The following is a 142808-nucleotide window of genomic DNA, read 5'->3' as shown; positions in this document are numbered from 1 at the left end:
TATTTTAGATTAGGAGGATTTAAGGAGGTGAATTTTATTCGGACCTTGCTCTGACATTATTATTTATTTATAGTTATAATCATCTTGCCGTGTATCAGGTATTTGCTTACACATACTTGGCTCTGAGAGCTCTACAGGGAGGTAACTATTATTACAGTCGCTTAGAACGAAACTGAGGTTGGAGAGATTCAGTCAATTATTAACAGTTATAGAGCCACGTTCACTCCAGCTCCAGATCAGCAGGTTGTCATTCTTTTTCTTTACTATAAAATATATTCTCAAAATAGTATAGATGGCATATCTAAGTGGTTCAAGAAATTGTAATATATTTTATAATGCAGATAATTTATTGGTTATGTATGTTAGAAATGTTTGTTGTTTCTTGCTTTATATAACCTTTTAAAATTTTTTCAACTTTTTATTTGATAAGTTTTCATATTCCAAATTTCTCTCAAATATAGATATACTCTTTTAATAAAACCAAATTCATGATTTTAATGGACTAGAATTTATCAGTATTTTCTTTTATGGTTTATAGTTTTATGTATGTGTGTGTGCTCAGTCATGTCTGACTGTTTGCAACCCCATGGACTAGAGCTCGCCAGGCTCCTCTGTCCATGGAATTTTCCAGGCAAGAATACTGGAGTGGGTTGCCATTTCCTACTCCAGGGGATCTTCCCGACCCAGGAATGGAACCTGTGTCTCTTGTCTCTTCTGCATTGGCAGGGAGATTCTTTAAAACTACGCTGCCTGGAAAGCCCATTTGTACTTTTATACCTTATTTTTAAAGCCATTTCCTATTCCAAACCACCTACAAAGATGTTTTCTGTATTTTTTTCTTTTTTTTGAAGTGTAGTTGATGTACAATATTATATAAGTTACAGATATATAGTGATTCACAATTTAAAGGTTATTCTCTGCCTCTATTTATTATGAAGTATGAGCTATGTTCCCCATGTTATATAATATATTCTTGTAGCTTATTTTATACCTTAGTTTGTAACTCTTAATCCCCCTCCCCTATGTTGATGTTTCTCCTTCTCTTCCCCTACTGGGAATCACTGGCTTGTTCTCTGTATCTGTGAGTCTGCTTCTTTTTTGTTTTATTCTCTAGTTTGTTGCAGTTTTTAGATTCCACATATGAATGCTATCATATAGTATTGGTCTTTCTCTGATGATGTAACTTAGCATAATGTCCTCCAAGTCCATTCATATTGCTGAAAATGCAAAATTTCGTTCATTTTAATGATCGAGTAGCATTCCATTGTGTGTGTGTCTATCACGTCTTCTTTATCCATTTATCTGTTGATACGCACTTAGATTGCTTCCATGTCTTGACAACTGTAAATGATGCTGCTATGAATATCAGGGTACATGCATCTTTTCTAAAGTATTTATGTTTTTTTGGATGTAAACCCAGGAGTGGAATTCCTGGGGCATATGGTATTCTATTTTCAGGGTTTTTTTTGAGAAAGCTTCATTTTGTTTTCTACAGTGGCTGCACCAGTTTACATTCCCACCAAGAGTGAGTACAGCTTCCTTTTTCGCCACATCCTTGCCAATATTTGTTATTCGTGTTCTTTTTGATGATGGACATTCTGACAGGTGGTAGAGGTCTTATTGTTTATATTAATTATAGACAATGCGTGTGCTTTCTAAACTCACACAGGAGCTATACATTTTGATTCTATAGGATTTTATCTAGTATCTACTGTGGGTCTCTCTAGAAGTAGGTTTTGTATAGAAACAAAAAGGGAAACTATAGATTGCTAAAATTTTGAATCATTAATTAGGAATTTACTGGTAAGGAGAACATCACATATTTTCTAGCTTCCTGATTCACTGTTTTCACTTATAGAGGTTTATAGAGGATCTATAGGCTGTTGGGGATTCCCAAACTCATGTTCTTTAGGGTGTATGTGGGAAACTCTGCTATGTCATGGTGAGCCCGTGATTTTGTTCACATTCTGTTTTACTTATCTTCCTCCACAGAGATGTGCTGTAGTCCAGAAATTTTTCCTAAGAACTTAAAATCACCCTCTACTTTTTCACAAGTAGGATAGATATTTACAAACAGGTATGGTACCTATATGGCTATCAGTTCAGCTCAGTTCAGTTCAGTCGCTCAGTTGTGTCCGACTCTTTGCGACCCCATGAATCGGAGCACACCAGGCCTCCCTGTCCATCACCAACTCCTGGAGTTCACTCAGACTCACATCCATATATGGCTATAATCATGGTTAAAACCAGTGGAGCCACATTTGGTTCATCAGGCCAAAACAGTTTGCTCTCCATGAGCCTACTACTACTGCTACTGTAGAAAAACCACTCAAAGCGGATGGCCTGTCATGTTTGCATTTTTAGAACAGAGGTTTTAGGGGAGTTCTGTCTCATTCAATATGAAAAACTCCTGGGAATTCCCTGGCAGTCCAGTGGTTAAGACTTGGTGCCCTCATTGCCAGGGCCCGGGTTTGATCCCTGGTCAGAGAACTAAGATTCCATAAGCTGCATGGCACAGCCAAAACAAAATGCACACACATACACACACATACATCTTATTCCTTTTATCTTTCAGTCACTAATTTGTATGTTTAAGCAGAGGCTTCTGGAAGGCCTTTACAGCCAGATTACTAATGCAGCAAAAATGGCACACACACACACACACAAATATATATGATATATTATGTATTAATATATGAACAAAGGGGAAGAAAACATCTTAAATAAGACAGACGGCTATAAAATAAAAAATATTTTTTTCCCTGGCCCACTCTCTAGGGGTAATCATAATCAATAATATCTTATGTGTCCTTTCAGAAATTATTTTAAAATATATATAAGCAAAAAAAAACCTCCTCTTTAATAACACAAATGGAATCACACCATTAATCTTGCCGACAGATACAATATCTCTGATATCACTTACCAGAAACGATTCCTTTTTAAATTCCTTTAAAAGTCACTGGACTTCAGTTTGTGCATCTGTACACTGTGGGGAGGGCTGAGAAGGCCACTAAAGATCTTTTTTTCCAGGCTCTGATGCTCAAGGGACCTAAATGGGTGAATAAATATCATTATGGGCATACATTTAAAATATTTTTAAAAATAACCAACAAAAAGGAACTGAGGTAGGAATTTCCCTGGTGGTGCAGTGGTTAACTCCATGCTTCTGCTGAAGGGTTTGTGGGTTTGATCCCTGGTCAAAGGAATCCTGCATGTCATGTAATGAGGACCAAAAAAAGGAACAAAGGCACTACAGATCAATAAATACTTGAAAAAGAAGGGTTACTTTGATATTTAATAAAGTATATAGTGCAGAGAAGAAATGACTAATATGATGCCTGCTTTCACTTTTCACTTTCCTGCACTGGAAAAGGAAATGGCAACCCACTCCAGTGTTCTTGCCTGGAGAATCCCAGGGACGGGGGAGCCTGGTGGGCTGCCGTCTATGGGGTCGCACAGAGTCGAACACGACTGAAGCAACTCAACCGCCACAGCAGCAGCAGCAGTTAAGTAGTAAGCAAGTTCTAGAGCATACTTTAACAAAGTGAACAAATATGTGGTTCTGGTATGAACCAAGGAAATAATAAAATCAAGTTATATCAAAATAAAGCCAGTGTGATCTTTTTTATGTATTAAACATTTACTTTTGGTTGCACTGGGTCTTTGTTGCCGTGCAGGCTTTCCTCCAGTTGTAGGAGCAGGGGCTGCACCTGCTTGTGTTGCCTGGGCTTCCCTTGTTGCAGAGCACGGGCCCCAGAGCTCTCCGTCTTCTGTGGCTGCAGCTCGCAGGCTCTAGAGCACTGGCTCAGTAGTCGAGGCATGTGGGCTTAGTTGCTCTGCAGCATGTGGAGTCCTCTCGGACCAGGGATCGAACATGTGTCCCCTGCACTGGCAGGCAGAGTCTTATCGACTGTACCACCAGGGAAATCTACAATGTGATCTTGATGGTTAAAATTTCATGTGTGCAACTCAGTGTCTGTTAAGCATTTGTGTCAGTTGGAAATCCAGAACGTATCTTATCTTATAATAGGTTATCATGAGGAGCTTGGTCAACTGACCCAAGACCAGATTCCTCTAAGAAGAAATAAAGCTAAACCTAGCTGTGTGGACCAAAGGATTCTGAGCCATTTTCTTTCAGCAGCTCATCTACTTGCCAGCACCCACTCTGGCAGTTACACCCCAATAATATACTGGAGAAATTTTTTCCCAGGTAAATAATTGCCATTAGGATGATGGCCAAAAAAAAAAAAAAAAAAAAGTGGTAAAATACACATGTGAAAACATGTTCACACACAAAATAAACATGTTCACATTTCATGGGTATACAATTATAAACTGTGTCCAGTTTATCTTTGAGGAATCTCTTTAGAAATTTAGAATAGCTGCCCCTGAGTTCCATAAGATTTACTACTACCTAGAAATGGCAACCCACTCCAGTACTCTTGCCTAGAAAATCCCATGGTTGGAGGAGCCTGGTGTCCATGGGGTCGCAAAGAGTCGGACACGACTGAGTGACTTCACTTTCACTTTCACCCCTCTCAGGGCTTCCCAGGTGGCACTGGTGGTAAAGAACCCACCTGCCAATGCAAGAGACATAAGAGAGGCCGGTTTAATTCCTGGGTCGGAAAGATCCCCTGGAGGAGGGCATGGCAACCCACTCCAGTATTCTTGCCTGGAGAATCCCATGGACAGAGGAGCCTGGCGGGCTATGGCCCATAGCCATGCAAAGAGTCAGACATGACCAAAGCGACTTAGCATGCACACACACCCTTCTCAACCAAACCACTACAGATGAATTTTTAAATTTTTAAATTTTATATTAGAGTACTGTTGACTAACAGTGTTGTTAGTTTCATGTGTACAGCAAAGTGATTCAGTTATACATATACAAGTATCTATTCTTTTTCAAATTCATTCCCCATTTAGGTTATTCCAGAGTATTGAGCAGAGTTCCCTGTGCTGTACAGTAGGCCTGTGTTGGTTATCTATTTTAAATATAGTAGTGTGTATACAGTTACTTTATTTTTAGTATCTATAGTTGAATCAGTGACCTGCAAGGTACCCAGGAGAATAGGCGTTAGTTAATATAGTGTTTTCACAGGTTACGCTTCATCTTGCAAACTGGAATTTGACATCTCTGTGTATGCTCCCTCTCTGCTCCAACCTAGGAAGTCACAGCTCCATCAAGGAGCTCATTATTTTATTAAAATTTAAACTCTTGATGAGTCTTTAAGATTCTTGCACAGTTTCTTTCTGGAGCAAACAATGGATTTTCCCATTTTGCTTAATTTGAGCTCGGGTGGTGGGGGTGGTGGGGGCAAAAAGCTCAGTTGTTTCTAAAGAGCCTTTCAAAGTGAAGCAACTTCAATGCCAAGTACTTCTGAGAAGTATAATTTGAATTGTTCCTCTTTAGTGGTTTGTGAAATTTTTCTTTTTCATGTATGTGAGAAGCATTCGGATTCCAGCATTTTCTCCCAGTCTCCAGTTTTGATCACCTTCTATAGATTACCAAGTCTAGAGGCATCCCTGAGGGGACAGCGCCTCATCAGGGGAACTAGGAAGGTCCATGCCCATTGTGGAGATAAACACAGTAGACTGTCAGAGATGGGATGGGTTAATACTCAAACCTTACAACTGTCACAGGTAAGGTGTCAGGGAAACAGACCAAGAGGGAGCTTTACCCAGAGGAAGTTTACTAAAGACGCCCTCAGGATTAACATCCACAGAAGGGGGGATGCAGCAGGATTGGGAGAGGTTGGCATGGGTTGAGGGTGTGACCAAGGCCTCAGCTGATCCTAAAACAGGAAGTTCGGAGCTGAGATAACCTTTACCATTGGAAAGGTGTGACCTTGGGGAAGCAGGTCTCTTCAGCTTTGGCTACTCTCCAGAGAGATACTTCTCTTGTCCTAATTCCATTCTACCAACCACCCTTCTGATTACACTATGGTTTCTTCTGTTTGTTTAATGACCCCTGGTCTCCTGCACTGCAGACAGATTCTTTACAGTCTGAGCCACCAGGGAAGCCCACTGTTACTCGTCTATCATTCCAAAAGAAAATTTGAGAACTTCCCTGGTGGTGCAGTGGATAGGAAATCTGCCAGGTAGTGCAGGGGAAATGGGTTTGATCCCTGGTCTGGGAAGATTCCACGTGCTGTGGGGCAACTAAGCTCTTGAGCCGCAGCTACCAAGCCTGAGTGCTGCAAATACTGAAGTTCACCCACCTGGAGCCTGTGCCCTGCCTCAAGAGGAGCCAGCGCAGTAAGAAGCCCACACACCGCAACAAAGGCCTGACCCCCGATCGCTGCAATTCGAGAAAGCCCTCACAAAGCAGCGAAGATCCAGCACAGCCAAAAATAAAACAAGTTGTTAAAAAAAGGTTTGAGGTGGCAATGGAGGGCGTCTTTAGTAAACTTCCTGTGGGTTAAGCTCCCTCTTGGTCTGTTTCCCTGACACCTTACCTGTGACAGTTGTAAGGTTTGAGTATTAACCCATCCCATCTCTGACAGTCTACTGTGTTTATCTCCACAATGGGCATGGACCCTCCTAGTTCCCCTGATGAGGCACTGTCCCCTCAGGGATGCCTCTCGGCTTGGTAATCTATAGAAGGTGATCAAAACTGATCAATAATATAAAATTATTATATTAGGTATTTTCAACTACAAATTGGCACTTGCCAAGAGCATTGCCAATGACTGAACAAGGCCTTTGCCATCTGCCTCCATGGAGATTGAACCCCATGCTGCTATAGCTATTGACCTTCAACAGCCCTGGGGGAGTTCAGGGTGGAGTGAGGCACTCTGTGCTCCAGGGGATCTGATGGGACAGGTCTTTAGATAGTTGGGAGTTTTTAGGAACAGATTTGATGATCTCAATCCTTGCATCTCCTCATATCTAGTTCAGTTGGACATGACTGAGTGACGAAACAACATACAACACATATACGCATAGTTATGGAAAAGGAATAGAGGAAAAAATACCAAAAAGTGAATAACAGAAATTTTCTCATAACAACCCAGTGAGGTGGGTACTGATGTGATCAGCATATCCATTTTACAGTTGGGAAAACTTAAGAGTGGTTAGGAACTTGCCCAACTTGTAAGGAGTACAGTCAGAATTTGAATCTAGGTCAACTGACTCCAGAGCCCATGTTGGCCTGTGCTACCATGGAACCTGCAGCCTGAGAGCTGGTTGGTGTTGGTTAATATCCAGGGTTCAGAGTGATGGCAGGGGAGTAGGTAGGCATCTCCTCTTGGCAGACATCCAGATCATGATCCCCTTGGGGTTTCTTGGTTCTCTCCAGAGCCCAACTACTGTGGAGCCATGGGGATGAGGTGGAGTCTGTCCTTCCTTCCTCAACAGGAAGCCCACTTCTTCCCGGGAGACAGTGAGGGGTGATAAGGCCATCGTTAACAGGGTCACTATATTGCACAACATCCGTGTTTGTCAGTGGCGCTCCCCACTGATATTGAAGCTCTCTGGAGCTCCCTGGAGCTTCAGTGCAGAGGGTTGGTAGCTAGTGGTATAGTCTGTGAGATCAGAGGGGTCCCAAGTGAGGGAGCAGAAAGGGCTACAATCTTGTACAACCTAGGCTCGGGCAGGACAAGTGAACCCAGATTTCTCAGCAAATTGTCCTGTGCCCCAAGTGCATATGCCCCAATAGCTTCCCTGTGGCAACAGGCCCAAACCGGAGACACAGAACCACCTCTGAGAGAGCAGTTCCTCTCAGAACTGTCATTAGTACCATGAACTCTAATTTAGCAATAATGAGAAAGAGAACACAGAGCTCTGACTTGGGGCCACGCTGTCGACATGTCAAGCCTTCACTAAATTCTTCTTTAGCATCGTGCTAACTGCTTTCATTAAGAGACTTTGTCATGAAAAGTCATAGGAAACTCACTACTGAGCTTATCATAGGGGCCATTAAGGAAGGTGGCCAATACCACATCATACCCAGGGTCTCTCTTATGAGGTTCTAGGAATTTTTCTAGGATTTTAGTATAAAAAAGGCTGAGCTTCTCCTCCTGATCAAAACAGAAATGCTGCTGTGAATCTTGTTCCTAAAGTGTTTCTTTATCTGCTATAGACTTAGGAAGTCAGAATCCATTCTGGGGCCCTATTCCAACAACTGTGCAAGACTTCAGAATGTGTATTTTTCAGACAGAGGCCCAGCCTGCCTGGTTTCATCTTTTCTCCTGTCATTCTCAGTAGGACCCAATGGATGAAACAACAGACTTGGAGTCAGTCCCACCTTGGGCATCAACTGTGTGATCTTAGGCAAAATACTTAACCTCTTTGAGCCTGTGTCCTTATCTGCTGCTGCTGCTAAGTTGCTTCAGTCGTGTCCGACTCTGTGCGACCCCATAGACGGCAGCCCATCAGGCTCCCCCATCCCTGGGATTCTCCAGGCAAGAACACTGGAGTGGGTTGCCATTTCCTTCTCCAGTGCATGAAAGTGAAAAGTGAAAGTGAAGTTGCTCAGTTGTGTCCAACCCTCAGCAACCCCATGAACTGCAGCCTTCCAGGCTCCTCCATCCATGGGATTTTCCAGGTAAGAGTACTGGAGTGGGGTACCATTGCCTTCTCTGGTGTCCTTATCTACAAGATAATAATACCTACCTGACCGGGTTGTTCTGAGAATTAATAAAATAACTTGTGTAAAATAATTAGCCCAGTACACAGCCTATATTAGTGCTCAACAAATGATAGTGTTGGCTAAAAAAGATGCACAACTTGAGAGTTGTGAGTTAAGTTTTATTTGGGGCAAAATGAGGACTGTAGCCCAGGAGGCAGCATCTCATATAACTCTGAGAGACTGCTCCAAAGTGGTAGTGGGGGAAGGTCAACATATAAGGTTTTGATGAAGGGGGAGTTATACCATTAAGCAAGTCATTTTACAAAAAGTTTTTGTTAGTCATGAGGATCTGATGTCACCATGAAAGGATTTAGTGCTTCTCTAGGTATGAGGACTGGAGAAGAGAATGGCAAACCACTTCAGTATTCTTGCCTTGAGAACCCCATGAACAGTATGAAAAGGCAAAAGGATAGGACACTGAAAGATGAACTCCCCAGGTTGGTAGGTGCCCAACACGCTACTGGAGAACAGTGGAGAAATAACTCCAGAAAGAATGAAGGGATGGCGCCAAAGTGAAAACAATGCTTTTGCAATAAGGAGTTCCTGATCTGAGCCAGAGTTAGCTCTGGTCTTGTTTTGGCTGACTGTATAGAGCTTCTCCATCTTTGGCTACAAAGAATACAGTCAACCTAATTTCAGTATAGACCATCTGGTGATGTCCATGTGTAGAGTCGTACTCTTGTGTTGTTGGAAGAGGGTGTTCTCTTGGCAAAACTCTGTTAGCCTTTGTCTTGCTTCATTTTGTACTCCAAGGCCAAATTTGCCTGTTGCTCCAGGTATCTCTTGGCTTCCTACTTTTGCATTCCAGTCCCCTGTGAAGAAAAGGATATCTTTTTTTGGTGTTAGTTCTAGGTCTTGTAGGTCTTCATAGAACCATTCAACTTCAGCTTCTTTGGCATTAGTGGTTTGGGGCATAGACTTGAATTACTGTAATACTGAATGGTTTGACTTGGAAGTGAACTGAAACCATTCTATTGTTTTTGAGATTGCAACCAAGTACTTCATTTTTGACTCTTTTGTTGACTGAGGGCTACTCCATTTCTTCTAAAGGATTCTTGCCCGCAGTAGTAGATATAATGGTCATCTGAATTAAACTCACTCATTCCCGTCCATTTTAGTTCACCTGATTCCTAAAATGTCGATGTTCACTATTGCCATCTCCTGTTTGACCACTTCCAATTTACCCTGATTCATGGACCTAGCATTCCAGGTTCCTGTGCAATATTGCTCTTTATTTTCGCCGCCAGATGCATCCACAGCTGGGCATTGTTTCTGCTTTGGCTCAGCCTCTTCATTCCTTCCGGAGCTATTTTTCCACTCTTCTCCAGTAAAATATTGGACACCTACTGACCTGGGTGGTTCATTTCTCAGTGTCACATCTTATTGCCTTTTTATACTGTTCATTAGGTTCTTAAGGCAAGAATGCTGAAGTCATTTGCCATTCCATTTTCCCATGGACCCCATTTTCTCAGAACTCTTCACCATGACTCATCATTTTTGTGTGGCCCTACATAGTATGACTCATAGTTTCACTGAATTAGGCAATGAAATGTGTGGTCCATGTGATCCATTGTGATCCATGTGATCAGTTTGGTTAGTTTTCTGTGATTGTGGTTTTCATTCTGTCTGCCCTCTGATGGATGGGGATAAGAGGCTTGTGCAAACTTCCTGGTGGGAGGGACTGACTGTCAGGAAACTGGGTCTTCTGGCAAAGCCCTGCTCAGTTCAGTTCAGTCCCTCAGTCATGTGCAACTCTTTGTGACCCCATGGACTGCAGCACACCAGGCTTCCCTGCCCATCACCAACTCCTGAAGCTTACTCAAACTCGTGTTCATTGAGTTGGTGATGCTATACAACCATCTCATCCTCTGTCATCCCCTTCTCCTCCTGCCTTCAATCCTTCCCAGCATCAGGGTCTTTTCCAGTGAGTCAATTATTTGCATCAGATAGCCAAAATGTTGGAGTTTCTGCTTCAACATCAGTCCTTCCAATGAATACTCAGGACTGATTTCCTTTAGGATGGACTGGTTGGATCTCTTTGCAGTCCAAGAGACTCTCAAGAGTCTTCTCCAACACCACAGTTCAAAAGCATCAATTCTTCACCACTCAGCTTTCTTTATAGTCCAACTCTCACATCCATACATGACTACTGGAAAAACCGTAGCTTTGACTAGATGGACTTTTGTTGGCAAAGAGATGTCTCTGCTTTTTAATATGTGATCTAGGTTGGTCATAGCTTTCCTTCCAAGGAGTAAGCGTCTTTTAATCTCATGGATGCAGTCACTATCTGCAATGATTTTGGACCACCACCCCCCCCCCCCCGCCCAGATAAAGTCTGTCACTGTTTCCATTGTTTCCCCATCTATTTGCCATGAAGTGATGGGACTGGATGCCATGATCTTAGTTTTCTGAGTGTTGAGTTTTAAGCCAACTTTCCCTCTCCTCTTTCACTTTCATCAGGAGGCTCTTTAGTTCTTCTTTGCTTTCTGCCATAAGGGTTGTGTCATCTGCATATCTGAGGTTATTGATATTTCTCCCAGCAATCTTGATTCCAGCTTGTGCTACATCCAGCCCAGTGTTTCTCATGATGTACTCTGCATATAAGTTAAATAATCGGGGTGACAGTACACAGCCTTGACGTATTCCTTTCCCTATTTGGAACCAGTCTGTTGTTCCATGTCCAGTTCTAACTGTTGTTTCTTGACTACTTGCAAAAGTAGGAAGTCAAGATATACCTGGAGTAACAGGCAAATTTGGCCTTGGAGTACAAAAGAAAGCAAGGCCCTGCTCAGTAAGTCTTTAATTCAAATTTCTGCTGATGGGTGGCGCTGTGTCCCCTCCCTGTAGTTTGGCCTCACTACGGTAGGGGTAGTTGTGACCTCCTTCAAAAGGAAGTCCTCCCAGGACTGTTGTAGTCAGTGCCCCTGATCCCGCAGCAGGCCACTGTCGACCCATACCTCCGCCAGAGACTCCCAAACACACACAGGAAGTCTGGCTTGGTGTCTTGTGGGATCACTGCTCCTTTCTCCTGGGTTCTGATACACACAAGATTTTGTTTGTGCCCTCCATGAATCTCTCTTTCTCCAGTCCTGTGGAAGTTCTGTAATCAAATCCCATTGACCTTAAAAGTCAGATTCCCTGGGGATACTCAGTTCCTTTGCCAGATCCCCAGGTTGGAAAGTCTGTTTTGGGGCCTAGAACTTTTGCAGCAGTGTGAGAACTTCTTTGGTATAATTGTTCTCCAGTTTGTGAGTCGCCTGCCCGGTGACTCTATAGTGGGGCTAATGACGACTTTCTTCAAGAGGACTTATGCCTTGAACAGGCACTCAAAGCCAGTGCTCTGGGACAGCCGGAGAGGTGGGGTAGGGAGGGAGGTGGAAGTGGCGTTCAGGAAGGGGAGACACATGCACACCTGTGGGTGATTCATGTCAATGAATGGCAAAAACCACCACAACAGTGTGAAGAAATTACCCTCCAATTAAAATAAATTAATTAATTTAAGAAAAAGGGAAATTATGCCACACGCTGCACCTCCCAGCACTGCTGTTGCCAGAGCCTCTGTCCCCATTGCAGACCGCTGCTGACTCATAGCTCCACAGGAAACACTCCAACACTCAAAGGCAGGTCTGGCTCAGTCTCCTGTGGGGTCACTGCTCCTTTCCCCCAGTCCTGGTATGCACAGGTTTTGTTTGTGGCCTCCAAAGCATCTCTGGTGGGTATGAGGTTTGATTTTAAATGCGATCGTGCCCCTCCTACTGCCTGTTGGGGTTTCTCCTTTGTCCTTGGTCGTGGGGTATCTTTTCTTTCTTTGTTGGGTTCCAACATTCTCTGGTCGACGGTTGTTCAGCAGCTAGTTGCAATTTTGGTCTTCTCACAGAAAAAGATGAGCTCCCATCCTTCTACTCTACCATCTTGAGGTTATATGTGTTGTATAATGTATGTCTAATTTTTAAGCAACTTTCAAATATGCAGTACAGTATTATATAGTCACCATGTTGTACGTTACATCCCCATTGCTAATTTATGACTTTATAAGAGGAAGTTTGTAGCTTTTGACCTCTTTCACTCATATATATATATATATATTTTAAATAAACTTTTTTTTTTTCCATAATAAGATTTCATCCAGGATACCTTATTTCCTGTAGTTGTGTTTCCTTAGTCGTCTCCAGAAGGTAAACGTTTCTTAGACTTTTCTTTTTTGGTGAACTTCACAATTTTAAGGTGTGCTGGTCAAATATTTTGTAGGATGTCCTTCAATTGGGGTTTGTCTAATGTGTCTTTCTGATTACATTGGAGTTACCATTTGTGGGAGCAAAACCACGGAAATGGTATTTTCATCACATTGTATCAAAGGTGCTATCAACATTACTCATCTCTGTTGATGTTGACTTTGCTTACCTAGTTGAGGTACTACTGCTTGTAAAGTTTTCTTTTATCTCCCATTTTTATACTGTACTCTTTGGAAAGAAGTTACTATTCACAGTCCACACTTGAAAAGTAAGAGGTTTGGCTCCATCTTCTTAATGGAATCATATCGCTATATATTATTTGTATAGGAATTCTTCTGTACAGAAGATTTGTCTATCTTTCCCACTTAGTCAATCATTTATTTATATTAGTAGGATCTCATCAATATTTATTTTATACTTTGGATAATAATCTAGTATTCAGTTCAGTTCAGTTCAGTCGCTCAGTCCTGTCCAACTCTTTGTGACCCCATGAATTGCAGCACGCCAGGCCTCCCTGTCCATCACCAACTCCTGGAGCTTGCTCAAACTCATGTCCATTGAGTCGGTGATCCCATCCAGCCATCTCATCCTCTGTCGTCCCCTTCTCCTCCTGCCCCCAATCCCTCCCAGCATCAGAGTCTTTTCCAATGAGTCAACTCTTCGTATGAAGTGGCCAAAGTACTGGAGTTTCAGCTTTAGCATCATTCCTTCCAAAGAACACCCAGGACTGATCTCCTTCAGAATGGACTGGTTGGATCTCCTTGCAGTCCAAGGGACTCTCAAGAGTCTTCTCTAACACCACAGTTCAAAAGCATGAATTCTTTGGTGTTCAGCTTTCTTCACAGTCCAACTCTCACATCCATACATGACCACAGGAAAAACCATAGCCTTGACTAGACAGCCCTTTGTTGGCAAAGTAATGTCTCTGCTTTTCAATATGCTATCTAGGTTGGTCATAACTTTCCTTCCAAGGAGCAAGCGTCTTTTAATTTCATGGCTGCAGTCACCATCTGCAGTGATTTTGGAGCCCCCAAAAATAAAGTCTGACACTGTTTCCACTGTTTCCCCATCTATTTGCCATGAAGTGATGGGACCAGATTCTATGATCTTTGTTTTCTGAATGTTGAGTAGGCTATGTATTTTGTTTCTCTACTTGTTCTAACTTTGGCCACAGGGCACTCCTTCAGTTGGCTCCTGTGTTATGAGACACATTTCCATCAATTTGTTCCTTGAGCACATCCTTACTTTTGGCACCAGAGGATGCTCCAGATTCATCTTGTATATTCCCTGCCCCAGCCATTTCTCCAAGGAATCTGGTTTATTTTTGTTGAAGAATGATGTAAGAAACCAAGATCTGGGTACCAGATGTGCTCATTTTACCTGAATGTTGCTGCTTCTGTGCCCTCGCTGTAGCAAAGCTAGGAAATATACATGTGTAAAATAACAGTTTTTTTTAGTAGATTTATTAAGACTTTCTATAAGCAAAATCATATTATTTACAAAATATAGTTTTGCTTCTTCCTTTCTATCTGGATCTTTTTTTTTTTCCTTTACTACTTTGGCTAGAACCTCCAGCAAAATGTTGAATAGAAGTGGTGAGCATAGACATTGTTGTTTTCCTCATCTTAGGACAATGCATTCAGGGTTTCACCATTAAGTATGATATTAGCTATGGGTATTTTACAAAATTGCTCTTTATCAGGTTGAGGTAATTCCTTTCCATTTGTTGAGTGTTTTTATATGAAAGATGTTGGAGTTTGTCAAATGCTTATTCTGCTGTCTGTTGAGATGATCATGTGGTTTTGATCTTTTATCCTATTGGTGTGGTATATTATGTTAATTGACTTTCAGATGTTAAACCAACCTTGAATTTCTGGGATAAATCCTGCTTGATCACTAGTGTATAATCCTTTTTATATGTTATTGATTTCAGTTTGTTAGTATCTTGTTGAGAATTTTCCCATTTGTATTCAGAAGAGATATTGCTCTCTTTTTTTGGTAAAGTCTTTGGAATCAGGGAGATACTCAGAATGATTTGGAAAGTTTGCCCTATACTTTAGTGTTTTGGAAGAGTTGTTTGCCCTATACTTTAGTGTTTTGGAAGAGTTGTTGAAGATTTTTATTCATTCCTCTTTAAACATTTGTTAAAATTCACCTGTAAAGCAATCTGGGCCTGGGCTTTAAATTGTGGGAAACTTTAAATACTAATTAAATCTCTTTACTAGATTTATGTAGATTTTCTGTTTCTTCTTGAGTCCATTTTAGCAGTTTGTGTCTTTCTAGGAATTTGTCAGTTTCATCTTATGTTTTCTAAATTATTGGCATACAGTTGTTCAGAGTTTTACTTTATAGTCTTTTAAAGTTTCTGCAGGTTTGGTAATGATTTCCTCTCATTCCTGATTTTCATATTTTGAGTGAATTTTTTCTCTTTTTAAATTCAGTCTGTTTAACTAAAGTTTTGTCAGTTTTCTTAATCTTTTCAAAGGACCAACTTTGGCTTTGTTGACTTTCTTTTTTTATACATGTATACTAATCTGTGTATACACACACACCATGATTATTACTATTATATCTAATACAATCTATTATATCTAATACATTAGGCTAAACACACACACACACATATATATGTGTGTATGTGTTATGTGTGTATGTGTGTGCAGACATATATACTGATGTCTGCAACTATCTAGTATTGCTTGATTCATTCTAGACTTCCCTCTTGCTTATCTGTAATTTCACACTCCAAGAATGAGAGGTCTACCTCCCACTATCTGCCATCCATTTACTTATTTGTTCAATCACAGTATACATGTATAGTGGTCTCAGAGTTGTTAACCCATACACCTGTGGGCATCAACTTTGTTAATTAGAGCACAGTGCTTATGTACATTTCCTTTAATCTTGCAGCCTCTACTCATTTCCAAAGTCACTTAAGTCGGTACCTACCCTCCACTGTCTTAAGTGAGGTTATATAGTACATTTTAATAATACTTAAAAAAATCACAGTCTGTATTCCACTCTGAGATTTCCCTGTCCTACTAATTAATTTTTAAAATTTGTATACATTAAGGTTGAGTCTTTTTGCTGTAAAGTTCAATGGATTTTGACAAATGCAGTGTCATGCATCACACAGAATAGTTTTACTGCTCTAAAATGTAGTTCATTTATTAAGTCCTCCCCACTCCCCAAGCCCCTGGCAACCACTGATATATTTTCAGCCTCTATAATTTTGCCTTTGTCCACAATGTCATATAAATGGAATCATATAGTATGTAGTCTTTTAAGATCAACTTCTTTCACTTAACAGTGTGCATTTCACTTAGCAATATTTTCCATGTTCTTGCATGAATTGACAGCTCATTCTTTTTTATTGCTGAATAGTATTTCATCGTATGAATGTACCAAAGTGTATTTATCCATTCACCTATTGAAGACTATCTTGGTTACTTCCAATTATGGGGGGATGATTATAAATAAACTGCTCAAAACATTTGTGTGAGGACTTTTGTGTGGACCTAAGTTTTCATATTCACTGAATGAGTGCATGGGAGTGTAATTGTTGGGTTGTTTTATAAAACTGTGTTTAACTTTATGATAAACTGCCAACCTCTCTTCCAGAGTGGCTCTACCATTTTGCATACTCGCTAGCAATGAATGAGGGTTCTTATACACTATGATAGAGGACTTTTCAGCTAAAATGACCCAAGATCTAAATTTATGGCCCTCTGCTAATCTTGCTGTTACTGCTTGGATGGATCCAAGGCCATGGGAAACTGCAGGAAAGTAAGGGAGTGCCTAGAAGGGTGATATGGACCCTTTGATTAATTTTATCAGTCTCCTGGTCAATGGTTAATCTTATAAACACCGGATGTCCAAGGAGGTCTTATTCTGGTAATAGTTACAGAGAGAAAGGATTCTTTCTTCACTAAACTGATAATGTCAACCTCAGGCCATATATTAATATATTTTGTACCCCTCCCAGAAAACCAGATGCTACCATGCCATTGGGTACTACAGATGTTTTATTTCTCAGAATATGCTTTACTGCTCCCTTTTGATTTTGTTTTTTTATGGTAAGAAATGGGTGTATTTGGGTTGAAGTGTTATAGGATAAGATGGTCCTTTTCTTTTAAAAAGCATTTATTTGTTTGTTTGTTTGTTTTTGGCTGCATCGGGTCTTAGTTGTGGCATGTGAGACCTCTGCTGCAGCATGTGGGATCTTTCATTGCAGCCCTCAGGCTTCTCTCTAGTTGAAGGGCCCAGGTTCTCGGTAGTTGTTGTGCGTGGGCTTAGCTGTCCCATGGCATGTGGAATCTTAGTTCCCCAACCAGGGATTGAACCCATGTCCCCTGCATTGGAAGGAGGATTCTTAGTCACTGGACCACCATGGAAGTCTCCAAGATGGTCTTTTTCTTATTAAATTTGAATTCCAAGTAAATATGGACCTTGAGATAGAGCTATGATGGGACAAATAAATATGGCATTGGGAGTGCTGGCTACAAGAAGACCCAGAAGAACCGACAGGTATTAGGACAAGTGTGGGGAAATGGAGTGAGGAAGCCACGTCAGTGATGGGGAGAGTCAAAAAAGAGTAAGAACCCATTTGTGGAAGAGGAAAGGGGTCCATGGCAGAAGTGGGCAATCCCCATGGCAGAGAACCCCATGGGCCTGAATGGAGGAGGCAGAGAGAGAGAAAGATGCAAGAAATCAGCCTATAATGTCAAGATGGGGGGCAAGTGCAGTCTGACCTGAATGGGAGCTGAGAGCGAGAGGCTTACGGAGAAGAAACTGGGAGGTAATAATTTAGTTTAGGAGTCATTCTGACCTGAAGTTTTTGTATGTTTGTTTGGTTGGTTTTTGATTTTTGTTTTTCCAAAACTGAAATATGTTTAAATGTGGATTCCAATATGGCAAATTTTCACATATTTAAAAAAATTGCAGTATAGCTGCTGTACAATATTATATAAATTATAGGTGTACACAGCAAATAGATGTGGAAACAGTGGAAACAGTGACAGACTTTATTTTTTTGGACTCCAAAATCATTGCAGATGGTGACTGCAGCCATGAAATTAAAAGCCGCTTGCTCCTTGGAAGAAAAGCTATGACCAACCTAGACAGCATTTTAAAAAGCAGAGACATTCCTTTGCCAACAAAGGTCCGTCTGGTCAAAGCTATGGTTTTTCCAGTGGTCATGTATGGATGTGAGAGTTGGACTGTGAAGAAAGCTGAGTGCTGAAGAATTGATGCTTTTGAACTGTGGTGTTGGAGAAGACCCTTGAGAGTCCCTTGGACTGCAAGGAGATCCAACTAGTCCATGCTAAAGGAGATCAGCCCTGGGTGTTCATTGGAAGGACTGATGCTGAGGCTGAAATTCCAATACTTTGGCCACCTCATGCGAAGAGTTGACTCATTGGAAAAGGCCCTGATGCTGGGAAAGATTGAAGGTAGGAGGAGAAGGGGACGACAGAGGATGAGATGGTTGGATGGCATCACTGACTCAATGGACATGAGTTTGAGCAAGCTCCAGGAGTTGGTGATGGACAGGGAGGCCTGGTGTTCTGCAGTCCATGGGGTTGCAAAGAGTCAGACACGACTGAGTGACAGCTGAACTGATAGGTGTACAGTGTAGTGATTCATAATTTTTAAAAGTTATACTCCACTTATAGTTTTTATAAAATATTGACTATATTCCCTGTATTGTATAAATATCCTTGTGGGCTTATTTGATATCTAATAGTTTGTACTTCTTACTCCTCTACCACTATATTACCCCTACTCCCCACTGGTAACCACTAGTTTGTTCTCCGTATTTGTGAATCTGCTTCTTTTATTATTATATTTTCTGGTTTGTCATGTTTTGTAGATTCCACATGTAACCGATACCATACAGTATTGACTTGGACACAGCATATGCAACAGTTAACATGTTTTGAGCCTTTCTGAGGGGCCCATGCTATGCTAAGCCCTTTACATGCATTTTCTCACTTAAACCTTTGAGGTGAGCATTATTATTCTCATTTTGAAGATTAGAGATTATAGAGATTTAGAGAGTTTAAGGTACTTACAGATGAGTATCTGTAAGATACTTAGAGAGCTTAAGTTGAGATTTCCACTTCAGCTTGTCTGGTTCAAGGCTGCCTTCTTTGTGTCTATGAACAAAGTTTTAAACACCTTCCATGCTCCAGCGTTGGGATATCAAAGTGCTCACAGCCTGCCCAAGACTCCCCCGGTCTGTTTCTTCCAGAAGCCTCCCCAAGAGCCTTGGTCACAGTCTGCCCTCCCCTGAACTCCCAGACGCTCTTGTTTAGTGACTCCCCAGACACATCTTCAACTCAATGGACATGAGTTTGAGTAAACTCTGGGAGTTGGTGATGGACAGGGAGGCCTGGCATGCTGCAGTCCACGGGGTAACAAAGAGTCGGACATGACTGAGTGAATGAAATGAACTGAACTGAGCCACATCTTGCCTTGAGTTTCAGCTTTTGCATTTATATTGCAATTCCTGAACTTTTAACAACTTACCTTTTCATTTTCCGTCCTACTCTTTTTTCCCTTTGTTTTTAAAATTTTTAAATATTTATTTATTTATTTGCCTGTGCTGGGTCTCAGCCGCAGTACACAGGATCCTTAATCTTTGCTGTGGCATTCGGGATATAGCTCCTTGACCAGGGATCAAACCCAGGCCTCCTGCACTGGGAGCACGAGTCCTAGCCACTGGACCACCAGGGAAGTCTGTCTTTTTTCCCTTTAAATAGACTAATTCTTAGAACACCTTTAGGTTTACAGAAAATTGTGAAGCTAGTACAGAGTTCCCGTGTATCCCCCATCCTCAGTATCCCTTATTATCTGTTAGTGTGGTGTGTCTCCCTTTCAGTTATTTTCTGTGCACTCACGTACCCACTGATGTACTTTGGCAAATGCAGTTCATTTAGGCGTGTCTCTGCCTCCTGGAGCTAAGCCCAGTACTCTGCAGAGAAACCGTCACTCACCGTGCGATGACGTCTAACTCAGGGCAGTCAGTTGGGGGCAGTTATCCAATAAATGAGCGGTTCCATGTGAGCCCAGGAGCAAACTGATGGCTGAGGAGCTCCGTTCAGTAAACACTGATTGAGCAGGTGGCTGTGGGGAGACTGTCCTCAGAATCTGTAAAGCGCAGTGTCAGGGAGCAGGGCAGACAGGAGGGAGGAGCACCAGATGTGGGGGGAAAGTGTCAGCTTCCCTTCGGGACAGATTGAATTTGAGCCGGTCATCCAGATGGGGACGTCCAGCAAGAACCTGGGAGTAAAGATCTGGCACTGAGAGAGAGCACAAATTGGTATTTGTATAGTGAGCAGAAGGAATCCCACTAGGGAGGTGCAGATGGGAGCCTGTGGGTACCTGACCTTCAGCTCATCACTTACCTTCTTTCTGATAACTCATGGCATTTGCACATCTGTTGCCCAGCTTGTTTTTACAAAAATTCGTAAAAGTAGAGAACAGTGAAGCGCTTCTATGAGCACTGCGTGCTGGTCATTTGTCTGTTTTAAGTGGTGTCTCAGCATGAAACAAGGAAGCTTCTCTCAATGTTTCAAAGGCTTCTGATACTATAGAAGTAGAATGGTGGGCTTCTGGAAGTAAGTCATCAGAGAGAACCCAAGGGAAGCATTCTGGGCAGCTCTTTATCAGCAGGTTCAGCATAGTGCCTGACACACAATAGAACCTTGGTAGATCCATCCACTACACTGTGAATAAGGTGACAAGAATGGGAACAGAGTTTCTCTATTCTCTGAACACATGCAACATCAGAGGTATCCCTCAGACAGGGAGAGGGGACTTGAACAATGGCCCCAGAGCAAGCTCAGGCTTAGAAACAGGATGAGATAATGCAGAGGCAGCTGGTGCCATGCAGACAAGTACAGGGCAGATGCCGTCTGCCACTCAGGCTGGAGGCTGGTGTAGGGCCATTCATGACCCAGCCCAACGACTGAAAGAAATATGTCAGGGCAAGGGCTTGCCTTCCAGGAGCTAAGCACATAGAGCTACCCAGACAGGCTGGAGTGGTGTCTGCAGGCGCTGTGAAGAGGGGCAGGGCCTCAGGGGAGGGACTAGAGGGTCACCTGGAGCTCAGCTTCTAGGGGAGGTCCTGGGTAGCCAGAGATACTTCAGGTCAGGGCAATCCCCATGGTATGGGGAAGGGCAGGGGAGGGGTAGGATAACCTTGAGAGCACATTCCTGGGTAAGAGTCAACCATGTCCCCCACACTGTGCCAGCACCAACCCTCCCCAGCTCCAAGCATGAGTGTCCTTGCCCAGAAGCCACTCCCTCTCCAAATCAGAGAGAAGAAAAAGAAACAGGTTAAGGCTGGTGCCTCACTCAAACCGACCTTTAACTTGGCTCCAAAACTAGCCTTCCAGATGCAGACTCTGTGATCTGTTTCATATACTATGAATGTGTGAGTGGGTTGAGGGAGGAGGCAGAATAGTAATTTAGTATTGTGTTAGCCAAAAGTTTCATTTGGGTTTTTCTGTAACTCTTTAGGTCCTCAGTAAAAATTTTTGTGGGTTTGTCTGTTCGGTGGGGGTTCAGTTCAGTTCAGTTGCTCAGTCGTGTCCGACTCTTTGCAACCCCATGAATCGCAGCACACCAGGCCTCCCTGTCCATCACCAACTCCTGGAGTTCACTCAGATTCACATCCATCGAAAGGGGTAGAGAAAATTGGTCATGGTGGTTGTCTTTGAAAATGTCTACATTTGTTCTAGGCTTCCCTGGCGGCTCAGTGGTAAAGAATCCACCTGCCAATGCAGGAGACATGGGTTTGATCCCTGCGTCAGGAAGATCCCCTGGAGAAGGAAATGGCAACCCACTCCAGTATTCTTGCCTGGAGAATCCCATGGCAGAGGAGCCTGGTGGGCTACAGTCCATGGGGTCACAAAAGAGTTGGACACGGCTAAGCGAGTAAACAACAACAACGGTGCTTGTTCCCGCGCTAGCCCGGTCTCAAGAGAAAGAAGCTGCAGAGCAGAGTCTGCTGACACCGGTCCTCCTGGACCAGAGTCCTGGGTGAAGTTCACAGCACCCAGGTTGTTTCTCCATTTAGTTTCAGAGATACTTTTTTCAGTTCACCCAGGGTCATTAGGTAATCTGCTACCCGGGGACACAACGCTGATTCATTAAGGCCTGCTTCATTTGTGTGGAGCAAGAGAACTACCACCTGGGACAGATCTTCACATCAGGGTCCAGGGGCTGCTCAGGGGGTGAAATCCTCTCATAACTTGGGATGAGTGGGTGGTTTGGAATTTGTGGATTGCCAACAAAGAAGTGGAGTGGCCTCCAGGATAGTTTACTTAAGCTGCAAAGGCCCTGGTAATTTTGCCCTTGTCCACTGAAAAGCTCGGTAGGATAAGAGGGCACTATAGCCACAGAAAGGCAGCTGCCCTGCAGAAACCACTCCAATGCCAGCTGGCACAGAGTGTCCTCTCTGTGGGAGTACTGCTAATAGAAACCCTCCTCCCTCTAAAACCTACTCAAGTGTGCTTGGAAGACCAGCTGCCTGGCATCACCAGTGAGCTTGTTAGAAATGCAGAGTCATGGGGCTTCCCTGGTGGCTCAGTGGGAAAGAGTCTGCCTGCCAAAGCAGGAGACATGGGTTTGATCCTTGGGTGGGGAAGATCCCACATGCCTCGGAGCAACTAAGTCTGGGTGCCACAAGTGTTGAGCCTGTACTCGAGAGCCCTGGAGCCACTGAAGCCCAAGTGCCCTAGAGCCTGTGCTCCGCAGTGAGAGAAGCCGCCACCGCAACAGGGGCTACTCTCTGCTCGCAGCTAGAGAATAGCCCCTGTCCCACGCAACTAGAGGAAAGCCTGCGCAGCGACGAAGAGCCAGCACGGCCAAAAATTAAAGAAATAAATAAAAATTAAAAAAACAGAAGAAATGCAGAGTCATGGGCCCCTGCTTAGAGTAAGAAGCTGCATTTTAACAGACCCCAGAACACTCATGCTCTTCATAGTTTAAGAAGCCCTGGGCTGTAAAAAAGGAACAAATTTGAGTCAGTTGAAGTGAGGTGGATGAACCGAGAGCCTGTTTTACAGAGTGAAGTAAGTCAGAAAGACAAATATCATATATTAACTCATTTATACGAAATCTATAAAAATGTACTGATGAAACCTACTTGCAGGGCAGGAATACAGATGCAGACGCAGAGAATGGACTTGCAGACACAGTGAGGGAAGGAAATGGGAGACGAATTGAGAGAGCAGCACCATGTGCAGAATGGATGGCTAATGGGAGCCTGCTGTGCAGCACAGGCAGCTCACCTTGGTATCCAGGCTCCATGTGGATCTCAAAATCCACTTTAGCTTGATTCATCTCAGCACCCGCAGGGAATCTTTCCTGTCCATAGGGTCCCTCAAGGCTGGACCCAAAGTCTCCCGCCTGAAATGGGGAGGGCATTGGGCTCAGCAGGGCTGCCTTCTATTCCGGATTCTCTTTCTACAGCTCTCGGCTCCTATTGCCTACTTTTGAGTCCTGGCATGGATTTTATTATAGGAGTGGGTCTCTTCAAATGCTTCTCTGTTTGAATCCAGTCTCAGAAGCAGTCATCTTACAACATTTAGAGATGGTTTATCATGATTAGCTGCTTTCTGATTACGTGGCTGGGGGCTGTGAGCTTTCATGTCATCAGTTAAGCAAGTTTCAAATTTCACTTTGGCACAAGTGTACTTCTAGGACACATTTTGAGAGATCATTATCCCAGGCATATTGCATGTCGTGACCTTGTCTTTATATGTTGGGATCTTTAATTTTGTGCCTGTGGCATCGAATTCCACTATAAACTGGACTCAAACCCTCCTAAGATGGCTGTGGTTACTAGGTCCAGGCTGGAACTTGGAAGTAAGCATTCTGTTCTGGGCCCAGGGCTTCAACCATCTGCCTGCTGGTTAGTATTTCAGTGTTTCAGTACCTGAGATGTAGTGAAGGGTGGTTGTAAGATCAAAGATCTCAAATATCTGAAGCTAAACTATGCCATTTAAAAACTGTGTCCCTTGAAATTAATTACTCTGTGTTTTTTGCACTCTCACATATTTGTCTATAAAATAAATATGGTACCTACTTGACAGAATTGTTCAGTTCAGTTCAGTCGCTCAGTCGTGTCTGACTTTTTGCAACCCCATGGATCGTAGCACGCCAGGCCTCCCTGTCCATCACCAACTCCCGGAGTTCACTCAAACTCACATTCATCGAGTCGGTGATGCCATCCAGCCATCTCATCCTGTGTCATCCCCTTGTCCTCCTGCCCCCAATCCCTCCCAGCATCAGAGTGTTTTCCAATGAGTCAACTCTTCGCATGAGGTGACCAAAGTATTGGAGTTTCAGCTTTAGCATCAGTTCTTCCAATGAACACCCAGGGCTGAACACCATCTCCTTTAGGATGGACTGGTTGGATCTCCTTGCAGTCCATGACTGTCAAGAGTCTTCTCCAACACCACAGTTCAAACGCATCAATTCTTCAGCTCTCAGCTTTCTTCACAGTCCAACTCTCACATCCATACATGACTACTGGAAAAACCATAGCCTGACTGGACGGCCCTTTGTTGGCAAAGTAATGTCTCTGCTTTCGAATATGCTATCTAGGTTGGTCATAACTTTCCTTCCAAGGAGTAAGTGTCTTTTAATTTCATGGCTGCAATCACCATCTGCAGTGATTTTGGAGCCCCCCAAAATAAAGTCTGACACTGTTTCCACTGTTTCCCCATCTATTTCCCATGAAGTGATGGGACCAGATGCCACAGTCTTTGTTTTCTGAATGTTGAGCTTTAAGCCAACTTTTTCACTCTCCTCTTTCAGAATTGTTAGGAGGCTAAAATTGATACAGTGTAAGCGAACAGGGTTCTCAGACTGACACCTGGGAACCTTAGCTCTAGGACACAGCTTCTCTACCATTCAGGAGACTGTGTGAGATGAAGCAGGGGAGCCAGGCCAACTCTCAAACAGTCTCCTCCTTGACCACATTTCCATGTACGAGTAAGAAAACTTTTGGCAGGATCATTTTGCAAACCAAGGGAACATTTGTTTACTTGCATGTATTAAGCTGAAGAAACCAAAAAGTTTCTGATGATACAATATTTTTCCAACACTGTATTTGCTGATTTAGGATTTGGATTTAATCATCTGTTTGCAACTGTTTTCTTTACACATTTGTTCATGTTTCTCGTTTATATTAGCAGCTACCCAGAACTTCACAGCCTCTTTTTTTACCCCCTTTTTTGAAGACCTCAACTTATGATAAATTTGGCCATGCTGCACAGAGTTTATCAGAATTGTGTGTTGCTATTTAAAGATGCCAGATTTACACCATAGAGAAAGGGGAACTAAGATACAAATTAAAGTGGTTCCAAATAGGAAAAGGAGTACGTCAAGGCTGTATATTGTCTTCCTGCTTATTTAACTTATATGCAGAGTACATCATGAGAAACGCTGGGCTGGAAGAAGCACAAGTTGGAATCAAGATTGCTGGGAGAAATATCAATAACCTCAAATATGCAGATGATACCACCCTTATGGGAGAAAGTGAAGAGGAACTAAAAAGCCTCTTGATGAAAGTGAAAGAGGAGAGTGAAAAAGTTGGCTTAAAGCTCAACATTCAGAAAATGAAGATCATGGCATCTGATCCCATCACTTCACAGCAAATAGATGGGGAAACAGTGGAAACAGTGTCAGACTTTATTTTTGGGGGCTCCAAAATCACTGCAGATGGTGATTGCAGCCATGAAATTAAAAGACACTTACTCCTTGGAAGGAAAGTTATGACCAACCTAGATAGCATATTCAAAAGCAGAGACATTACTTTGCCAACAAAGGGCCATCTAGTCAAGGCTATGGTTTTTCCAGTAGTCATGTATGGATGTGAGAGTTGGACTATGAAGAAAGCTAAGTGCCGAAGAATTGATGCATTTGAACTGTGGTGTTGGAGAAGATTCTTGAGAGTCCTTTGGACTGCAAGGAGATCCAACCTGTGCATCCTAAAGGAAATCAGTCCTGGGTGTTCATTGGAAGGACTGATGCTAAAGCTGAAACTCCAATACTTTGGCCACCTCATGCGAAGAGTTGACTCATTGGAAAAAACTCTGATGCTGGGAGGGATTGGGGGCAGGAGGAGAAGGGGACAACAGAGGATGAGATGGCTGGATGGCATCACCAACTCGATGGACATGAGTTTGGCTAAACTCCGGGAGTTGGTGATGGAAAGAGAGGCCTGGCGTGCTGCGATTCATATGGTTGCAGAGAGTTGGACATGACTGAGCGACTGAACTGAACTGAAACTACAGATGTCAAAAGGAGGAAGATGAAACTGATTTATTGATATTTTGAAACAAAGTTAATATATTTATTTTAATTCAGTTGCTCTCCATGGGACTTCCCTGGTGGTCCAATAGTTAAGACTGCATTTTCAGTGCAGGGGACATGGGTTTGATCCCTGGTTGGGAAACTAAGGGGGATTCCCAGGTGGCTCAGTGGTAAAGAATCCTGCCAATGGAGGAGACACAGGAGACGTGGGTTTGATCCCTGGGTCGGGAAGATCCTTTGGAGAAGGGAATGGCAACCCCTCCAGTATTCTTGGGCTTCTCTGGTGGCTTAGATAGTAAAGAATCTGCCTGTAATGTGGGAGACCTGGATTCAATCCCTGGGTCAGGAATATCCCCAGGAGCAGGGAATGGCAACCCACTTCAGTATTCTTGCCTGGAAAAATCCCTTGAACAGAGGAGCCTGGCGAGCTACAGTCCATGGGGGTCACAAAGAGTTAGACATGACATGTGTATGACTGAGTACATACACATGCACGCACGGGGATCTAAGATCCCACATGTGCACAGCATGGTAAAAAAAAAAAAAAAAGAAAAGGAAGCTCCTCATCTTGGATAAGTACACATACTAAGAATTTAGTAAATCTGCTTGTCTTGCAGAGACAATATGAATGCATTGCAATTCTATTAAACCTGTACTTAGATTTCTTTGCTGGGTTGGTGGTGAGATAAGTAGGAGTCAGCATCATCAACCTTCAGGTTCTGCCTGGTCTGGAGCCTACATGCTTATGGGAATCATTCATTTCTCCCACCCTGAGGGGACTTCAGTATCTAGAAAACAGCTCAAAACTATTTTTCCTGTGTGGAGATGGAGAAGGACAGGGAAACCTGGCAGGCTGCAGTCCATGGGGTTGCAAAGAGTCAGACACGACTGAGCAACTGAACCACAGCAATCCATTGATGGGAACCAGGACTCTGCCCCAAAGCTAGACTATTGTTTCTCTTGACCGTTTCTCCTTTGTCTCACATTCTCTCCCTTTCCAGGCTCCTCTATTGATAGGATTTTCCAGGCGAGAGTACTGGAGTGGGTTGCCATTTCCTTCTCTAGGGGATCTTCCTGACCTGGGAATCGAACCCTGATTTCCTGCACTGCAGGCAGATTTTTTACTGACTGAGCTACAAGGGAAGCCCTTTCCCTAATTAACAACTGCTTAAATCTGTCCATTGGAACTCAGGGAAGGTCATGGAGGCTGTGGTGGTGGTGGGTTAGTCACTACGTTGGGTCCGACTCTTGCAACCCCATGGACTGTAGCCTGCCAGGCTCCTTTGTCCATGGGATTCTCCAGGCAGGAACACTGCAGTGGGTTGCCATTTCCTTCTCCAGGGATCTTCTCGACCCAGGAATCGAACCCAGGTCTCTTGCATCACAGGCAGATTCTTCACCGACTGAGCCATGAGGGGAGACCCTTTGGAGGCTGAATGCAGGGTATTTCCGATAATCACAGAAACGGGGAACACAGAAAAGCTTTGTGCCCGGGAGTCACACAGAGCCCTGCTGGATCTCAGGGCCCTGTGTGAGATAAACGACTAGAATCATTTTTAGCACACTCAGTTCAGTTCAGTTTAGTCGCTCAGTCGTGTCCAACTCTTAGCGACCCCATGAATCGCAGCACGCCAGGCCTCCCTGTCCATCACCATCTCCCGGAGTTCACTCAGACTCACGTCCATCAAGTCAGTGATGCCATCCAGCCATCTCATTCTCTGCCGTCCCCTTCTCCTCCTGCCCCCAATCCCTCCCAGCATCAGAGTCTTTTCCAATGAGTCAACTCTTCTCATGAGGTGGCCAAAGTACTGGAGCTTCAGTTTTAGCATCATTCCTTCCAAAGAAATCCCAAGGTTGATCTCCTTCAGAATGGACTGGTTGGATCTCCTTGCAGTCCAAGGGATTCTCAAGAGTCTTCTCCAACACCACAGTTCAAACGCATTAATTCTTCGGTGCCCAGCTTTCTTCACAGTCCAACTCTCACATCCATAGGGTTTTTCTAGGTTTACCTTCTCTTCACATGTACTCCTGGCTTGGCTTTGAAGTGAAGTGAAGTGAAGTCGCTCAGCCATGTCTGACTGTTTGCTCCCGCATGGACTAGAGCCTACCAGGCTGCTCTGTCCATGGGATTTTCCAGGCAAGAGTACTGGAGTGGGTTGCCATTTCCTTCTCCAGAGGATCTTCCCCACCCAGGGACTGAAGCAGGGTCTTCCGCATTGCAGGCAGACGCTCTACCGTCTGAGCCACCAGGGAAGTCTTTTAGCACACAGTAGATGCTTAATAAATCTTAGCCGTTATCTGTCATTCAGCTATAATATCAAGGATGTTCCCAGCCAAAGACTAGATTCTTCTGCATCATTTGCTAACTAGAGTAGCAATAAACTGGGGAAGAGAGTCTGTGTATAGTGTATCAGACTGCAATAGTATGTGGATATTACGTTACCCACGGAAAAGAGAAAAACAGGGAATGGTAGCACAGTTAGCTAGTACATGCAAAACTAGATTCTGAACCCAGGTTTCTCTGCTCCAAAGGCCCGCCTGTCCCCTTTGAACTCTTGCTGAGAGCTCAGCATGAGGTTACAATGTGCAGTGGCTGTTAAGGCAGGGACTGAGATGGCTGGCAGATGGCATTTGTAAAGGCCTGGAATAGAGGAATGGTAGTCCCGCTCCATTCTTCTGTTTGACCATCTAGATTGGTCAAACTATGCTTCCAATACTGACTAGTGAGTGGGGAAATGTAGAATCGTGTCCTGTGGTGGCCTTTAGAAGGGATCAGGATATTTCACCCAAAGGAAAGATGATAGCTGTGGACATAAGAGCAGTCTTCAAACAATAACCAATTTATCAAAAGTAGAAGGGAAAGAGAATTCAGTATAATGTGAGTGAAAACTTTTTTTTTTTTGGCCACACCGCATGGCTTGCAGGGTCTTCCCTGACCAGGAATTAAACCCGGTTGGCAGTGAAAGCTGAGTCCTAACCACTGGACCACTAGGGAATTCACTAGGTAAAAACTTTCTAATAGTCTGAACTTCCCAAGGCTCTCCCAGACCTATTAAGGTTTTGGAAGTGATAAATTTGCTCTCATTGGAATGCCTGAGTAGAAGCTACACAAGCACTTGATGAGATGAAGTAGAGACATTTTGTTAGATGAAATCTCCATATGTTTAGTGGACATCTGTTATAGGCTGTGTATGGTACATGAGTTAAAGTTCCTTCCAGATTTGAAATTCTGTTATGAAACTAGAAGGGCTCAATAGGACCTTATATCCTGCTCAAAACTGTGACTTTGAGCACTGTATTCATTGGCATAAATAATCTTCTAATTAATGTTAAAATTAATTATGTATTCTGCTTTCCCGCCCTGAGTAACTTTTACCACTTGCTATAAAGTAGGGGCAAATTCCACCATATTAACCTGGATTGCTCCTGCTCCATGCTCTCCCACGTGAGCTTCCTCTTAGCACCGAATAATTTAGTCAGGAGTATTAGGACTTGAAACTGAAGGTTTTCAAGTACATTTTAAAGGGGAAAAAATGAAAAATAAAGTGGAAAATAGTAGCAACCTCAAATATCAACCCTCAAATATATTAGTTGACAATCCTCCTTCATTCTCTGGAACAATCCTGTTTCAGTGTGCAGAACTCCACATTTTTATTTTTATGATTCTAGTCTAAGGTGATTGCCCTGAGCTTAGGATTCCAAAGTAAAGAAAGTGGATACAGGTTGTCAAATAGGAGCTGTGGGCAGAGCCAGTGTAGGTTGGAATGGCATCTATAGTAGTTACTGGGAGGACCTATACTGTGTGTCCAGCAGAGTTCTGCCATCATTGACCAAAGTGTGTTTGAAAGCATTTGAAAAGACTTGATCTGTGTTCTCTAACAGTGCCTTCCCACTCAAAAAACCTCAGTCAATATTTGCTCAAGTGCAGGATGGTAGAAAGTTGAAACAGTGGGCAAAATAACAGGGAGAATCCTTTCAAGTTAATGTTTAACTTTTTTTTTTTTTTTCAATTTGTTTCAATTGTTTATTAACCAGAACACAAAAATAATCCTGGTAGATACCTTAGTTCATCCTTCTAATAAGCCTGTTGATCTGGTCTTCCCTGTTGCCAGCATCTCCACCTTCTACAAAATGGGTGGTCTTTTTCTTCATTCCACCTCGTGGAGAAGACAATTTAAAGGGCCACAGGAAGTTGTTTGCTTCTTTGAAACGTTTTCCAGCGGTATAGATCTCATGAATCAGATCCTCCATGCAGATGATTCCATATTTCCCAAGAGATCGAGCAATCAATGCATTGTCTGTCAGGGCAATTCGCTTTTTGTTGATTTTGCCATAACCACGCTTGTAGATCAATTCATTTACAGACTTCAGATTTGGGTACCCCCATGCAATGTATGGCTCCACAATTCTCAGCATATTAATTGATGCCTTGTTGAGCTTCACAAAGGTGCCGTTGAAGATCTGCCGGAGGCGAAGGAGCTGCAGCACCTTTCGAACCTTTGGGCTCACACCGTTGATACCTCTGATCCTGATGACAAACGCCAATTTGGGTTCCGCAGGTACATAGAAGTTGCCGGCTTTTCGTGCCATCCTAGCCATTCGAATTTCAGTTCTGTACATCTGCCTGTATTCCTTGTGGTAATGCTTAGCTTTTTCATAGATAAGCTTCCTCCTTGCCTTTCGAAGCATCTTTTGGGCAAACTTCTTTCTCAGTCGCTTGATCTTAAGCTCTGCGAAATTCTTCCGCTTTTTCTTAAGGGTTTCTGGCACAGCAGGAACCTTCTTTTTCTTCTCTTCTGCAACCTCCATGGTTCCAGCCGGGAAAGAGGATGTTTAACTTTGAGCAAGTTGTTTGTCCTGTTCGCTAGAAAGATTTATGCTTCGAGAAAGGAGATGGATTAGGACGGTGGTTTTCAAACACAGGTCATAGCTCTCTGAGAAATTAATTTAATAGGTTGAAATCAGCATTTTAAAAAATTAAATAGAAAATTCCAGACTGCTTTGCACACAGCAAGGGTATTATTTAATGAAACTTTTACTTTATGTTTTATGTGAACATATACATATACCCATATATACTGGCTGCAGTCCATGGGGTCGCAAAGAGTCGGACACGACTGAGTGACTGAATTGAGCTCAACTGATACTGGATTGTTCAGTCAAGTGAACCTTTTACCATGGAGCCGTGGAGTGCAGTCAAAAATGTCTGAGAAATGCCGACTCATTTAACATTTGGGCCACAGAGAGGACCCCAGAAAAAGCAAATGATTTTGAATCTTCAGTTTCTGAGTTGACAGATTAATGTATTTTATAAATTGTGATAAAATACACATAACATAAACAAGTTCACGTCTTACAAGGTAAGGGGAAAAGCACTAAATGCCTTTGTCTAAAAACGAAACACCTCCCACTCCCAACCTGCATCATCTTAGAGGCTTGGATTACAGTGCTGTCCCTCTCCCATCCTCCTTGGGTTTCCCCCCAGGTTCTTGATCTCTATCCCCTGGAAGGGGTGTATGTTTTGATTTTGATATTGTGGGGCAAGTAGCAAAAGTTCCCTCTTGTACTTGTGCCTGAGTTAGAGATGAGAGTGTTTATATTCGATTGTACTTTTACATTACAAAATAGATGATTAAAAAACAGGTAGCTAACTAGAATGTATTAATAAATAAGCATCCATGGGCTTCCCAGGTGGCTCAGAGGCAGAGAGTCCGCCTGCCAGCGCAGGAGCCATAGGAGACCCAGGTTCGATTCCTGGGCTGGGAAGATCCCCTGGAGGGGGGCATGGCAACCCACTCCAGTATTCTTGTCTGGAGAATCCCGTGGACAGAGGAGTCCATGGGGTCACAAAGAGCTAGACATGACTGAGCACGCATAGGCGTATAATTTGGAACAAGATTTAGAGTAGAGAAGTATAGTCTGCCTTAATAAACACACTAAAACCTTACCTTCCTTTTCAGATCTGGGCCGTTGGCTGTCGCAGACCTTGATTCGCTTTTATTTTTGCTTGCATTTCATATTTGGATTCTTATTATTTGTTCTTTAAGTATAAATTCTATTTCCCCAGCCACGTTGTTTGCATTTTCAGGGGTACAGATTCCTTTCCTATCTCCGTACGTGACTTTCCTGGACACACAATGCTGTTCTGTGCTGTGCTTAGTCACTCAGTCATGTCCCACTCTTTGTGAGCCCATGGGCTGTAGCCCTCTAGGCTCCTCTGTCCATGGGGATCCTCCGGGCAAGAATACTGGAGTGGGGATCTTCCCAGCCCAGGGATCGAACCCGGTTCTCCCACATTGCAGGCAGATTCTTTACCATCTGAGCCGCCAGGGAAGCCCGCAATGCTACTCAATGAGCATTATTGTATGAATGCAATAAATGGTAATTGATTACCTTTTCCTCTCAGCCATTATCAATAACGGAGTCATTGACAGACTGGACTCAGGGCAGTCAAGTGCCACTGACGATGAGAGGGTCAATTCCTAGGCAGGTTGATAAGAAGTCTGGGGTCCCTAAGGAGGAGAAAGGGGTCTGGGGCTCTGAAAGAGGAGATAGGGGTCTGGAATTTTCAAAGAGAAGGAAAGGACAAACTTTTTTTCCTGTATTCCTTAGTAAGGATTATATAACAACAATGTATCCTGCTTGTTTCTCCTTCCTGAAAACCTTCTGACTAATCCTGATATCTTAGAATGTATATTATGGGAGTGGGTCTGGTAAGATCTTTCTGTTGTTAACTATAATCCTGTCATCTTAAAATGTAAATTGTGGGAGTTCAGTTCAGTTGCTCAGTTGTTTCAGACTCTTTGTGACCCTATGGACTGCAGCACACCAGGCCTCCCTGTCCATCACCAGCTCCCAGAGTTTACTCAAACTCATGTCCATTGAGTCAGTGATGCTATCCAACCATCTCACCCTCTGTTGACCCTTTCTCCTCCTGCCTTCAATCTTTCCCAGTTATCAGGGTCTTTTCCAGTGAGTCAGTTCTTTCCATCAGGTGGCCAAAGTATTGGAGTTTCAGCTTCAGCACCAGTCCTTCCAATGAATATTCAGGACTGATTTTCTTTAGGATGGACAGGTTGGATCTCCTTGCAGTCCAAGGGACTCTCAAGAGTCTTCTCCAACACCACAGTTCAAAAGCATCAATTCGGCACTCAGCTTTTTTGATAGATTTTGGGAGTGGGTCTTATAAATTGTGGGTGTGGGTCTGGTAAAATTTTTACAACCTTGAGATATTCTTTTGATTTATTGTAGTAACTAATGAAAAAGTATTTAATTCCCTTGCTAAGACTAGCAAAGGGGGCACTCTCCATCTCCCGTCTGATGTCTATGTCAGAAGCTTTCTCAGTCCCTTTTCATACTTTTATAAAACTGCTACACAAAAGCTCTTGAGTGATCAAGCCTGGTCCCTGGTCCCAAAGCTAAATCTGCTTCTTCAGAGATCAAGAATCTGACACTGTTCACCATAAGCTATCAAAGACAACTTTCCTTTTCTGGACAAATAACATCATTGCTAGTTGCTTAGAACTTTTCATTTTCCAGGCCACATTTACTCATTTGGCTTGGGCTCTGAACTAGCAGCACCTCGTATTTGTATAACTGTGTAGTTTAAGGAGCTTTCCTACTTTTTACGGGGAAAAAAACGTTATTTTCTTGGTGAAGAAAATAAAAGCATGTTATCTCTATGTGGCCAACGGGAAAACTGAGGCATAGAGCACCATTAAGCCCATCGTTCTGCAGCACAGTTGGGACAGCACTGGACTAGTTGGTAACTTTGAGGCTGGGGCCCTTTTCACTTCATCAGTGACTTCTCTGCTCTACTTTTTCCTGTTATTCCTCTCTCACTGAAAATAGGAAGATTCCTGCCTTCATCTCAAGGTGAAGAAAAGGGAGGGAGGGAGAATTTTGCAGCTAATGATTCCTGTAACTCTCTTCCACCACTGGTTTCCCTGAGGTATTTACATAGAGTAGGATTTTTTAATACACACCACAGGAAGCTGGTCTCCTCATCAATCTAAGTCTGGCCTGAAGACATCTTCCATGTTACTTTTCCTGCCTGATCCTGCTCTATTCCACCCAGACAGACTCAACCAAAGATCTTCTCTGTGCCAGAGTAGACTGTGGTTTTAGGAGACTGCACCTGCCTTATCTCATTTAAACACACAGAAAGTCTGTGAAGCAAGTATTTTTTTATTCTCATTTAAGAGCTGATACAACCCAGGCTCAAGAAAGTTGAGAACTCCAGTTGCTTAACTTCAGTTTTTGTGCTCTTTCCCCAGATCTCCAGGGTTTTTATTTATTTACTTTCTTGTTTATTATTTAAGCACATTGTACACCCCTCTCCAGTCTCCAATTTCCTTTATGCAAACTTCTAGTATACATGATTTTAAAACAAATTTTGTGTGCCTTTTGGAAGAACTGCATGGATTTTAGGTGTTATGTAGGTCCGTGGAAGGTTGGAAATTGAATAATATCCATTTCAGTTATGATGAATAGTTTAAATAAAGTTACTAAAAATTTATTTCATTGCAAACATCCAAGTTATTGGTCTCCGGAAGTGGGAGCTAATGCTATGCAAAAATGGCAACAACAACAACAAAACTCTGATTTAAAAAAGTAAAATCTTTGAACATATGTATGGAATATTAGACAAAGCAGAAGTGCCTCTCTGTATGGTTCCACAACGAAGCATGACAAATTAATTTTGATCTACTTGAAATTACAGAGGAGGGAGATCCCGCAGAGCTTCTAGGGAGAAAGGGATAGTGAAGGGAATGTAATTGCATTGTATCCCTTGTTACTAGTAAAAGCAAGAAAATAAACATATAATTGACATGCTTTTTAGTGTCTTCTTTATGGTTTCATTAGGAGCCTGGTAGGCTGCAGTCCATGGGGTCGCTAAGGGTCAGACACGACTGAGCGACTTCACTTTCACTTTCTAGTCAATGTAAACATTTTAATTTGGACTTTTATAGATTATATCCTGACCTGCAGCCTCCTAATTAAATTTTCTCCACGTGGTTATAAGATTTTCACCTAATCTTCTAATAAATGTACTTGTGTGTGTAAAAAAAAAAAAAAAAAGATTTTCACCTGGATATCAGCATTGTTTGTTTCTTTTCTTTTAAAGTCCCACCAGCCTGGGAAGGAGAAGGGACTCAGTCGACCTGCTGTCAGAATTTCAAGTTGGCCCCATCAAAACGAATCTGTTACATTCCTTGCTTTTTTTCTGTGCAGATCCACTAAGGTGCAGAGATATTACTACATAGGAGATTTTAAAATACTTTTCCTTAGCGAGACTTTAGGTCATGGCAGTATAGAGAAGGGCGGTGCACAGACATCCCTGCGGGTAGTAAGGGGAAGAAGGCCGGGAAACAAATTTGCATTACAGAGGACTGTTGTTGTCTCCCCTAGGCTCTGACCTGCAGAGCGCTTATCTGTAACCCTTTTTATGGCCCAAGACTATTCTCGCTTAGGGGCTATTTGTCTAATCTCGCTCACTGTATATTACCGACCAGAGAGAGGGAAACGGTGAGAATGTTTGCTAAGACTTTAGAAAGTGATAACAGTCCATTTTATTTTATTACTCATTGCACAATCCTATAATAACAACAATGACAAAGAACATCAAAGTTCTATTCTATCACCCTAATAAATCGCTTGTTTCTATTTTCTCTTCCATTCCCTCATGCATTAAAATATTCTGCAAAGTTCTATGCCCGTCTTAGTGATTTATGGGCAGCTTTTATACATCCGAAATACAAATTTGCATTTTCCTTTTTAAAATATAGTTGCTTTACAATATTATGTGAGTTTCAGATGTACAGCGAAGTGATTTGGTTATACATATATACATATCTATATTCTTCGATTCTTTTCCATTAAATATTATTACGATATTGAATATAGTTCCCTATGCTATACAGTTACATTTTGCTTTTAATTCTGTTTTGCTTATCCTATTTCTGAAGCTGCAAAACATATATTCACAACATGGCTTTAGTGCCTACTTAATATTCCAGCAACGACAGACACTTTCAAATAAACATTTCAGTTTAAGTATCCAGCATTTAGGAGTAAACGCTAACACCATTTGACCTTGCACTGCACAGCCAGAAGATCGGTCAAGGTTAGACGGCGGGCTCCGGGAGGCAGGGCTACGGCTGCGCGCCAGCTGAGGACGCGAGGAGGAAGTTAGTGCACCACTCGCCCAACCCCTCCTACACCTGCAGTCTGGCGCCTTTTCCCTCCGACCTCGCGTCGCGGGGTTCCGCGCTCCAGCGGAGGGCCCCCAATCCGACTGCCTGCTCACTCCTGGCCCCAGGCTGTCTTTTTCCTGCGCGCCTCTGAAGGTGTACGTGATATAGGAAGTGACGCAAGGGGGCGGAGCCAAACTATAAACTGCAGGTTGGGGGTGGTTATCCCACCAGAGGGTGTCGGCAAAGACTGGTGGCGGGCCGGCAAGCGGCGGACGGGGGAGGCGCCTCTGTGAGTGACACGCGGCTGCGAGAATCCCGCCGACTCTGCTACCCTCCCCTCAGCTTGCGAGGGGCTGCTCGGAGCGGGCTTGGGTGCGACCCTCCTCGGTGCAGTCCAGCAGCTTGGGGAGCCGCGCGGGGCGCCGGGAGGCTGCCGCGCCTCCGGGTTGGCGGGCGGGAACGTGGCCCGCGTGGCGGCGGGAAAGGGGCTGTGGCGGGGAGCGGAGCCAGGCTGCAGGTGCAAGCGAGGTGCAGCGGCGCTGCGGGACGGGCTGCCCGACCTTTCCCTTACCCGTGCCCTCCCTTCGGCCCCCAACCCTGCGAATAGGTTCTGTTAGGGTCCTGAGGGCGAGATGAGGGGTGTTCCACTGTCGTTCTACGCCCTGCTATTTTGCTCCCGGCTTCCCAGGTCACCCGGATCCCTTGTCCTCACTAGCTCGCCCTGAGAAGATGCAGGCCCTCCTGGGACAGCCATAGGCTGCAGGCCCGGGAGCAAGGCGTCAGCCACGCTGCCGCAGCGCTGAGCCACTCTGCGGGGAGCACGTGGCCCTTTCAGGAAGTGTTCCCAGGGAACGGCTGTCGGGATGAGTAGATGACCTTGAGCTCGTAGCCCTTGGATTCCTCGGGGCCCGCCGGGGCCGTGGTCTCATTGTTGAAAGGGGCAAAGCTGTCCTCAACTGCATTACGACTGTGTCCTGGGCATGTAGACAAGGGTTTCTGTAAGCCGTATATTTGAACTCCAGTACAACCTGATCTTTCCGCGCTGCCTGTTGGCCTTGTGTGTGGGTTCTCAGTTTTTCTAAGAAGCCGACTGAATCCTTTAGGTGTTCATATTTACGAGTATTCGGATTGCTAGGCTCTTCTAACAGATGGGAGACCGTAGGAATAAGACTTATACTTTGTGAAAGCTATGGTCTAGGGGCCAAGTAAAAGCTATTTGGATTGGAATCGGCTTTTGCCTTCAGGAAATTAGCGATATGGTATCAAAGGGCTCTGCTTGATGATATAAAACGCCTTAGAAGCCTATTGTATCACTGTTGGCGGTGGACAGCTTTGTAGGCTAGTAATGGGGTGGGTGGGCCAGTTGTGACTTGACCCAGGTTAACATTTTGCCATAGGCTAGATTGTGGTGACTGGGTATGCCAAGGAAATTGATTGCTGGTGCTTTTTCTGGTAAGAAGGTTGAATAAGGAGATAGTTATCCTGTTACAGAAGTATTTGGGTACCTGATACCTTTATTTGAGGCTTAGATAGGAGTCTGGAATTCTAGATGCTGATTCCGTTGTCTCTGAGCTGGGGAATTTGACCTTATTGACCAAGACATTTAAGGTGATTTCCAGAAGTGGTTTTCTGTTTTGTTTTTAATGGGATCTTAGTTCCCCAGGCCAGGGCTGAAACCTGTGTCCCTTGCTGTGGAAGCCCAGAATCTTAATCACTGGGCTGCCAGGGAAGTCCCTCCCTGATTTTTCTGCTTTGAAAATTAAGGTTAGGCTCCCTGAAGTACTGACTGGTCCTGGCAGGTTTTTTGTTTGTTTTGCTTTGGTTTTTTTCCTTAGTTTTGGATTATTGTTGTTCAGACAGTTGCTAAGTCATGTCTGACTCTTTGCCACTCCATGGACTGCAGGACCCCAGGCTTCCCTGTCCTTCCTTCACCATCTCCTGGAGTTTACGCAAACCCATGTCCATTGAGTCGATGATGCCACCCAACCATCTCATCCTCTGTCACCCCCTTCTCCTGCCCTCAGTCTTTCCCAGCATCAGGGTCTTTTCCAAGTTGGCTCTTTGCATTGGGTGGCCAAAGTATTGAAGCTTCAGCGTCAGTCTTTCCAATGAACGTTCAGAGTTGACTTCCTTTAGGGTTGACTGTTTTTGTTGTTGTTGTTCTCAATTTTGGACTGTAATAGACTCAATATGTTACACAAAATCCAGAATTAAAAATTTTGTCATTGATATGAAATGTTTTCCAAAAGTCTATATGTAGCATAGTACCATTCAACTTGTCTTTGGTGGAATGTTCTTGTTAAGTAATGGTGGTGGTGAAACTAGCCTGTGCGGAAGACTGTTGGATAGCGAACAACTCAGCTAACTCTGCCCTAAAAGGAGTGGTATTTACTTGCCTTTGATTACGTTAGTGAAGTCGCTCAGTCGTGTCCGACTCTTATGGACTGTAGCCTACCAAGCTCCTCTGTCCACGGGATTTTCCAGGCAATAGTACTGGAGTGGATTGCCATTTCCTTCTCCAGGGGTTCTTCCCAACCCAGGGATCGAACCTGGGTCTCCCGCATTGTAGACAGACACTTTACCATCTGAGCCACCAGGGAAGTCCTTTGATTACATAGCTATCTGTAATGAAGAAAGCTCCCAGTTCACCTTGAATCAGACAACAATTGAAAGCTCTTTAAAAGGACTCTCTGAGGCCTTTTAGAACTCTTGTGTGTGTGCCCCTTCTGTCTGCTCTCTCAGATGACCACTACACAGACTGCAGGGACTTCAAGTGGTCCTGACCTTCAACTTGAGCAATCTTTTTCTCAGAAAGCTAAATAAGAATGAACATTTTGCTTTGTTTCCTTTTATTCCTTCCACTAATTTTTCATTTTAGGCTCATAAAGTTAGTCTCTTAAATAGTAAAAACCTTGACCAGCCGTCTCTTTGTAAGGCATTCTGGGTATACACAAGTTATGTGTTCTAAGGGCCATGCAGTTTTGTAAGTTCTGGTAATCTTTTCATTTTCACCTGCAAATGCATAACTGTCTTGGGAAACTGTTTAGAAAATGGGTATCTATAACCAATTACTTGACATCTTGGAGCTCTGCCAGGTAAAGGTTAAGGTTTTTCTACTTTTTAAAATTTCTTACCTATCCAAGCTTTGCCCAGTGTTTTCAGGATAAACCAAAATAGTAGCAAGGATGGGAAGATCCCATATCCAAGGTTTTCATTATATTCCTTTTCATGTAATTTCCAAATTATATGAAACGTGAACCTCATGTACAATAAAGTTATCTTTACTTCGTTGATTACCACATAATTCCACATCAAATTTTGTGGGATAGAGAAATCAGTCAGAGAAGGCTTCATAGAGATGGCCTTTGAGCTGATCCAGGAAGAAATGGGTAGGACTTTAAGAACAAAGGAAGGATGTTAGTGGGTACAGGCGGGGGCTGGATTTTGTCTCATTCTGGAGAAGGTAGAGGGCAATGAAGTTATTAGGTGGTGAAGGTCTCTAGAACAGAGCCTCAGAAGCAGACAGAGAAACTTCATTTATGTGAGCTCCAAGGACTTGAAACTGTGGCTTGTTTTCTAAATTGAAATGGGGTTGTCAGTATTAAAAAACACGTGTCTTATTTTTATTTCAGGTAAAGTGGAGTAGTAGCTTTAAATATGTTTTCTATGTAGGTGAAAGTGTATTTTGGTACCTAATCCCATTAGCTATATATATTTTGTACAGACCTATGATTTTAAGACATCCCAAAGTAGCATAAGACCTCAAGATAATTACCATATTAAAAAATTAAATAGAAAATTAATGCCACATATCAAGAAAGTAGGAATAAGATGATATGAATTTGAAAGAAGCTTGAGACTGTAGTCTAGCTATTACCTTTGCCTGCCTCTATCTTCTATCCCAAGGCTCAGTTTAAAACATTTCTTCCTTCCATTTCATGTTCAAAACGTGTGGGGCTCTGATTTTGCTTACCTGAATTTTTATTAGTGTGAGAAACTGAATATTTTTCCCAGTTACATTGAGAACACCAAAAATACACAAGATGCTAATATAAGTAAAAATCAAGGTGATTTTTGGGTTGTCTTTTGTAATAGATTGTTAGCACTGATGATGACATCTTGAAATAAGCTAAGTAAGAGTTGTTTGGCTTATATATGTAGTCTTGTAACAGAACTACTTGTCTATAGGTTGGTATGAAAAGTTTTTCTCCCATGCTTTTAGAGCACATAGTTGTTGCAGTTAGAAAAAACATTAAGGGATTCTTTTAAATAGAAAGCTTTACTAATGGGTGAAATTATTTTGAAAGAATGACTCAATTTTGTTATGGGTAAAACTTTAGGAAGAGCCTTTGTGGATATCATTTTAGATAGAATGAAATTGTGGATACAATTGCGTTCTTCACAGATGTGGGGTTAAATGATGGAGTTAAAATGAGAATTACCAAGGGTGTGGAGAAAAGGAAACATTCTTCCGCTGTTGGTGAGAATGTAAATTGGTACAGCCACTATGGAAGACAGTATGGATATTCCTTAAAACACTAGGAATAAAACCACAATGTGACCCAACAATTCCACTCCCAAAATTGAAAAAGACACATGTGTCCCATTGTTCATTGCAACACCATTTACAGTAGCTGGAACATGGAAGCAACCTAGAGGTCCATGGACAGATGAATGGATAAAGAAGTTGTGGTACATATACACAATGGAATATTACTTAGCCATAAAAAGGAATGCATTTGAGTCAGTTCTGATGAGGTGAATGAACCTAGAACCTATTATACAGAGTGAAGTGAATCAGAAAGAGAAAGATAAATATTGTATTCTAACACATATATATGGAATGTAGAAGAATGGTATTGAAGAACTTATTTACAGGGCAGCAATGGAGAAACAGACATAGAGAATAACTTATAGACCTGGGGAGAGGGTGAGATGTATGGGAAGAATAACATGGAAACTGACATTACCATATGTAAAATAGATAGCCAACAGGAATTTGCTGTATGGCTCAGGAGACTCAAACAGGGGCTCTGTATCAACCTAGAGGGGTGGGATGGGGAGGGAGATGGGATGGAGTTTCAAAACGGAGGGGGTATATGTATACCTATGGCTGATTCAAGTTGAGGTTCAATAAAAAATAAGTTAATTAAAAAAATGAGAATTACCTAGGTCATACTTTTTTCCTCCTCTGACTTGATTTCTTTAATGTTACAGTCTTAATTTTGTGTCTGGGGATTGAAATAGAAATAGTATATCTGTTTGCTCAGTAAAAAATGTACTTATATTTTACCTGTGCAAAATCATGACATGTGCTATTAACATCTGTTCCTTTAGGCTTGCACTCAATCTCCTTATTGTTTATTTACACCTTTTATTTAGATCACTTATTTGAATGTGTTGTCAGTCTTAAAATTCATTTAAAACTAGAAACCTTGAGAAGTGGCTGAGTCAGATGAATATTAAGCTGATAAGCTGTTTTTTTCCTAGAAAAGGGTGATTAAAATTGGTTCAGGGTGTTCAGGGTGGAGCCTTCCAGTTCTGGCTCTAGTGATGGGGTTTATACAGTCGAGTGCAGTGATAGTGATAAGCTTTTTGTACCAGATGGGGTCAGATTGTGCTTCTAAGAGTATGAACTTTTGCTTATTGGCTCTGGTCTTTAAAGCCTGAGGATTAAAAATTGGTGTTTTTTTTGTTGTTGTTAATAGAGTTTGATAGGAGACTTTTCTAATGCCAGTTTGTATAGTCTCTTTGTTTTACAATCTACATATATATCACATCTTGCTTTTTGCTGTGTGGGTGTTAAATGTGCTATGAGTATACTTTTAGAGGAAAAGCTTTAAAATAGTGTGAAATAAATGTCTTTTTATAACATCTCAACATATTTTCAAGCATCACGATGCACTCAAACCAAATTAATTAGAAAAATCTAGATTTCACTGAATACCTGTGCTTTAACTTTTAAGACTCTTGGTTACAGAGGCATAGTTTGCTTTGAAAAAAGTTAAAAGTAATTTCTTAAATTTCTGGAGATGAGAACATGCTGTCTGTAAAACCAGTTTTATAGACAGCTGTTGGACCTCATTTTTAGGTGATCAGTTTTCGGCCTTGAACAAGTCGCTTAAGGGCTCAAATAATTGGCCTTTTCATCTGTAAAATAGCATACTCTGTGCTTTTCTTTTATCTATTCTTTTTGCATCAAAGATTGATCAAATCATTTGTTAGAAATTGTTCATTTAATTAGAAGGATTGGGTTTTCTCTCCTTTTCTATTGGCATGTTTGTGTGGCATAACCAGTCTTTGGCTTAATTTTACTTTTGTTAGTTTTTTTTTTTTTCCCAGGTGCCAGTTTACTGTCTTTTGTATTTGCCCCTTTTCTTTGTCTAGTAAATTCAGTTAAAGTGAACTATTTGAAAGTAAGTGACAGACATCACAATACTTCATCCTTAAAATCGTTGGCATTAATCTCCCAGCAAGGACATACTCCTCCAAAAAATGCAATACCGTATCTAAATCTAATATTGATACAATACTGTTGTCTAGGATATAGTCTGTATTCAAATTTCTTACTTCTCCCAGTAATATCCTTCAAGTTGTCCTCAACCCACCTCATCCCTCCCTCAATTCAGTAGCTAATCAAGGATCACCCTAAATTTAGTTGTCATGTTAAACTATCTTGGTTAAAGATCCTTTCTAGAAAAGTGATAATATATTTAAAAGTAAACTTGATATATAATACTTAATGGAAAGTCCTCACTAGTCTAATACAGTGGTATCTGTGTTAGATATCTCATCATGCTAATTCTCTGTTTTGTGTTTAGGCTCTTCTGTGTGGCAGCTCAAAATGATGGATCAAGCCAGATCAGCATTCTCTAACTTGGTATGATTTTAAGATGTATTTCTCTGTCACCAGTTTGCAAGAGTCTGAAGCATATGAGGATGCTTTTCACCCAGTAAGCAAGAAAAAATACCCAAAGCTATCATCAGTTACTCATTTATGTTTGAAGTGGTGGTCTTGAGGTGTAATAGATCTCACAAAGGAAGGTTATATTCAGTCTTGAGTAGAGTTAATTATGGAAAATCATGTAAGAAGTTTCAGGGCATAGTGAAGAGATAGTCAGGTAGTTCAGATAAACTAAAGAAAGCACTGGTCAAAATGTCTATCCGTAGACATGATGACAGAAATTCTGCATGAAAAGGCTGAATGAGATGAAGGCGAGTGTATGAACCAGCCCTCTTCTGCTGTTGACAGAACTGGGCACAGGGAAGTGTGCTAGCTTGAAAAGGGAACTTCTTTTTCCTTGAGAATGTACAGCAAGTCATAGTAATGGCCCAATAACACCTGATCAAGCTTCCTTTAAATGTCTCAGTTCCCTTTCTTCTCCTTCATAATGCTTTCTTTCTTTTTTAAATCTCAGTTTGGTGGAGAACCATTGTCATATACCAGGTTTAGTCTGGCTCGGCAAGTAGATGGTGATAACAGTCATGTGGAGATGAAATTAGCTGCGGATGAAGAAGAAAATGTTGACAGTAACATGAGGGGTAACCAAACCAGTATCACAAAACCGAAAAGGTTAAATGGATATATCTGCTACGGGATCATTGCTGTAATCATCTTTTTCTTGATTGGTAAGAACAGCCATTCAGAACTTTAAAAATTCCTTGTCATCAACTCTAGGAAGTTTGTTCATCCAGCTCAGCGAACATTTATGTAGTGCATTGTGCAAGATACTAGGAATACAATGATGCCTAAGATTTTACACCTGCCTTTGAGGTTAGCTTGGTGGGAGAAGAGCAACACAGGAATCATTTCCGGGTAATGTGCAAATGTTACACTAGAAATTTGCACAGGTTATTTGTAGCATAGATGCTGGACCTGAGGATTCACAGAAGCCTTCTGGGAAGAAAAGTTACCTTTGCTTTAAAAAGCTAACTGTTTAAAATGAAATTATTATATAATAGATTGAATGGTTTAAAATAGACAAAGCTGAGATGTGTTATTTACTTTCAGATGCCTTATAGTTTAATTAATGCCAGCATTTTCAAGGGATAACTGAAAATATTAACAGTTCTTCCCGGAACAGAGTATAAATGAAATTCTTTGAGTTCAGCTCTGAAACTTTTTATCCTTAGGATTTATGATTGGCTACTTGGGCTATTGTAAACGTGTGGAACCACAAAGTGATTGTGGGAAACAGGCAGGAACACAGCCTTCATGCCCAGAGGAGACAGAAGCTTACGAACCCGAAGAGCAGCTCCCTGGAGTGCCTCGCATATTCTGGGCAGACCTCAAATCAGCGCTGTCAGACAGACTGGATGCCGTAGACTTTACCAGGGCCATCAAGTAAGCCTGAGCTGCTTCACTAGTTCAACCTCAGTGCCTAAACAAATACTATTAGGTGCCATGGAATAGAACAAGGGTGATAGTCTAGAGGAAAAGCTGTTTAGAATAGGCAAGACATTTTCAGTTAAAGGGTAGTCAAAGTGAAAGTGTTAGTTGCTCAGTTGTGTCCATTCTTTGCGACCCCATGGGTTGTAGCCCACCAGGCTTCTCTGTCCGTGGAAATTCTTAAGGCAAGAATACTGGAGTAGGTAGCCATTCCTTTCTCCAGGGGATCTTCCCAAACCAGGGATCGAACTCAGGTCTCCCGCATTGCAGGCAGATTCTCCCCCACCTACCCCCCGCCTTTTTTTTAAAAAAAAGAAAATTCATAGGCTCTTGGTCTTTTTGTCATATGGTTCTTTGTAGCCTGTTGCTTGCTGTCAGACTTTGTTTGTTCTTCTCTGATTTTCCATCTCATCCCCCTGTAAGTCATGCTGAGCCCTGCTCAGTTCAGTCGCTCAGTGTGTCCAACTCTTTGCGACCCCATGAATCGCAGCACACCAGGCCTCCCTGTCCATCACCATCTCCCGGAGTTCACTCAGACTCAAGTCCATCGAGTCCGTGATGCCATCCAGCCGTCTTATCCTCGGTCGTCCCCTTCTCCTCCTGCTCCCAATCCCTCCTAGCATCAGAGTCCTTTCCAATGAGTCAACTCTTCGCATGAGGTGGCCAAAGTACTGAAATTTCAGCTTTAGCATCATTCCTTCCAAAGAAATCCCAGGGCTGATCTCCTTCAGAATGGACTGGTTGGATCTCCTTGCGCCTTCTTCACAGTCCAACTCTCACATCCATACATGACCACTGGAAAAACCATAGCCTTGACTAGACAGACCTTAGTCGGCAAAGTAATGTCTCTGCTTTTGAATATACTGTCTAGGTTGGTCATAACTTTTCTTCCAAGGAGTAAGCGTCTTTTAATTTCATGGCTGCAGTCACCATCTGCAGTGATTTTGGAGCCCCCAAAATAAAGTCTGACACTGTTTCTACTGTTTCCCTATCTATTTCCCATGAAGTGATGGGACCAGATGCCATGATCTTCGTTTTCTGAATGTTGAGCTTTAAGCCAACTTTTTCGCTCTCCTCTTTCACTTTCATCAAGAGGCTTTTTAGTTCCTCTTCACTTTCTGCCATAAGGGTGGTGTCATCTGCATATCTGAGGTTATTGATATTTCTCCCGGCAATCTTGATTCCAGCTTGTACTTCTTCCAGTCTGGCATTTCTCATGATGTACTCTGCATATAAGTTAAATAAGCAGGGTGACAATATACAGCCTTGACGTACTCCTTTTCAGTTCTAACTGTTGCTTCTTGACCTGCATATAAATTTCTCAAGAGGCAGGTTAGGTGGTCTGGTATTCCCATCTCTTTCAGAGTTTTCCACAGTTTATTGTGATCCACACAGTCCTGCCACTATCCATAAAGGGGTCTGCAGCTTTTTTCATCCTCTAGCTCAGGACTAACTGACAGCCCAAGTCTCAAGTATTTCTTGATTTCTTCTGGTTCTTACTCAACCCATACCCTAAGAAGTGTCCTTCAGGTTTCTGTCTTTAGACTTTTCTTTTTTTGGCTGCACTGGGTCTTCAATGCTGCGTGCACAGGCTTTCTTTAGTTGGAGTGAGTAAAGGCTGCTCATCTTTTACCTTTCGTTAACCCCGAGTAGTTTCAATGGGACAATAATTCTTTTGGTCTTAAATGAGAAATCTTGGCATTTATACTTCTTCTGGTGAATATTTTTGTGTGTACTGTACACTAGGCATTATGGATAAAGTGAGGGTGAGACTATAGTCTCAAGAAAGATTATATAACTAATGTGATGTGTGTATTTACAAAGAGTCATGAGATATCAAAATGAAGAGGAGTTTTGCTTCTGGGATATTCAGAATGCTTCAAGAAGTGAAATTGAAGCTGTATGTCTTGAATTCACCAACAGTAACACTGTCTTTCATTTTGCTTACAGCAGATCTTATGGAAACTACTCATTCCCCTAAAATTACCCTAAGCAGATATATTAGGGATGAGGCTTTACAGTAGATAAAGAGGTTTAATTTCTTCAAATATAGATGCCTTTTTTTCCCTCCTCTTCTAAGCTTGTCTCTATCTGGTTAATCCAGAATTTTTGGTCACAGTTGTTTTATTGAGTTATGCTTTTAAGGCAACTTGCTTGATACTTGAGTTCAGTGTTTAAGTTAAACTTTAGTTCATTTAACAGTGAGTTTTTTCCCCTCCAGGATGCTGAATGAAAATTCTTATGTCCCACGTGAGGCTGGATCTCAAAAAGATAGCAGTTTGGCTTTTTATATTGAAAATCAATTACGTGACTATAAACTCGACAAAGTCTGGCATGATGAACATTTTGTTAAGATTCAGGTCAAAGGCAGGTATGTTGAAAGATGGTAACCTCATTTTATAGAATTAGCTATTCTCAGGTGTGCTAATTATTGTCTGACTCTTTGTGACCCCATGGACTGTAGCCCACCAGGTTCCTCTGTCCATGGAATTCTCCAGGCAAGAATACTGGAGTGGGCAGCCACTCCTACCATCTTGCCGGGTAGGATCTTCCCAACCTAGGGATCGAACCTGGGTCCCTGCATTCCAGGTGGCCTCGTTATCATCTGAGCCGCCAGGGAAGCCCTAATTGTAGCAAAAATGAAGTCGATCTGTCATGTCTGACTCTTTGCAACCCCATGGACTGTAGCCTACCAGGCTCCTCAGTCCATGGGATTTTTCTAGGCAAGAATACTGGAGTGGGTTGCCATTTCCTTCTCCAGGGGATCTTCTGACCTAGGGATTGAACCCAGGTCTCCCACATTGTAGGCAGACGCTTTTACCATCTGAGCTACCAGGGAAGCCCCAATTATAGCAGAGACCTTCAAAATGAATGCATGTCAAATGCTAAATGTATTAAATTCATTTAATTTTTTCTCAAAGATGCCTTCGCTTCATTTTCCCTTAACCTTTTTTTTTTTCTCGCAGTTCTCAAAACTCGGTGTCTATAGTGAGTACAAGTGGTGACGGCAGTCAGGCATACTCAGTGGAGAATCCTGAGGGTTACGTGGCATATAGTAAGGCTGCGACGGTTACTGTGAGTAAGGCAAAGCCATGCATGAGACTTTTTCCCCTGTTGAATAGCTCGCAAACTCATTGTCTTTCCTGTTCTTAGTATAAGTTTACTTGTAAAATGTAGCTGGTCATGGGATATTTTTGTTCTCATCCCTCCTATGCCACAGTTAAAATCCCGAGTCCTCAGCTTGGTCGGCAAGGCCCTAAGTAATTCTACTGCACTGCTCTTCACTGACTCTGCTGTGGCCACTCTCACCTCCCTGCTGTTCCTCAAACACTCTGACTCAAACATGCTCCCACCTCAAGGCCTTTATAGATCGCTTTTCCCTTTGTCTGTCCCACTCCTCCCTTAAATATCAGCATGGCTTCTTCCCTCCCATTGCACTGGAGTCTCTTCTCCAGCATTTCCTCCCTAGGGAATTCTTCTTTGATTATCTTATCAAAAATGTCCTTCCTCCAGTCCCTTCTCCTTACCCTGTAAGTACAGAGCCTGACATTATTCACTTGTTTCCACACTAGAATGTAAGCTACGCAAAGGGCTAGGGGTTAGTTTCATTTTCTGCTATGTCACAGAGCCTCGGACAGTGCCTGACACATGCTAGTATTTACTGAATGAATTCATGTATCAGATTCACCCTTATGTGGAGGCAGATATAAATAACCATCTTGGCTGGAGTCTAATGTTAGTTTGATGCTTTAATGCTTGATCTTTTAAAATTTAGGCAACTTTGGCCAAACTACTATAGAAGTTGAAAAACAGCTAGCTAGATCTATCTAGGTTTTTTAGGTTAAAAACCACATATTTATACGCCAGAGTCTTATCTGAAGACTGTCTTCTGAGCCAAATGAAGTTTCATGGTTATTCTCTGTCTTCCTGGTTGCCTGTGCTATATCACTTTAACTGGCCACCCACAAGCCAGTGTTTTGGAGGTAGGTAGTGATAGTTTACGGTGAATAATGGCGGATTCCTGATCTCTGAAGAAGATTTAGCTTTGGGACCAGGGACCAGGCTTGATCACTCAAGACCTTTTGTGTGGCAGAAGTTTTATGACAGTAAAAAAGGACAGACAAAGCTACTGACATAGACATCAGAAGAGGACAGAGTGTCCCCACTCACTAGTGGTATCAAGGCCTTATATATGTTTACCAGACCCACTCCCACAACATGCATCTTAAATTAACAAGGTTAGAACTAACAATAGAGAGGTCTTACCTGACCCATTCTCATAACATAAGTCTTAATATAACCAAGATACAGAGCTTAAGGGAAAACATAGCCTTGAGCAAGATGAGCTTTGTTGTGTAATCATTCAGTTTAGTTCAGTTCAGTTAGAGCAGTCCTGTCCGTCTCTTTGTGACCCCATGAATTGCAGCATGCCAGGCCTCCCTGTCCATCACCAACTCCCGGAGTTCACTCAAACTCACGTTCATTGAGTTGGTGATGCCATCCAGCCATCTCATCCTCTGTCGTCCCCTTCTCCTGCCCCCAATCCCTCCCAGCATCAGAGTCTTTTCCAATGAGTCAACTCTTTGCATGAGCAAAGTACTGGAGTTTCAGCTTTAGCATCATTTCTTCCAAAGAACACCCAGGACTGATCTCCTTTAGAATGGACTGGTTGGATCTCCTTGCAGTCCAAGGAACTCTCAAGAATCTTCTCCAACACCACAGTTCAAAAGCATCAATTCTTCGGTGCTCAGCTTTCTTCACAGTCCAACTCTCACATCCATACATGACCACTGGAAAAACCACAGCCTTGACTAGATGGACCTACGTTGGCAAAATGATGTCTCTGCTTTTCAATATGCTGTCTAGGTTGGTCATAACTTTCCTTCCAAGGAGTAAGCGTCTTTTAATTTCATGGCTGCAGTCACCATCTGCAGTGATTTTCAAGCCCCCCAAAATAAAGTCTGACACTGTTTCCACTGTTTCCCCATCTATTTGCCATGAAGTGGTGGGACCAGATGCCATGATCTTCATTTGCTCAATGTTGAGCTTTAAGTCAACTTTTTCACTCTCCTCTTTCACTTTCATCAAGAGGCTTTTTAGTTCCTCTTCACTTTCTGCCATAAGGGTGGTGTCATCTGCATATCTGAGGTTATTGATATTTCTCCCAGCAATCTTGATTCCAGCTTGTGCTTCTTCCAGCCCAGTGTTTCTCATGATGTACTCTGCATAGAAGTTAAATAAGCAGGGTGACAATATACAGCCTTGCCGTACTCCTTTTCCTATTTGGAACCAGTCTGTTGTTCCATGTCCAGTTCTGTTGCTTCCTGACCTGCATGTAGGTTTCTCAAGAGGCTGGTCAGGTGGTCTGGTATTCCCGTCTCTTTCAGAATTTTCCACAGTTTATTGTGTAATCATTAGCTCTGGGAAAAACATTTTATGTGACCAAGACTAAGGAATGTAGAAAAAGTTTGTCCTTTTCTTCTCCTCAAGAGACCCCCTGGGTGCTCTGGATGCCTTATCAACCTACATAAGAATTAACTCTCTCAGTATGTAGTTCTGTTAAAGAATGTGGAGAGGATTGGTTCACCTGAATGCTATCTATGTTTAGATATTTGGTTGTTAATGTCAGTTTATTCATCTGAACTCTGATAGAATTTAGGAGTATTATGATGACAACATATAAACATCTAAAAGTTGATCTCTGCAAGTTTATTTTATTCTAAAACAACTTTTGGATGGATTAATTATCACAACTTTCAGTTAATTCTTATGTCCTCAGTTATCTGCAGTTCAAGTGTAGGAACATTATGTAATTGGTTCTGCCTTGGCTAGTCTACAGTGTTTTTATTGATAGATATCGGTTTGCTTAAGCATATTTTATTATCCTTTCTCTTTCCTGAAAATATCTGAAGCAATGTAAATTAACATAAATAGTCAATGTTAATTAAATGAAAGGTATCATAAGGTAATGAAAGATATGAATATTTAGTTCAGTTCAGTCACTCAGTCGTGTCCGACTCTTTGTGACCGTGTGAACTGCAGCACGCCAAGCCTCCCTGTCCATCACCAACTCCCAGAGTCCACCCAAACCTATGTCCATTGAGTCAGTGATGCCATCCAACCATCTCATCCTCTGTCGTCCCCTTCTCCTCCTGCCCTCAATCTCTCCCAGCATCAGGGTCTTTTCCAGTGAGTCAGCTCTTCACATCAGGTGGCCAAAATATTGGAGTTTCATCTTCAACATCAGTCCTTCCAATGAACACCCAGGACTGATCTCGTTTAGGATGGACTAGTTGGATCTCCTTGCAGTCCAAGGGCCTCTCAAGAGTTTTCTCCAACACTACAGTTCAAAAACATCAATTCTTCGGCCCCAGCTTTCTTCACAGTCCAACTCTCACATCCATACATGACCACTGGAAAAACCATAGCCTTGACTAGACGGACCTTTGTTGACAAAGTCATGTCTCTGCCTTTTAATATGCTGTCTAGGTTGGTCATAACTTTCTTCCAAGGAGTAAGTGTCTTAATTTTGTGGCTGCAATCACTATCTACAGTGATTTTGGAGCCCCAAAAAATAAAGTCGGCCACTGTTTCCCCATCTATTTCCCATAAAGTGATGGGACCAGATGCCATGATCTTCGTTTTCTGAATGTTGAGCTTTAAGCCAAATTTTTCACTCTCCTCTTGGAGACCAGAAATCTTGACTTCATTCCTGTTAACCCTGAACACTTTTTAAAAAAAGAAATTTATGTATTTGGTTGTGCTGGGTCTTAGTTGTGATATGTGGGATCTAGTTCCCCAATCAGGGATCAAACCCAGGCCCCCTGCATTGAGAGTGCAGAGTCTTAGCCACTGGACCACCAGGGAAGTCCCTGACCGCTTCTGACTTTAGAACTCTGATACTTTTTCTAGGCCTTGGCCTTCTTTTTTTCTCTCTCTCTCTTGGGTTTGATCTGTAAAATATTTGGTGGCAGACTCTGTCATTGTTCTAATACCATAATGCTCACTGAGTCTAATGTCTTTATCCTAGGGCAAACTGGTCCATGCTAATTTTGGCACTAAACAGGACTTTGAGGATTTAAATATGCCTGTGAATGGATCTTTAGTGATTGTAAGAGCTGGAAAAATCACTTTTGCTGAAAAGGTGAGTATGAGGTATTAAATATATAAAATAATTTTATAGCTAAATGATATTGTTAATTTTCTTACATTCTGAAAACTGTCAGTCTTAAACTCTCATACCTGGTAATATAATTTATTAAAGTACTCTACAAATCAAATAAGTTCCTGTAATCTAAAGTTATAGGATACTTCTGAAACTGGCATATCTACTTGGAGTACTTTGCAATAATTGTTCTCCAGGAAAAATGCAGTTATGAGAAATGCTTAAGTGAAAGAGATTTAAATTGTGTAACCAAGTTATATATATATATATAACCAAGGTTTATGTGTGTATATATACACATACATTCTCTCTCACTCTATATATTAATGTATATGATTCAGTTACAACTGTTTTATAAAAAGGAAAATTAAAAGTCACCTATACAAGGGCTTAGAATGGAAAGACAGTGGTTGTTCTGGAAGGGTTTTTATTATTTATATTTTGAATTCTCTTTAAGAGTTAGTTAAGCTTTATTGCGCAACCACATTGGTGTGGAAGTGTTTTTTACTTTTTCAATTGATGTATAATCCATATACCATAAAATTTACTCTGTAAAGTATACTATTCAGTTTTTAGCATATACACCGGTTGTACAACTACCATCATGATCTAATTCCCGCATATTTTCATTATATCCTAAAGATGCCCTATACCATTTTCAGTTACTCCCTATTCTTCCCTCCTCCTAGTCCCTGGCAATCACTAATCTAGTCTGTTGCTATGGATTTGCCTCTTTTGGACATTTTATATGAGCAGAATCATACAATATTTTGCCTCTTTTGATTGGCTTCTTCTCACTTCGCATAATGTTTTCAAGGTTCATCCATGTGTACCATGAATCAGCACTTCATTTCTTTTTCTGACTGAATAGTATTTGATGTAAGGATATACCACATTTTGCTTGTTTATTTGTCAGTTGACAGACATTTGGGCTGTGTCTACTTTCTGGTTTTATGAATAATGCTACAATAAACATTCATTTATATGTTTTAAGTGAATAGATATTTCTGATTATCGTGTGTGTCTACCTAGGAGTGAGATTGCTGGGTCGTATGGTAATTCTATGTTTAGCTTTTGGAGTATATAACATTTTTGAAATGACAACATTTTAGAAACGGAAGAGAGATTAGTGGTTGCCAAAAGTTGAGGGTGAAAACAAATGGCAACTGGAAGAATCTTTGTGGTGTTAAAACTGGTTGTTTGGTATTTTGATTGATTGTTTAGAACTTAATACATACAAACACATGAATGAGTACAAGTAAAACTGGGGCAGTCTGAATGATATATGTAGATTGTATGGTATCAATGTTAGTATTCAGGCTGTTAGTTCTGCAGACTTTGACTAAAAGAAAACTGGGCAAAGTTTACAGTGGATCTCTATTATTTCTTAAAACTACAAATGAATCAACAGTTATCTTGTAAACATTTCAGTTAATTTCTTTAAAAAAGTTCCATTTTAAGGCAAGTATTTTTTCCTATACATGTTAGCTATTGAAATGTTGGAAGTATTGGTGTAGTCTGCTGTAGCCCTTTGTCTTTCAGTATATGTTCAGTATGTATTCTTTTCATTTTTGTTGATTAGATCTTCATTTTCTGAGCTTTATGTGTTTTTCTTTAGGTGGCAAATGCTGAAAGTTTAAATGCAATTGGTGTCTTGATATACATGGACCATAGTAAATTTCCCATTGTTAACGCAAATCTTCCAATGTTTGGACATGTGAGTTTTTATTTCTTGACTAAATAAGTTACTGGCTTCTACAAATTGATGCTGGGTTCCATCTACATTAATAGCAATAGAGCTATGCCTTCCTTAAATACTTTTTTTGCCCTTGGAGAATTTTAGCAGTAAGTGAGAAGACGAATTGCATGACTTTGAAACCTAATTATTACTTATTGCTAAAAAAACTTTACCAATAGTACCTTGAATTAAGAATTTGACGTATGCCATTATAGTTGTACATATACTCAGACTTTCAGACTATAAATGTAGGTTATAGCCTCATACAGAAGTTGAATCTTATAGGGATTTCTTGAATAAATGTGTGAGCTAATTACTCTTTTGTTTTACTAGGCTCATCTGGGAACAGGTGACCCTTACACACCTGGATTCCCTTCTTTTAATCACACTCAATTTCCACCATCTCAGTCATCAGGATTGCCAAACATACCTGTCCAAACAATTTCCAGAGCCGGTGCAGAAAGACTATTTCAGTAAGTTCTTATTTGAAAGCCATCTTGCAGGGTCAAGTTTTATAATTAGGGAGAAATAATAATCTGTTGATTTGATAAAATCTTAAAACAATTGGCTGTAATTTTCCACATGTTGGGTCTTTGGGGGATGGTTAGCTGTTAACTTGATGTATGTAAAAATGAAATTTTTCCTCTATAAAGTGATCTTAATAGACATTCGATTCATTAAACTTGAAGAGACCTTGTTCAGTCCACCCAGTGAATTTCTTGTGTAATATTGTTGGCTTACCTTCTGCTTGAGTACTTCCTGTGGTTAAAGCATTTTGTTACCTATGGCAACATTCAGTTATTGAAGAAGATCTTTTAGAATTTGTATTGGGCTGAAATCTTATTCCCTGGAATATCCATTAGTTCTGGACTTTCTTTTTTAGCAACAGAATGGTTTGTCTCCTTGTCTGTAGATTGAATATCCTCAGTTCTCATGACAGTTTCCCAGATGCTTTATAGTCATAATTAGCCCTTCTGGATATCCTCCCTAGGGTACTAGTATTTCTGTTTAAAAATAGAAGCCAGGCTGGTTAGAGTACATGTCATTAATTTTTATCTTGATCTGGATATATCCCCTCATATTGACAGGGGATGTTAGTCTATTTTCAAACATTCATGTGAGCATTTATTTGCTATGTGACATAGAATAAGTTACTGTAACCACATTGGTGATGTTTGACGTAATTGTATAGCTGAAGTGTATTCTACTTAGCAGGATTACTGATATCAAATGAAGAGCCATCTACATGCAAGGACTTTATATATGACTATTAATAATGTGTCTAAGAGGTTTTTGTAATAGGTGATTCTTTTTGTCTAAAACCAAACTTAGAATCAGCTACTTCTTCCTACTACCTACAAGCCTTTCCTAATCTGTGAAGCCAGCCCTTTATCTTGTTCTTACATACTGGGGAGTTAATAATGTTTTGACTTATTTATATAAGTAAGCCCTTTTTGAGCAGTCATTATTTGGATAACACATGTGGAATCAGAAGGGGGAAGCTATCTAACCTAACTATAGCAGCATGAGGGTATTCTTTCATAACTGAGATAAGAATGTATACTTGCCTTGTTGGGCTTTCCTTGTGACTCATCTGGTGAAGGATCCGCCTGCAATGTGGGATACCTGGGTTTGATCCCTGGGTTGGGAAGATCCTCTGGAAAGGGAAAGGCTACCCACTCCAGTATTCTGTCCTGGAGAGTTCCATGGACTGTATATGTATAGTCCATGGGGTCTCAGAGTTGGACACAACTGAGCGGCTCTTTCACTTTTCACTTTCACTTGCTTTGTTAGTAGAGAGTTAGGAAACATGAGAATGTATTAATGCACCTTTATAGATAAAGACTTCATTTTTAATCCATCTTGGAGTCTATTTAAAATGTAAATTATAGCTATTCTCTGGCAGAAACACATATATCAGGTGGGATAGGCAATTTTTTAAAAATTCATTAAACTAGGAAGCAACTCATAATTTTCAAATGACTGCCTACAGATGAGAGTAAACACAAGTGTTTGGTCACTAGTGAGTAATTTTGTGTGTTCTCTCTATTTGTCCTCTTAACCTCGAAAGTCACTGATTTTGTAAACCTAGAGGAAGTTAACAGTAACTCAGAACTCTGATCTCTACTTTCTGTTTCTAGAAATATGCAAGGAGATTGTCCTGGCACTTGGGGAACAGACTCTTCATGTAAGCTGGTATCATCACAGGATAAAAATGTGAAACTTAGCGTGAACAATGTGCTGAAGGAGATAGGAATTTTTAACGTCTTTGGAGTTATTAAGGGCTTTGAAGAACTAGGTAAAGATCCTTGGGGACTTTTTGTTTGGTTTTCCTCACTAAAGATGTGGCTAGAGGGAGCGAGGGCAGGAGGGCTGACTGGGCTTAGTTTCTTGAAATGCTAAACCATATCTGTCCTAAAGTGAACTAAAGTTCAAGTGCCAGCTTTAGTAGGAGGTAATAACAGCCTAGAAAGTTAACTTCTTGAACTGACCATTGTGCCTAGGAAATCTCTTTTTAAGTTATTAAATAGACCAGAGGTAAGCAAATTTCTTCTTAAGGGAGCAAATGATAAACATGTGGTAGGCCAAACAGTCTCCATTGCAACTCTTCAACTCTGCCACTGCAGCATGAACTCAGCCATGGACAATATTAATGAATGGGCACACAGGCTGTAGTTTGCCACTCCATCTGTTTGCTATCAAATAGTCATATATCATTTGGTAAGGAAAGCCCTTGGACTTCAGTGCTTACTACACAGTTAGCGAGCACAAATAAGTAATGTAGAAAAAAGAGATTAGTATTATCATATGAATGTTTAATCCCTGGAGTCCTAAGTCAGATCTGAAGTAAGGATCTCTTACCCTTACTACATATACTACATTTTTTACCCTTCTACTAATGTGCTTATTCTAGACTTCACTATTAGAAAACAGTTTAAAAGCTGTTTGAATAATTTATCTTTTTTTTTTTTTTTAATTAAGATCGCTACATTATAGTAGGGGCCCAGAGGGATGCCTGGGGTCCCGGAGCTGCAAAGTCCAGTGTAGGAACAAGTCTGCTATTGACACTTGCCCGGTTACTTTCCGATATGGTCTTAAAAGGTAGAGTACAAATTTTGAGAACTTGAGCATCTATGTACTGTGCTTCTAAATGTTATAATGTGCTTTGCTCACTTTTGCCTGTGTTGTTATGGTTCACTTGTGCTGGGCCCTAGGATCCAAAGATTCAAGAATGTGATGGGGGTTTGTATATGTGGGTGGGTGGATGTAAGAGTGGCAAGTACCACGGGAGAGAGGCTTAAAAGTAAGCCTTTGTTACATAAACATTCCTTAAAGTTTATTTTATTTATTTAGTTTTGGCTGAGCTGGGTCTTCATTGCTGCACAGGCTTTCTCTATTTGAGACAAGTGGGGGCTACTCTTTGTTGAAGTGTGTAGACTTCTTATTGCCGTGGCTTCTCTTGTTGCAAAGCATAGGCCCTAGGACTTGGGGCTTCAGTAGCCACAGCAAATGAGCTCAGTAGTTGCAGCTCCTGGGCACTAGATCGTGGGCTCAATAGTTGTAGCACACAAGCTTAGCTGCTCTGCGGCATGTGGGAGCTTCCTAGACCAGAGATTGAACCCGAATCTTCTGCATTGGCAGGCGGATTCTTTACCACTGAGCCAACAGGGAATCCCTAGACCCTGAATTCTTAAGTACAAAGTAGGTTGTCTTTTGTTGTATCTGCCTTTGACTTTGAAACAGTTTTCTGTGCAGTGTCTTCATCGCACTGGGAATCATGAGTTTCCCTGAGACACTGAAAAGCATTGTATTGGGCCCTAAATTCTCTTTGACATATCCAGAATGATACCGCAAATCTAACATGGTCCCTAAGGAACCTGTTTGAAAGCAAGCAGTGTCATACCTCTGCACTATGTTTTATAGTTTGATTATAGAATGATAATATATAACTTTATAAATAAATAAAATATTCTGTATTTGATTCATAAGTATATTATATAGTATATGTTTATGTAAGAAAGGCTCACTTTCAAGCCTTTGTCATATGGTACTTGACCCACCCACACATGCAAACCCCCATCACAGTCTTGAATCTTTGGGTCCTAGGGCAAGTTGCAGTGCTCAACTCATATACAAAAGTAAGTTAATGCAGAAAAAGATGTACCCGGGGGAGGGGGAGGAGTGGAGTGGAGGGTAGTGGCCCATAAAAGCCCCAAAGGAGCTATCATTAATTTCTCTGAAAACTCACTCTTTCCTAAACTTAAATTTGTGAGTTTTAATTCTATCTCAAATATTTGTTTTTAAAGTAATCTGGTATTTTAAGTTACTTCTAGGCAAATCGTTTTCAAAGAAGATACTTTGGTTGTGACTTCAAATAGCTCTTGGTCTGGAAGTTATGGGACTCAAAGAATGGAATGTAGGAGTGAGGTCTAGTAAGCTGGTCCCTACTGTGTGCTTAAGGTCTTATTTGCAAATGATCTCCTATTACTTTTAACATTTATTTCTATTTCTTCTTTTGGTTCTTTTCACTTGGGGCCTCAAAAGGAAAAGAAATAGTTTTGAATCTGTAGTTTGTAACCTGAAATTTCTGATGCATCTTAAGTCAGTTACCAACTTGTAACCTGTCCCAAGATAGAACTAACTTTTTGTTGTCTCTTAGGTCAGTTTAAACCCAGCAGAAGCATTGTCTTTGCCAGCTGGAGTGGTGGAGACTTCGGAGCTGTTGGTGCCACTGAATGGCTAGAGGTATTATCCATATCTCATCCATGCCCAGAATGGGCCTCCCACTTGTAATTGCTTATCTTCCAAAAACCATACTCTTTTAGATTTGTTGTATCATTTTTTACCTTTGTATATTTAGTTTCAATAAAATCCAAACTTAAACAGAAATCCCTAATAATAGCTCTGTCGGTGATAACTGGATACATACTAGTACATTTGTATTTTTCCTTTTCCAGGGATACCTTTCCTCATTGCATTTAAAGGCTTTCACTTATATTAATCTGGATAAAGCTGTTGTTGGTAAGTGTCTTTTCTTTAGTATCTTTTAATGATAAATTTATAAACTACTTATAAAATAGAAGAAGAAAGCTTTCTAAAGCAGCACTTGTTATTTTTTACAGTCTACACTGGACATAGCCAGATCAAAAGACTGACATAGCTTTCTCTTAAATAATACATTAAGTTATATGGGTGTGGAATGCCTTGTCTAGAGCAGTGGTTCTTTACGTGGTCCCAGATCAGCAGCATCAGGATCACTTGGGAACGTGAGAAATGCAAAATTTCAGGCCCTACCCTAGACCTTTTGAACCAGAATCTGGACCATACCATCTAGCAAACTGTTCTAACAAGTGCTCTGGGTGATTATGATGCACTAAAGTTTGAGAACCACTAGTTACCTACTTTGGACCAGGAGGAAATAAACCATACCCATAGAATGGTACTTCTGGAGACTGATTCACAACTTGCTAGATTGTGGCTTCATGGGTAGAAATATAAGATAGTCAAACTTCTGAAAGAGTCTGGTGTTACTAAAAATACAGATGTAGCCAGTGGATGAAGTGGAAAGTAATGAAATGTCTATTTGGGGAAGAAAAAGGAAGGGGTTACAATTAAACTAAATTTTATTAGTCATTATTGCTATTTTACCTTTGCAACAAAATGTATTGAATATAACAAGCTTGCTGTAGCTACTAGGTGACCGCCCTAACATGGGTGAACCAAAAAGTTACAAAAATACAAATCGTTAACATTAAATATGCAAACTCAAGGACTAAGAGCTTCAGTTGAATGAAATTTGGTGTTTAGCAGTCACTCCAGAGCTTGACTCCTCAACCACTTTTTTGTCTACTTCATAAAGAGGGATAGTTGTTGTATATGCCGTCAATCTTGGTTATTGTCCTCCTGTTTGCCAGGTAGTTTTAGCTGTAGAAGTAGTAGTGTGCAAACTGCTTGACTAAAGGAGGAGCAATGTTAATCTCTTTGCAGGTACTACCAATTTCAAAGTTTCTGCCAGTCCGCTGTTGTATTCACTTATTGAGAAAATCATGAAAGATGTGAGTATATCCTTGATCATGAAAGTGTAATGAAAGTTAGACAAAATATTAAGATGACAAACATTTATATTGAACTGTAGGTGTCTGTGAGAGTTGTCTAGAGTCAGAATGTTAAGGATGGGTTCAGTTCAGTTCAGTCGCTCAGTCGTGTCCTACTCTTTGCGACCCCATGAATCGCAGCACACCAGGCCTCCCTGTCCATCACCAACTCCCGGAGTTCACTCAGACTCATGTCCATCGAGTCAGTGATGCCATCCAGCCATCTCATTCTCTGCCGTCCCCTTCTCCTCCTGCCCCCAATCCCTCCCAGCATCAGAGTCTTTTACAATGAGTCAACTCTTCGCATGAGGTGGCCAAAGTACTGGAGTTTCAGCTTTAGCATCATTCCTTCCGAAGAAATCCCAGGGCTCGTCTCCTTCAGAATGGATTAAATGAACTTAGACCATACCTGAGACTTAAATAAGAAAGCCAGATGAAATACTCATTGAATAAAAACAGACATATGAATGACTATAGTTTTGAATGAGCAGGGAAAAAACATATTGGAGTGATTAAAGCTGGAGATGAAAAAGGGTCAGGGAACTTGACCTTGATTCCATGGGAAACTGGAGAGTTACTATAGGGTCTCCCAGCAGGGCAGTAATGTGTTTGCAGATTAGGCTGGCAGTAGTATAAAATGTGTTGGAAGGAAGAAACTAGAAAGAAGATAGTAGGCAGAACATAAAGGCTAATAAGCACTGTTAAAACTGGGTGAAGCCCCCTTTAAAATGTTAAAAAGGAAAACTTTTAATCTCATAACTAAAAGAACTAACAGCACAAGCCTAGAAGGAATAACTTCAGAAATTATGGATTGTTTTAACTGTTTAAAGAAATTTTTTTCAAGATGATATAATGAAAAATTTAATGTTTTAAATAAATGTTTATAGAGAAAAATGTTAGTGACTAGTCGGAATGAATAAATCCAGAAAGGTTCATTTTAATCATAATTTATTTTACAGGTGAAACATCCACTTACTGGGCTGTCTCTGTATCGGGACAGCAACTGGATCAGCAAAGTGTAAGTTGAGAAAGGTGAACGAATAGCTAACAGGAAAGCAGGGTCACTCAATAAATAGCACCTACTATGTCCATTCGAGGTTTTTTTTTTGTTTTTTTTTTTTAAACCAGGATGCCCTTTTATTAGTTTATAATGAAAAAATAAGTATCCCCAAAGATGAAGTATTCCAGATCCTTAGTCTTTTCCTATAGAAGACCTAACCTAATCTCAGGCTCTGTGGTAAACACAAGCATAGCAAGAAGAACCAACTCAGAGGCTTCCAAATGGCATGGCTATAAGCTGTCTGTGAAAGTGAAGTCGCTCCGTCATGTCTGACTTTGCACTCCCCCCATCCATGGGATTCTCCAGGCAAGAATACTGGAGTGGGTTGCCATTTCCTTCTCCAGAGCATTCGAGGTTTAAACATAACCTAGCATTGAGTTTATCTGTACCTGGAAAGATTCAGTTTAAGAATTTACTTGAGGGTAGGATAGGGGTGCATGTAGCATAGTCTGTTCTTTAGAAAACTTTCTAAAGATACTTTTTGGCTCTTCTTGTAGGAAGAAACTTTCTTTGGATAATGCTGCTTTCCCTTTCCTTGCGTATTCTGGAATCCCAGCAGTCTCTTTCTGTTTTTGTGAGGTAAGTCTGAAGAACGGTACAGCACTATATCTTAGATCTTCTTTGGTCAGTTTTGAGACCAAGTTTCCTAGAATGCTTAGTATGTATTGAGAAATTATACATGTGCAGTTACTGTAATCTTCCTTATTGTCAGTCTTAACATAGAATTTTAATCTCAGCTTAGTTAGCATTTGAGTTTATTTGCTAAAACTTCTTCAGTTATATAGAATGACTTTTAATAACAAGGCTGTCTATTGGAGAGTGCAAGTATAGAATATTTCCTTCAAACAAAGTTCTACTGGATAATGCTGTTCTTGATGCCTGTTGAAATATGATTGTAGATGTTTGTCCCGAGATGTTAGTTAGTCTTTTAGGCAGGGATTATAGATAAAAGCACGAAAAAAAAAAAAAAGGCGAGCTTTTTAAGGGACAGAACTTTGTACTGACCAAGTTGTTGGAAAACCAAGATTGGCTTGGTACAAGAGCCAATTAGAAGACACTGAAATCCAGGCAGACTGAAAATGAAGGCCTCTGTGTTGGAGTTGAAAAACTAGCTCTGTAGCAGGCTCTTCCAAGGTGTGAAGAGATACCAGAGTTCTTAACAGGGGTTCAGGGTAGAAACTGCTGACTTTGGCATCAAGTTGTTGACCCAGTAGAGGCCAGGTCCTTACTAGACTTCTTCCCACTGGGTGTTTTAGCCTGGGATTAGGACAGAAAAAGTGAGGAAGTGATGAAAGGTGTGGATTTAGAGATTAACATAGCTGGAATTCCCCTAACTTTCTGCTAGATCAGTAGTATGAATGGTATTGAAACATTAGGTCATGATGTCTATTTAGTACCCTAGGAGGAACTGAGTGTTAGGTCCCAGGGTTGAGGAAATTTATGGATGATCTCTGTTGACCTTCAGAAGTCTTTTTTTTTTTTTTTAAGCTGTTCAGAGGTATAGGTAATACCTATACAAATAACATACATACCTATACAGATGTACATGTGACACGTACAGATAAGCATGTACAGTCTGAAAGTTAAGGACTGAGGTCAAACCAAAGGACTGCCAATGAGATTGTCACCAAGGACAGTGGTAGAGTTGAAGAAATAGTTAACAAAGTTGTCCAGTGAAAGTAGAGAGTTCTTGTGAGTGTCTCGTCAGAAAGGTAGCATGAATGGATGAAAGGTAGCATGAATGCATGATGGGAAAGAAGGTAAATTTTTGGCTAAAAGTAACACTTTATATTGAAAGTACATTTCAGGCATGCTCTCCTCTTCTCTCATGCCAAACTTCTCAGGGAGACAAGAACAAGGATATAACCTGTTCTGGCTACAGATCCATTCAGGGTCTGTGATGTGATAAACAGGGATTCAGTACAGCTTAGGAGAAAGTAAAATCATTCCAGGAGTAGGTTAGGTTCAGAGGAACAAGCAAAAGCTGTATCTTCTGAAAGTAGTGGATAGGAGATAAAGTTGGAGAAGGAATATATTAGAAGCAAAGGAAGAACTATAGTTACTGTTACCTTGATGGGGGAAACTAGAATGGGAAGCTCCTCATCTTATAACCCACCTTTGTTTCCCAGGACACAGATTACCCTTATTTAGACACTCCCATGGACACCTACGAGACATTGAACGGAGAAGTTCCTCAGCTGAACAGAGTGGCACGTGCAGCAGCAGAAGTGGCTGGTCAGCTTGTGATGAAACTTACCCATGGTGTCGAGCTGGACCTGAACTATGAGATGTATAATGACGAAATACTCCGTTTTGTGAAGGAAATGAACCTATTCAGAGCAGACATAAGGGTAAGCACTAATTAAATCAGGTTCCTACTGGTAAAGTATCAAACAGTCTGAAGAATACTGTTTAGCTATTCCTGGGGAACAGGACAGGTAGCCAAAGTATGTTTTAAAGTGCACTGAAGTATAATTTTGCGTAGAATCCACAATTCACTTGAGAGGAAGCTCAGAGACTGCAGTACATAGGACAGACCACAGCAGGTGTTTCAGAATCTACAACAGTGTTACCTCATTCATCTGAAACAATTCTCTCACTCACGTATTCCTAGCACCCCATAAAGAGGCTGGATGTAAACCATATGAAGATCTCAACTATGAACTTTTAAGTTTGGGCCACAAATACTTTTCAGAGATCACATGGGTGGAGAGAGGAACATAGCCAGTGGGTTTATTTAGTGTTGATCCTTTTTGTCGAATATTCAAAGTTTTGATAAAACCAAATTAATATTAATGAGTGGCTTTTGTAGTACCAGAAGGCAATTCAACAGATCCCTTAAATAAAGTAAATCACTGATAACCGAATCTTAATTATAAGGATTGGCTTTCTTGAAACTTGAAACTAATTGTAACTGATCAGAAACTGGGACGTAAGAATGGATAATAGTACTATTTGCTGAGCTTAAGTATGAGTACGTTACTTAGCTTATAGAGCCTGGAACCTTGTATACAATATGTTTATATCTAGCTTTTGCTGACTTGAGCTTGTTTGTGAGTCTCGCCCCCTTTTATCAGAATCATTTCAGTTACTACACCTAAATTTAGACAGGTATGTAGAATAGCACCCTTAGAAATATAATGTCTAATAGTGGCTTTCATGTCTTTCTGTTTCAGGATATGGGTCTGAATATGCAGTGGCTGTATTCTGCTCGTGGAGACTTCTTCCGTGCTACATCCAGACTAACTACGGATTATAAGAATGCTGAGAAAACAGACAGATCTGTGATGAGGGAAATCAATGACCGTATCATGAAAGTACGTAATCCTTAGAAAAAGAGGAAGTCAAGTTTGTTCATTTCTAATTGGTAAATCTTGTGTTTCTAAAAAGTAGATTTTATAATTCTAGGCGCCTGGAATCCTTTCCCGCTTTAGAATTCAGCACAAATTTTAAAAAAGATCTAAAGCTGTATAAACTATAAACTAAAGCTATATAAACTATCTAAACTGAAAATACAGAAGACATTTGACCTAGTATTAGTTTTTTTAGGCTCTAAAATCATTTTAAAGAAAGGATCAGTAATGATTTTCATCTGTCATTTTCTCTGTATTTCTGTTTAATTCAGCCCTTAGCTGTTTTATTGTAGTGGAAACTTCCATATGGAGGCTCCAACCAAAAAAGAAACAAAAAACAACCCAGTGCAGTTAGAATTTACAAAGGAATTGACAGCTTTCCTTACAGTTTTAACATTAGAAGGTTAGTAGCTTGGTTCTCAACATTCTTAAAATTCAGGGAAATTTAAACATGCAAGTGAGAATGATGGTGGCTTTACTATACCAGGTCGTTTTCTCATGGCAAAAGCTGTAGCATTGTGTAAGGTCTATGTTTTGTTTCCGTAGGTGGAATATCACCTCCTCTCACCCTATGTGTCTCCAAGAGAGTTTCCTTTCCGACACATCTTCTGGGGCTCTGGCTCTCACACTCTGTCAGCTTTACTGGAGCACTTGAAGCTGCGTAAGAAACTTAATGGTGCTTTTAATCAAACACTGTTGGAAAACCAGTTGGCTCTGGCAACTTGGACTATTCAGGGAGCTGCAAATGCCCTCTCTGGGGACATCTGGGACATTGACAACGAATTTTAAATGTGACACCCAAAACTTAATACGAGAACATCAGGGTAGTGTGGTTTCTAGACTTATATTGGTTATGCTAAATTTTCAGTAGGGCTAAAAAACTAATATTAAAAATCTACCCAGTCTTGGTACTACTAGATGTTGGTCTTTAGGCAGCAGCTTTCAATACAGGGTAGGTACTTGCATTTCTAGTTAAATTGAATAATTTTTTTAAATGTTCACAGTAGAATATTTTCTGTGATTATCTCTAGACTTTTTAGTGCTTTGTAATGGTAACTGCCTCTTTCCTGTCATAGTTCTGAAAAAGTCAGAACCAGTTATGTGAACTATTGGTCTAAATCCTAAGGACGTGAGCTGGTTATCTTTTGAGCTGGAGGAGGAAGGTGGCTTAGAGTGATCTTCCATCTTCATTTGATGCTAGACAGACACCAGGCTGTAAGGCTTTACTCTCCACGTGGGGTCTCTGCCTTCTGTAAGGATTTAGCTGGTTTCCACCTCTGAAAGTGGAACAGTTCACTTTCAGAAGAGATGGGACATGTTTTCTTGCCAATGAGGTCTGAAATAGAGGGCCTTCAGCTGCATAAAACGAGGTTCAACTATTTATCACAGGAGTAAGGCCTTAATGTGGCAACCTCAAGATTATCTATGAAAAGAGGAGACCAGAAAGCCAAAGACCTAGTATATTTTATTTTCCTCTATCCCTTGTCCCATAAATCTTTGTTAGTTTTTTGTTTTCACTTATTCCAAGGTATTTTGAAAGAGAACCAGGTTTTAGGTGTTTAATTTCAAACTCAATTTATCAGACTTTAGAGAACACAATGCCAAATTTTGGCCAAAGTGTTAATTTTTTGGAAAAGCTTCCTGTCATTTTGGCACTGAGATATTTATTGTTTATTTATCAGTGACAGAGTTCACTATAAATGGTGGTTTTTTTTAATAGAAGATAATTATCGGAAGCAGTGCCTTCCATAATTATGACAGTTATACTGTCGTTTTGTTTTTTTTTTTTAATAAAAGCAGCATCTGCTAATAAAACCCAACAGATACTGGAAGTTTTGCACTTGTGGTCAACACTTAAGGGTGTTAAAAAATAACCGCAAGCCAAATAAAATTATAAAACTCAGTCTTGAGAATTAAATTTAATTAGTGGTTGCTAATCAAGTTAAACTTCTATTTAGCTAACCAGATAAAACTGGCAGTTCTACTAAATGCAGTGAATTGTGACCAAGTTATAAATTAATGTCACTTAAAAGCTGTGGTTGTATTCATACATGCAAAATTTTACAGTTCAATTTCTCTAAGATGTAACTTCAATTTGAATTTTGCAAAATTTCCAGTACCTTTGTCACAAACCTAACTCACATTATCGGGAGCAGTGTCTTCCATAATGTATAAAGAACATGGTAGTTTTTGCCTACCACAGTGTCTGTATCGGAGACAGTGATCTCCATATGTTACACTAAGGGTGTACGTAATTATCGGGAACAGTGTTTCCCATAATTTTCTTCATGCAATGACATCTTCAAAGCTTGAAGATCGTTAGTATCTAACATGTATTCCCAGCTCCCTATAATTCTCTATCTTTTAGTTTTAGTTGCAGAAACATTTTGTGGTCATTAGCATTTGGTGGCTAACTTCAACCACTGTAAAATAAAACTACTTCCTTCAAGGTTCTTTGTTTTTAAACCTAATGTGTTTTGTTATATTTGTGGTCTCTCCGGGCCTTCTGTTAGGCAGGATAGTAGCATACATTTGTAATGTTTGCTGTTTCCAGGTGAATTTAACTTTATCCCCTTATTTGCATGTTATCTCCTATAAACGTAGTTCACACAAGTTTGAATCCAGAATTAACCTTTTAGCTTAAAGCAGTAGAAACTTGTACCAGAGTTTGGGGGGAGGGGCAACTTCAGGGTTGAGGGAGGTAAAGTTTGCTAAAAGGTCTTTGATCATGTCTCCCCAACCATCAGTATTTGGTGGTTATAAGTTAAACATAGACATGAACAAGTAAGTTTGAGACCACATCAGTTAGGACTTTTTTTCCTACTCACTCATTTTTATTATAAACCTGATAAAGCTGTTCTAAGGCAGTTCAATACTGTCACCTAAAAAAAGTTCATAGGGTAATCTTAAGATTCTTAAATTTAGTGTCATTTATGTAAATTAAAATAGATCTAGATTAATATAGCCTCACTGATTTGTTTGACTATTCAGTCTGTTTCAGTCTTCCAGTGTTTTATCTTGAACTGATACTTAGTGTAAGTGAAAAGGTCAGAGTTGGGATTCCTGGTTTGAGTATCATGCTTTGTCATTTTAATGAAAGTTCAGTGACTTCAAGGCATATTATGAATAACGGGTATACATTTTACAGCAGTAAATTTCTTCAGAAAATTTTTCTGTAGTTAGGATTAAGTTAATTGCAATCAAACAAGTCATGTGGTAAGGGGCTTAATATTCCTGGGAGAAATGGATATCTGACTAATGCCAACCAGCTGGTCAGATTTTTTCCGGTTTTAGATGTCACATGTATTTTGAAGGTAAAAGGATAAAATGAGGGAGCTTTGTCATGTTTCACTATTCTAGAACTTGCATGACCTTTATTGTGTTTCCTCTGGAATGCTGTTGAAATTTTAGTTTACTAAAAATAGTGTATTAGCCAGTTTACTGCTCAGCTGTATGTTTGTGAACAAGTGATATGCCCTTAAAATTGTATACAATCTGATATGTGCAACAATGTGGAGATTCCTCAAATGATTTAATAAAATGCTTGAACACTGAGTTGTCGTTTTAATAGATTTCACTTAGGTTCCCAGTAAAACTGAGCGGAAAGTACAGAGTTCCCATATACTCCCTGCCTGCACACTATCCCCATCCCAGTTTCTTTGATTAGCAATACTCTGAGAGTGCCCCACCCCCACCAAGTACATTTGTTATAGTCAGGGACTCTATCTTGACACATCATTATCCTCCAAAGTCCATAGTTTACATTAAGATTCACTCTTGGTGGTTTACAGTCTATGGGTTTGGACAAATGAATAATGATATATTTACTGTTATAGTACAATACAGGATAATGTTACTGCCCTTAGTATCCTGTTCTACCTCTTCAGCTTCCCTTCCCAGTAACCTCTGGCAACCACTGATAATTTTCAGCGTTTCCATAGTTTTGCCTCTTCCAGAATGGCATGTATTGGGTTGGCCAAAAAGTTCACTCAGGTTTTTCCATTACATCTTAGGGAATCATACGGTTCATTCAATGTAGCTTTTTCAGATTGGCTCATTTCAGTTAGTAATATGCATTTAAGCTTCCTCTGTCTTTTCATAGCTTGATAGCTTGTTTATTTTTAGTGCTGAATAATATTCCATTGTCTGATGTAACAGTTTATTTCTCCATTCACCTACCAAAGAACATCTTTGTTGCTTCTAAATTTGGGCCATTATGAATAAAGACATGGACAGGTGTTTATGTGGACATTGAGTTTTCAGTTCATTTGGGTACATACCAAGGAATGCAATTGCTGGATCATATGATAAGAGTATCTTTTTGTAAGAAACTTCTAAAATGTCTTCCAAAGTCACTGTGCCATTTTGCATTCCCACTAGCAGAGAATGAGAGTTCCCGTTACGCCACATCCTAGGCAGCATTTGGTGGTGTCAAGTGTTTTGGATTTTGGCCATTCTAGTAGGTATGTAGTGGTGTTTCATTTTAATTTGTATTTCCCAAATGCTGAGACGTTGAGCATCTTTTCATGGTTTTATTTACCAAGTGTATGTCTTTGGTGAAGTGTCCAGATTTTTTGCTCCTAATTTAAGCAGGTTGTTTGTTTGCTTATTGTTGAGTTTTAAGATTTTTTTTCTTTTGGTGTATTTTAGATAACAGTCCTTTATCAGATATGAGTTTTACAAATATTTTTCCCCCAGTTTGTGGTTGTCTTTTTATTCTCTTGAAAGTATCTTTGCAGAGCAAAAGTTTTTAATTTTAATGACATCCAGTTTATCAGTTATTTCTTCCATGTATCACCAAACCCATCTAGATTTTCCCCTATGTTATCTTCTTGGAGTTTTATAGTTTTCCATATAAAGGATTTTTGTAAAAAATATATGGTTTATTCATTTTTTTGCATATGGATGTCCATTTGGTCATTGGTTTTCATTAAGAACACTCTAACAGGTCACATCATTTGCAAGTATTTTTTCCATTCTGTAGGTTGTCTTTTTGTTTTAGATTAATTTTCAAATATATACAAACAACTCATACAACTCAAAATCATCAAACAAACAACCCAATCAAAAAAATGCACAGAAGATCTAAATAGACATTTCTCTGAATAAGACATACAGATGGCCAAAAGGTGCATGAAATGATGGTCAACATCGCTGATTATTAGAGAAGTGCAAATCAAAACAATGGGGTATCACCTCACATCAGTCAGAATGGTCATCATCAAAAAGTCTACAAATAATAAATGCTGGAGAGGGTATGAAGAAAAGGGAACCCTCCTAGACTGTTGGTGGGAATGTAAATTGGTGCAGCCACTGTGGAGACTACTACAGAGGTTCTTTTAAAAACTAAAAACAGCAATTCCACTCCCAGTCATATATCCAGGAAAAAAATACAATTCAAAAAGATATCTATCTATCTATCTATATATATATGCACCCCATTGTTTACAGCCACACTAATTACAGTAGCCAAGACATGGAAGCAACCTACATGTCCATCAACAGATGAATGGATAAAGATGTGGTGTGTGTGTGTGTATATATATATACACACACACACACACAATGGAATATTATTCACCCATTAGAAAGAAAATGCCAGCAACATGGATGAACCTGGAGATTATCTTACTAAGTGAAGTAAGTCAGAAAGACATATTTGATATCACTTATACATGGAATCAAAAAAAGGATACATATGAACTTATTTACAGAACAAACAGACTCACAGACATAGAAAACAAATTTACAGTATCCATGGGGGAAAGATGGGGGAAGGATAAATTAGGAATTTGGGATTAACACAACTATATATAAAATAGATAAAACAAGGACCTACTGTAGAGCACAGGGAACTCCACTCAATAGTCTATAATAACCTATAAGGGAAAAGAATCTGAGAAAGAGTGGATTTAATGTATAACAATCACTTTGTTATATACCTGAAACTAGCAACACAGTAAATCAACTATAATGTGAAATGAAAATTAGAGATGCCATGTGGGAAAACATTGATAAAATGATTTCATGAATTGTAACATGGGAAAAAAAAACACACCTGATTTCATACCAATTCTTGCATGGCAAAAAATAAGCATAACCAAATTATAAGGTAATTGGCAAAAAATATTTTATTCATACATAAAACGCTTCCTTAATACCTAAAGATATATAACGCATTTTTGATGTAGCATCATTCCTGCAGCCCTTTCTCTTTTCTGTACTGTTTCCCATTCTCCCTGCTTTGAAAAGTATTCTTTGTAAGTGCTCACACCAAGAACCAGGAACCTTGTCAGCTCAAAGTGTGTTTGACTGTTATTCATGCAGGCTACTAGTGCTTAGGAAAAAAGTATGTGAGGAAAAAAGCATGAGTATGTTCATGCATGTACAAGCTGGAAGGTAAGAAAGGAGGCATGAAGGTCTGACCTGTTCCCATGCTAGAACTCAGCCCTAGTGTTCCTTGATATCCAGTTGGTCCCCACAACTAATTCCATAACCCCCAACTGAGTACATAGAAACTGGCCCATATCTAATTTCTATATGTAAATTCCCAGAACTCACTAAATAATTCACTCTCTTCTGTTTTAGCAGCCTGGCTTTGGTACGGTATATATGCACATGCTAGAGAGGCAAGAGACTTGGGAAAAGGAATTAGTAGACCAGGAGCCCTGAATTTGTATCTAGGCCATGGAAATTCTAATCCAGTCACTACCCTTAAGTTGCCGGATGTCCTCGGGTAATCTGCTATACCTCTCAGACCGCAGTTTCCCCACTTCTAAATGCAGGGGTTAGGCCTGATGTTCCTCTAGGAGCCTTTCTAACTTTAACATAAAATCTGTCTTCCACTGAGAATGTATGCTTCCTCCCTCAAATTCAGATTTGATTCTATCCTTTTAGGGTACCTTTACAATCCTTTCCTACCCATCCAATAGCTCAGATGTGCTACTGATGAGACTTAATTTGTTCTTATCTTGGAGACATTCTTCAGACACTTATGCAAGTGCCCTAGATCTCCCCAACTAGTATTCCTATTGGTTTAACCATCTGATCACCTCCTCTGGGGCTTTGATATTGAGGTGTCCTGGAGGACTAAACTAATATTCCAGAAACTTGTCTTTTTACTATAAACAAGCTGACCAACAACATATACAAAAATAAATATGAAATGGATTAAATACCTAAATGATATAAGACCAGGTATTATTAATATAAAACTCCTAGAGGAAAATAGAACAACACCGTTTGACATAAATCACAATATATTTTTTGGATCTCTCTCCTAAAGGAAATAAAAGCAAAAATAAATAAATGGGACCTACTTAAACTTAGAAGTTTTTGCCCATCAAAGAAAACCAACAACAAAACAAAAAGGCAATCTACTGAATGGGAGAATATACTTGCAAATGATATGACCAATAAGATTAATATCCAACATTATTAACAGCTCATACAACTCAACATCAAAAAAACAAACAACCTGGTTAAAAAGTGAGGAGAAGAACTGAGTAGACATTATTCCAAAGAGGAAAGGCACATGGAAAGATAATCATTGTTGCTAATCATCAGGGAAATGCAAATTAAAACCACAATGAAATAGCACCTCACACCTGTCAGAATGGCCATCATTAAAAAGAACACAAATAAGACACGTTGGCAAACATGTAGAGAAAAGGGAACCCGTACACTGCTGATGGGAATGTAAATTGATGTAAACACTGTGGACAACTGTATGGAGGTTTCTCAAAAAAACAAAAATAGAACTGCTTTATGACCCAGCAATTCCACTCCTGGGTATGTATGGAAAAAACCCAAAACACTTATTTGAAAGATACATGCACTCCAATGTTCATAGCAACACAATTTACAATTGCCAATATGGTGAAACAATCTAAATGTTCATCAACAGATGAATGGATAAAGAAGATGTGGTACCTACACACAATGGAATACTACTCAGCTGCAAAAAGAATGAAATTTTGCCATTTGTGCAACGTAGATTGACTTAAAGGGCATTATGTGAAGTAAAAAACAACCCAATCAAAAAGTGGGCAAAAGAACTAAGACATTTCTTCAAAGACATAAGGATGGCTAATAAACACATGAAAAGATGCTCAACATCACTCATTATTCAGTTCAGTTCAGTTGCTCAGTCACGTACGACTCTTTGCGACCCCATGAATCGCAGCACGCCAGGCCTCCCTGTCCATCACCATCTCCCGGAGTTCACTCAGACTCACGTCCATCGAGTCAGTGATGCCATCCAGCCATCTCATCCTCTGTCGTCCCCTTCTCCTCCTGCCCCCAATCCCTCCCAGCATCAGTCTTTTCCAGTGAGTCAGCTCTTCGCATGAGGTGGCCAAAGTACTGGAGTTTCAGCTTCAGCATCATTCCCTCCAAAGAAATCTCAGGACTGATCTCCTTCTGAATGGACTGGTTGGATCTCCTTGCAGTCCAAGGAACTCTCAAGAGTCTTCTCCAACACCACAGTTCAAAAGCATCAATTCTTCGGCACTCAGCTTTCTTCACAGTCCAACTCTCACATCCATACATGACCACAGGAAAAACCATAGCCTTGACTAGATGGACCTTTGTTGGCAAAGTAATGTGTCTGCTTTTGAATATGCTATCTAGGTTGGTCATATGAAAATCAAAACCATAATGAAGTATCATCTCACGCTGGTCAGAATGGTTATTATCCAAAATCTACAAACAAATGCTGGAGAGGGTGTGGAGAAAAGGGAACCCTCTTATACTGTTGGTGGGAATGCAAACCAGTACAGCCACTATGGAGAACAGTGTGGAGATTCCTTAAAAAACTGGGAATAGAACTGCCATACGACCCAACAATCCCACTGCTGGGCATACACCTGGAGGAAACCAGAATTGAAAGAGACACATGTACCCAATGGTCATTGCAGCAGTGTTTACAATAGCCAGGACATGGAAGCAACCTAGATGCCCATCGGCAGACGAATGGATAAGAAAGCTGTGGTACATATGCACAATGGAATATTACTTACCTATAAAAAGGAACATATTTGAGTCAGTCCTAATGAGGTGGATGAAACTGGATCCTATTATACAGAGTGAAATAAGTCAGAAAGGGGAAGACAAATAGCACATATTAATGCATAAATATATGGAATTTAGAAAGACAGTAATGACAATCCTACATGCAGGGCAGCAACGGGGACACAGATGTAAAGAACAGACTTTCGGACCCAGTGGGAGAAAGCGAGAGCGGGAGGATTTGAGAGAATAGCATTGAAACGTGTATATTACCATATGTAAAACAGATGGCCAGTGCAAGTTCGATGCATGAAGCAGGGCACCCAGAGCCCGTGCTCTGGGACAACCCAGAGGGGTAGGGTGGGGAGGGAGGTGGGAGGGGGTGTTCAGGGTGAGGGAACACATGTATACCTGTGGTTGATACACGTTGGTTGATATATGGCAAAAGCCATCACAATATTGTAATTATCCTCCAATTAAAATAATTTAAAAAAGATAAATACAGTATGATATTGTTTATATGTGGAATCTAAAATAAAACAACAAACTAGTGAATAAAACAAGCAAAAAAGCAGACTCACAGATACAAAGAACAAAGTAGTTGTTATGGGGGGGCAATATAGGGGTGGTGGAGTGGGAGGTAGCAAGTATTGGGTGTAAAGATAGGCTCAAGGATGTATTGTACAACATGGGGAATATAGCCAATATTTTGTAACTTAATTTTAAGTGAAAAGTAACCTTTAAAAATTGTATTAAAAATTAAAATGAATAATAAGTAAACGTGTACCTTAGTCCAAGCAACTTAGCAGCAGCAGTCCGTTTGTCGGTTACCAACTTCAACTCAAAGTGTCCACCAGGGGGCGTCAGAACCCAGGACTATGGCGCTTCATTCTGAATGGTCTATGTTGATCCAGGGTTTGTAAACTCTGGGCTCATCTGGCTCTTTCTCTAGCATGGCAGAAGGCGCAGGCACGTGGGAACAGCTGGCAGAATCTCCTCCCACTGCTCTAGTAACTGTCTGAACTGTTTGGAGGCGTGTGAGCCCAGCTGCCCGAGCAGCTCTGAAGAGCTCCGACTTGCTCGATAAGATGAAGGCACTGTCCATTCTCGGTCCTGGGAAGACGTGACCTAGGTTAACAGATAGCCCCATGCCAAATAATTCCTTTAGAAATCCCTCTCTAAAAGCTCCACTAAGGGGCAGATGGTCCATTTCTGACTAAGAAATCTCTGCCCTTTGTCATACTGCATCGTTTGCTCAGATATCTGTCCTAACCCCACACCTCACTTCCCTCGCACCTCAGCTCAGGCACTGGAGGTACTCCAGGGAACCAGCACCCACTGTTTCTGTTTGCACATGGTGAACTTTTAAAACCAATGGCTGCTGAGCCCCACCCTAGAGATTCAAATTTAATTGTTCTGGGGTGGAACTTAGGCAGCTGAGTTTTTAAAAGCCCTTCCCATGTGATTCTTATGTGCAGCCTTATGGAGAATCTCTGGGTTCAAGGCACTACTCAAGTGTAGGAGCCTGAAAAAAATACAGAATCTCAGCATCCCCTTCCCAGCTTGCTGAATAAGAACCTGTTTGAGAAGCACTGGTCAAGTCAGCATACTGTTCCACTTCATCCATGCTCATCGCCCTGGCCAGAACCACAGGCCTCCCCAACTTTCTCAAGTTAGAGCACTTGCCTTCAGAAGTTTTTGCCTCTGACCTACAGAGAGAAACACATTTTATAGCAGGATGTACAGCACACACGTGTGTAGATAATGAAATTAAAATATCATAAAAATACTTCTATTATTCTTACTGAAGCAAACTTGGATTCGTTCACTTGCGCACAGATAATCTACTTTCTTGTGATCAAGAAAAGTGCAGCATTCATTGCAGGACACCACGCAATGAGTCCAGGCAGCTAGAGTTCCAAAGACCCAATTTCCTGATGATTCCAGGAAAAACTTTTAAAGATGGAGTGAGGGAGGGGAGATTGAAGGATGCATGACCAGCTCATGGATATTCTTCTGATTGGCTAGTGGTGATGTAATTGGGAGTCAACATCACCAATCTGCTGGTTCCAACTGGTCTGGGGTCTACATGCTTGTGGGCAGCACACAGTTAACTTATTCCACCTGGTGGGAGTTTCAGTATCTGCCAAACAGCTCAAAGGACATGGCTCAGGATATTATCTATAGCCCTTGAGGAGGAACTAAAGGTTATTGATGTTGTTTAATGGCTAAAGTATTATTGTTTCGTCTTGCTTGGCTGTTATGCTTTCTTTCTGCATTTTCTTACCTCTCTGATCAAATTTATTTTTTCTTGTAACTTGGGGAGGGCCTAAGAGGCTAAAGTTTTTCTACAGAAAAGAGGCAGGCAGAAGACATGGTGGGACGGGTGGGTGGGGGCGTCTATCCTGGGAAGCCCCAGAGTTACACTATCTGGTTGTTTACACTATCTGTGATGAACTCTAATCCATTCAGTAGGTATTCCTGGCTCCTACTGTATACCTGGCATTGTTCTAGGTGCCTGTGCCAGTCTGTTCCCAGGCAAAACTTTCTGTTATTATGGAGTTTATGTTGGGGTGGTGGCAGGATAGGGTTGTCAGAAAGTTAAAAGTAAATCATGAATATGAAGGGCATGCTTGAAGATTAATATTACAAAGTTTCTTTTAAAACATATTTGGGGGTACTTATGAATCCTGATTGTGGTGTTTTTTGATCTCAGTCCTGGGTATACACACTTTGTAAAACCCAAGTCTTTGCATTTCTCTGGATGCATGTTATGACTCAGTGAAAAGTTCAAAAAAAATTATATTCTGATATTTTCTATTATTGTCTTCTCATTAAAAAAAAGCCAATTAAAACACTAAATTCAGTTCAGCTACTGTTAGGTCATAACAGGAGTTTAAAAAACATTGCTTTCTTTTAAAACACAAAACAGAACCAAAGAAAAACCTTCAGCCCAATAACTCCACAGCATCCACCACTCTTGAGCATCTGCTTACAGGTATGAGACAGGCTGCCTTCCTTGCCCTCCTGCTTACCTTGTGTGCAACTGTCTCAAGCCTTCTTAAGGGCAGTGCCACAAGCCTCCCTCAAGCAGCTCGGGCCACCTCTGCTTAGAACTAGACCTGACAAGCCCTTCTCCCTGCAGAGTCACTCTGCTGTGGGCAGCTCTCTTCAGGTTCCAGTTCTGGGAAGAGACTGGCACAGGCACAGAGGAGGGCTGGGGTTATTTCTGCAGCCACCTCCTGAATCTTCTGAACCTTGTGCTTCTAGCCTGTCTCATTTACTCCATTATGGGGTCAGTCCCCTTGGGGGAGATGAGACTCCCTGGCTACTAGTACCAGAGTCATCAGACAATGCAGAGAAGGAGCCATCCTCTGAGACAATTCCCATCACAGCCCCCACTGCTCAACGTGGTGGTGGGGACAGTCCAGAGTTGGGCCTGGGTAGGATGGGTGTGGGGAGCAGGAGGCCTCTTTTCTGTGAGCCTATGGTCCAGATAACCCTGAGCTAGGGACACCAGAGGCATGGGTCTGGCCCCTGAGAGCAATGGAGGGGAGATGGGAGAATGGGGAGTTGGGCTCCCCTAACAGAATCAGCAGGACCATCCACTATGTAGGTGGTTTGACCTCTTGCCTTGTTTAATTTTGAGCTTGATTTATCAGCAGAAAAACTTGCTCCAAATCAGTTGTTTGCATCTACTGATCCCCCAAACCTAGTCAGACCTGATGCTTCCCAAAGTTCCTGGGTTTGGTGTTGCTTTGTTGTGTCTTAGTGGTTCAGAGCAGACTTGGGAGTCAGAAAACTGGATTTGAATCCTGGCTTCACTACTACCAGCTGTTGCTTAATTGCGTACAGCCTCATTTCTATCACCTGTGGCGTCTTGCATGCCCTACACCCTGTCTCGGCCCAGGTTGGGTGCATTCACCTTCCTGCTCTGTGGCCCTGGCTCCATGACAAACGGCAAACCCTACAGACACTGGTAGCGAATAATTTAGTAGGAAGTTGTCCTGCTCACCCCACAGAGCAAGACGCCATGACCCAAATCCACCCAGTCCAGCCCCCATAGACGTCTAGAACCCACCCCTTCTCATTGCCCCACTGTCCTCAGACCAGAGCCTTTGGGCCCAATGCCGGAGAATAGGCACGCAGAGAAGACACCTTTACAGAGTTCTCTGCTGTCTGATCCTTGAGACAGTTCTGTCTGGAGTTGTTTGATTACTATACACATTTTACAGATGAAGTACGGTCAGTAACAGGGCAAGTCTTCGGGTTCTAAGCCTCACCCCCCCGCAAGGCTGCCTGGGGCTGGGTCAGGCAGGCTGCACGGTCACTGGGAAGAAAGAGCTCTGAATTTGCTCCTCCTTTCGAGGTGGAGGCCCAAGAGGGAGCAGTGGAGGAGGGAGGAAGGCCCCCTTTGCCTGGAGCTCTTTCTGCTTGTACTCCCCTAGCAAGAAGTGTCACAGGCCTGAGCCCAGCTCCCCCTTAGACCCAGGAAAACGGTCAAGGCGGTCCAGTTTGGCCTCTGGGCTGCTGCTGAGAGATTAGGATTAGACTCCCTCTCTGCAGTCAAACACTCACTGGATTGGGACCTTGGAAACTTCCCAATTCAGTCTCTTCATTTCAGATACGAAGGAACTGAGGCCAGGGGAAGTGATGATTTTTTTTTTTTTAAACACTACATGGTAAGTCTGGGGAGCGGCTGAACTGCTGCTTAGAATTCGAGGCTCCTATTTCAATGCTCCTCCACTGGGCCCTGTTGACTACACCGGCTGTGTGAACTTTCTACCTTCTGCTTCACGTCTTCTCCCTTTGGCTCCACCAGAAGGCGCAAGCAGCTCGTCCGGTGGGATGAAGAAGGGGGAGTGGTAGCCGGTTTGAAGGAAGAGGGAGAGGGAGGAGTAAGTGGGACAGGGCCCCTTAAAGGGGCGGGTCAATCCCGCCGGGCCCCGCCCCCCTGGGGCGGCGCAGGCGCAGGCGGGCTCCAGGAACTCCGGCTGGAGGGCGGGCGCTCCTGGCTCTCGGGCCGGCGCGCTGGGCCGCAGCACCTGCGGGGGCCGGCGCAGGGCGCGGCGCCCGGCGGGCGGACCTCGACGCCCAGGAGCGAGGGCGGGGAGCCGGGACCGGGATTGGGGGTGGAGAGGGAGGGGACGCTCCCTCGGGGGACGGGGCGGAAGCAGCCGGGCGGGGGGCGGTGTGAGCGGGCGCCGAGGACGGCACCATCTGGAGGGGCGGGACCGCGCGGCCTCTGGGGGGCAGGCGAGTGCGTTGGGCAGTGCCGGCTGGGGGCCCCAGGCGGGGAGTCGTGCAGGAAGAGCGCGGCGGGCTCAGCCCAGGGCTGCCGGAGCAGCAGCCGCAGCGGGTCGGTGTTCTCAGCTGGGGCCCGCAGCAGCTCCGCGGGCTGAAGCTCGGCGTGGAGGAGCAGGGGGGCGTGGGTCCGGCGGTGCAGGAGGAGGGCGGGGTGGGCCCCGGGGTGCAGGAGCGGGGTGGCCGGGGCCACGAGCCCAGCCTGGGGGTGGTGTGGGGGCCGCCGGACGGCGCGGACTGGAGGCGCCCGCCGCCGTGGACTGGCTCCGCGGGCTGGCCGGTGGTGCAGGAGGAGGGGCTGGGGCCCCGCAAGCAGCACCAGGAGAAAGGGGAAGGCAGTCCCGCAGTGCAGGAGCGGGGGGAGGCCCGCACCGGGGTGCAGGAGCGGGGGGAGGGGAGCCCACGCCGGCTGCTGCAGCAGCCCGAGCAGCTGTCCGAGCTCGGGGAGGGCTCTTGGGAGCGCAGAGACGAGCTCGAAAGTTCCGGGGAGCAGTACTGGGAGAGCTGCGGGCACCTCAGACGGGAGGCGGTGGTCCTGGGAGCGGTCCCGGCCCGTCGCAAGAGACTCGAACTGCTGGGGAGGGCCCGGCCAGTGGGGCCCCGGGGGCCTGAGGGGGAGGGACGTCTGGGGGTGCAGGAAGCAAATTGGCTACCTGGGGTACAGGAGGGACAGGTGGTGCGGGCTGTCCAGGAAACATACCTGGACGGGAAGGGGTCCCAGGAAGGGGAGGGGCCCCCTGAGGGGCACAGGATCCGGAGGCGCAGGCGGAGGAGGAGGTGGTAACCCACGGGCCGGCTGCTCAGCACCAGGGCCGGGCTGGGCCGGGGTCGAGGTGAGCGCAGAATGTAGGGGCTTGGGGAGAGGGGAGCAGAAGAGCACCGCGAACCTGGGGGCGTTGGAAACCATTGCCCGGTAGCAAGCAGAGTCCTGCTGGGTCCTTTTCTGCCACCTCAGCTGGGACATCATAGAAGCAGTGTCTGCAGTGAGCCAGTGGAAGGCAGCAGGTAAGGAAGCCCAGTTATGTTCTCAGTTGGAATTGATGTGTTTGGAAGGAGGGGGCTGTAATTATCTCAGGAGAGCGTGGTCTCCGAACTGCCTTTTTTTCATTCCCCGTGTTTAAACCTGGAGAGGACCCAAGCAGTGCAGTTTTCAACGGCAAGGCAGGGCCCCTCCCCCCAGCACTGTTTGTGCCAACTGGAGTGATGGGACATTTCCTTAGAGTCTAGACTGGTGGTGAGACTGTCTGGGTGACTGCCAGGCCTGGGCAGAAGGAAGAGAGTGGTAGCCCTAGGGTGAGGTTGCAGAGGAAGTAATCAGCTCCCCCCACCCCCCACCCCCCCCAGCCAACTACCGGTGGAGGTAGGGGTGCTTCATGCCCTAGCTGGGGTGGTGCAGTCAGCACAGGCTGCCTCACGTCCTCAAATCACATTCCAAAAAAGGGAAGGGGCAGCATTGCAAGGACAGGACCTTATCTTGTAACTGTAGCCACATGAGCTGAGATGAGTGTGGCAACCAGTGACTTGGGCACGAGCCTGACCTGCTCCCGCCACACCTTCTTGTCACAGTTGATTAATAGTGAGGGCCCAGAGCCAAGGATAAATAGTGGGCAGGAGGTTGGAGAGCCACTGGTGAGGCCCTGTCTCCGTGTGGGCTCTCAGGACCGCAGTCTGAAAATGAGGGAGAGGAGGGGTATCTGCATAGCTAGACTCTGGGCATCCTGTGTGGCCCAGACCTCAGCCCCGCCCCAAGGAGGTGGACAGATGAGCAGCTGAGCTGTGGCATCATGAGTTCTGTACCAGTCAGGGCCAGCTTCTAGCCCGGCTTAGAGGTAGGGCTTGCAGAGGTGGGGGCTAAATTTGGCTTCCTTTTGACTCTCTCATGGTCTGGGTGCCAGGCTGTTCATTCCTGCCCCATAGGGACTTGGTGGTTCATCTGTGGGCCTCATCCTCTTAGGGATGTTCATCTCTTACCTGGCACTGTGTGGGTTCTTGCTTCTCTAGCCCTCAGGCAGAGGTGGGTGCAAAATTGCTGCCTATCTCAGGACCATCGCCAAGACCCATCTCTGCCCCAGCCCAGGGAGTGGCTCTGAGTCAGATGGCCCCCAGAACCCCTGTCCCAACCGGACTGGGTGGAGATAGTCCTTTTCTGTCAGGCATGGGGAGTGGTGGTGGCATCCTCAGCAGGCAGCTGCTGGGACTCCGCTGGAGGAGCCGGTTAGCCTGCTCCCCATGCAAACCCAGACTTGACTGTCAGCTTCATCCCACGCCTGCCTGTCATCCTGCCACCACAAACACTCAGGCACCGGAAGTTCAGCTGCTGTGTCCAAGGAGTCTGGCTCTTTTGGGATGGCCAGACTGGTTCTGGCTCTCTGGCTTCAGTGGAGAGAATTGTTCTGAACACAGACACACAAGCGCACACCTTTACCCTTTTTCAGGTTGATTCTTGAATTTGTGGTAGATGAAGAGAAAGAGGACTTTGGCAGGTCTGGGTTTAAACCACTTACTAGCTGTGTAACCCTCTGAGGCAAGGTCATGTCTCTGGGCTTCAGTTTCCTCCTCTGTGAGGTGGGCTGCTGTTTTTCCAACAGCGTCCTCAGTGCAGAGGGCTCAGACCCTTTGCCAACCTAGCGTCCACCTTCCTAGGAGCCATGGGAGTGGGCATTAGGTAGGAGGGGTTGGTGCTCCCAGCCCTTTTCCTGTGTCCCTGAAGTCCGTGATTATTCCCCTGCCCTGTGTTATATTCTGGAAGATGAAGTGCTTTTTCGTTTTTAATAACAGCTTTATTGAGTAACATATTGGAACATATTTTAAACATAATTTAATAAGTTTTAACATTTGTGTATACCTGTAAAACTACCACCACAATCAAGATAACGAATATACCCATTATTTTCAAACTGCCCCCCCCCCCCAAAGTTTTTTGTGACCCTTGGTAATCCATTCATCCTATCCCTCCTTTGCCATCCCCCTTCCCTAGGTAACACTGGTCTGCTTTCCGTCACTACACATTAGTTCACATTACCTAAAATTTATGTAAATGGAATCATACAGTATTTTTGTTTGTTTTGGCTTGGCTTTCTTTAAGTCAGCATAATTATTTTGAGATTCATCCATGTTCTTGTGTGTATCAATTGCTTATTCCTTTTTATTGCTGAGTAGTATTCCTTTGTATGTGCATACCACAGTCTCTTTATCCATTAACCTGCTGATGGGTTGTTTTCAGTTTTTGGTTATTATAGTAAAACTGTTAAGAACATTTGTATAAGTATTTGTATGGACACACACTTTTCTCTTGGATAAATCCTTAGGACTGGAATAGTTGGAGCATATGGTAGTTGTACATTTCATTTTTTAACAAAGTGCCAGACTGCTTTCCACAGTGGTTGTACCATTTTACATCCCCACCAACCAGGTATGAAAGTTCTAGTTTGCTACTTTGTCAGCGTTTGTCAGTCTCTTTAAATTTAGACACACTAATAGGTCTGTAATGGTATCTCGTTTTGGTTTTAATTTGCATTTATGTAATGACTAATGTTGAGCATCTTTTCATGTGCTTATTTGCCATCTGTTTATCTTTGGTGATGTGTCTGTTAAAATTGTTTACCCATTTTTTAATTGTGTGTGGGTTTTTTCCATTCTCAGTTTTGGGCGTTCTTTTGTATTCTGGATTCAAGCCTTTTATGGGATATATGCTTTGAAAATATTTTCTTCCAGGCTTTGGTTTGCATTTTGATTCTCCTAACTGTCTTTCAAAGAGCCAAAGTTTTAAATTTTAATGAACTTCAATTTACCAATGTGTTCTCTTATGAATTTTGCTAGTGGTGTCTTAAGAACTCTGCCTAACCAAAAGCACGATGGTTTTCTCCTATAACTTTTATAGTTACGGATTTTACATTTAGGTCTATGATCTATTTGGGTTTAATTCTTGGGTTAGTATATGGTGCCGGGTGTTCAGTTTTTTGCATGTTCACCAGAATTCAGTTGTTCACCAGAATTTTTTGAATAGACTTGTTTCTCCATGGAGTTGTCTTTGTACCTTTATTGAAAATCAGTTGTGTATGTGTAGATCTGATTGTGAATTTTGTTTTGTTCCATTGATCTAACTTTTCTATCTTTATCCCAGGACCACATTATCTTGATCACTAAATTTTATTATAAGTCTTGAAATCACAGAAAGATCTTGAACTTTGTTCTTCCTTTTCAGAACTGCTGTAGTTATTCTGGGTTTGTTGCACATTTGTATTTTAGAATCATTTGTTAATTTCTACAAGATAGCCTGCTGGAATTGCACTGACTCTATAGACCAATTTGGGGAGAATTGATACCTTAGCAATACTGAACCTGACCCATGAACAATGTATATTTCTGTTTATTTAGAATTGATATCTTAGAATATTGAACCTGACCCATGCACAATGTGTACCGCAGTATTTATTTATATTTTTGAGTTTCACCAATGTTTTGTAGTTTACAGTGTACAAACCTTTTAAATCTTTTGTCAGATGTATCCTTAAGTGTTGCATATTTTTGATGTTGTTATAAATGGCATTTTTAATGGAATTTAGCATTTTGTTTAAAAATGTACCTACCTTAACTGTGGTGAAATATACACAACAGAAAATTTACCATGTTAACCATTTTCAAGTGTATAGTTCAGTAGGGTTAGGTACATTTATGTTGTTGTGCAACCATTGCTCTCATCCATCTCCAGAACTTTTTTTTTTATCTTGCAGAACTGAAACTCTGTACCTATTAATCAACCCCTGTATTCCTCTTTCTACCTCACCCCCTGGCAATCGCATTCTACTTTCTGTCCCTATGAATTTGACTACTCTAAATACCTCATACAGTATTTGTCCTTCTGTGACTGGCTTTTTTGACTTATCATAATGTATTCAAGGTTAATCCATGTTGTAGCATGTGTCAGAATTTGTTTTCTTTTAAGGCTGAATAGTCATCCATTGTATGACTATATTACATTTCATTTATTCATCAATCAATGATTGTTACGACCTTTTGCTATTGCCAACAATGTTGGTGTAAGATGGTGTTGTTTTTTAAATTTCAATTTCCAATTTTTTACTTCTGAATATTATATACTCATATCCTCCCACCTGCTAAACAGACTTGTTCTGGTAGCTTTTTTGTAGCTTCCATTGGATTTTTAGACATGGACTGTCATGTCATCTGCTAGCACAGGCAGCTTTACTTCTTCCTTTCTGGTCTTTATGTCTGTTATTTCTTTTTCTTGCCCGATTGCACTGGCTAATCCTCTGGTATAATATTAAGTGGAAGATTGGATATATTGTTCCTGACCTTCAGGGGAGAGTGTTCAGTATTTCACCATTATGAATAGTTTAAGTTTTTCATGTATGATCTTTATCAGTTTGAAGAAGCTCCCTTCTATTCTTATTTTACTGGGATTTTTATTAGAAAATCCATAGAAATGGATGTTGGATTTTGTCAAATGTCTTTTTCTGTGTTTATCAAAATGATCATAGGGTTTTCTTTTTTAGTTAATGTGTGGAATTGTCATGCATTAATTTTTTTCAAATACTAAATCAACCTTGCATTCCTGAGACAAGCTCCATTGGGTCAGGATGATTATTCTTTTTGTTGCTGAATTCTGTTTTCTAAAGAATTTGTGAAGATTTTTTGCATCTGTCTTTATGAGGTTAGTTTTCTTTCCTTGTAATGTCTGCAGGATTCATGATATACATCTTTATTATAGTCTGCCTTCAAGTGATGTAAGAACCATAAAATAGTACATTTTCACTTTTTCTTTCCTTTACGCAATTATTATCAGAAATTTTATTTATGCATGTGACACCCCCCACGCAGCAATGGTAAAATTTTTGTTTAAACAGTTAATTTATCTTTTAAAGTATTTTGAACAGTAAGAAAAATATGTTAAGTGTTTAACCATGTAGTTGCCATTTCCAGTGCTCTTCATTTCTTTGCATAAATCTATGTTTCTATACTGGAGAAGGAAGTGTCAACCCAGTCCAGTATTCTTGCCTGGGAAATCCCGTGGATAGAGGAGCCTGGTGGGCAACAGTCCATGGGGTTGCACAGAGCTGAACATGACAGCAACTTTCACACACACACGTTTCTATATGGTATTATTTTTCTTCTGTCTGAAGGATTTCTTTTAACATTTATTGTAGTGCAGGTCTGCTGGTGTCGAATTCTTTCAGCTTTTATATATTTAAACAGTTTATTTAGTCTTTATTTTAAAAAGATATTTTCAGTGGAATAGATTTCTAAATCACTAGTTTTAATGACACAGTGCCTCTGTCCTCTCATTTCCATTGTTTTCTGCAAGAAATTTGTTGTCATCTTTGTTCCCTGTATGTAGCATGTCTCCCTTGCCTTTCCCAACTACTTTTTGAGATGTTATCACTGACTTTGAGCAATTTGGTTATGATGTGCAATGATATAGTTTTCTTCTTGTGTCTTGTGTTTGAGTCACTGAGCTTCTTGAATCTGTGGGCTTTTAGTTCCCTGTTCGGTAGCCTGGAAACTCAGTCATAGGGCTGACTTCTCTTTTCCTGTCTCCTAGGTATCACTGGTCTTTGTATCTTGGTATACAGTGTTTTCAAAACCATTTTGTATATTTTGTCCATTTTTCTCTTTTTTGTCTCTGTCAGGAGGAGAAGTCTGATCTATATTGTTCTGTCTTGGCCAAAGATGGGGATTTTACTTTAATTCTCTCATTACCACCCCCTACTCTTCCCATCTTCCAATCCATCCCCTCTGGATGTATCTCATTTTTCGTCAGTCTGTACTATTCATTGTTTATGGTATAATGTAGTGAACCGTGACTTTTCCTTTCCTGCACGCTTTTTTGTTTTTTCTGGAGTTGACTTTTCTTGTTTGCTTAGTTGTCTATGTACCTTGCCGGAGAAGGTGATGGCACCCCACTCCAGTACTCTTGCCTGGCAAATCCCATAGACGGAGGGCCTGGTGGGCTGCAGCTCATGCGGTCGCTGAGAGTCGGACACGACTGAGGGACTTCCCTTTCACTTTTCACTTTCATGCATTGGAGAAGGAAATGGCAACCCACTCCAGTGTTCTTGCCTGGAGAATCCCAGGAACGGGGGAGCCTGGTGGGCTGCTGTCTGTGGTGTCGCACAGAGTCAGACATGACTGAAGCGACTTAGCAGCAGCAGCAGCTATGTACCTTTCAGTTAGACTCTCCACTAGCTGTCTAAATTTCTCAGGATGTCAATTCTTTTAAGAATTCTATCAAATTCACCTTTCTGATGAAGTCTCTTTCAGACCTTGTGCTCTGACAGCATGGATTAATTGCTCTCTATCCCTGATGCTTAGCTGTCCTCCTGGGCTCTCCCTTTCAGTATCCTGGGCATTTCCATCACTGCCTTTCTGTGTTGCGTTTCCCATTTCCTATCTTCCCCTTTGTTGGTTTATTCTCTAGTTTGGTATAGCACATCGTTCAATAGCTTCCCAAGAGGAGGGTGATAGAGTGGTAGATTATTCTGAGACCTTGCCAGTCTGATACTCAAGTCACTTAATTACTGAATATAGAGATCTAGGCTGGAAATGGGCTTCCCTGATAGCTCAGTTGGTAAAGAATCTGCCTGCAATGCAGGAGACCCCAGTTCAATTCCTGGGTTGGGAAGATCCGTTGGAGAAGGGATAGGCTACCCACTCCAGTATTCTTGGGCTTCCCTTGTGCTCAGCTGGTAAAGAATCCACCTGAAATTTGGGAGACCTGGGTTGGGAAAATCCCCTGGAGAAGGGAAAGGCTACCCACACCAGTATTCTGGCCTGAAGAATTCCATGGACTGTATAGTCCATGGGGTCGCATACAGTCCATGGGGTCACAAAGAGTTGGAGACGACTGAACGACTTTCACTTTCAGGCTGGCAGTTGCTCTGGAATCTTAAAAACATTGCTGTTAAGTTCCAGAGTTAACATTGATGTCTAAAGTCATTCCCAATCCTTGTTTTGTCCCCTTGCCCAGAAGTTTATAGCGTCTTTTCTTCATCTCCAGTATTCTTTAATTATGTAGCTTTGGTGTGAACTTTTGCTCTCCATTGTGGCAATTCCCTGTACTTTTTCCTCCATCCCTTCTGTGGTGATTTTAGCAATTTTGATAGCAGAAAATCTCTGTTGGTGTTATTTTATCCCATGGCATGGATGAGATAGACAGAAAACTACTAAATTCATCTTAAGTTTTAATAGACATATTGGAAGAATGGGTTAGGATTTTTGGCTAGGGAAGTATCCATATTTCACTAAAAACAAGAAACACCTTTTTTTTTTTTAAAGGGCTTAATTTGCTAACATTTTAAGACTCAGATTTTTTTTAATTAGAAAAATTAAGAGAAGTGTGTGAATCTAAGGAAGAAATTTTCAGAATGAATTTCTTAGAAATTTAGTAGAATGGTTTTTCCATCGACTGACATTAATAGGATTTAGTGTTAAGAATTATCATCGGAATAGTAAGTAGTCCCGTAAACTGGTTCTCATGGCCATGATGAGAAGGGCCTTCTGAGAGTGGTCAGGGTCAGTGGGGGAGAATATTTGAAAACACGACTGTTCTGGCCAGGACCAATGATTAGCACAATTACAGGCTTTCTCCAGAGCAGCAGTTCTCAACCCCAGTCTGGATTCATCTGAAGAGACTTATCGACATGGTGCCTAAATCTCACTTAGAGCAAGTTTAGAATCTCAATGAGTGGCACCCATACATTGACACTTTCCTACCCACCAGGTGATTTTTTTAATACACAGCTAGTGCAGAGAACCACTGCTCCAGAGTTTAGCAGAGCCCCTTGCTTCTCAGAGTGTAGATTAAGGACCAGCACATTATCACTAGGAGCTTGTTAGAAATGCAGAACTTAGGCCCTACCCCATATCTGTGGAATCTGAATCTGCATTTTAACAAGAATCCTCAGGTGATCTGTATGGGCATTAAAGTTTGAAATAGTACCTCAATTATTTATTTAACAAATAGATTTGCAGATAGATCTGTTGAACAAATTTATAAGCACCTACTGCCAGGGCAAGACTGCTGGGAGAGGTGGTGATGGGTCTGTTGAATTTTTTATGTCTCCTGTCCTGTTTGTAATTTCTTATTCCCCTTGTTTAAAAAAAAATAATATCCTCTTCTTGTTTTGTATAAGAAGACAAGATAAAACGTCTTGTCTCTCTCAGGATATTAATGAGCATTTTCTGTCAGAAATTTTCTTCTCTTGTGTAGTCTGTTTCTTCTCAGCTCTTTTTTTCTGTGTTTTTCTTCCTTCCATGTTAGAGGCTTTGCTTGGGCGTCTGAAAATTTTTTTGTCATCTGCTCTTGACTATAAGCACTGGGTGGTCTTTTTGACCGGGCCTCTTCGTATGATGACCTGGCTGGACAGTTTGAGGGGGACTCCAGGGTTGGTTTCTTTGTTATCTTTCTTGCCTGATCAGGGTCCCGGGAAAGGATACCCCTGTCCTCTGGTAGGAGATGGAGGCCTGGCTGCTGGTTACTGGAGGGAAGGGAGAAGGGGAACTAGAATCGCCACATCTGTGTGTGCTCTCCTTTTTAGGGCCACGGCACCCGGCTCTCAGCCAGGCCTGCTGTGCCAGTCAGGGACCGGCAGTTTACCTCTGAAGAAAAGTCCCGACTTTGCTGGGTGGTACCAGGGCAGCCACCCAGTGGCTTTGTACTGGGGAGGGAGTCCAGAGGGGTCTTACTGCTTCTTAAACAGCTTTTAACTAATCCTGTGTATTTTTAGCACTTCTCTCTGTCTCCTGTTCTTCTAGAGGTTTCTGGGGCTGCTCGTTCTCAGGTCTTCTGAGGATTCTGTGAGGGGCAGTCAGGCACTTTTCACCCTGAGATCGGGGGTTTTCTCAGATCGGCTCTCCGTAGCCACTGGTTCATCCGCTTTCTGGCTGCTGAAGCTTTGTTGTGGTTTTTCTCCTCTACTCCTCTTCCTGTCCTTAGGGACTTTTGCCGTTCAGAAAGTGTCTCTTTCGACAGTTGCCGCCTCAGTCAGGTTTTGGGAAGAAGTGGAATTACGTGCATGTATGCCATGTGTCTTTTCCTGAAACCTCTGTCCCCTCTTTAAACTTCCTCCCAGGATCCATGAATTCATTCAGTTAAATATAAACAAATAGGATCCAGTCCTGCCCTCCATGAGCCCCAACCCTCCAACCAAGCTGTTTCGTGTCCGGTTGTATATGGACTGAGTTCTGGTTCACCTGTTACTCCCTGCACGACCCTGGTCATGTCTCCAGAGCCTCAGTTTCCTCATCTGTAAAACCGGGATAATGTAGGGTAATAAGGGGGAAGGTTATTCAGGCAATAAAAAATGAAAGCTTTTAGTAAAGAACTTGCCACAGTGTCTTTTTGAGGACCCGGGTTGTGACTTCTCCGTCACACTCCCCCAGACCTAGCATAGGGTGAGCACATAGTGGGTATGTGGTGAGTGACTGGAGGAGGCGGGTGTGGAGAAGTTTGGTCTGGGCCCTCCTTCAGCACCTCTAGGTTCTGGGAGCCACAGGCTTCTGCTGGAGGTGAGAACTCCAGGTTCTCCGTCTCTGCCTGTCGCCTGGATGCTGTGACTCCCACTGAGGCAGGTTCTCCTCCCAGGCCCCTGACCTTGGCCAGGCTGCCCCTTCATGGCTAGAAGGGAATCACCGTTGCTCTGAACTGTTGATCTCCCCTCACTTGTAGGGATCCATTCCCTACGACAGCTTCTAAGGCACCTGAGATCTGGCGTGGTCCTTCCCTCTCAGGGTCTCAGTTTCTTTATGGCTAAAATGGGTGGGATTTAAGCTACCTTAAAATATTTTGTAGTCCCTGACATTTCTCTCCCTCCCACCTTCGGACTCCTCCTCTCCCAGTTCAGCAGTCCACCCTGCGCTGGATATTCCTAGTTCCTAGGGTTCTGGTGTGGACATGGTCCCAGGGGGATGAGCAGTCCTGCTCTCAGAGTAAATGCTCTCCAGTTCACAGCTCTGGCTTTATTCCCCACCCCACCTCCAGGCCCCAACAATAGGCCCCTTCAGCTCTAGGCTCTTGCTGAGGGGCTGGGGGTGGGGTGAGGCCCGAGCGGGACCAGCCCTGGAAGAGCTCTGGGAGTGGCTGGCTGCTGGGAGCCGCACTCATCCTTCATCTCTTCCCAGGAGCCTGTACTTCTGGGCCTTGGTGCCGTGATGATGCTTGGGCCAGAGGGTGCTGAGAGGCAGCTTGCTGCAGTGCCCTGCATCCCAGCCCTGGCACTCAGGCGTGTGTGGTGCGTGTGTGCAAGAGCCCTAGACAGCTCACAATTCACCCACTGACACACGCGGGTGGTGTTTATATGCGGGGGAGGGATGCCTCAGGAATGTGTCAGGACTCTGTGTCCTCTCTCCGGGTGTCATGGTTGGCACACCAGTCTTCAACTGAGGGAGCGTGAAACAGCTGCAAAATCCGCTCAAGCCCGAATCGATAGATATGGGGAGGTGCTGGGCTCAGCCTGGGCCCGTGTTGTGCTGTTTAGTCAGCTTCTTCCCTTTGCTTTCTGGAAGTTACACTTCCTTCTCTGTTGGAGTTGAAGGAGATGAGGCATAGGAGGGCCTCTGGACCTGGTGTGTGTGCCCCGGCTTCCACGCCCTGCCTTCCCACCCTCTTACTCCCTTGTCCCTGTCCTTTCTCTCTCTTTGAGGCTGGGATGCCTGACAACCCAGACCTCCTTCCCATCAGTCAACCCTGTGGCATCCTGTACCCCAGCTCTCCCTCCCTCAGCATCTCCGTCCAGTCTGATGAGAAGGCAGTCTTCAGTCAAAACTCCCCCTCTGTCTTGAGCGACTCCTGTGCTCTCCCCCGGGGCTGAAGTAGCTCTGTGGGAGCAAAGTAGCTTAGTAGTTCTGGGACGGGGGTAACTGTGACGAGATTGGTTGCCCACAGAGTTACTTGGTTTTCTGGATTAGAAATAATGACGGAGGGTAGGGGTTTGGGGGGGAGCGGAGCAAAGCCAGAGCCAACGAGGGCAACCAGGCTTATTCCTGATGTTCACTGGACATAAGGTGGCACCAGCTCAGTGGAATAGAGACAGGTCCATCACAAAGGCTTGAGGTCCTTTTCAGCAAACTCTCTTGACCACCTGTGCCTTGCCAGATTCTTCCTTCAGGGTGACATAAACAGATGGTTATTTTACAATGTACAAACCACAAGAGAGGTACATATGTAGGGCTCCCTCAATATAATTTTATATTAATACAGAATGGTACAGAAACAGTGACCCTTAAAGGATCAGAACATGATGGATAATTAAACATTTTTTTTCCATTCTCTTAACTATTTTCCATGTGTGCTATTATGTGATATGCCACTTTGGTTTCAAATATATTTTAACAAGATAACATAGGAAGCATTGTAAAAAAAAAAAAAACCATTTGGGAATAGGAAATAGGAATTTACAAAGGAAGTGATGTTTTAGCTGGGTCTTGAGGGATGTGTAGGAGTTCTTGATGTAGACAGTAAATCACAAAGCTTAGCGCAAAGACATTAAGCCAGGAAAGGCTATTTGATTTGGTTGGAATATGGAGACATTTGAAGGAAATGATAAAAGGGGTGGAGGTGGACAAATATGCGAGAGGTGGATTGTTGAAGGGCCTTGTAGTTGGCTCAGTGAGGAGTTACAGAAGGATGTAAGCAGGAAAGGAACTTCAGACCTGTGTTCAGATGACAGTGTAACTGTAGGGAACTGTGTACCAGATGCTGTGCCAAGTGTGCTATTCATGACCTCACTGAGTTTGCACTTGATGCAGGAGGCACTGTTTATTTCCATTTTACAGATAAGGAAATTGAGGCTTAGAGGTTGTCATTTGCCCAAATGATTAGAGAGTGATACAACCAAGATTTCAGTTCAGGTTCTTTCTAACTCTTGTCCCAGTGAGATTGATGGGAGGAAGAATGAGGAGGCAGAGAGCAGATTTTGTGGTCTGCCCCATGGGGGAGTAGGGAGTTATGGTCAGGGAGCCCAGGGTGAGGTTTCCAGCCTAGGTGGCTGGCGTTGGCTTATGACATTTTCCCTCCGGAGACAGGAGCACATGCTTGGTTTGAGGTGGAGGAGGCTGAGCGCAGTGTAGACACGCGTGGTAGCCCTGCATCCCCCTGGCCGAGCCAGCTAGGCATGTCTGGAAACACAGGTCTAGAGCTTCAGGAGCTCAGGAATGCACATGGGGCTAATCGGAGTCCTGGGAGGAGAGGAGGTGACCCCCAACCGCCACCCCCCAGGTACAGAGAGAAGGAAGGGAGAGTTTCAAAGTCTTAGGAAATACCAGCAGTTAAAGGAGAAGGGTGAAGAACCTTCAGGGTTAGTTAGACTCAAGGCCTGTGCGCCCAGCAGTGCTGGCAGATATGCCTCAGCCTTGGCTGTCCCAGGACCTCAGCTGCCAAGCTCCCCTGGAAGGGAGTGGGTCGCTGTGTCCTGGAGATGGAGAGGATGTGGACAGCCATGGTGTGTGTCTGAATCACCCTCTTCTCTCCCTTGGCCTGTGGCCAGCCTCCTCCCAGACCAGTGTGATTTCAGACCTGGGATGACCTGAAGGAATGAGGTTTCCTGATGCAGTTCCTCTGGGATGAAGTCCCACGGGGAACCAGCCTGGCCCTGGTCCAGAAGCTTAGGCCCTGCACACAGAGGGGTGAGTTGAAGTTGACTGGGCTTGGTGGGGCTAGCATGTGGAGGCAAGATAATCCTCAGGTCGGAAGAAGAGCCATAACCTACCCCCCGCCCACCCCACACACTCTTTCTCCTCTCCTATATGCTATCTTCCCTCCAGAGCCTGGAGAAGAGGGAAGGCAGAGGTGGGAGAGGGCTGGCCTGGAGGTGGGGTTGGCATATATTCCCGAGAATACGGTAGATTGTTTTGGAAAAATCCTCTGGCCGGAAATTACATGTCACGTCTGCTCCTCAGTGTGGATCTGTCACTCCACTGATACTGTAGGAGAGCCTGGGGGAGGGGAGGGGAGGGGACAGCAGAGGCAGGCTGGTTCCTAGCCATCATCGGCTCCCTTTGGAGATAAGGGGCCAAGTTGTTGATCACGGGGTGTACCTGTGGGGTGGATTCCCCAAACCCGAGAGGTAGTTTGGATCTTGTGGATGTCTTGTAACAGGATGGCAGTAGGAGGCAAGAGATTTAGGAAGGGAAGAGGCAGGGAGAAAGCAGGAAGGGGCAATGGTTTAGATCGTACCCTTTATCCAACCTGGAGAAGGGATGCGTGGGCATCTTTTTCAACCTCTCTCTCTCCACAGTCTCCTGAGTTTGGGTTCCTGCTGCTGTTCCCAAAACGAGTTTCTGCCTTCTGGAGCTCTGGAGACCTGCAGTAGGAGCAGAGGAGCTTCTGCCTAGAATAAGCACTTCTGCCTGGTAGGGTCACTTCCCTGGTGGCTCAGCAGTAAAGAATCTGCCTGCAATGCAGGAGACCCCGTTCGATCTCTAGGTCAGAAAGATCCCCTGGAGAAGGGAATGGCAACCCACTCCAGTATTCTTGCTTGGAGAATCTCATGGACAGAGGAGCCTGGTAGGCTACCATCCATGGGGTCACAAAGAGTTGGAGACAACTGAGTGACTAACAACACGTACCCTGGCAGGGTCATCCCCTGTACCAACATGCTTCACGGTGGAGAAGGAACTTTTGAAGACAGTGAGCCTTATGGGAACTCACTTGGTGCCCACTTGGGGTCTCTTTCCTCAGTCCTGAAGTGGTGTGTGTTGATGCCTCCTCCTCTGCCCCAGTCCCCAAAGGGGTGAGGGTGCCTTGAGCTCAGCCCTAAATAGCTGGTGCTGAGGAGTCAGTGGATGCTTCACATGCCATCGTAATGAGAGGGTGTGCATGTGGCACCTTGGGGCCCTCCGGGCTAGAGGGAGAGGGAGCCTCTGCAGTGGGCCTTCCTCCATTGGCAGTGTCCTCATCGCGGCACTGGGGAGACTGCCCCTTGGACTCATGTTGGAGCAGCTCCTCCAGCATGAAGTGTGGGTACTTGCACTCTTCTGAGGCCACAGAGGTCAGCCCCAGCACTCTCCCCAGCCCTGAAGGCTCTGAGCTCCCTGGCGCTGGGCCAGCATAGTCTTGGGGTGGGGTCCGGGAGGGATGGCGGCAGGGAGAAGTCAAGGCCGGGAGACAGAGGCGGGGGCTGCGGTGGCCTGCGGTCTCCTTCCCTGTGCGGATGCTGGGGGCGTGGCTTCCATAGCCGGCGAGGAGTGGGCTGGGCAGGTTAGCTGGGAGTGCGGAGCGGCAGTGCGGAGCCGCGGCGGTGCACTGCGGAGCTTGCCAGGTGGGCGCATTCTTGCAGCCAGGTAGAAGCTGGGCTGAAAGGAGAGGTTTCAGGCCCCAAGGTCTGGAGGGAGGGGTCTCTGGTTGAGTCAGGATAGGGGCTCTTGGATGGACTCCCCTCCTTATCATGGAGTATGGGGGCCCTTGAATTCCCAGGACCTGACCGGTGGCTCTGAGGTCCTGGAGGCGGCCAGGGGCTGAGGGGAGCTGTGGGTCTGTGGTCAGTAAAGGTGCGGGCCCCCACCTGGCTCTCTGGGTCGGGGCGAGAGGGCAGCTGGTGGCGCTGCTCTGCGGAGAGATGGCTCCTTGGAATGGAGGCTGGGCACGGGATTGGGGGAAGGGCAGCCGCAGGCACAGCGGGAGAGGCCGCTAACCAACCCGCTCTGCTCGGGCTGCAGGTGGCAGATGTGGGGCGCATGTGGGGCAGAGGACCCGGCCTTCCCCTGGCTGGGGCGCTATAAGGGCCCCTGCCCTCCTTCTGAAGGATGTCGGAGGCCCGGCCCCTCAGGACGCAGGGCAGTGACGCTGCCGGTGCGCTGGAGCGGTGGGGGGCTGCGGGAGGGCTCTGCTCCCCTCTCTGGCCCGAAAGCCGGGAGTTTGGATTTCATGGGGAAGAGATCCGCATATCAGCGCCTGACTGGGGCCGAGGAGGAACCGCAGGTAAAGGGGCAGCCAGATAGCTGGGACCCCGTCGCCTGCTGGTGAGCTAAGGGCAGCCTGTCAGGAGTGAGGGGTGTCTTTGCTTCTGGGCCCCAGGACAGATCCTGGGGGCTAGGAGGCCGGGTGAAGAAGGGTGGTGTGTTTGTGTGTGGGTTAGGATGGGGAAGTCAGTAATGGTGAATTCCTGTTGCTGACATCTGCTTCAGTGTCTCTTGAGTCCTTAGGACCCAATTAAGCTGCCCTTTGGGCTTGCCTTAGTGCTGCATGGGAGCACTGGAAGCGCTGCCAGGATATGGATTTAGTCTTACACGGACACAGAGTCCGTGTGCCTGGACATTCCCTCTTACTGGCTTTATGAATCTGGCTTTATGAATTAAGCCAAATGTCCCTGTTTGCTTTGGAAAATATGATCAGGGTGTTTATGGGTCTGCCTCCCTTACCCTTGGAGATCAAGCACTTTCTCTCTTGGCCAATAGAGGGCAGTCACTGACAGGACAAAGCTGGGGAAGAAGGGTGCTGTTTTCCAAGGCTGGGAGAAAGGGGTCCAGAGCTGGTCTGAGCTCTGACCCCTGACCACGCTTTGCTTTTCTTCACAGCCTCCTACAGGTGGATTGCTGAGCAAGTTGTTGAGGCTTGTTCTTACCTGACTTGCAAGGGGAGAATCAGGTCTGGGGTTCCAGTGAGTTTGGGACACATCTTTCTGGGCAGTTGTAATTTTCAATTCGGCCCTTCCAATCCAGTAGTTCCCCCAACTTTCGACAGAGGGAGTGATCCTGCTTAAATTGTCCCCTGTAAGTCAGGTGCCTGGGTCTCCTTCAGAGTGGTGCTTGGTGGGAGGAAGGTAATAGGTTTCTCTGTGCTGTGGGCATTGTGTGCCAGAGTTTAGGGGAAAATTAGCTCTAGTGTGACCGCGACCTGACCTCCTCTTGTCCATTAGCTGTGATTCCATTCTAAGACTGGTGATTCACTGGGACCCAGGAGAGGCTGCACCTGGCTGGCATCATAAGTGTTGGGTAGTGGGGGATGAGAGGGGGATGGGAAAGAGGGACTGATTGCTGGGGGTGTCCCATTCCCCCTCCCCCTGCCTTGGGTCCAATCAGGAAATGTCTGTGCCTTCAAGCACCTCCTTGCCAGGAAGGTCAAGCACTGAGAGAGAGGCCCTAGAAAGAGCCTGGGATGCTGACTCCCCAAAACTCTCACTCCAGCTGCCTATTCCACCAGCCAGCTCGGGCTCCCAGAACTGGTGGCCAGCTGGAGAGGGACAAGAGAGCAGTGTGCAAGAAACAGGGGCTCCCTGGGCATGGCTGAGGGTGGGGGCTGAGGGAGCCTGAGAGAACTTCCTGCAGCTGTCAGGTGTGTCTGGGGGCTGTAGTGAGGGGGGTGTAAGAGCAGCTGGCATCCTTGAGGAGGGCCAGAGGGATCAATTGTCAGCTCTAGGAACGTGGGGGGCCCAGGGGGGTTAATGGAGTGACGCAGTTCCCTCTAGCTGGGGCTGTGTCTCTGTATGTAGGTGCTGTTCAGGAGACATCTTATAGCCTGGAGTCCTATAGTTTTGGGGTGAGCCATCACAGGTTTTAGGGGCATATTTGTTTTTTTTGAGGGGGCTTTGGATCTTGGCCAGCTGGTCTGGGGAGGCAGCATCCTGGGTGATGTGCCTAGCAGACAAGGGAACCCCAGGGGAGGGGGTGGAGATTCCTCACTGTCCCCCCCCACCCCCACCCACCCTTGGCTGGACTGCCCCACTCTGGCAGGCTGCCAGACTCCTATTTCCGTCGGGCACCAGGGTAACAGGGCCACATTAGGGCCTGAGCCAGGAGACGCCCGCCAAGGCGGGGGCTGGGAGATGGGGGAGGGTCTCTGAAGGATCTGCATGCAAGGTCCAGGATTGACTTTCTGGTGTCCAGGCCCCCTCACTAGCCCTCAGAGCCCCCACACAAGCACATATGGGGGCCTCTTTGTATATTGCTGCTTGATTGACATGGCCCCCACCCTAAAATCCCAGGAGTTGTCTGTGACTATGGGGGCTGGGGTGGAAGCCAGAGACAGGGGGCCTTGTGTATGTGGAGGTGGGGGGGGCAGTGCGGGTGGCTGGGAGGAAGAGTCCCCCCATTCCCGCCGCCTTCTTGGCAGTGATTCAGAAAGGTCCTTTTTCAGCCAGTGTCAGAGCTGCTCAGCTGGGGAGGGAGGGAGGCGGAGGGAGGGCGGGCAGTTGGGTGGGGGAGCCTGGGAGTAGGGCTGAGCTGTGACCACTGCACTGGAGAGAAGACAGAGAGACAGGACAGAGGACCCAGGCTACAGCCACCCCAGAGAAGAACTAACTTGCTCCTGCCAGGCTGTCCAGCTGTGGAAGCAGCTGTAGAGTAGAGCAAAGGGGACCACCCTATTTTTCTGCTGTATTCACCGCTTCTGGTGTGGGCTCTGGGGGGCCTCTGGGGCAGACCTCTGGCTAACCTCCCTTCTGGGCAGTACCTGCAGTTCAGGAGCTGAGACCACTGCTCCCCATCCCCCCCACTTCTTGGGCCAGAGCCCCGGTGACCTGGTCAGGGTGGGTCCGCCTCCGTGGAGATGCCAGCAGCTCGTCGGTTCCCGGGCCTCGAGCTCTCGTTCCCTCTTCTAGCCAGGCTCCGGCGGAGACTGTACACAGTGAGTGGGGGGCTGGGGGCGGGAGTGGACGGCCGGGACTGCATCAGCTCGTCAGAGCCAGCCCTGCACTGCGGGCCAGCGAGCAGGATGGGGCGGGCTCGACAGGGGCTCAGGGCTTCTCTGCTCCGGCGGCTGCGTTCTTGGTGACGAGTGTGTCAGAAAAGTGTTGTGTGGGAAGTGTGTGTGCCAGCCACGAGAGCTACACGTGTCAGACACAGGTGTGTAGACTGGGCTGTGCTGGGGGAAGCAAAGACACGGGCTGGTGGTGGGATGTCGGGGGAGGACTTGTCCAGGGTCACCCTGGGCTGGGGGGTAGAGCCAGGGCTGGGACCCTGGCTGCGTTCTTCTTTTCCCCGGGATCCCAGTGTTCTCTCCCATCTTCCCACACAGGCCCCCCCACGCAGAGCAGCCCTGTTCCCAGGGTTGGGGAGCAGGGAGATTTGTTAGCTGGTGTTTCAGGAAAAAGGAACAGGCCAGACTGTGCTTTCTCAGAGACTTCTTCAGGGGAGGGGCCCCTGGGTCTCCCCCAGCCCTGACCACACAGGGCAGTTCTTTGAGCTGTTCTCAGGAGTGGCTGCCTCCTGTCCCCAGGAGTGTAGGGTTGCAGGGCCTGGAGCACTGGGACTTGGGGACTGGGGAGGGCGCGATGGGGGTCTTCAGACCACCTGCTCTGGTGGCCAGCCTCATCTTAGGCTGAGCCGTGCAGGGGGTGGGATCACTCTGCTCCAGGGACCAGGTAGTGATGATGGAGGCACAAGCTGGCCTCCTCTGGTCACTCCACAGAGAGACACTGCCTGGGTTAGTGATTTTCACAAGGGTCCTTTGGCGTTTTCTTCTGGAAAGAAGTGGTGCCCTGTTCTCTTTAAGTCCATACCCCCTTGTTTGTAATGGATGGCTTTGTTGAGGATAAGTGAGTTAATCAGCTAAGTGCTTAGAACTGTGCCCAGCATCTGGTTAACTGTAGTTGAAGTGTTAGTTATTTTTATTTTTCTTAAATAAAATTAATAGAAATACAACCTGTTTATTCTGTGTGTAGGAGCACGTGCCTATGTGTGTAGTCAATCAACATAATGCCTCCTGTAATATAAAAGAAAACTGAAAGGAAATCAGTTGTAACATCTCATATATTCTACTATGTGAGTGCAGTGGGACAGTTATGAAGCAGTCAGATGCTAAGACCTCAGGAAGAGCCAGCATGGAGGCAAAGATGTTGTCAGGCAAGTGCTGACTGAGAGGAGACATTTGAAATAGTAAGGATGGGCTGTCTGCAGTGACCTCTTTCTGAATGGTGGACAACTTCTCAGCTCCAAACAAAGCAAAAGGCCAGTTTCTCCTCAGTTTAAACAGCAGTTCCATTCTAGGAAAATTCAGTCTATATTAAAATTGCAAAAATATTTTCTTGTTCGTGTGTAAAATGGAATTTGATTCTCTGTTCAGATGATTTTAAGTTTTTCACCTGCATAAATTAAGTTGTATGGGATCTGGGACTGTATGAGAATCCCAGCCACCCATTCACTGCCACTAGCGGTCCCCAACATATTGACAGCCAGACATGTTCTCTAAGGGGGCTACCCAGCCCTCCTGAGAACCATGTGGGTGAACAGTTAGGGCTTACAGTTTGGAAACCCCCTTCTGGGCCGCCGCCTTGGTGGAGGAGCCAGGATTTGAACTGAGGGCGTCTCGTTTCTGTCTGTGGCTGTTTGTACTGCCCAGGGCTGCCTGGGAAAGTCTGAGCTCCTGGCACTGGGCTGGCAGCTCCGCTGGGAATTGTGGGGGCAGGAGGCTTGCCCTGGGCCCGGGCTGTGAGCTCCTGCTCTCCCAGAGCGACCTGGGAGGAGAGCTGGGGGCACAAGCCTGCCTCCCAGTGGGGAGGAGGGGTTCTCGGAGCAGCTGGCCTTTGCCCTGGTGCCTGTCTTCTTCAGCGGGGATTGAACGCAGGTCAGGGGTGGGCCAAGCCCTCAGCTCTGAGAGGGTCTTACTCAGACCAGGATGGGTTTGATGTCTGATGAGTCAAGCTGCCTAGCTTTGTGGGTGCCGCTGGCCTCATTCTCTGGGCCCCAAGGAGTATAGGCCAGAGCCCACTCCCTGGTGGCCCTGTGCCTGACTGTGACCTGCACGTAGTTTTGTTTGGCCAGCACAGTGTACACACGTGCTTGCGTGTGTATACTTCTAACTTGAATTAGTTGACATAGTTCAGAAGTCAGGAGAAAAATCTAATGTCAAGTGTAAACAAGGAACAGAATGGTGTGGGTAATGGGTGAGTATGTGTGTGGGGGGAAAACAAGTCTGGAAGAATGGGTAAAAGTCATTAACGCAACTGACTTTGGGGAAGAGGGTGAGGTGGCTGTGCAACAGGTGGGGATGAGACTTTATTATGGCTTCTGTGTGCCTTTTGGTATTTCACATGTGCCTTTATTACCTTTTCAAAAAAATTTAAAAGATATTTACTTGGCTATGTCGAGTCTTAGTTGCTGCACGTGGGATTTTTGTTGCCCTGCACAGGCTTCTCTCTAGTTATGGCTTAGCTGCCCCACGGCATGTGGGATCTTAGTTCCCTGATCAGGGTTTGACCCCGAGACCCCTGCATTGGAAGGTGGATTCTTTACCACTGGACCACAGGCAAAGTCCCTCAAACTTTTTTTAATGGTGAGATTTCACACATAGATTCTGATTTCCGGTATTTCTTTTAAAAATTGAAAAGTTTTGACACCACTGGGCCACAGCCTGTTGTGACAACTGTTGACTGTAGCTGAGCCACACTGCCTCCCTGGGCTGCGGCTGCAAGCCCGCCCCGGCCTCCACCCTTCTTTCCCTCCGACCTCCTGTGGTTCTGTGTGGTGCCTGGGGAGTGTTTTTTGGACCAGAGGAGAGGCTCCTACAATGTCAGGCATTGGGAGGAACATGCTAGAGCTCATCTAGTCCCTGTGGGGTCCCTCAGATCTGCAGAGCTCATGGATGGGTCTCAAGGGACACTGCACCGCGCCCCCCCCCCCCCAAACTTTTTTAAGTAGAACATTATGAATAGGAATGTGTGTATTTTCCTGGAGACACAATTGATATTCTCATCAGATTCTTACAGAGTTTGTGATGCCAGGAGAGTCGAGCCAGTGGGGAACCAGAGGACAGAATTTGATCTCAGGTCACTCGACCACAGGTGACAGATGTGGGGAGTAAGACCCTGACTTCAGGGCCCGGGCCATGTCCCAGGCACCCCAATTCTACCCCTGTTGTCATAGGAAGCAGAGCATGGCTGTAGGCTCTTACCACGTACAGCTGTTCTGGGGAGCAGGAAGGGGGTTTGAGTCCTTCCCTGCAGCACACAGTAGGATGTGGGTAAGCCCAGGGCAGTAGCAGGGCCGCATGTTACCTCCCTTCCTTCTGCAGTCCCTAAGCAGCTCTTCTGTTCCCACAGAGGCTGGGGAGCAGCAGCATGCAGCCGGAGGAGGGCACGGGCTGGCTGCTAGAGCTGCTGTCGGAGGTGCAGCTCCAGCAGTATTTCCTGCGGCTCCGCGACGACCTCAACGTCACCCGCCTGTCCCACTTTGAGTATGTCAAGAACGAGGACTTGGAGAAGATTGGCATGGGCCGGCCCGGTAGGTGGGGGTGTTGGCCTCGCCCATCGTCACCCCATGGACCAGTTACCTTGTTTGTCCTTAGAACTGCCAGCCTCGTGGAAGAGCCCTCCCTGCTTTGTTCCGTGGAGCGGCAGAGCTGAGAGCTCTCACTGCCTGTCCAAGATCCGGCCCCCTACCTCCCCAGGTGGGGCAGAGGGGTATCCGTAGACGCTGTGCACGATGAGTGTGCAGTGGTGAAGGTGAATTGCAGTTGGAGAAGTCTGACTTAAATTTCCAGCTACTCAGGATTAACACACACTGAGTTTTGTTTGTGCAGACATATGTAGGCTGTATTTCTTCCATCTCCTCCTCATTTGTAAATGTAGAATTGAGTCTGTGCTTAACACCCGGAGGGCTAGTGTCTGGAGGTCCATGGAGAAGGAAAGATAAAAACCCTCAGATGGATTCTGCCTTTCTCCTGATCTTTCCCTTTCTCTCGTCTCTCCTACAAAGATCTGTTCTATAGGCTAACTTCCCCAACCCGCCCCATGTGTTTAGCCTAAAAGTACTGACTGTAGCTTCTGGAAGTCATGGTGTTTCTTGTTTCATTAGCAACTTTTTAGTGCATTCAGCCTAAAATAGCTAAATAAGCGATAATGTGAGAATTTAAATACTGATTTACGCTGCTTGTAGCCTAGAGAACTGACAGTTAATGCCAGTAACATAATACAGTTTTATGGGAGAAAAACTCAAAATTGAAGAAATTCTGTCCATTACCTTGACTTAACTATTTTTTCTTGAGAGTTGACATAAGAGTACTACTGTTCAATTTAGAGAGTTGACATAAGAGTACTACTGTTGAATTTTGGTGGTTAAACACCTCCATCCACTTGGAGAAGAACTGCCTGGAAGTGGGATGCAGCGCCCGTCTGGTTAATGGCGGCCGCCCCCTGGTTGGTGGGGATGGCTTGTTCCCTTGGCGTCGCTGTACTGCACAGTGTCCTCCCCCAGGAGGACTGAGGAAGCAGCCTCTGTAGGGATATGAGCACCTTAACAGCATGGGTTCCCCTTCCCCCCTGCCCCGCAGGCCAGCGGCGTCTGTGGGAGGCCGTGAAGAGGAGAAAGGCCATGTGCAAACGCAAGTCCTGGATGAGCAAGGTGGGTGGACAGGGAAGGAGGCGGGAGTGGGGGTTCATCGGGGCGCCTCTGACGTCACCTGGGAGCCTTCCCCCGTCCCTGAGGTATAATCTCACACTTGGTACAGACCTCCTCCTCCGGAGTCTTATCAGGCAGGGTACTTGCAGAGCTGCCTGGCTAAGTGTCTGTCTCCGCTGGAGACGGTGCTGAGTGGCCTGTGTGCAGCCTTGGCTCCTGCTGGGCCGTGGTGCCGGGCATGGAACAGGCGCTTGTTGACAAGTGCTCTGTAACTTGAGCCCTTGCGCTGTGTTGGGGCCAGTGTCCAGTATGGGGCGGTGGGACTGTCTGGACCCAGGATGGCTTTGCTTCCCTCCTCCCCCACCTTCCTAGTCTGTGGAGGGTTTCTCTGGTCTACTGGCCTCCCTGACAGCTTCCTTCCCCAAGGCCTCCCCCACCCCGCTTGCTCTAATTTGGGTCTGTGGAGTGGTGAGTCCCAGGTCTGACTCAGTGGAACTTTGCCCATTGTCTGGAAGACAATGCGAGAGGAAATGAACCAGCCGGGCCTTCCCACCCCACTTCTGGCCTCAGGGTTGGGTGGGGGGTGGGCAGTACCAAACAGCTGGACCTGGGATTGGGCAGCAGAGATTTCCTGGCTGTGATCTGGCAAAGGGGCTGTCTCTTGGGATCCTGTGGCCTTTTCTGGGGACACTGTCCTGGTCCCTTGCCCAGGTTTTCAGGAAGGATAAGTGTGTTGGGGCGGTGAAGGCAGGAGAGAAGAGTTGTGTGATGTGCAGGTCTCAGGGGTCTTGGATCTACCTCCGACTCACTGGAGGTCCCTGGGCCGGTCAGTTGACCTCTCCAGATTTGAGACATGTGGTCAGTAAAACAGTGCCAGCCACACTGCCCAGCTCACCTCAGAGCCTTGAGGAGGATCCCTTGAGAAGAAAGCTGTGAAGGGCCTTGTCAGCTGAACGTGGCTTGCAAATGGAAGAGATTCCAGTTGCTGGGAGGAGAGATGGAGCAGTGGTCAGAAGAGGCCCTCAGATTGGAGACCCCTTCACCCTGTACACAAGACTCTGCCAGCCTTGGGGGCAGGTGCCCAGCTGAGCAGAGTGTGCCACCTCAAGGGCTTTGCATGCCCTGGTAGGGTGGCCATGTCAAACTGACAGAGCTGCTCTGACCCTCAGGGCTTCCCTCCTGTTCCCTGACCTTTGGCCCCTTCCCTCCCAAGCTCAGGCTACAGAGTCCCTCCAACCTTCTTTCTGAGCTCTCAGCTCTGGGCCTCTCTCCAGAAGCCCAGCTGTCTTCCCAGGCCCTTCCCTAGCAAGGCCTTGCTTCATCTTCACCCCCTCTCCCCACTCCCCCCCCACCACATCACACGCACGCGCACGCACACGCACGCACGCTCTCTCTCTCTCTCTCTCTCTCTCTCTCTCTCTCTCTCTCTCTCTCTCTCTCTCTCTCTCTCTCTCTCTCTCTCTCTCACGGTCCAACCCCAGGCTCAAATTATCCTCTCTCCTGGCAGGATGAAGGGCAGCCGACTCCCTGGGGAGGGTGGAGACAGACAGCGCCAAATGGGCAACCCAGAGAAGGGGCCAGGGCTAAAAATGGACGGGAGGTGTTTGTGAGGGCCCCTGAGGCTAAAGCCCATCTGCTTGGGTGAGGGGCTGGAGTCTGTGCTGGGCAGGGGTGCAGAGAGGGACAGGTGGGGTGGGGGGGGCTGCCTGAGTGGCTTTGGGCTGTCTCTGACCCCACAGCTGGGTGTGGAGCCACAGCAGCCACGGGCTACACTCCTGTAGTCCATTTCTGGCACATATCCCGAGGCCACACTGAGGCCGTGGGCTGCCATTTGGTGGTGTGGTCAGGAGGGGACATGGGCCTCCAGCCAGGCTGCCTCCTGGAAGTTTGGCAAAGCCAGTACCTGTGTGGAGGCCTCACTGAGGACCAAGTGGGGCAGGACGGAATGACTGGCCCTGGGACCTCAGGCCTCCATCTGGCCCCTGACTGCCTTCAAACAGGTGTTCAGTGGAAAGCGGCTGGAGGCTGAGTTCCCCCCTCATCACTCTCAGAGCACCTTCCGGAAGACCTCGCCCACCCCGGGGGCCTCTGCTGGGGACGGGTCCCTGCAAAGCCTCACCTGCCTCATTGGGGAGAAGGACCTGCATCTCTTCGAGAAGCTGGGAGATGGCTCCTTTGGCGTGGTGCGCAGGGGCGAGTGGGACGCCCCCTCGGGGAAGACGGTGAGTTCCCTGGGTCCTCAGGGGTATGGCGGAGGGGTAGAGGCCCTGCTCTGCCCTCCAAGGTGGATCGGTCCTCTCCACTCGGATGTGAAGGGGGCTGGGCACAGGTCCAGAGTGGCTCGCCCTGGAGTCCATGCTCAGGGTTTACTCAACACATGGGTTTCTTTTTCAGTTATAAAACTGTTTTACTTATCATAAAACTTTGGAAAGTCTTTTAAAAATTAAAATTTAAAAATATCTGTTTCCCACCACTCAGAGGAAGCCGAGTTAGTGTTTCCACCTGTTTCCCCCCTCAGGCATTCTGTTGAATTTCTTCAAGATACAAATTTCATACACAGCTTTTTAACTCTTGCCCGTTTGTCTTAGTATTGTATCTTTAAAAATTTCCCCAGAGGGATAGATAGTACATGTGCAATAAAGCATACAGTTTTTGAGCGTACAGCTCAGTGAATTTTCACATACACATGGGCCTGCGTGACTATTGCCCAGATCATGGATTGGGACGTCTCTCTCGCCCCAGGAGGCTCCTGCATGCCTCTTCCACTGGGCGTCCTCTTCCTTCAAGAGAAAAGCCACTAGTCTGACTCCTGTCACCATAGCTTAGTTTTATGGCATTATATTTAAAGCATTTTAAAACATTTTTTATTATAATATTAATATTCTATCATCATACCAGTCATCTCTTTCCTTACGGTTGCTACTTAACCTGGGCATTCCCTCACGAAGGGGAGGCCCAGCTCGTGGCCTTTGGACGTCAGCCAGCTGCCCTCCCCCTGCCAGACCACAGGCACCTGGGATGGGCTCACCCAGGTGGGCAGACCTGAGGCGGAGGAGGAGCAAGCTGGCCCAGTGGATTGGGACTGGGGTCTGTCCTGACTCCCTGCAATCCCCTGTTCTGGCTAGGTGAGCGTGGCTGTGAAGTGCCTGAAGCCTGACGTGTTGAGCCAGCCGGAGGCCATGGACGACTTCATCCGGGAGGTCAACGCCATGCACTCGCTTGACCACCGAAACCTCATTCGCCTCTACGGGGTGGTGCTCACACCGCCCATGAAGATGGTGCATACTGTGGGCAGAAGGGGGCTGGGGACAGGGAGGGGCCTGTGGTCTTGGGCCCCCAGCCCCCCTCCCCTCCTGCTAGTGCTGCGGTCACTCCTTCCCGACGAAGGCCCTGCTTTGGTCCCCCCATGAGGCAGAGGGGTTCCCAGGCCTGCCCTGCTGACTGCACAGCCAGACCTCTCTTCCCTCTCCGGGTTCTGCTTGTGTCCTCTGGCGAAGAGTTGTGCCTATAGGTGGGCCTGGCCCCAGAGTTTAGCTTTTGGCATTGCTAACCTGAGCCCCTTTGGGTGGCTTCTCTGGGCCTCATTTTCCCATGTTCCCTGGAGGGCGAGGTCCCTGGAGGACAGGTGGGGAAGGAGCATGGCAGTGGCAGGCCTTCAGGGGAAGGGCAGGGCTCGGCCATGCTTATGCCTCCTTCCCTCCTCCCCCGTGGCCTCAGGTGACAGAGCTGGCACCTCTGGGATCATTGTTGGACCGGCTACGCAAGCACCAGGGCCACTTCCTGCTGGGTACCCTGAGCCGCTACGCTGTGCAGGTGGCTGAGGGCATGGGCTACCTGGAGGCCAAGCGCTTCATTCACCGGGACCTGGCCGCCCGAAATCTGCTGTTGGCCACCCGCGACCTGGTCAAGATTGGGGACTTCGGGCTGATGCGAGCACTGCCCCAGAATGACGACCACTACGTCATGCAGGAACATCGCAAGGTGCCCTTTGCCTGGTGAGGGGCAGGCGCTGCTGGCTCCCAGGCCCTGGACCCCGCCATGCCCTAGTTCCTATACACCAAGGCCTCGGAGCTTCCAGGGCCTTCTGTACCTCCACTAGGCATTATGTCTTCTGGGCCTGGCTTCCCTTCTCGTGTGCCCATCCGTTCACTTGTCCATCCATAAATGCTTGAGGGCCCCTGTGGCAGGTGCTGGAACACACAGGGCTAAGTGCTGTGGGGATGTGGGAAGGCTTTTGGGAAGACCCAGTTTTTAGCTCCTGAAATACGAGAAGTCAGCCAGGCAGAGACTGGCTGGTGTGTTCCAGGCAGGGCCTTGTAGACTGATGAGAAGTGTTCACCTGCACACTGGGCTGGTATCTGGCCCTGCCCTGGCCCCTTCTTGAGCTTATCCTGCGCTGAGACCGTCATGGGCCTCTGATATCAGAGGTGCCCGGAGGAGCGGGGTCTTCTTGCTTTGGGGTGGGAGGAGTCGGTCCAGTTCTGCTTGCCAGAAAACCAGGATAATTGGCCACCCTAATTAATTATTGACCTTATATTGAGGATGATCACACATCCTGGATCCTGCCTAGTGTCCTCGAGTAATTAATAGCACCTCCTTTCATAGTCAGGCACCCTGGTAAATTATAAGGTCACTTTTCTATGCAGCCCTCTTAAAACAACCCTATGAAGTGAGCAGACTATTGTTATTACCATTTCATAGATGAGGAATGTGGGTCTTAGAGATCATGATTTACCTGGGTCCCTCCCTCCCATCCCCACCCCCCCACCCTCCCCACCCCTTTCCCGTTGAATGGCTGGGCCAGCTCTCCAGTCCCACAAGACATCTCTGATTCTCCCCCGAGGGCACTCCTCACTTCGGGTACACTCTGGAGTGCTTACCCCTTGCTGGCTCAACTGCAGTGGCCTGTTTCTTCCTCGCCCCGGAGGGCGTGTGGGGACATCTGGGGACACCACTGTGCCTCTTCCCACCCTTTTTGGTTCTTCTTCAGACCCTGTCCAGATTTCCCACCCACACCTTCCTGCTGAAATGGCCTGAATCCTAGGATCCTGCCCCAAATCTGGAAATTGTCATCCTCCCACCACAATTAGAAAACAGCCTGGGATCTTATCCCCGCCCCCCTTTTGCCCCTTCTGGAGCCTCTGACCCTCCTCCTTGCCCTGCTTCCCTGTGGGAATGCCCCCCTCTTCCTGCTCCAGGCTGCGTGTGGACGAGAGACCTGGGCAGAGACAGTTGGGCCCACGACTGTGCACCCCGTAGTCTAGAAGGCCTGCCCTGTGCACACTCTGCCCCCAGTGCCTGCTGTGTGCCTGGGCCCTCAGGGCAACAGCATGCTTGCACAGGAGCATTTGGGGTCCACTGGGGCTGTTGCAGGGGCAGGGGTTCTCTGAGAGACCTTCTGCTTGACCCCTGTCTCTGCCAGGTGTGCCCCAGAGAGCCTGAAGACACGTACCTTCTCCCACGCCAGCGACACCTGGATGTTTGGGGTCACGCTGTGGGAGATGTTCACCTATGGCCAGGAGCCCTGGATTGGCCTCAATGGCAGTCAGGTGAGGGGCCTGGGGGGGTGCTCCCCACTGGGTGGCCGGGGGTTGATTTGATCCCTGGCTCTCTGCCTGGCCCAGTTGGAACTGGCTCTCACCTGTTGGAATCACTGGGTCCAATGCCCTGTGTCTGCCTGAACCCCTCAGAGAGCTGAGTGGGGAGCATGGCCCCAGTGGTGAGGAGCGGACCAGCCTGGCTTGCTCGCCACCCTCCTCTGCCACAGCCCTCTCTTTGGAGCCCGCAGACCTGGGAGTCAGGGTCTGAGGCCTGGGGATCAGGCACAGGTCGTCTTCGCGGTACAGGCATGGCAGACTATGGTTCTAGTGGTTCTATGACTGGGGGACAGAGAAGATGGGGGTGAAGAGCCAGGTGTTCTGCTTGTCCTTAAACTGCCCTGCAACCCCCAGATCCTGCATAAGATTGACAAGGAGGGGGAGCGTCTACCCCGGCCCGAGGACTGCCCCCAGGACATCTACAATGTCATGGTCCAGTGCTGGGCTCACAAGCCCGAGGACAGACCCACCTTTGTGGCTCTGCGGGACTTCCTGCTGGAGGTGAGGCAAGTGTGCCCACGAGGGTGGGGGTATCTAAGCAGAGGTCAGCCAGGGGCGGGCAGTGACCTGTGTCTCCCCCAGGCTCAGCCCACCGACATGCGGGCCCTTCAGGACTTCGAAGAACCTGACAAGCTGCACATCCAGATGAATGACGTCATCACCGTCATCGAGGGGAGGTAGGGAGCGTGGGGTCTGCATCCCACTGCCTTGAAGGACTCAGCCAGGAGGCATCCGGGGCCCCGAGAGCCCCTCTACCCCTCAGGCTCTTGTGGCAACACCCCGGCTCCTGCAGCGAGATGGAGGGCAGGCTTGGGTCCCCTCCTGAGTGTGAGGAGTGAAGTATGCAGGTGCCGAGGCATACAAAGGGCTTTCCCTACCTGGAGCCTCCTTCACCCTTTGCCAACTGGGTTTCAGCTGTGGCTCTGTGAGTCAGGGCCATGCTGCCACTGTGGGTAGGAAGGAGCATCAGGGCCTAGGGCCCAGCTGGGGACTCGGGGGCTCCTTTTACCCTCTCTCACCCTCCTCTTCCCCTCCTGCCAGGATAAGGACTCTGGACTCTCACCTGGGCACCCTGCAGTAGCCCAGAGCAGCCCCACCTCTTCCTGGCAGCCTCTGCCCTCCACTGAGCCCATAGCTCCCTCTGAGGGCTCCTCTCATCCTCTGCTGGGCCTTTTGTCCCCAGCTGTCCTCTCAGGGTCTCTTTCCTCCCTCCCCCTCACCCCTGGCAGCATGTGTCCGCCCGCAGGCGGCATCCCCTGAGTCACATCTTCTACTTGCAGGCCCCCCCACCCCCCCACCCCACAGTTCAAGTGGGCCTGCCTTGGAGGAGGCCCCACCCACCGCTCACCCCACCCTCTGTTATCTGATCCCTGGGATGTCTGAGGAACTGACTGAGGTGGGGCCGGCTAGAGGTGCCTTTGGGGTGGGGGCTGAGTGTGGAGGAGCAGGCGAGGAAATCCCCTGGACCCCACACCCCACGCCCCAGCTATTCTGACTCAGAGCTGGGCAGGGATGGGGGCAGGGGCTTCCCACGGAGGACTTTCTAGACCTGGACTTCACGTTTGGGGTTTGGGGCCTTTGGAGAAACTTTGTTCCTCATGGGTGTTTGTTGAGAAGGGAGCGCTTCTAGGTCTGAGTCAGACTGATGACACAGGCCCCAGAGCCCAGGCTGTCTGTGGAGGAGCGTGACCTGTACCCCTGTGGCCCCCAGCATCTTCCCTCCAGGTCAGCATTCTGGCTTGGCAGTCTGGGCTCTGGAAATAGGAAGATGAGGGTGAGGGCCCTCCTGGAGGTGCAGGCAGGACCTTGGGCCGGAGTCTGAGCCTGCAGCTGTTCCCTCCTCCAGATGCCAGAACCCTGGGCCTGCACCCTCCTCTGCCCTGTGGACCCCAGGCCTTTACTTCCCCAAGGCCCTTGCTCTCAGTGAGGGCCCATGTACCAGGGCCCAGCGTTCCCCAGGAGGTAACTCGGGGACTTGGTGTGTACTGGGGCATGTGTCTCTGGAGCTGGCACCCAGGGTCACCGCTGGAGCGAGGTGGGGGACAGGAGGCTCCCTGGAGCCGCTCCTCCTCGGAGGCCCCAGTGGGCGGGCCCCACCCCCGCCCCGCCCCGCCCCACCCTTCCATCCTGTCCCGGCTGCTGGCTCTGCTGCTGCCTGTCAGTGTGGCCTCCTTGGGCTCTTTGACCACCCTGGAGCCGCTCAGGAGGTGGGAGTTGAGGGCAGGAGGTGGGAGTTGAGCCGGTGAGGCTTGGGGAGTGGGCCCTGTGTCCCCGGTACCAGGGCTTGAGCTGCCGCCTCGTTTCCTCGGTTCTGAGTGCGTGTGTTTGCCTGGCTCGCTCTCTCTGTCTCCGGGTGGACAGGCTGTCTGTCTGTGGGTGTCCCTTGGGTCCTCGGGTCCCGAGTGCGTGTGTTTGCCTGGCGCTGTCTCTCTCTGTGTCCGGGTGGACAGGCTGTCTGTCTGTGGGTGTCCCTTGGGTCCTCGGGTCCCGAGTGCGTGTGTTTGCCTGGCGCTGTCTCTCTCTGTGTCCGGGTGGACAGGCTGTCTGTCTGTGGGTGTCCCTTGGGTCCTCGGGTCCCGAGTGCGTGTGTTTGCCTGGCTCTCTCTCTCTGTGTCCGGGTGGACAGGCTGTCTGTCTGTGGGTGTCCCTTTGGGTCCTCGGGTCCCGAGTGCGTGTGTTTGCCTGGCTCTGTCTCTGTGTCTCCGGGTGGACAGGCTGTCTGTGGGTGTCCCCTTGGGTCCTCGGGTCCCGAGTGCGTGTGTTTGCCTGGCTCTGTCTCTGTGTCTCCTGGTGGACGGGCTGTCTGTCTGTGGGTGTCCCTTTGGGTCCTCGGGTCCCGAGTGCGTGTGTTTGCCTGGCTCTGTCTCTCTGTGTCCTGGTGGACAGGCTGTCTGTGGGTGTCCCCTGGGGTCCTCGGGTCCCGAGTGCGTGTGTTTGCCTGGCGCTGTCTCTCTCTGTGTCCGGGTGGATGGGCTGTCTGTCTGTGGGTGTCCCTTTGGGTCCTCGGGTCCCGAGTGCGTGTGTTTGCCTGGCTCTCTCTCTCTGTGTCCGGGTGGATGGGCTGTCTGTCTGCGGGTGTCCCTTGGGTCTGGGTTTGTGTGTGTGTGTCTCAGTCTGTTCCATGTTCTCCTCCTCCAGCAGCCTGGTTCTCAGTTCTCTCACATCTGTGCTCTTCTGTTAGACTTGGATTCCTTCTTGGCAATGCTGTCTCCTAGCCACAGTCTGGGATCACCCTTGCCCCTGACTCTGACCAGTTCTTTAGACTCAGTGCTTCTTGAGGTATCAGTCAGTGGACAGAGAAGGACACCAGATGTTCTGTGAGGCCACCTCACGAGGCTCTGTCTAGACCTAGAGGGACGGATGAAGACCGCTTTTCTCCAGTGGGTCTTTTGGAGGCTAGGATGGCTGACAGAACTCTGATGTTCTGTCTCCACCAGCCAGAGGAGGGGAACAGAGGTATGGGGGACAGAGGTTTTGAAATCCATTGTGCTGGTCCTTGGCCTGGCTGGTGCCTGGGGCCTCTGCTTCCTCTGGTAGGTGAGGGAGGAGGAAGCAAAGGCTGTGTTGTCCTTCAAGGCCAGGGGCTGCCAGGGTCACCCGGAGAGAAGCGCTCAGGTGGTGTTTTGAGCACTGTTTAAGCCACATTTGTCAGCCATTTCTAGGCTACCTAGGCTGGGACTGAGGTTTCCAGGGACTGGTCCCCAGTAGGACTAGGGCAGCCTTCAGTGGTTCCTAACCCAGGTCCCGGTTCCTGGCTGCTGTTTCACATCTAGCCTGTCCCAGGATGCTGTGAGGCCATCCTGCTGGAGGTGCTGGTCTGCTTCAGGGACTGTGCCCTCCTGTTGCCATGGAGACTCTGGGCTGAAGGGAGGTGTGGCCAGAGCAGTCTGGGTGGGAAAGGCTGACCTGGTTCTCCTGGGCTGATGGTGTCTCCATCCCACTGAGCCTTGGAGGGCAGGGGAGGGGACTGGGGACAGTGGGACGTAGCATTGGCCACCTCGGGAGTCATATTTGACTCTCCCTGGGAGGACGCTGCTCCCGTGCTTAGGATGTGGTTCCCAAGCGTGTTTCCTACACCTACTCTGCACTCTCCTCAGCCCCCACCCCGTAGCAAAGCCTTTTTTGAGACTTGGTATCAGGACTCCCAGCAGTGACAAAGGATCCCTTCCTTCTAGGCCTGGCTCTCGCCTTGGCCATACAGGTAACAAGGAAGGTAGGCCCAGTTCTGCTCTCCCCTCTCAGAAGTGGGTCCAGAGGAGGCATCCATGTGAGGGGCTGTGTTAGCAAAAGGAAAGGAGTGGAGGGAGTGCCCACCTGCCCACCCGGGTGGTCGTGATTCCCGTGTAAGCCCGGCCTTGCATGTGAGTCTGTTCCACTCTGCACTGCTTCTCCAACTCAGTTAGTGAGCATCTCTGGAGAGGCGTGCAGGGCAGAATCCAGCATCCAGCTGCTGGGTTTGGTGTCTGAGACTGTCCCGTGGAGGGGCCCATGAGACCAGGGGGCCTGTGGGTATTGGGGGGACGGCAGCATCGGGGGCCGGGTGCCAGGCCCTCCCCACTGTGCCTCTTTGGCCTCAGCCAGCCTGGAGGTGGGGTGGGGAGGGGAAGTGCTCCTCTCCTTGGAATGGCCCAGCTATTTTTGGATGGGCTCTGTCCCTTCCCGGGTGTTGTCCTCTCTTCTTCCTTCCCTTCCTGCCCTCACCCCCGAGAGGCAGGGCAGTAATCACAGGGTTGCTGTGTCTGTGGTGGCTGGGCAAGCAGCCTTGCTGGCAAGGAGGCTGGGCCCTCAGCCCTCCCCTTGCACCTCCTGGCTCCCCCCAGATCGCTGTGCTCATGGGCCTCACTGCCTCCTTCCTGCCTCCACCTCCCCCAGCCCCCCGATCTGGCTGCAGATTGGAGGAAACCTTGCTCTGCGCCCCTGGTGTGGACAGGTGATGTATAGGTGGGGCGCTGACAGTGAAGGGACACAGCTCGGTGCCACATGGACCCCCCCACAGCTGCAGGAGGCCCTCACCACCTCTGCTGTTGCCCGAAATCTGGGCCTGTCCCCAGTGTGAGCGATCTCAGCGGCAGGTGCAAGAGCCTCAGGGCTATTGACTCTTTGGCTTTCGAAGGATCCAAGAGGGCACTTTGTTCTTTCCTGCCCACCTGGCCCGGTTCCCACCCCCGACCCCAGGCCTGGACCTAGGCTGTGCCAACAGAGTCTGTCTGAGGTCAGAGTGAGGGGCTGGTGGTCCCCCAGTCCAGCCACACTGAGAGGCTGGGGTCCCTCCTAGACCTCTTGTTTAAGGCAAGGAGGTGGGTGGGGCCGAGAGCGGGGGTCCCACAGTCCTGGCAGGAGGTGGTGGAAGGCACTGGAAATACATAAACCTTGGGTTGCCCCAGTTACTTTCAAACTTTTGAATAACTACCTGCCTGCAGGAGGGATATGGTTGGAGGGCTTGGCCCCAAGCCCAACACTAAGGCCGTGGTGCTCCTTTGGGCCCCTGCAGCTTAGAGCTCCTGGAACCAGGTTGAAGAGTGAAATTGGGTGGCCAGGGGTGGAGATGGGCTTAGGCCTTGCCAGGGGAGAAGGGAGGTGAGGTGGTATGGTGAGAAGAGTGCTGGCTTCACAGACTGACAACTGGGTTTGAATCCTGGATCTGCTGCACTCTGTTTGGTAACTGTAGGCAAGTTGTGTCACTTGTTTGAACATGTTTCCGTATTTCTAAACTGGAGGAAAAGCTGTCTGACCCATCTGAGTCGCTTAGGGTAAGGCTCGGTGCTAACGCCAGGCCCTGTGCTGGGTGAGTGGCAGATCCTGGGGTGCTGCTGGCGGGCTGCTCTGATCCTGGGGCCCTTGCCCTGGTACTCCTTTCCGCGGAGATGGTCAGATACCACGGTGCAGAGGGCTTGGTATGAAAAGGGTCCCGTCCTTGGGGCCTTCCACCACATCCTGGTGTTCACCACGTCACCTCTGTTGGGCAGGGCTGAGAATTACTGGTGGCGTGGGCAGAACACGCGGACGCTGTGCGTAGGGCCCTTCCCTCGCAACGTGGTGACCTCCGTGGCTGGCCTTTCGGCCCAGGACATCAGCCAGCCGCTGCAGAATAGCTTCATCCACACGGGGCACGGCGACAGCGACCCCCGCCACTGCTGGGGCTTCCCTGACAAGATCGACGAGTGAGTACTGGTGGGGCTCCACATGGGGGCTCCACATGGCGGCTCCAGGGCCAGCAGCCCTTCCCTGGGCACACAGGCTCTCCAGGCCTCCAACGTCCCCATTACAGCCCTGGGCCAAGGGTCTCCTGTCCTAGGCCTTTCCTTGCAGGCAGGACTGAGGTTGCAGCTTCAGAGGTTGGACCAAGTCTTCCTTTGGTGGAAGGGCCTCTAGGGCCTGCACCTCTTAAGTTGCCCCTGCAAACCGACCTTAGGAAAATGGTGTTAGAAGTAGCCTTTAGAAGCAGTTGGTAGGAAGCATCTCCTGATCCCCAGTACTTGGTGGCAGTTTCCTTTCTCCTGCTGGAAGCACCCATGTCCTGGAGATGGGAGCTGCTGGCTCAGGCCTGAGAGGCAAGGTGCAGAAAAACTCCCTGCAGGGACACTCCAGAGGGAATTTAGGCAGCAGCTCGAAGCCCTCTGCCCCTCCTCACCCTGCCCCGCCCTGGTTACTCTGTACCTGGGAGGGGGTTCAGCTTCCTTTAAGCAAAAGGATGAGGTCATCTAGGGGCATCTGGGGAAGACACACAGGAGGATTCGTCACTTCCTGAGGGCCCTGCCCCAGGGAGCCACCTGGAGCTCCTCCTACTGGGCCACCAAGCCTCTGTGCCAGCCCCACTGGGCTTCCGAGCAGTGCTTTCTTCTCCACCTTCTGACAGGCCTCGTCCCAAGGGGCGAGGTTCAACCGGCCCTTCACCCCCTGCTCTGCACACCAGGATGCTGAGCCCTGGGAGGGTGCCAGGGCTCTCGCCTCGCAAGAGCTGGGGAGGGCCTGAGAGAGCTTGGGTTGCAGACCCCCCTGCGGGAGGCGGCCGTGGCAGTGTGGCCTGGCAGCGGAGATGAGAGTGGCAGCAGGTGGCTGCTGAGCGGGGGTGGGGGTGCCGCGGGTGTTGCAGAGGGCCAGCTCTACCCTTTTAGGGAGTACTTGGAGCCCATACAATCCTAGGCTTTTCAGCCTACGCTCAGGAGTTCTTCCTCTGACCCCTCTCCACGGCACCCTCCCCTGGTCACTGCTGGATCTTTGGAAGGGAGCTCCTGGGAGGCAGAAGTCCTGTGCTCCAGACCCACTTCCGCCAGGGGCTTGGACAGGACTCTTCTGTCCTCTGCCTGAGGCCAGGGCACAGGCCCAGCAACTCCCCAGGGTGCCCTCTCTGCCACCACCCTACCTGCCCCCATCTCTGACCCACTTTTCTCCCCACAGACTGTATCTGGGAAACCCTATGGACCCTCCCGACCTGCTGAGCGTGGAACTGAGCGCATCCAGACCCACCCAGCATCTGGGCAGGGTGAAAAGTAAGGGCCCCCAAACCCGTAGTCCCCTAGCTCATCAGCTACCGAGCAAGAGGCGCTGCCTCCTCGGGCCACCCTGAGCCAGTTGGGTCAGGGCTGCAGGGGACAGCTGTGTCCCTGGCTCTGGCGGGGCGTGGGGCGGGCAGTGAGAGGCAGTGGTATCCGCCGAGGTGGGCATCATCAGTCTGGCCAGCGCTGGCCTGCCCTCTCCGCTTTCCTCCTCCCCCTCCTCCTCCCCGCCATGCTCAGATCCTGGCTCTCCTCACTGCCCCCTAATCCTGCTCTCCTCTCCTGAGCCAAAGCCACCCCCCTGGCTCCACCTTGGCCGGGAGCTTCATCCATCTCCCGGATCCTGGGCCTGTGGGGCCGGAACACAGTTTTCCCGTCCCGCCGCCCCATTGCTTCCCATCACCGCTGGGTGTGTGCGTTCACTCCCCCATTCACTTTCTCTCTCTCTCTCCCCGCATTCTGCCCTCCCCTCCGGCTCTGTCTCCCCGCCCCTGTCCTCCTCTCCTGCTCTGCCCCTCTACTCTCCGCATGGCCTTTCTTGCAGGGGAGCCTCCACCTCGCCCTCCTCAGCCTGCCATCTTCACTCAGAGTAAGTGGGGCTGCTCCCGGTGCCTTGGCCCCCGCCCCCGCCCCCTCTCTCCTCTCACTCCTCTCCTTCTAGAAGGTACAGAGCCCTGGCCGGCTGGCTGGGTGGGAGGGGAGGTGGGCGTGTGCTGTGAGCTTCTGCGACTGACCTGGCCCAGCATGCCTGCCTCTCCCCCGACTCCCCAAAATCCCGGGCTTCTGGAATAAGAGTGTGATCCTGGTGCCCACCCCCGCCTCTGCCCACCGTTGTGCAGCCCTGCCTCACTTCCTGCGGGACCTACAGAAGCTGTGTCTGGGCCCTCGTGCCAATTTGTTGGGAGCCCTGTCCTCTCTAAGGATGACTCCTGTCGCCCTTGACAGTGGGAGATGGCCCATAGCCCCTGCCTGCACTAATGGTGTGCTGTAACGGGGTAGGGATTGCTAACCAGGGCCCACAGGGATTTGGGGTCTTGCGTCAAAGGGGAGGGTATCAGAAGCGGGCAGATGTGGGGTATTGCTTGTTCTAGCTGCAATGGAGGCAGGGGCTCACTGACCTGGGCTGCCAGCCCCCAGAGCAGATTCTCCCCCACTGTTTGGAAAGGGTCTGTGTGCACGGAGAATTCTGGTGCCTGAGGGCTGCCCTTCCGGGGAATTGGGAGCTGGTAGAGATACTTGATTGTCTTCCCCATCCACCTGCCTGACGCCGCCTCCCTGTTGGGGTTCTCCCTTCCATCACAGAACCAACCTACGACCCCGTGAGTGAGGACCAAGACCCCCTGTCCAGCGACTTCAAGAGGCTGGGCCTGCGAAAGCCAGGACTGCCCCGTGGGCTGTGGCTCGCAAAGCCCTCAGCCCGGGTGCCAGGCACCAAGGCAGGCCTCAGTGGCGGCGAGGTCACGCTCATCGACTTCGGCGAGGAGCCTGTTGTGCCAGCCCCACGGCCCTGTGCCCCATCACTGGCGCAGCTGGCCATGGACGCCTGTTCCTTGCTGGACAAGACCCCGCCGCAGAGCCCTACACGGGCCCTGCCCCGGCCCCTGCACCCCACGCCTGTGGTGGACTGGGATGCACGCCCGCTGCCCCCGCCTCCCGCCTACGACGACGTGGCCCAGGATGAGGATGACTTCGAGGTCTGCTCCATCAACAACACCCTAGTGGGCGCCGGGGTCTCTGCTGAGCCCAGCCAGGGCGAGACCAACTACGCCTTTGTGCCTGAGCCGGCGAGGCTCCTCCCCCCGCTGGAGGACAACCTGTTCCTCCCACCCCAGGGTGGGGGCAAGCCACCCAACTCGGCCCAAACTGCAGAGATCTTCCAGGCGCTGCAGCAGGAATGCATGCGGCAGCTGCAGGTCCCGGCTGGCTCTCTGGTCCCCTCGCCCAGCCCCGGAGGTGACGACAAGCCCCAGGTGCCCCCCCGGGTGCCCATCCCCCCGAGGCCCACGCGCTTGCGTGGTGAGCTGTCTCCGGCCCCCCCAGGCGAGGAGGAGATGGGCCGGTGGCCCGGACCTGCCTCTCCTCCCCGGGTGCCTCCCCGGGAGCCCCTGTCTCCACACGGCTCCAGGACTCCCAGCCCCCTGGTGCCACCTGGCAGCTCCCCACTGCCACCCCGGCTCTCCAGCTCACCTGGGAAGACCATGCCCACCACCCAGAGCTTTGCCTCAGACCCCAAGTATGCCACACCCCAGGTGATCCAGGCGCCTGGCCCACGGGCCGGCCCCTGCATCCTGCCCATCGTCCGAGATGGGAAGAAGGTCAGCAGCACCCACTACTACCTGCTGCCCGAGCGGCCGCCCTACCTGGAGCGCTACCAGCGCTTCCTGCATGAGGCCCAGAGCCCCAAAGATCCAGACCCCCTGCCCGAGCCCCTGCTGCTGCCCCCTCCCAGCACCCCAGCCCCAGCCGCCCCAACTGCCACTGTTCGACCAATGCCCCAGGCTGCCCCAGACCCCAAGGCCAACTTCTCCAGCAACAACAGCAACCCAGGGGCCCGGCCATCCACCCTGAGGGCCACTGCTCGGCTGCCACAGAGGGGCTACCCCGGGGACGGGCCAGAGGCTGGGCGGCCTGCAGACAAGATCCAGATGGTGAGTAGTGGGCCTGGCTGCAGGGTGAGAAGGGGCGGGGGCCCAAGGGACCCAGAGGAAGGGGCCCGAGTGGTGCTGACGGGTGGGGGTGGTGTGCCCAGCTGCAGGCCATGGTGCATGGGGTGACCACAGAGGAGTGCCAGGCGGCCCTGCAGAGCCACAGCTGGAGCGTGCAGAGGGCTGCCCAGTATCTGAAGGTACCATCACCTCCTGCCCACTCTGGCTTTCAGGGACCCTGAGGACTGTTCTGCGGCTCTCCTCCCACTCTCTCCCTCCCTACCCCCACCCCCTTCCTCTGCCCCGCCCTGGTCCAGCGCCCCGCCCTGGTCCAGCGCCCCTCCGCCCCAGTGTGTCCCATGGCAGCACCCTCTGCTCCCCAGGTGGAGCAGCTCTTTGGTCTGGGTCTGCGGCCACGAGGCGAGTGCCACAACGTGCTGGAGATGTTCGACTGGAACCTGGAACAGGCTGGCTGCCACCTGCTGGGCTCCTGCGGCCCTGCCCACCACAAGTGAGCAAACCCTGCATCTGCCGTCTTCCTGTCCCCGAGCTTCCTGGAGCAGCCACCCTGGGAGTAGCCAACATTACACGGCCAGACACAGGGCCCCAGGCCAGGAGAAGGGAGGGGGTCCCAGTCCCACAAGACAGGCAGTTCTCGAGGAAAACAGTTTCTCCTAAGCACGTTTGTCTTGACTTCATAGCTTCTGTGTTCAGATGAACTAATGAGTGAGAGGAATCGGAGCCGCTCTGGTTGCAGGGGGCTTGCTTTCTAATCAGGCTCTAGCGAGCAGCAGTTTAGGATCCAATAATTTAAACAAATACTTCTCACCTCCTCATTTCCTATTTGTGTTTAAAATAACACCTAAAGTTTTAATGCCTTTTTAAAGGAATGTCTAATAAAAATCCATTACTTTTCCTATAAAAAATTTATATGTAATCTGACATTAATATATAGATGTATGTTAATAGCAAACTTGATGTAGAGTGTAAATACCAGTGAAAGTTTTATTGAGTCAAAAGTGAACTTCTGCCCTGGGAGGAAGTGCTGGCGGGGTGTGGGGTGTCAAGAGTCCCCTGGCAGGACAGCCTGATTGGAGCCCAGCGCCCTGTTCACATATGGTGTCAGCTTATGCTCCTTTCCTGATCTCTCAGGGTGCTCATCTGTAACATGTGTATCAGTGTTAGTTCCAACCTTATAGAAATTCTTAGAAGAGTTAATGAGGGATGCCTCTGTCACACCACACAGCAAGTGTCTGGCCCACAGGACGCTGTCTATCACTGAATGTTAACCGTTCGTTACCTTGTGGTTATTCTTACTCATTTGCATCAGTTATTGATACACAGTTAGCTTATTAAAGAAGGCATACAGAATGATAAATTCCAATGTTATTGCCTAGAACCACCCATTTTCAACCCCTTTGGCCAGCACCAAGAGGCCTTCTCGTACCTGCTCACCCTGGACCTTCCATCCTCTTGCACTGACCCCTTCTGATGGAAGGCTTTCTGATTGTTTCCCATCCTTTAGGCGCTGAGATGCCTGAAGAGCCAGAGGATCTGCCCTGAAGGAATCACTTAAGCTTGTCCATCTGAGGGGGGCGGGGAGACTCCCTGCCAGGCCTGGAGGACCTGCCGCACCCACGGCCCCCAGTGGCAGAGCGAGGCCACGGCAGCAGGAAGCTGGGACCCCCGCCCTGCCTGTCCCTCGCTCCCCCAGTGCTGACCCTGCAGCTCTAGAGCCCGTGGTGCCCCAGCCAAGGTGCAGGAGGGAGCCTCTTGAAGGCAGGCTGGGGTCGGCCTTAGCAGGCCCTGCAGCTGACCTGCCTCTGGGTTTTAGTCCCTGGTGGAGCCTGTGGCTAAAGGGTGTGGCCAGGCCTTGCCGGCAGGAAAGCCAAACTTGACCTTGGGCCGGGAGGATGTGTTGGCCATACAGAGAGGTGGACCAGGGAGTGGGTGGGGGCCCTTCACAGGGCTAGGCCCTTTCCAGGGAGCCCTGTCGAACAGAATGTGGCCTCACCATGCACGTATTATGGGACTTGGCCGGTCTTAGGATCTTGTGCCTGAAAATAGCTTGAGGTGGCTCAGGTAGCAGAGCTGGGGTGCCAGTTCATTCCCTGGCAGGGACCAGGGCCCCAGGGCCCAGGATTGGAAGGAGACCAAGGGGGCAGCTGCCCTGGAGGGACACCAGTGCTTCCTCTTTGACCCAGCTCTTCCCCTCTGCTGTTCCGTGTTTTCCCACCAGTCTGTTGCCAAAGTTGCTGCCCCAGCTATGAATATCTGCTTCTTCCAGAGAAATAAAGTTAGTTTCTATTTTATGTTACTTATTTGTGTCTGCCTGTTTCTTTTGTCAGCTGCCTGAGGTTCCAGGGCTCCCCAAGCTACTGCCGTCTATCCCAGGCAGCAGGCCCTGTAGCGCCATCTGTTGATGAAGAAGAGGAAGTACAGGCCTCTTTGACCCTAAGGAGTCTCTCCCTTTCCTGGGCTGGCTGAGGACAGAACCCACCTAATTCAGTGTCCCTTAAGTTTTATCTCTGGAGTTCTGTGAGGCAGGATATACTGTGGGACAGAGTAAAGTAACTCAATTAGCTGGACCTAAGCCAGAAATTTTTTTAGCAAGTGCTAAGTCACTTCAGTCATGTCTGACTCTTTGCAACCCTATGGAGTATAGCCCACCAAGCTCCTCTATCCATGGGATTCTCTGGACAACAATACTGAAAAAAAAAAAAAAAATATTGGAGTGGGTTGCCATGTCATTTTCTCCAGGGGATCTTCCCGACCCAGGGATCAAACTCGTGTTTCTTGTATCTCCTGCATTGGCAGGCGGGTTCTTTACCACCAGCACTATCTGGGAAACCCTTTTTTTTTGTTTAAGCATGGAAGGCCTCAATATGTATAAGCATTTTAATTTTCTGGATAGCTAATAATTCACTTGGTTCAAAATGCAGAAGATACTAAGGCGTATACGGTGAGATTTCCCACCCCAGCTGCCACCTCCCCTCTTCCGAGGCTGCCTTCATCCTCAGTTTCCCATGTTTCTTGTTTTTTTCACTTAGTGTTGTGAAGAGCTCCTTAGCCATACTGAAAGAGCTTCCCCAGGCCTGTCTAGGGTTGCGTGGATGCGGCTGAACCATTCTCTGTTTAACCAGGCCCTTTTGGATGGTGAGCTATTTGGTTGTTCCCAGTCCTCGACAGTTACAGTCATTGCAGCAATAAACGGCGAATGTGGGTTATTCTTCACTTGCAAGGCAGTCTGAAGGATGAGTTCCTAGAAGCGGTGCTCCTGCACCAGAGTGTACGCAGCTCCTGAGGAATCCTGCCCGCTTTCTCCCCACAGAGGAGGGTCTTCCCAGTGTCACAGTCACCGGTGTGTGAGAGCTTTCCGTGTGGTATCCGAGCTTTCTGACTTTAGACAGTCTGACACATGGAAAATGGTGTGTTTTAAAATGCACTCCTCTAAGTGGGGCCATTTATATCTCTTTTCTATGAGCTACTTATTAATAGCTTTGACCCATTAAAAATTAGATTATTAATCTGTTTCTCACTGGTTTTAAGGAATTTAGTGAAAGAAGAAGTGTACCCTTTTGAGCTTTATCATATTATCATCTGAACTTAAGGAAAAGAGGTAAGTCATACAGTAAGCTGATGGCTTGGGTTTATTAAAAACAGGCAATTCAAGATGTGCCTGAGTTGTTCTCCTTAGTGTCTGGGGCTCCAGGTTGGCTGTGGAGTAGGCCCCCTAGGAGATCTTTAGCCTTCAGACGCAAATGTTTTCTGAGTATGCTATTCACAAAGGCAGGAATTAAATTATATTTAGCTGCAATTTAAAGAAATTAATCAAATATATTATCAGGTCAGTTCAGTTGCTTAGTCACGTCTGACTCTGACCCCACCGACTGCTGCACACCAGGAAAAAGCATGTTGTCATAGGAAAGGAAAAAGTATTTGGGCCTTGCTGCTAGACCTGGATTTCATTCTCAGTTGTTGAATCTTGGAAAAATGACAACTTTTCTGAGTCTAAACTGGGGGAGAGTGTAATTCCCACTTTATAGAACGGTTGTGAGGATTAAGTGAAGTCATGTAGGTGAAACATTTTGCTAGGTGACTGGCCATGGGAATTACCCGGTAAACTATAATCATAACGCATTTTGTTTCTTCATATTCCTGCCTATTGATAGCTTGCATTATACACTGAACAACTCTTAAGTGTACAAATCTCTTCTTTCACCTACCCTCTTATCTGGAAACAATTTGTTTTTTGCTAGCAAGTCACTTCTAGTTACAGATCATGGGCACTTTTAGCTCCATTAAAAAATGTCATTTTTTGGAGAAGAAAATGGCAACCCACTCCAGTACTCTTGCCTGGAAAATTCCATGGACAGAGGAGCCTGGTAAACTACAGTCCATGGGATTACAAAGAGTTACACGCAACTGAGCAACTTCACTTCTTAAAAAAAAAAAAAAAGTTTTTTGGTGAATGATGGCAGAGCTAATACATTTCAGAATTATATTTTATAAGGGGGATACCAAAGCATCTGGAGTTTCCTCAGGGGGTCAGGAGAACCAATGTACTCTTCTTGCCAGAGACACAGCTCCCTGAATTCTAGGTTTTCCTGCCATTTTTCTCGTTTCTGGTCAGGCTGCCAGCTTCTGCCAGCATCTCTTGGGTTTATTGAAAAGATCTTAAGGAAAGATACTGAAAGAGCTGACCCAAGTTTGTTTGCCAATACGGAGCATCAGTAAATCAGTGAGGAATCACTGGATATCTTTTTTGTGTCAAGCCTTGAAGAGGGGATACAAGTTAAAGAGACATAGTCTGTGCCCAGGGGGACTGTGGCATTGCAGCAAGACGATGCGTACTCATTACATGCTAGATGCCTTGGAATGAGAGAGGAGGTGGCTCCCTGGAGGAAGACATTGTGCTGACCTGATGGGGAGGAATAGGTAAGCGCCAGGAAGGTGAGGGGACAGGACAGCATGGTAGGTGTGGGAAACGGCACTCATACCCTATGGGGATGCAAACTGGCTTGCCCTGAGAACAACAGTTGGCAAGGCTAGCACTCCTCCTTCTGTGAACTTTCTGGGGTGGGTTGAAAGTGACTTTCATTGTGTGATCCTAGTGAGTGGATCCTAGGGCTGGAACCTGAAGACACTGGTGTGAAATGCTGAGTCCTCTAACAGACAGAGGGAGGTGGCAGAGGAATAATGTGGTCAGACCTGTGTCTTTAAGAGACATGGGATAACCACAAGGTCCTACTGTATAGCACAGGGAACTGTATCTAATAACCTGTGATAAACCATAATGGAAAAGAGTATGAAAATGTGTATATGGGGTCTTCTCTGTTGGTCCACTGGTTAGGACGTCACCTTCCCTGCAGGGGGGATGGACTCGATCCTTTCCCGGGGAACTAAGATCCCACATGCCTCAAAGCCAAAAAATGAAATAAAACCAAAACATAGACAAAAGAAACAATATTGTAACAAATTCAATAAAAACTTTAAAAATAGTCCACGTCAAAAATGCTTAAAAATTATAATATCTGGTGGCTCAGATGGTAAAGCGTCTGTCTACAATGCAGGAGACCCGGGTTCGATCCCTGGGTCGGGAAGATCTCCTGGAGAAGGAAATGGCAATCTACTCCAGTACTATTGCCTGGAAAATCCCATGGACAGAGAAGCCTGGTAGGCTACAGTCCACGGGGTCGCAGAGAGTCGGACACGACTGAGCGACTTCACCTTGATGTATAATTGAGTCATTTTGCTCTACAACAGAAATAAAGTACAGCATTGTAAATGTACTTTATTTCAATACAATTTTTTAAAAAGAGAGAGATGGCTCTGCTTTAAAGTGACTTGCCGCTTCACTGTGGCCATGAGTGGGGCAAAGGTCTAGTGTGTCGTGTCTCACTGCACACTGGGAAAATAAAGGTGTTCTTGAAGCAAATCGACTTTTATAGAAATTTGAACTTGGAAAATGAAGAGGCCACCAATTCCTTCAATCCTTGGCTAGAACAGGGGTCCTGAAGGCCAGTCCGGGGCCTGTGCTGGTCTAGGGTCAAGTTTTCACTGGCCTGAGGTGCAATGTTAAATGTACTGCTCCGTTAAAATGATTGTCTGTATCCTGAGATTTTCGTCTTCCTACATTGGTATTGAAGCGGCTGTTCTTGTGCAGTGATGGTAGTGGTCGTGGTAGGTGGTAGAGTCGTCCTCGTGCCTTTACATGGCAATGCTGTGTCTGCACAACCTCGCAAGCAATTACTAGTTTTACATCATAAGCTCTGAAACCCATCTTCAGAACACCTGGACAAGAGTGCTTTTGTGTTAGGCAGCACCACCTATTGGCAACATGTGACACTGCGGTCTCTTGGGCCAAATGTCAGATGAAGCGATTGTGTGAAGTCATTGCTCAACAAACAAGTCCCAAAACTCCAGACCCAGGCCCATGGGTGCTTAAAGGGACATTCCAGGGAAGCTACTGGGGAAGAAACAGGTTCACCCATCATCTGGAGCCAAACAGGGGCCGGCTAGGATTTAATGCCAAGCAGAGGAACTGAGTGGGAGGCTTTGAAGGAGCTCACCCCTAACCTAGGAAACTCTGGGCTAACTGGGAGGAAGCTGTGGGCTGAAGAAAAAGTCCTGGGAGGACACAGGTGCCCTTTGGGAAGCCCACACCACCACTGTATCTATTTTTTATTGAAGGGTAGTTGATTTACAATGTTGTATTAATTTCCGCTGTACAGCAAAGTGTCTCAGTTTTACATATACATCCTTCTTTTTTATTTATACTTTAAAATATTTTTTCCATTATGATTTACCCCAGGATATTGCATAGAGTCCCCTGTGTTAAGTAGGACCTTGTTGTTTATTCATAATAGTGTGTACCTGCTAATCCCAAACTCCCAGTTCATCCTTCCCCCATCCTCCACCCGCCTTGGCAGCCACAAGTCTCTTCTCTATGTCTGTGAATCTGTTTTGTTTTTGTAGAGAGGTTCATTTGTGCCCTATTTTAGATTCCACATATAAGTGATATCATATGGTATTTGTCTCTCTCTTTTCGACATACTTCACGTAGTATGATAATCTCTAGTTGCATCCATGTTGCTGCGAATGGCATTATTTCATTCTATTTTTGTGGCTGGGTGGTATTCCATTGCATATATGTACCACATCTGCTTTATCCAGTCTTCTGTCGGACATTTAGCTTGTTTCCACGTCTTGGCTATTGAGAATAGTGTTGCTATGAACACAAAGGGATAAGTATCTTTTTTAATTTTAGTTTTGCTCAGATATATGCCCAGGAGTGGTACTGTTGGATCATATGGTAATTCTATTTTTAGTTTTCTAAGGAACCTCCATTCTGTTCTCCATAGTGACTATACCAAATTAAATTCCCACCAACAATGTAAGAAGGTTCCCTTTTCTTCACATCCTGTCTTGCATTTAGTTATATGTAAACTTAATGATGGCCATTCTGATGGATGTGAGGTGATACCTCATTGTAGTTTTGATTTGCATTTCCCTAATAATAGTGAAGTTGACTCATTGGAAAAGGCTTTGATGCTGGGAGGGATTGGGGGCAGGAGGAGAAGGGGACAACAGAGGATGAGATGGCTGGATGGCATCACTGACTCGATGGACGTGAGTTTGAGTGAACTCCGAAGTTGGTGATGGACAGGGAGGCCTGGCGTGCTGCAATTCATGGGGTCGCAAAGAGTCGGACAGGACTGAGCAACTGAGCTGAACTGAACTGAATAATAGTGATTATGAACATCTTTTCATGTGCCTGTTGGTGATCTGTATATTTTCTTTGGAGAAATGTCTATTTAGATCTACGGCCCATTTTTCAACTGGGTTTTTTTTGTTGTTGTTGAGTTACATGAGTTGCTTGTATATTTTGGAAATTAAGCCCTTGTTAGATAGCAAATGTTTTCTTCCATTCTGTAGGTTGTCCTTTTTGTTTTGTTTATGATTTCCTTTTTCCTTCGCAAAAGCTTGAAGATTTGATTAGGTCCCATTTGTTTATTTTTGTTTTTATTTCTATTGCCTTGGAAGAGTGACCTAAGAAAACACTGGTATGATTTATATCAGAGAATATTTTGCCTATGATCTCTTCCATCACTGTATTTTTTAACAGTTTTTATGATTGTATATGTACTTACTGTTGAATTGAAACATTCAGAAAAGCACAATGAGAAAATTAAAATTACCCAGAACCACTTGAAATTTTGATCTTTTTTTCTGTGCATATATATGTCTGCATTGTGGTTTTATAAAAATAAGGTTATCTGGCTTATATTCTTACGTACCTGACATTTTTTACCTGCCATTTGACGCCACCAGTTTTCCGCATCTTTAAATGCATCTTCTCAAAGGATATTTAAACACTGCATATTTTGCATTCTGTGGAAATGGAAAATAGACGTTCTCTATTAACACATTATTTTGCTAACATTTTCATGTTGTAACAAATTATTTTAACAGATATTGCTAAATGGCTTTTCAGAAAGATTTGTTCCCCTTATTAAAACAAAATATGTTTTTTCATTTCTTTTTAAATTGAAGTATAGTTGATTTACAATGTCTTAATTTCTGCTGTACAGCAAAGTGATTCAGCTATACATATGTATATATACATTCTTTCTCCTGTTCTTTTCAGTATGGTTTATCCCAGGATACTGAGCATAGTTTCCTGCACTGTACAGTAGAACCTTGCTGTTTATCCATTTTATGCACAATAGTTTGCATCTGCTGACCTCAAACTCCCGTTTGCTTCCTCCCCCGACCCTCTCCCCCTGGGCAACCCTAAGTCTGTTCTCTGGGTCTGTGGGTCTGTTTCTGTTTCATAGAGAGGTTCATTTGTGTCCGATTTTCGATTCCACATATAAGTGATATCACATGGTTGTCTTTCTTTTTCTGACTTACTTAGTATGATAACCTCTGCTTCCTCCACGTCTCTACAAATGGCATTATTTCATTCTTTTTTGTGTGTCCTTTCTTATTCCACTGTGTATATACATCACATCTTTATCCATTCATCTGTAGATGGACATTTAGTTTGTTTCCATGTCTTAGCTATGGTTAATAGTGATGCTATGAACAGAGGGGTGCATATATCTTTTTGAATTGTAGAAAAAAAGCCTATATGCTTTAAAAGAAAGGATTTCTATTTTGAAGCTTTGTTTTAAAATATTTCTGAATGAGGTAATCTGTTGAGAATGGTCCAGATGGTTGGAGGAAATGGGCCATGACTTGATAATTGTATAACTTAGTGTTGGAATAAGAGGGCTCGTCTACTTAAGAGAGTGAATGAACCGTTCCACGATTAAAAGCTAAACAGAAATCCACGCACTTTGCAGGCGGGGACATTACCACGGGTCCGGCTATCCTTTCTGCAGCTGTCCCTTGGAGGTTTCTGACTTTGTTCCTGCGGCCACCTCTGGGGTGCATTCCCCCTCTTTGGCTCTGGCGTCATGTGCACAGAATCCCCTTCTCTTGCGGGTCTTTATGAAATGGAGATCAGGTGGAGTTTTTACAACCCGAATGCTGAGGGAAATATCTCCATTACTACAGGCTGTACCCTGTGTGTTCACCCTTTATCCTAACGGTGTCCTCATCCTTGCTGCTTCAAGGGTGGCACACGGTAGGTCCAGCAGTGTCAGCTTCACCTGGGAGCCTGCTAGAAATGCAGAGCCTGGGCCCACCCTGACCTCCTGAATTGGAATCTCCTTTCTAGCAACATTTCCAAGGGATCCTTGGACATGCTCAGCCTTCTGAAGGCTTGAAGTAAGGCAAGCTCCGCTCTCAGGCCAAAGAACGGGGTGGCCCTGCTGGCTCCCCAGCCCTTGGTCCTCTCCCAGCATGGACTGTGCTCCCTGCCCTGCTCTCCCCATGACCCATCACCCATTCGAATGCCTCCCTTCTCTGAATAAACCATTCATTTAAAAAATATATACAAGGAATTTAATCATAACATTGTTTATAATAGTTAACAATTGGAAGCCATCAAAATGTTCAATAATAAGGGATTGGTTGAGCATATTTTATTTCCTCCAAAGAATAGGGTACAACACAGCCTATCAAACCATCCTTAAAAGAATGTGCAATCGATATTCGATTAATATTAAAATTGACTACTTCTTTGTGATAGGATTGTAGCTGGCTTTTTTTTTTTACTTCTGTTCTATTGGAAAATGGCTTTCTGTTAAACTGTTTTTCTGTTATACAGTTTTGTTTTGTTTTTTGTCCATGCCACACGGCTATGGGATCTTAGTTCCTTGACCAGGGATTGAACCCAGCCCTTGGCAGTAAAAGCAGAGTACTAACCACTGGACAGCCAAGGAATTCCCCCCAATTTTTTTTACTGTGGTAAAATACACACAACAAAATTCATTTATTTATTAAAATAGTAGCCATCTTAATGAGGACTAAGTGGTTTTGATTTGCATCAGTGACGCTGAGCATCTTTTCCTGTGCCTGTTGGTCATCCGTTTTTTAACTGGTTTGTTGCTTTTCTGCTGTCTGACCTGCCCTATTGCTTGACCTCCTCTCCCACCGGAATCCTGCTTTCTGCCTTCTCCTGTCTCCAAGCATGTGAGGTGGGCCTGGCTCTCCCTACACACACACACACCAGCACCTTCTGTCCTGACTCTTCCTTTTCTCGGGGGTCTTTATCCTCCCTTTCTGGAGGAGCAGCCAGCCCCTTGCTTGTTACTCTTGCCATCCCTGCCAGGCTGGCACTGCCCCTGTGTGCAGACGTCTTGTAGTCCGGCTGACGGCAGCCACCCCTCCAGACGTGCTGCCTCCCCCAAGCCCTTCCAGGCCCCCCCAGCCCAGGCTGCCTCTTCTGCACGCCCATGGCCGCAGCCCCACCCCTATGGTTCATTCGCAGGGGTCCTATCTGTGTGAGCTGCCCTCTGGAATGGTTACCAGGCTCTTAAGGGCTCACAGTAAATGAAGGGAGATGGAGCCCAGAGTTCTGATGTGATAGAGACAAGAAGCCCTAGCACCACAATCAAACAACTGAAAAAATGTGTGGACCTTGAAGGATGAGCAGTTGCCAAGCACAGGAGAGGAAAGTTAGGAGAAATAAAGACGTGAAATCACAGAAGCACTCATGTGGTAAAAAATGGTGGCTGGACAAGGGTGTGGGGAGACAGGGGAGAGACCAGAGGAAATGCTGGACAAGGGGCCTCAAGGGATGCTTCTGTCTCTGTGATTAGGTTTTAAATTTAAAAAAAAATTTTTTATTATTGATGTTTTTATTTGGCTGTGCAGGTCTTAGCTGCTGGATGATCTTTAGTTGTGGGCTGCAGGATCGTTCCCTGAGCAGGCTACCTGCGATGGGAGTGTATAGTCTTAGCCATGGGACAACTGGGAAAGTCCCTAGTGATTAGGTTTTAAGTTCCAGAGAGCAGACCTGAATCTTGCTCTTCCTCCTGTGCTCCAGGAGAGCTTGTCAACTGGATTTCCTATTTGCTTTCATTGTGTTAAGTTTCAAGTATAAAATATTTCCAAATATGTCCTTCATCCATCTATCCATCCATCCAGTCATTTCCTCACCAACTAATATTTCCTGCATTCTTCTTGTGTATCAGGCACTGTACTAGGAGCTAGAGATATTGATTATGACCAAAGCAGAAATGGGTTACCAGGCATGGAAGTTGCTCAAAGTCAAATAAGCTATTGTTCCAGCTATGGTCCTCCTGCTAAAACAAAATAGTGGCTTCCTCCCCACTTAAAAAAAACCATTTTCTTCCTTTGCTAAAAGAACGCTTTCATTACAGAATTTCTGGAACCTAGGAAAATAGAATCTTCAGCTCATTTGTAGCCTGACACTTGAATACAACCAGTACTAAACATCTTGGTGGTGTTTTTGTTTTTCTGGCTTTTACTGTATTCACTTCACTTCATCATAGATTCATAAACATATTTCACTGAGTACATGTGCCAAATATTTTTAATCATTCCCCTTTGGTTGAGTATAGAAGTAGTTCCCACTTTTCTTCTATAATTCTTACTGTCCAAGCTAGTTGTGCTAAATCTATTACTATTTAACCAACTCCTCCCAGTGCTTTGCATTTCATCTGATGCATTCCTTTAAAAAGTAATAATTACCTATTATGTTATTTCAGCAAATTATTTATTAAGGATATCTAAATATAGGCACCTTTCTTTTCTTGACCTGTACTCATTAATGAAATTTATAGAAACCGTATAGTACTGAATTCTCCAGAAATATAGAAAGTTCAGGACAGCAAGTGTCTCTGCCACTGGTTGTATGACCTTAGGCAAGTCCCAGTCCTTCCCTGGTCCTGAGTTTCACGGACTGTAGAGGAGGGTTGGAAGAGGGTCCTTATCCCCTGCCCCTGTTAGACAGTGTTCCAATCCTGGGAGGAGAAGACAGTTGCTTTAATTCTGCCCACAGCTGCCGTCTGTGCTTCTCTCTCTTGTCCCTCTTTCTTCTCCATCTAAAGGGCCCCAGGTTACAAGCAGAAGCCCTAATTCGAATCCCAGCTCTGCTTCTCACATGCAGCCTCGTCCCTGTCTTTGAATGTCTCAGGAGCATCCGTTTCCCCCTCTTGAAATGGAAGTGAGCTACTGTGAGGGAGTCACACCTCAGGGCTTCCAGCTGTGTGATCAATTACTTGTCCACTTTTGCTTCCCCATCTCTCCAGCCTTAGTTGCAGGTGAGTCCTCCTTCCATGCCTCCTGCCGTGTGCAGAACACTGCAAAGAGAGAGAGAAACCACCAGTCCCTTCCCACAGGCAGCTTATACTGGAGGGGGCTCATTGAGGAGTTGGTTAAGCAAATATGATAGTGAGGGGGAGGGCCAGCAGAGCCAGGTTGTGAGTGGGGAGCTAGGGTGGCTGGTCTAGGAAGAACTGGGCAGATTTAGACACATGTAGACCTCAGAGCAGCAGAACTAAGGGTTCTGGGCCAAAGCCACTTGTTTGGTGCTGGCCTTACTGCTCCACCCATCCCTAGTCTCTTAAACCAAGGAGCCCTTGGGCTGCCTGTAGCCCATTCATCATGTTGGGGCCATCCAGTGAACTTTTTGTTTTGATAATATTATGTTGTGAGACTCTAGTTTTATTTAATGCCTATGGAGGATGTTGGTTTTGTTTGTTTGAGCAGGCAACTGATATGCAATTAGAAATTCCTACTTGCCTTGTGAGCTGCGATTCCAATGTCACTTCAATTTTCAAGACTTTGCTGGTGCTTTGTAATGCTACTCAGATCTGACCATGTGAGCCTCACCTCGGGGGCAGTTTGGGACCGGGGTGGCAGACTGTTTATTTCCTTTGGTGTGCTGTTTAGGGAAAGATCCAGGCATATGTAGTTTGCATATGAGCCCAGGAGTTCCTCTACAATTTTACAGGGTTGATTTCTGGAGCCTCCCCTCCTCACCAACTCCTTGGCACTTTCTGGTTCCCAGTGGCCTTCCTTCCAGGTTCTCTGGCTAAAGCCAGGGCTTTAATTTCCCTGCCCTACCTAACACTTCACATGATGGCAACCACCTCTGACCATGCAGACAGAATACAGAAGGACTGGAGAAAGCAGTGTGGGTCCCCCATACTCTGGAGGCCAGAGTCCCTGGTCAGGGAGAAGCGTTCTCTCCCCTGGAGTTTAGGTACCTGTCCAGTTGTTGCCACTGCTGCTATAGGTTTGCTGGGGAACTGGGATGGAAGAGAGTGAAAAAACCACAGAAAATGTACATGTCCTCCACTCACTCTAATCCACAGGAGTCCCCTTTCTTCTCCTTCAACCAGCAGTAGAGAGCTTCTTGGGAGCTCTTTCTGACCACAGCTCCATGTCAGCTGTCATACTCCAAGCCCGGAGATGCCAAAGGGAAACAAAAGGAAAATTCCATGCTGGTTTGATGGAACTTCAGGTTCTGGTTTTCTTCCCCATCCACCTGCCACCCTTTATTTCCCAGAGTCTCCAACAGCAGACCTCAGCCTAGGACTGGGATCTGCCTCCCAGGCTAGTGCTCCTGAGTGTATGCTCACAGAAGAAAAGCACCAGCCAATCAGGGATTTACCCCGGCCAAGAAAAATTGGCTTTGACAGTTAATGTCACCTTGATGACCCCAGTCCCACCCACATATCAACCCCACCTCAAAGACAAACACTATCTTCATCGAGCACCTACTAAGCACTTTCATTGGCCTTAGCTTATATAATACAGTTACCCCATAAACCGGAATTTCTTAGTCCCATTTTACAGACAAGGAAAGCGAGTCTCAGAAAGGTTAGGTAATTTTCCTAAAGCCACAGGAAAGCAAGGGCACTGGAATCCAGGTTCAGATCTGGTGATCCCAGCACCCACATAGCTTCCTGTTACATAAATACCCTCCTTGGTTGCCAACCTGGGTCCCGAGAATGCAGCCGAGAAAAGAGTCAGAGTCACCTGAATCAACCACGTGACTGCTCAGAACTTTGCCTGATGTCCACAGTCCACCTGAGTCTGTGCATCCTGGCCACCCTGGACAATCCTCTAGAGAGTACTTCTGCCGCCCTCCGCCTGCACTGAGCAGGGTGGCCCTCCCAGGACCTCTGGCACATCCCTGTTTATACCCCTTGCCTCTGTGTGTTGCTAGTGGCATACCTTTTTCCTCTCAGAGGTGTGCCAGTGTGGACCCTAGATTACAGTAGCATCACCCTGCCGCTGGGGGATGCTCAGCCGTGCCTCTGAGTCTGCTCAGCTTTGTTCTCAGAACAGGACAGGTACCAGACAGGTACGTGGGCCAGAAGATATTTCCTGTGCCTTCCCTTCACCTCTTCTTCTGCAGTCTGGAGAGTCCTTCTGACTCTCCTGGGGGGCTTCTGGCAGGCTGCACGCTGCTGTGCAAAGGGCACGAGCTCTGGAACCCAGAGTTCCGTCCTCTACTGGCCACCTCTGGTGAAATATTTAGACTGTCTGAACCTCTGTTTCTTCATCCATATAATGGGCATCATAAAACATAAATGTTAAGGTGGTTGTAAGGACTTGATGAGAAAAAGAATGTAAAGCACTTTGGCGCAAATGGCTGTGTCTAATTTTTCAAGCTGGATAAACTGGAGAATCAGGTGCAGAAGAGATTGCTGGATTGGGAGGGACACTCTCTCCTACTTGGGGGCTAGGACAAGGCTACTGTGGAGGGACCATAGGGCCTCCTGCTTGAGACCCACCCCTCCCCTCCCCTCCTTGACCTGCAGATTCCTTGGTCACAGTCTCTGCACATCTCTTCCAAGAACGAGTCAGTGAGGGTCTGGATGCTGGGAGACCTGGTAGAGGGGGTGTCTCAGAGGGAAAGTACCCTACCCAGAGTGAATTCAGGGACTCAGTAAGAATTTAATGACTACCTGAGTGGGTGAATGAATGCAAGGATGCACAGACAGTGGTTCAAATCCTTCAGGGTCAGAGTGAAAGCCCAGCTCCCTGCATCAATTTGAGACCTCTCTGAAGGGCCATCCAGACCTTGAGCTTCCCGAGGGACCCACTGAGCCCTCTGCTATGATTGATTTCCCAGCTCAGGTCCTCTGCCCAAGCCTGCCTTTCCCACCCCTCACAGGGAATTCCAAGAACACGTCTCAGGTAACCACCTGCATGGAACTATTCCTCTCAGGGTGTTTCCTGTGAAGCTTAACCTGAGACAATGAATGCCCTGACCATCATACAAAAGAGGAAGTGGAATGTATGATTTATAATAAAGCATGTCACTGTTCAGGCATGACTGCACCAGGACATTACAGCAAGCCCTCTCTTGAGGGCTTGTGAGACACGCTGGCCTCAGACCCGCTGGAATCCCAAGCTGTAGCTGAGCACGGTCCACAGGGCATGTATGTGCACAGAGTCAGAATACATCATTGAGACATGTGATGTGATTACAAACGGGCACTGACACACAGGTATTAATATCTCATGCCTGCTCAAAGACCCCAATTGGCAGTGCTGTCAGTGGTGAGGTTTTCTAAATCAGTGAACAATTCTTGGTAAAGTGCCAAACAAAAGAAATAATATTCCCTCAATTCATCCAGTAGTTGCATTCCTGGAAAATTCAATATGTCTTAATATCATGCAAAACCCCCTCTTTCGCCACATACAGAACAGGGACATTTCCTTACTGTGTTACTGTACCGTGTAAGGTAGATGCCTGGCCCCTTGCCTTCTACGTCAGGGGTCTCTGGTACAGTGACCACTGAAACCGCCTCAGCACTTCCCAAACTGTCCTGTAGGGGTCATTACGATCCCTACTGAGAACCCCTGGAGTTGGAGGCCCTAGAGAAAACCCCAACTTGGCCATGTATGTGTTACTCATCCACCCCTCCCAGTAAGCTTAGGAAGTTAGTGTTGTTATTCCCTCTCCTAAGGAAATGGCACCCCACTCCAGTGTTCTTGCCTGGGGAATCCCAGTGACGGGGGAGCCTGGTGGGCTGCCGTCTATGGGGTTGCAGAGTCGGACACGACTGAAGTGACTTAGCAGCAGCAGCAGCAAGCTAAGAAAATCAAGCTCAGAGACGTTAAGCAGTTTGTCCATGTTTACACAACTGGTAACTGGGGAGCAGGCAAGACTGAACCCAAGTCTGCTTGTCACCAAAGCCCAGGTTCCCCAGGGAAACCCCTGAACTGCTCTGCGCCTTCAAAGCTTGGGTGTGCAGACACAACCAGGACCCAGACCCTCTTCCAGCACCCCATGTGGCTGTCTGCCCCATACACCACAAACAGACCCCCAGAGACACCATCAGGTTCAGATCCAGGAGGTGCCAGAGCGTCCCTGCGGGTCCCTCCTCCCTCCTTGCCTTCGTCCCAGAAGAGCAGAGAGCGCTGCAGTGCCCGGCTGGGATGCCATGCCCTTCACTTGGAATTCACTTGACCTTAAGTAAGACTTTGAAGAACAACCGTTCAGCAGGTACAAGTGGGAGCTGACAAGTCCTGGAGGGGCCCGCATGGGGGCAAGTTCTCAACCGGGAGCTGCCTGGGCCTGGTGGAAGAGGAGGGCGGAGGGGCACTGGCTCTGTGTGCGCCTACGCCCCCTGCTGGTGGCATCGCGGTCGACCTCTTCAGTGAGTTGGGTTCAGGGGCACCTGGGGTTGTACGAGAAAATGCACAGCCCCGTTGTGTAAGTCCCAGATCCCCCAAGAAGCCATCACCAAGGGCTGGGATCAAACGCCCAAGGTCTTTATTTGGGGAAGTGATTGTGTGAGGGGAAATAAGGAAGGAGCTGGAGACTCAGAAAGTCTCCAGGCCACCATGCAAGTCTGAACCTGAGTGAACGAGAGAGGGAGAGTGTGAAATGGGGCGTCCTGGACAACCCCCCACCCCGTCCCACCTACCACCTGTCAAGTAGTCCTTGGAAAGTTCGACAAAGCCATCGAGGAATACTGCAGCCTGTGTCTCTCAGGAGTGGGTTAACATCCCTGCCGCAGTCAGTCATTGTTTGGGAGCTGGGGGCATTAGGGGCTTTCTGCTCTGACCCCAAGGACCCCTCCTACAACACACACACACACACACACACACACACACACAATCCATTGGGTTTTCTAGGCTCTTCCATCACACCTCAGATGGTAAAGAAACTGCCTGCAATGCAGGAGACCCGGGTTCAATCCCTGGGTTGGGAAGATCCCTCTGGAGAAGGGCATGGCAATCCACTCCAGTATTCTTGCCTGGAGAATCTCACAGTGAGCTGTGGGGTGGCAGCTGGGGTGGCAAGGAATTGGACATGACTAACAGTTTCAGTTTCCATCAACTCAGAGTCTTGACTCTGCCAGATTTTCCTTTTCTTGGAGTTGGTAAGGAGATGACAAGAGTGTGTAGGAGGAGGAGGAGGAAATGAAGGGAAACAGGCCCCCTGACCAGCCAGAAAAGCACATCCACAAACCAGCAACCCTTTCCTTTGCTAGCGTTGGTGGCCTCCCACTTTGGTGTACTTTGAGTTCGGGGTGCACTGAGAATGGTGGTCTTGCCCGCTGCTTGTGGGTTTGAGAAAAGTCTGGGCAGGTGTGACTGTGGTCACCCTGAGGCTGGGGTAGTGCGCTATGCAGGGCTGTTCAGCAGGACTGGGTGCCTGGTGGTGGGCAAACTGGAGTTAGGGAGCCAGGTGGACGGGGAAGTGATTAGGGAGGAGGCCCCTGCATGGCCCCAGGAAGCAGGTCTGAGGGCTTAGCCATCTTGCTGAGCAGGAAGTGTGCTAATTTGTGACAGATTTGAAGGGAAGGAAGGCATCAGCCAGGATGGAACCCCCCCAGGGCAGCCAGGCCTTCTCTCCTCTTGGCTGTGTGCACGATGGGACCTCACATGCAGCTCTGGCCTCAACTAGGCCTGCTGGGGCCTCTGCGTTCACCCTACGACAGCCCGGCCTTGATCATTCCAGAGCAGCCCAGGGGCTGTGAGACCCAGAGCTGAGTCCTCGCTGTGCCAAACTTCCTCTTGTCCTCCTCATGACTTCAGCCTCTCTGCCATCCTCTGCTCTCTGAGCCATGTGACTAATGCACAGAAACCTCCCCAGAAAGAGCAGGGCCAGGTGGACCTCTAAAATGGAAGCTAAACCAAAGGCATGTGGTTTGCAATTTGGGCGGCCCCTTGTCATTGCCCGTGGGTGCCAGGAAAGAGAGCTGAGGCCCAGGGAGAAGCAGGAAGGACTGCATGAGGAGAGATGAGGAGATATTTCCTGCTAGACTGGGAGATCCAGGAGGGCAGGAACCAGGTTTGCCTCATGTCCCCCTGGCAAGCAACTGGCATGTAGAAAGAAAAGTGAAGTCGCTCAGTCGTGTCCGACTCTTCGTGACCCCATGGACTATATCCTACCAGGCTCCTCTGTCCATGGAATTTTCCAGGCGAGAGTACTGGAGTGGGTTGCCATTTGCTTCTCCAGGGGATCTTCCCGACATAGGGATTGAACCTGGGTCTCCCACACTACAGGCAGATGCTTTACCCTCAGAGCCACCAGGGAAGCACTTGCTTTAATGTTGGTAGACTGATCAATCAATCACTTGATTGATTTTTGGACAAGTTCATCTAGAGGGGCTGTGCAAAGGATGGTGAGAATGGGGTTGGAACGAGAAGAGCTAGTTTTCTTCTCAGGAGAGACATGGTCTCTGGTTGAAAATAACGGGAGAATCTCTGTAGAATGGCTGTTCTTTTGAGAAATCTAAGCAGGGGCATGGGAGGGATCTAGAGTGGGATCTAGAGTGGACCTCCAGCCAATCTGGCAACCCAGTCAGCCAGTCACTAGTGTCCCGTACAGCAGTGAAGGAGGAAGGATGACAGGACGGGAAGGATGCTTCTCTGGGATGTGCTTCCTGCTGTGTGCTTGCCATGCACATACTCTGCAAAGGGGACACTGCACGGCCCAATATGGCAGCCACTAGACTTGAAACCCAGCTGGACTCAACTGAGATGTATCAGTACAATAGATATACAGTACACCTGGCGTTTGGGCTTTCCAGGTGGCTGTAGTGGTAAGGAACTTGCCTGCCAATGCAGGAGAAATAGATGCAAGTTCCTGGGTCAGGAAGATCCGCTGGAGGAGGGCATGGCAACCCACTCCAGTATTCTTGCGTGGAGAATCCCACGCATAGAGGAGAATGATAGGCTATAGACCATGGGGTCACAAAGAGTTGGATATGATTTAGCGACTAAGCACGCACCCACATCTGAATTTCACTGAGTGGTGGTCTGAGAAAAAACATTAACTATCTGGTTAATACTTTTTCATATTATGTTGAAATGATATTACTTTAGATATATACTGGGTTAAATAAATTATGTTGTTAAACTTACTTTCACCTGTTTCTTTTTAATGTGGTTATTAGGAATTAAAATTATGTGTGTAGCTTGTGTTATCTTTCTCCTGGACAGCATCGTCCAGAACACTGTTTCACATCTTGCTCTTTTCCCACGTTGTGGAAATTGTCCCAAGTCAATACACATGGAGCTATCTCATTCTTTCTAATGGTCTCATCATATATAATTGCATCGTATACAACTGAATGCAGAGTTCCAAAGAACAGCAAGAAGAGATAAGAAAGCCTTCCTCAGTGATCAAAGCAAAGAAATAGAGGAAACAATAGAATGGGAAAGACTAGAGATCTCTTCAAGAAAATTGGAGATACCAAGGGAACATTTCATACAAAGATGGGCACAATAAAGGACAGAAACAGCAAGGACTTAACAGGAGCAGAAAAGAAGAAGAGGTGGCAAGAATTCACAGAGGAACCATACAAAAAAGGTCTTAATGACCTGGATAGCTACAGTGGTGTGGTAACTCATCTAGAGTCAGACATCCTGGAGTGTGAAGTCAAGCGGGCCTTAGGAAGCATTACTATGAACAAAGTTAGTTGAGATGATGGAATTGGAATTCCAGCTGAGCTATTTCAAATCCTAAAAGAGGATGCTATTAAAGTGCTGCACTAAATAGATCAGCAAATTTGGAAAATTCAGCAGTGGCCACAGGACTGGAAAAGGTCAGTTTTCATTTCAATCCCAAAGAAGGGCAATGCCAAAGAATGTTCAAACTACCACACAATTACACTCATTCATTTCACAAGCTAGCAAGATAATACTCAAAATTCTTCAAGCTAGGCTTCAGCAGTATGTGAATTGAGAACTTCCAGATGTACAAGCTGGATTTAGAAAAGGCAGAGAAACCGACATCAAATTACCAAATTCCACTGGATCATAGAAAAAGCAAGAGAATTCCAGAAAAACATCTCCTTTTGCTTCATTGACTACGCTAAAGCCTTTGACTATGTGGATCACAACAAACTGTGGAAAATCCTCAACGAGATGGGGATACCTCACCACCTTACCTTTCTCCTGAGAAACCTGTATGCACATCAAGAAGCAACAGTTAGAACCAGACATGGAATAACAGACAGGTTTAAAATTGGGAAAGGAGTATATCGAGGCTGTACATTGTTACCCTGCTTATTTAACTTACATGCAGAGTACATTATGCGAAATGCCAGGCTGGATGAAGCACAAGATGGAATCAAGATTGACAGGAGAAATATCAATAACCTCAGATATGCAGATGACACCACTCTTATAGCAGAAATTGAAGAATAACTAAAGAGCCTCTTGATGAAAGTGAAAGAGGAGAATGAAAGAGCTGGCCTAAAGCTCAACATTCAAAAAATGAAGATCATGGCATCCGGTCCATCACTTCAGGGCAAATAGATGGAGAAGCAATGGAAACAGTGACAGACTGTATTTTCTTAGGCTCCAAAATCACTGCAGTTAGTGACTGCAGCCATGAAATTAAAAGACACTTGCTCCTTGAAAGAAAAGCTATGACAAACCTAAACAGCGTATTAAAAAGTAGAGACATTACTTTGCCAATAAAGGTCCATCTAGTCAAGGCTATGGTTTTTCCAGTAGTCATATATGGATGTGAGAGTTGGACTATAAAGAAAGCTGAGCGCTGAAGAATTGATGCTTTTGAACTGTGGTGTTGGAGAAGACTCTTGAGAGTCCCTTGGACTGCAAGGAGATCCAACCAGTCAAGCCTAAAGGAGATCAACCCTCAATATTCATTGGATGAACTCATGCTGAAGCTCCAATTCTTTGGCCACCTGATGCAAAGAACCAACTTATTAGAAAAGACCCTGATTCTGGGCAAGATTGAAGGCAGGAGGAGAAGGGGATGACAGAAGACAAGATGGTTGGATGGCATCATGGACTCAATAGACATGAGTGTGAGCAAACTCCAGGAGATGGTGAAGGACGGGGAAGCCTGGAGTCCTGGAGTCCATGGGGTCGCAAAGAGTCAGACATGACTGAGTGGCTAAACAATACTAGATAGAAATGAAGCGCTGATGTATGCTACAGTGTGAGTGAACCTTGAAATTGATGCTAAGCGGAAGAAGTCAGATACAGAAGACCCATATTGAGTGGTTCCATTTATGTGAGATGGCCAGAGAATAGGCAAATCCATAGAAATGAATGATCGTTGGGGGCTGGGGAGAGTGGAACGGGGAGCGACTTCTTAAGGGGTACAAGGTTGTTTGGGGAGCTGATAAAACATTTTGGCATTAGTGGTGATGGTTGCACAACACGGTAAATCTACTAAAACCACCAAATTGCACACTTTAAAATGGTTTAAATGATGAATTTTATCTCAATAAGAAAAAGAAAAAGAGCAGATTTGGGATACAATGCTTGGTTTGGGAGAGGTGAATCTGGAGTGTCTGAAAGACATCCGGGGGAAATGCCCAGGAGAGAGTTGCAGCTTTCAACTCAGGAAAGAGGTCTCAGGTGGAATTACCCGCACAGAGAGCCACAGAGAAGCCACTTCAGCCTCAAGATGCTCTTCTTCTGGCCCATCCTAGGGACCCCGCTCATGGTCCTCAGTCTGTGCCCACGGAGACGAAGGTCAGGTTACCCTTCATGTTAATCACTAGTCTTCTTTTGATGTAGGTTTCTCATTTTCACATGGGGCCAAGTGCATGCACAAAATGACATATCCCCTGCATTGGCAGGTGGACTCTTAACCACTGGGCCACGAGGGAAGTCCCCATCATCAATATTTTTACACAATACTTTCTGCAAAAGGCACAATTAGAGTGGTGGTGCAAAGATCAGTGATGGCTAAGGGGAATGGAAAGGAGGGGCAGGAGTTAAGTAGTTGAAACCCGGGGGTTCTTTAGGGCAGTGAGACTGTTTCGTGTGATATGGTTTGGATACATGACCCTAGCACCCGGCAGCACACTTGGCAGCACAAACAGCAAATGAAAAAGTAGCCATTTAGGAGGTCAGGAATCCCAGGACAGAAAGCAGAATGTGGCAAAACAATCTAACTGTATTACAAATGTGTGAAACGATCTCACTAAAGGGGGTGGAGGAAGCGGTGCTGGCGTGAGGAACTCTGTAGACGAGTTTAGCACATACAAAAAAAAATTGTATACCAAGTTGTTTCCCGTGTGGGTACAGGTTAACAACTCTGATGCATACTGGCATTGAGCAATAAAGTAAACAGTGACGACAGCAACCAGGTGAGAGGTAGGAATGGGAGGTTACAGGTAAGCAGAGGAAGAAGATAGATTGATCTTTGGAAATGGATTGGCATTGGAAACATCAGCATAAGTTCATGTTTAGCTTCATATAGATACAGGTGATTCTATACAAAATATTTGTATATGTGTATGCATGTGGGTCAGTATATACCTGTGTTTCCATGTTCTTTCAGCTGAGAAATACTGTGGTAGCAATGGGCAACTCTAGCATCAAGATCTTGGCTTCTAATGACATTTTCCAATAAAAAGGAGCTTGGGCTCTTTGGAGAAACGACTAATTCTAGGACCCAGGGAAGAAATACAAAAGATGAACCAGAGCATCTTGTAGAAATGCAGAAAGAAAGGAAGTGCCCCTCAGCAGACGGATCAGTAAAGAAGACGTGACGACTACACACACACAGGGTGGAATATTACTCTGCCATAAAAAGGATGAAATCTTGTCATTTGTGACAACATGGATGGGCCCAGAAGGTATTATATACTAAGTAGAATAAGCCAGAAAGAGAAAGACAAATGCTTTATGATTTCACTTATATGTGGACTCTTAAAAACAAAACAAATGAGCATGACTAAACAGAACAGAGTCATGAATACAGAGAATAAACGGGTGGCTGCCAGAGAAGAGGGTGGGGGAGAGGGGATGAGAGAAACAGGGGTGGGAGATTGAGGGGCACACATTTCTAGCTACAAACTAAGTGAATCACGGGGATGAAATGTAAAGTATGGGGAATATAATCAATGATAATGTAGCATCTTTGTATGCTGACAGATGGCAACTAGATTTACAGTGATGATTATTTTGAAGTAATATTGAGCTACATGGGCACCAGGAACTGACATAGTGTTGTGGGTCAACTATACTTCAGAACAAACTCATAGAAGAAAGATCAGATTTATGTTTACCAGTGGTGGGGGTAAGGATGGAGAAAAGGGGAATTGAATGAAGGCAGCCAAAAGATACAAACTTCCAGTTATAATATAGATAAGTACTAGGGGTATAATATGCATGCATGCTAAGTCACTTCAGTTGTGTCTGACTCTTCACGACGCTATGGACTGTAGCCCGCCAGGCTCCTCTGTCCATGGGATTCTCCAGGCAAGAATACTGGAGTGGGTTGCCATGCCCTCCTCCAGAGATCTGCCCGACCCAGGGATTGAACCCACATCTCTTATGTCTCCTGCATTGGCAGGTGGGTTCTTTACCATTAGTGCCACCTGGGAAGCCATTTACTGTATATGAAATAGACAACCAACAAGGACCTACTGTATAGCACAGGGAACAAATTACAAGATACTCACCACCTTGTAATAATCTATAATGGAAGAGAATGTTAAAAAAAAGAAATATTTATATATATGTATAACTGAATCACTTTGCTGTATATTTGAAATGAACACAGCATTGTATATCAACTATACCTCAGCAAAAATCTAAAAACAAACAGCTTCTCGGTCAAAATGTGAAAAAAGTGGACGTGTTAGTTGCTGAGTCATTTCTGACTCTTGGCGACCCCATGGACTGTAGCCATCCAGGCTCCATGGAGTTCTCCAGGCAAGAACACTGGATGGTTAGCCATTCCCTTCTCCAGGGCATCTTCCCAACCTAGGGATTGAATCTGAGTCTCCCGCATTGCAAGCGGACTCTTTACCATCTGAAGCACCAGGGAAGCCTATAGAAAGTGAAGTTGCTCAGTCGTGTCCGACTCTTTGCGACCCCATGGACACCAGGCTCCTCCGTCCATGGGATTTTCTAGGCAAGAGTACTGGAGTGGGTTGCCATTTCCTTCTCCAGGGAACTTCCCGACCCAGGGATCGAACCCAGGTCTCCCACATTGTAGACAGACGCTTTACTGTCTGAGCCACCAGGGAAGTCAGTAGAAGTTCCCAAACACCTCCTCTCAATTCCTGTTTTTACCTCACGGTGAGGGGGAAGAGCTTGTGGACTACATTTTGGGAAGCACCCATGTAGACCTCTCTGAGCCTCAGTCTCCTCTTGGGTGACATAGGACAGTAATTCTCTTCCCAAGGATTGCCATGAGGGAGGGTTAAGCAGGTTCTCCTGGAGAGCATAGAGCAGACCCCTAACTAAGGGAGGCTTTCTCTCTCTCTTTTAAAAATATTTATCTATAAATTTGGCTGTGCTGGGTCTTTAGTTAGGGCATGTGAGATGTAGGAGTCTTAACTGCTGGACCATCAGGGAAGACCCGAGGGCAGCTTCCTCATGTGCTCTGCGGGGCCCTCGAGGAGGCATCCGTTCTCTGCCTACATCCCCCAAGCCCTGTAGCTGC

General features: G+C 45.9%; 3 protein-coding genes across 16 annotated transcripts; 2 read left to right on the top strand and 1 right to left on the bottom strand.

The window, feature by feature from the left end:
* Positions 1 to 30197: 30197 nt before the first annotated feature.
* Positions 30198 to 31018, bottom strand: LOC128045597 (60S ribosomal protein L7-like). The gene has a single exon (XM_052638063.1). The coding sequence runs from the start codon at positions 31003 to 31005 to the stop codon at positions 30259 to 30261; it is 747 nt and encodes a 248-aa protein (XP_052494023.1). The 5' UTR covers positions 31006 to 31018; the 3' UTR covers positions 30198 to 30258.
* A 5620-nt stretch (positions 31019 to 36638) lies between these two features.
* TFRC (transferrin receptor) lies at positions 36639 to 66025 on the top strand. Its single transcript, XM_052637911.1, has 19 exons — positions 36639 to 36681; positions 43214 to 43272; positions 43811 to 44021; positions 44526 to 44736; positions 47003 to 47152; positions 47748 to 47856; positions 51812 to 51925; positions 53565 to 53663; positions 54018 to 54157; positions 55826 to 55983; positions 56667 to 56786; positions 58345 to 58430; positions 58643 to 58706; positions 59673 to 59740; positions 60739 to 60797; positions 61337 to 61418; positions 62969 to 63190; positions 64016 to 64156; positions 64739 to 66025. The coding sequence occupies exons 2-19, from the start codon at positions 43237 to 43239 to the stop codon at positions 64979 to 64981; spliced, it is 2313 nt and encodes a 770-aa protein (XP_052493871.1). The 5' UTR covers positions 36639 to 36681; positions 43214 to 43236; the 3' UTR covers positions 64982 to 66025.
* A 13158-nt stretch (positions 66026 to 79183) lies between these two features.
* Positions 79184 to 119839, top strand: TNK2 (tyrosine kinase non receptor 2). 14 transcript variants are annotated; one of them, XM_052635953.1, is made up of 18 exons: positions 79184 to 79510; positions 92008 to 92146; positions 92758 to 92872; positions 100495 to 100675; positions 101724 to 101794; positions 103792 to 104013; positions 104917 to 105069; positions 105509 to 105786; positions 107214 to 107340; positions 107743 to 107889; positions 107971 to 108065; positions 113355 to 113549; positions 114787 to 114878; positions 115429 to 115548; positions 116187 to 117532; positions 117634 to 117729; positions 117913 to 118040; positions 119055 to 119839. In XM_052635953.1, exons 4-18 carry the CDS (start codon positions 100513 to 100515, stop codon positions 119059 to 119061), a joined length of 3240 nt encoding a protein of 1079 aa, XP_052491913.1. In that variant the 5' UTR covers positions 79184 to 79510; positions 92008 to 92146; positions 92758 to 92872; positions 100495 to 100512; the 3' UTR covers positions 119062 to 119839. The 14 variants fall into 14 exon arrangements, with proteins under 14 accessions (XP_052491913.1, XP_052491919.1, XP_052491962.1 ...); XM_052636002.1 differs by lacking the exons at positions 79184 to 79510; positions 92008 to 92146; positions 92758 to 92872 and adding an exon at positions 96715 to 97082 and having other exon boundaries at positions 116187 to 116837; positions 117383 to 117532; XM_052635959.1 differs by lacking the exons at positions 92008 to 92146; positions 92758 to 92872.
* Positions 119840 to 142808: the final 22969 nt, after the last annotated feature.

The sequence above is a fragment of the Budorcas taxicolor genome, chromosome 1, assembly GCF_023091745.1.
Source record: "Budorcas taxicolor isolate Tak-1 chromosome 1, Takin1.1, whole genome shotgun sequence".
NCBI classification, from domain to species: Eukaryota; Metazoa; Chordata; class Mammalia; order Artiodactyla; family Bovidae; genus Budorcas; species Budorcas taxicolor.
This window is presented reverse-complemented; position numbering and strand designations above follow the sequence as displayed.

Coding starts and splice junctions, on each gene's coding strand:
- TNK2 (XM_052635923.1), top strand. CDS start 97,005: ATGCCAGCAGCTCGTCGGTTCCCGGGCCTCGAGCTCTCGTTCCCTCTT. Junction 107,890..107,970: donor TGCGGGACTTCCTGCTGGAG/GTGAGGCAAGTG, acceptor TGTCTCCCCCAG/GCTCAGCCCACCGACATGCG. Junction 115,549..116,186: donor CACTCCTCTCCTTCTAGAAG/GTACAGAGCCCT, acceptor CTTCCATCACAG/AACCAACCTACGACCCCGTG.
- LOC128045597 (XM_052638063.1), bottom strand. CDS start 31,005: ATGGAGGTTGCAGAAGAGAAGAAAAAGAAGGTTCCTGCTGTGCCAGAA.
- TFRC (XM_052637911.1), top strand. CDS start 43,237: ATGATGGATCAAGCCAGATCAGCATTCTCTAACTTG. Junction 59,741..60,738: donor TTGAGAAAATCATGAAAGAT/GTGAGTATATCC, acceptor TTTATTTTACAG/GTGAAACATCCACTTACTGG. Junction 61,419..62,968: donor TCTCTTTCTGTTTTTGTGAG/GTAAGTCTGAAG, acceptor TTTGTTTCCCAG/GACACAGATTACCCTTATTT.